We start from the raw sequence: 144,179 nt of genomic DNA, 5'->3' as shown, positions 1-144,179 counted from the left end.
TGTCATGATCAGAATAAATCAAATGCTCCTAACTAGACGTGTATGAATGAATGTAAAATATTATTTTTAGAGAATGACCCCGCTTAGGTTATCATTACTCAAAGTTTACTAAAACTTTATCACTGACGCACTAGAACGTCCTCTTGCTCAGCTAGCATCTCCGCAGAAACACTTAATCAACCTGCCCCCACTGTAAACTTCAGGGTTTAATCCACTGGGACACAAAATTTGTATCATCTTCTCACTATAACCCAAGGGTAAAAAAACATGACTTCTCGATCTTCCATTATCGCAATGTGAATCACTTTGGACTTCTATACCATTCTCAGGGTGTCATACCAAATGCCTATGCACAAATGAAAGATTTTCTTCTCCGAGAAAGCATCCTCTTATTACAAGGTGATCATTGCTTATTAGTTCATTGACGCTTTGTCACCAACACGACATCTTGTCATTTTGTTTAATCAATGCTTTTGACAATAAAATCCAAAGAGATAGTCTTAATTTAGACTCTTCCCTCTCAGATTTCCCACCTTTAAACCAAGTATGTTCTAAACAATAGTCCTGTTTCAGGTTTCCATATTATTTAGAAACCTCCAAAGTAATATGCAAAATCCTTTGTAAAAGTTTTATTACTCTATTAATCGTTATTCTAATGCAACATGCTTTGCCAAAAGAAAAAAAACAATAAATAGATAGAATTGAATTGAGAGCATAGCTCGAAATGAATAAATTATCAATAATATTGAGAATAAAAGAGGAATTGACTCGTATCTTGGAAAAGGATAAAGTATTCAAAGAATAAGCAATTCAATATAAATAATATGAAGACTAGGTGTCCCAGATATCGCAGTTTGAACTTCTCTGCACAGACTTCCTGAAGACCACTCTGAATCCGACATGTGCTTAGAAGATCTACAGTACTCTGTCGATGCCCCAAGATGTTTCGTCCCCTTTCCTACTGGTTCAATCATTGCAAGATCACCGAATGCGTCACCTGATCAGCATTTGAGCCGCCCGTTTCCGGGTTTTCAACTCAAATCCCCTTTGGTCTTAAAGTGCCCTTTACGGTTTTCACATTGGCCTCTCATTTTCCCTTTTTTTCTTTTCTTTCTTTCTTCTCCTTTTTTCTTTCTTTCTTTTTTTCTTTGCTTTTCTTTTCTTTTTCTTTTTTTTAAGAAAAGTATTTCTTAACTGAATCCGAGTTTACAGGGTTTGGCAAGTCTTTGCCATCCATCCCACTCAAAATCAAAGCTCCCCCTAAAAAAGCTTTCTTTACAACATATGGGCCTTCCCAATTTGGCATCCATTTCCCTTTGAAATCTTTTTGTATAGGAAGGACTCTTTTCAACACCAGCTCCCCCTCATTAAATTCTCTAGGACGAACTTTTTTGTTGTAGGCCCGCATCATCCGTTTTTGATACATTTGACCATGCCAAACAGCTTTTAGCCTTTTCCCTTCAATTAAGTTCAATTGATCATAACGAGATTGAACCCATTCTGCCTCATCCAATTTCAACTCAGATAATACTCGGAGAGAAGGAATTTCTATCTCAATAGGTAAAACTGCTTCCATGCCATAAACCAAAGAAAAAGGTGTTGCCCCAGTCGACGTCCTGACAGACGTTCTATAAGCAAATAGAGCAAATGGTAATTTCTCATGCCTATCCCTGTAAGTCTCGGTCATCTTTCCCACAATTTTCTTGATATTCTTATTAGCTGCTTCTACTGCACCATTCATCTTTGGGCGGTATGGCGATGAGTTATGATGTCTGATCCCGAATTGACTGCAGACCTCCGCTATTGCACTATTGTTCAAATTCAGTGCATTATCAGATATGATCCTCTCAGGCATTCCATATCGACATATGATTTCCTTTTTCAAGAATTTGCTAACTGCTGACTTCGTGACGTTTGCATATGAAGCAGCCTCCACCCATTTGATAAAGTAGTCAATAACCACAAAGATGAAGCGATGCCCGTTAGAAGCTTTGGGCGATATTGGCCCAATGACCTTCATAACCCACATAGAGAAAGGCCATGGAGAAGTCATAACATGAAGAGGTGAAGGAGGTGCATGCATTTTATCACTATAAATTTGGCATTTATGGCACTTCTTAGCATAGCTGATGCAATCCCTTTCCAAAGTAGACCAATAATACCCAAATCTCATGATCTACCTGGCCATTGTGAAACCATTTGCATGTGTACCACAGATACCTTCATGGACTTCTTCTAGAATTTTTCTAGCTTCTACTGCATCCACACATCTTAGCAATACTTGATCCTTCCCTTTTTTGTACAGGATTTCTCCATCTAGAACATAGTCAATAGCCAATCTTCTCAGTGCTCTTTTATCATTCTCCGTTGCCTGATCTCGATACTCACGATTCTTTACATATCGCAATATATTCAAATACCAAGGATGATTATCCTTCCCCTCTTCCTCGACATTATAGCAATAAGTCGGGGTTTAAAAAATACTCATCTGGATAGGCTTCATGTCCTCTAACCTATTCACTCGGATCATGGAGGCTAAGGTAGCCAACGCATCAACCATTTGATTCTCATCTCGTGGAAGATAACAAAAAGTAATGTCATCAAACTCGTCCATCAATTCGAGAACCATCTTTCGATAACTGATCAGTTTAGAGTCCCTTGTTTCCCATTCTCCCTTGAGTTGATATATCACTAGTGCAGAATCCCCATACACTTCTAACACTTTGATTTTTCGCTCGATGGTTGCACGAATGCCCATAATGCACGCTTCATACTCTGCCATATTATTTGTACAATCAAAATCCAGCTTGCTAGCAAAAGGATAATGATCTCCGCTTGGAGATATTAGGACTGCCCCAATTCCATTACCCACAGCATTTGAGGCTCCATCAAAATTTAACTTCCACACCTGATCCATTTGGGGATTTTCTTCAACGGTTGTCGCATACATCAAATCCTCATTTGGGAAATCAAAGTTCAAAGGCTCATAATCTACCAAGGCTCTGCTAGCTAAGAAGTCAGCTATTGCGCTCCCTTTCACAGCCTTCTGACTCACATACACTATGTCAAATTCAGAAAGCAAGATCTGCCATCTGGCCATCCTTCCATTCAAAGCAGTCGACTCCATCATATACTTTAAGGGGTTTAACTTTGAAATTAGCAATGTCGTGTGATATAACATATATTGTAGTAATCTTCGAGTGGTCCAAACCAAAGCACAACACAACTTCTCAATAGCTGAATATCTCACTTCACAATCAGTGAATTTCTTACTGAGATAGTATATTGCCCTTTCTTTTCTCCCTGTCTCATCATGTTGGCCTAACACGCACCCCATAGAATTGTCAAATACTGTTAGATACAGTATTAATGGCCTATCCGGATTAGGTGGTGATAGCACTGGAGGATTAGACAAATATTGTTTTATTTTGTCAAAAGCCTTCTGGCATTCTTCATTCCATACGCCTGGATTATGTTTTTTTAGGAGACGGAATAGGGGATCACATTTCTCAGTCAGTTGTGAGATAAGCCGAGAAATGTAGTTCAATCTTCCCAGAAAACCCCGTGCTTCCTTCTGTGTGTGTGGTGGAGGCAAATCTCATATTGCCCTGACTTTGTCTGGATCAACTTCAATTCCTTTCCCACTGACTATGAAGCCTAACAACTTTCCCGACCTAGCTCCAAAGGTGCATTTTGTTGGATTAAGCTTGAGCTGGAAATTTCTTAGTCTCAAAAATAATTTTCGCAGAACTTGAACATGCTCCTCTTCCGTTCTGGATTTCGCAATCATATCGTCAACATAAACCTCAATCTCTTTGTGCCTCATGTCATGAAATAAAGTTACCATAGCTCTTTGATAAGTTACCCCCGCATTCTTTAATCCAAAGGGCATCACTTTATAACAGAACGTTCCCCATAAAGTGATAAATGTGGTCTTTCTCATGTCTTCTGGGTGCATCTTTATTTGATTATATCCAGAAAAACCGTCCATGAAAGAAAACAATGAATAACCTGCAGTATTATCTACCAAAGTATCAATGTGAGGCAACGAAAAATTATCTTTTGGACTAGCTCTGTTCAAATCCCTATAATCTACACACATTCGCACTTTCCCATCTTTCTTAGGGACAGGGACAACATTAGCTACCCATTCTGAATACTTAACCTCTTGCAAGAACCCGGCATCAAACTACTTATTGACTTCTTTTTTTATCTTTAGCACAATGTCAGGCCTCATTCTTCTGAGCTTCTGCTGAACTGGCTTGCAATCCTCTTTTATGAGAAGACGGTGCACCACAATATCAGTGCTTAACCTAGGCATATCTTGATATGACCATGCAAAGACATCTTTGAATTCACGGAGTAACTCAATGAGGTCTTGCCTTGTCTTGGCAGAAATGTCAGTTCCGATCTTTACTTCTTTTCCTTCCTCTAGACTCACAATCTCCAATGATTCTCTATGAGGTGAGATTTGCTTATCCTCCTCTTCTACCATTCTCAATAAGTCCGGAGATACATCGCAGTCTACGTCATCTTCAAAATTCTGTGATCCTTCTAAACATCTATCTCGTTTGAAAGGTGATTCTGAGTCTGAAGCAGCGTCACTCATATCATTGATATCTGGGGACCTATGATAGGTGCCAAAGAATATATGAATTTATGATCAAAATATGATTATGAAATGAATAAAGAATGATGTAGAAAAAAGAATAAAAGAATAATTACTCAAAAAGAATAAAAGAATACTGGCTCAAAAATGCATACGAAAAAGTATATTTATTATAATATCCAAGATGTGCCTAATCCATAAATAAATTATATTTTAAGTCAAATCGACAAGGATGTTCTGCATATTTACTCTGAACAAGCTCTAAAAACTACAGGAATCTCTTCCGCAGTCCAATTGTCCAGATCACTTCCAGGCTCGTAAGGGCGAATCTCTAGCCAAGTCTCTCTTTCAGCTGTGTGTAGGGCATTGATGTGAACATCTCCCAATATTTCTTCAACACCTTCCACCTCAAGCACTCTTTGTTCCGGATGAATAAACCCTCCTGACACGAAGGTCTTGGATATATGAGGAAAAACCATAGGCTCCCAACTAACTTCATTTCCACTCAGGCGTGCCTTTCTTCTCTCCCGTCTTCTCTCTATTTCCCTTCTTCTTTGTTTTACATTTGGTCTATAACCCAGACCAAAGCGATCAAACTTTTCTTTCATCACTGGTGCTTCAACTCTTCCTTGCAAATCTCTTCCCAAACATTTTCCGGGTACAGCTCCTCTTCCCACCATTAATTGAAGGTCCATTCTTGTAGTCTTGGATATCTTCGGTATTAGAATTCTATTCCCCTCAGCAATAAATATTGTATTAATAAACTCTAAAGTTTGGAAAGAACATTCCACCGCCTCTTCGTCCGTCTCCACATATGGTGCATTGCTGGTCACTGACGCAATAATACTTTCCTTGGCATTTATTGTCACTAACCGTCCTTCTGTCACCAATTTTAACTTCTGATGCAGCGTTGAAGGCACGGCCCCCGCCGAATGTATCCAAGGTCTGCCTAATAAACAGTTATATGAAGGCTTAATATCCATTACAATGAAATCTACTTCATAAGTATTCGGGCCTATCAGCAACGGTATCTCAATCCTCCCCAAAACCTTCCTTTCCGTCCTATCGAATGCTCTTACCATGTTTTGACATGTTTTCATATGTGAGCTATCCACAGGTAGCCTATTGAGAGTAGATAAGGGCAGCACATTCAATGCAGACCCATTATCAATTAAAACTCCAGACACCAGGCTTCCTTTACACCGAGCAGTAATGTGCAGAGCTTTTGTGGACCCCATACCTCCATATGGTATTTCGTCATCATTGAAGAAGATAAAATTATCAACGCTTATATTGTTGACCAACCGATCCAATTGGTTGACAGAAATATCACTTGCCACGTAAGTTTCATTTAATGCCTTCATTAGCGCATTTCGATGCACCTCTGAACTTCTGAGCAAAGTCAACACAGATATACGAGCTGGCTGTTTATGCAGCTGCTCTACAACACTATACTCACTGTGTTTTAAAAATTTCAAGAATTCAGTGGCTTCTTCTTCCTTTATTGGCTCATTAATCAATAACCTTAATTCAGCCTTCTTCTCTTTCTTTTGCTCTGCTGCAAGGACTTTTCCTCCCACCGACTCTGTTTCAGCATTTATCCGACCACAGTACTCCTCGGCATTCGTATAAGAACCTATCTTTTGGTTTTCTTTCTCAACCCTAACTGAAGCTTCTTTCCCCGAAACCGTTACCTTGCATTTATAATTCCAAGGGACCTTCTTGTTATCCTTATACAAAAACTTCACCGGCTTTTGAATAACAATCTTCGGTGTCATTTGTGCCCTGACTTCAGTAACCCTAGGGCGCGAGATGATTATCTTCGGAATCCTCGTCTCTGACTCCGATGCGCATATATTTTCTTTTCTTTCTTCCTCTTCAAAAAACTCCATTTCTCCAACATCCATCATGGTCTGGACCAGAGCTCTGAACTTCTCACATCTTTGAATTTCATGTCCCACCTCCTGATGGAACTCACAATAATTTTGGGTCTTGCCACCCTCTACTAAATCTGAAACAATCAATCTTCTTCTTACCATTTCCTTCCAATCCCTCCTCAAAGGGATCTTTACCTCAGCAATATTCTCCTTGACCTTCTTCCCTGTACCTTCCCCTACCATGTTTACCCCTGCATCATTATGTTTGGGTAATGGATTTTCCGTACCTGATGTATCATCTATCTTGACAACGCCCATCTGAATCAACTTCTCAACAAGCTTTTTAAAAGCAGTACAATGCTCTATGGAGTACCCCGTAACTCCTGCATGGTAATCGCATTGTGCATTTGCGTCATACCATTTAGGATATGGAGGCTGTAAGGGGGTCAAATAAAATGGGGCAACAACGTGCGCGTTAAATAAATTCTGATACAACTTTTTGTACGACATAGGAATGGGTGTAAACTGAGGCCTCTCATTACCTGGCCTTGTACCAGATTCTTGCTTTGATGAACCCTGTTGACCAGACACTACCTTTCTGGGCTGATTCACCGTAATCGATTTGCTATGTGTATTCACGTTGTTTATCTCACTTTCTTTTTTCTTTGAATTTTGTCGTCTGTTGTTATCCCCAACATCAATCTTCCCGCTCTTTACAGCACTTTCAATCATCTCACCACTCATGACTATATCAGTAAAATTTTTCGTGGCACTGCCTAGCATGTGTGTAATGAAAGGGGCCTTTAGCGTATTTACAAAAAGCATCGTCATTTCTCTTTCAAGAAGTGGTGGCTAGACCTGCACTGCCACCTCTCTCCACCTCTGAGCATATTGTCTAAAACCTTCATTCGACTTTTTCTCCATGTTCTGTAAAGTGATCCTATTAAGAACCATTTCTGCTACATGACCGTACTGCTTCATAAAAGCCTGTGCTAAATCCCTCCAAGAGCTAATCTTAGCACGGCTTAATTGATTATACCATTTTGACTTGACCCGTGAGGCTATCCTGAAAACAGTGTATCAATAACTGGTCGTTATTGACATACCCAGTCATTCGCCTACAAAACATAGTAATGTAGGCTTCAGGGCAGGCGGTCCCATTATACTTCTCGAAATCTGGCATTTTAAACTTGTACGGAAGCACTAAATCCGGTACCAAACTTAAATCCTTAGCATCCATCCCATGACATCCTTCAGTAGTCTCTATCGCTTTGAATTTCTCCTCAATCCACCTCCATCTTTCTTCAAATTGCTTTGGTAATTCCTCTTTTGTTTTCTCTTTTTCAACTGCCTCATCGAAATCAGGAACAATAGGATTGGCAGTATTATTCTCAGGACTGGAGCCTGATCCGACCTGAAAATTCATCGACCTTGAAGCATCGGCTTGAACTTGCTGAGGCCTAATCGTAACAAAAGATTTACGCGGGTAAACTTTCGCTTGGTGCTGCACATGTAAAGGAGTGAAGCCTGGAGGATACTGGAGTCCATCCTCGTCTTCCTCTTCAATATTTGTTACAGAGTTCTTTCCCTTATCTTTCCCTTCGGTCAATAATCGCGTTAACTTTGTCATCATACTTCCTTGTGATTCTTCTATTTTATCCATCAGACTTTGTTGAATTTTCTCGAGTTGCTCCTTCATTTGCTGCTGAAGCTGATCTTGCATTTCTTTTTGGAACCCTTCGAGCTTTTCCAACCTTTGGTCTATATTTCTTGATTTCGCTCGTGTACCGTAACGATGCTGAATTGGCTGGTTAGATTCCAGGTTAACTGAGGAATGATTTTGATTAATCAGAACCCTTTGATAATTTGCTAATGCATGCAATGCGATGTATGAAAATGCAATGCAGAAAAGGCGTTTAATTCTAATTTCAATTACTTTGAGAAAACTTTATTAGAAAATAAATCTCTTTACATAGAATGGGCTACAAATATGGCTTTGCCCTAATACTTAAGACCTTGATCTTTTTAAGCAACGATGCTAACTCTTGTCCTCGATCTGACTCTAGCTCAAACTTTACGCTCAACGTGTCGGCTTGTACCGCCAAAGTTTGCAAGTGATCTGCCACTTCACGAATCTGCACCACAGCTTCTCCCATAACGTGATCCCTATTTCTGACTTGATCTTGGAAATAATGAAGCTGCTCATTCTGACGACCTTCCTTTGCCTCTAGATGCTTGATTCGACCCTCACAACTTTGTAATGCTACTTCTAACTCTTTTATTTTACCCTTCATTTCTTCGATCTTACTCAGGCTTGCTTTCAACTCTATTACAGAATTTCGACTTCTATGTTGACGAAGAGACCCTTCTAACTCAGCTACTCTGTCTTTTAGTTCTCCCTTTTCCTTTTGGCTCTCTAACAAGCTCCTCTCTAAGGCTTCATTTCGTGCTTGCATTTCTTGGAATTTTCTTTCCCACCTGTCTGACCTGTTTTTTTCTTCTCGAATCTCTTCACGCCACTGCTCTGAAGTTTTTCCGAGCCCTGCAGTTCTCATCGACAAACGCAGCTTCTTATAGTCGGTCTTTAAGCTATCTAGCTCTTCCTCAGCCTTATTCTTCCCCTTTCTTAGTTTATCAGCCTCGAGTTTCTGAACATCTACATCCAGTCTGAAATTTACCTTTTCTTCCTCCATCTGCTCTATTTTCTGCTCTAATTCTGCATTCTTCCTTTCAAAGTCTTGTTTTATGATCTCCAGCTCAGTGGGGACGACACGCAAATGCTCTTCTATCGACTGACTATTTTCCAGACTTGGCCCAGGAATCTTATCGTTGATCCTCTTAACCCACCATTCGTTGTACTCGAGAGTTGTCATTGGACCCACAGCTAATCTCTTCATACGGCGAGTTTGATTCCACGCATTGGCCATATCACGAGCTTTCTTTTTGTACCCATCATCTTTATACGAGAATTCACACTCAGCCAGTCCATGAGTTGCAGGCACAAACTGTCTTGACCTGTATTGCCTCAACACTAACAGTGGGGCATAACCAACAGCTCCCCAAATTCCAATCAAAGGAACCCAGTCGAAATCCTCACACCGATATAGAACCTCATCTGGAAGCAACCACGGAGCTCTCCACTCAATATCCTCCTCCTGTAAATTCTGAAAAATTGTCATCCATTTCTCCTCCGAGATGTCATCTCTCCTAGGAGTAGCCACTACCTCTTTCAATGGTGAATAGCTTTTAGAGAAGACCCGATATGAAACCTTATCCTCCTTCCAAAAGTGACTGTGGAACCAACCAAGTAAGAGCTGCGCGCATCCAATGAACCTACCTTCTCCCGCTCTTCGGCACACATTCAGCGACCTGAAGGTTTCTGCCAAAATTACCGGGACTGGCGTAACTCTCTTATCAAGCCGATCGAATAAGTCAGTAACCGCCTCGTCAACATGCCCCAATGTCTTAGGAAACACAATCAAACCATAAATACTTAAAGCAAAGATATCTACCTTCTTCCTCGTGTCTGGGTGCGCTAAAATGAGGTCTTTCAAAGTTTTCCAAGGAATGCACCTGCTATCCCCCTTTTGCTTAATCCGAGCTGTAACCCATTGCTCGCTCATCCCCGTTATATTCATCAGCTTCCTCAAGAAGGTTGACATATTTACCGCTTTCGAATAGATTCTGTCTACCTGAATCCTCGAACACCGAAGTAATGCCACGTACTCTTTTATTGTAGGCACCAAATCAACCTTTCCAAACGTGAAGCAACTGTAGGCCGGGTTCCAAAACTGGGCAAGAGCTCGAAAAAGACGCTTGTCTACCTTCATATCAAGTAAATAAGGTAAATCTCCATAATTTGAATAGAATAACTGCCTAACCTCATTATTCCACTGATCCCAAATCTCCTTCAACTCTTGCAAGTTATTTTGAGCTACGCTGACACGGGTGAAGTCCCATAATTCTGATACGTATCCCTCGGCCAAACTATCACCTTTTTCGCGCTGTGCCATCTCAGCCCAAGTTCGGACAGCCGCATTGTCCTCCACTCTATCAAGAAACCCATTTCCCATGGTAAGCTTTCTGTTTAGCAACCGAATATGAACCAACGCCTTTATGATGGAATGCCATGTAATTGTAATGCCATGCAATCAGAGTAAAACACAAGAAATCAGTAACAATTAAATACAATACAACCAAAAAATAGTAAAAATTCCTAATTAGGTGTCTACTAAGGTTCAAAGTAATTCTACATAGGGTAGGCTCCTAAGGTTCACTATATGAGGTTTTGGCTTCTAGAGTAAGGGTACCCGAACCAACAGATTCCTCGATCTTCACCCATTATAGGCTCATACAGACCGAGTTCAGTTTAGGGGGACACATTTCCCTATGGCTACACGGAGATGGAAATCTCACGAAGACATAGGTACAGATGTATCCCGAAAGCGATCCACTACCCTGCACGGAGGTGAAAACCTCACGAAGGACTAGCTTCTCACTCCCACTTAGAGGGGTAAAATTGACCATGAAATGCAAAATGCACATAAGCTAACAATCTTAAGCTAATCAAGCAGATATATAACAATAAAAAACCAATGAATGCAAAAGGGAAATCATGGTTTTAAAAAATCTTTAATTTTCGACAAAAAGATACCAAATAGTCAATTTATGGCTCGACTCTCGAAAGTCTCTAGTGGAGTCGCCAAGCTGTCGAAACCATTTTTTTGAAAACAAAAATAAGTTATCGACTTTAAAAACAAAAATTGGAGTCGCCACCGATCCTTTAAAAACAATTCTGATCTGAAAAATTTGAGAAAACTGGTTCGGGAGTCTGTTACGCACGAGGAAGGGTTAGCACCCTCGTAACGCCCAAAAATCGGTACCAAATTTGATTATTTTATGTCTTGATGTCGAAAATTTGAAAAGATTTTAAATAGAAATTTTTAACCCGTAGCTGGGTTTGTGGTTTGGATTTAAAGGAATCCATGTATCATGTTGGATATATGAGTAGTAAAAATAGAATCTAACCACTGAGTATTATTATGAACTTCAATTAAGTTTAATTCGAAACATACAAAAACATAAAATTCACCTTTCTTTTCGAACCAAGCTTTGTGTTTTTGGAAATCTTTTTGATAGTGTCCTTTCTTACAAAAGTGACACTTATCTGCCATTTGTTCCTTTTTATCTCCATTAGAAACATTGACAGCAAGTTTTTCTTCTTCTTAAACTTGTTGGTTGTTGCTTTAAGTCCTTTGCCACCTCCTTGATCCACAAGGTTGATGGAATTACTTCTTTGACTCTTTAACCTTGCTTTCTCCTAATTGAGCTTACTAGTCAATTCGTTCACATCCTACTTATATTTAATAATGTTACAATTAATTTGAAATTGCCTATAATTCGGAGGTAATGAGTTCAATATGAGTTGCACTAAAAAAGAGTCATCCACATCATCCCTAAGGTCTTTAGCCTTATTACAATATTAGTCATCATGATGATATGTTCTTGCATTCCCTTGATCCATCATACTTCATGGTCATGAGTTGTGCCATTAAAGTACCAACGAGCGGCTTATCCATAGAACAAAAACATTCTTCCACAAACATAAGATATTCTTTCGCACTTTTAGTTTGTGGAATTGTAGTTTTAATGTTGTTGGCAATAATCATTCATAAAAATATAAAACTCAATTTGTTTGATCATTCCCATTATTTATGGTATAACATATCTTCCTTGCTGTTTCAATCAGTAATAACAACAAGTTTATCTTATAATAGTGCCAAGTCAATATCCAAGACACCTAAATGGAACTAGACTTGTTCACTCCATTCAAAGAAGTTTAACCCATTAAATAAGGTAACAGATGAAACTTGCAAATGAAAAGAAATAGCTGCAAAATAATACATAAAAGGAAAATGATACATAAATGCTAAAATATTGAATTCAGATTTGCAAATAATCCAAGTATAACCTAGTTTTCTTTTGGGTAGATACTAAAATATACCATCATAAATAAATGCTAATAATCTTTACGGACAAATCAATAATTTTCATCAAATATACACATTGTATTTGGACATTCAAATATATATATATCTAACAAAATATTAATTTATCACCATAATTTTCACTATTGATAGAATAAATAATTTCCCTTTAGGCAAATTTCAAGTTCTAATAAGTAGTGAAAGTCAATTATCCATTTTCCATCATATGCATTTAAATAATTACATGGATATTGACAATTTTATATACATGATTTAATTGATATCTGTGAAAACTTTCAAATTTGACCACTTGAATGACTAACAAATTATATACACTGTAAACTCCAAAATATATAGATATGTCAATACTCTTTTATTTATAAATTATGCAAATTATGAGTAAAACTATAATACTTTCTATGGTTTTATACTTAATTTCATGATATTTTATTATTTCCATAGGAATGTGTTAAGTTTACGAATTTTATGCTAAATACATGTTATTTTGTTATTTTTGTTGATTAATTGGGCTAAGGGAAATGATGGTAGAATTTTGATTGTATTTAGGTCTTAGACAGGTATAGGTTGAAACGATGATAAATGCAATGACATGGATTGTCTAAATAAGAAGCCCAAAACCAATTTCATTTACCCAATTTTACCGAAAATAAGTTGGCAAAATTCACTGCTAAAATTAGTAGTCCATAACCAACCTTTTAGACTCCCAAGTATAGCATGTATGACCCGATATTGCACCAAATAAAACCAGCATGAAAAATTCCTTAAAAGGCCTTCAACCATCCACCTACTGCTAAAAATAGCAATTAACAACCACTGCATTTGGACCACATATTGGTCGGCCACACAAGGAGAGGGCAAAGCTAACTTCCTTGCTAAATATAGCGAGGAAGATCACACTAAGGGACAACAACAAAAGGAAGAGGGAATTAAGGAAACTTCCTTGCTAAATTTAGTAAGGAAGACTTAGTCTTCTACCATACAAGGGACGACACAAATCATGGAGGTTATGGAAGATTTGTTTGCTACTTTTGACATGGGCACTTAAGTTATAAAATGAGACTTCCATTCATCATTGCAACACACTATCAACATCAACATCTTTCATATTCTTTCTTAAGTGTTCTTTCCTTATTCATGGCTTGTTAAACACTTAGTTTCACAAAATAAGGCAATCACTTGCCGAAATGAGAACAACTAGGAGATTGACTTGAAAATGTTTAGATGATTTTAACTTAAAGATGAGCAGGAAAGCCACTATGGGAACTCGCAATGAGCAGCCGTAGATAGCCCCCTACATTCAGCTGTTTACTCTTCGCATTGTGAAATGGTCGTGGATAGCCCCCATCGGTTGCTCATTCTTACCCTTCTCTTTACTGTTAAATTATTGTTTTCTATGTTGAGATACAAGATTGCATCTCATCTTTATATTTTCAATTTAATATGACATGACTTATTTTTGTTTATTTAAAATGGATATGATTCTTAATTTGAGTTCATTGTGCAAATGATTATTTCATTCTTTTAGTTTTAATTAATGTTTATACTTGTGAATGTATGACCAACATTTGTAGGTAATTGAATTAAATATTTAATCTGAGAAGAGGTAATAGGTAATAGGTAATAGACGTAAAACTTAAATGGTGCATATCATGTCGATTTCGGAAGATAATTGTTGTATGCATAAACTGTGTAAATGCCCGAGAGGGTGATTTCTAAGTTAGTTCCTTGACATAGGGATTTGCTAATTAACTTAGGAACAAAATAGGACTTCGGGAAGAGCCTATGCCTTAATTAAATGGGTTTAATGAATTTTCATATTGCCACGAACCATTCATGATATTCTCTTTATGACTACTAATGAATTCTTGTTGAAATGAAATATTTTATTTTAGTCTATTCATGTTATGTTATATTATTCCTTGTGTTTATTTCCTGTTGTGATTATTTTCTACAAGACATATTGTTTTATTTTGTGGATGTTTGAATTCTGATTACTTTCATAATTTAAATTACAAATTTCATCAACAATATTCCTTCTTTATTTTGTTTTTAACCAAATTGATTAAAATCACCTTTGCAAATAATTCACTCAACAGTCCCTGTGAAAATGATACTCTTTACTTACTACTTATTACTTTTACGATCGTGTACATTTACACGTAATCACCGGACAACAACATCCCATAGGTATCAAATTAAAATATTCAATTTTAAACAACACAAACTTTAAAGCCCATTTATATAAAATACTTAAAAATCTCATAATTTAATCACTCCTAAATTTTCACTGTCGAAACCGTTTTTTTGAAAACAAAAACTAGTTATCGACTTTAAAAACAAAAATTGGAGTCGCCACCGGTCCTTTATTGAGGTGTGATCAGCTCACCTTAAAAACGATTTTAGTCCACGAAATTTGAGAAAACAGGTTCGGGAGTCAGTTATGCACGAGGAAGGGTTAGCACCCTCGTAACGCCCAAAATCGATACCAAATTGATTGTTTAATGTCTTAGTGTCGAAAATTTGAAAAAGATTTTAAAAGAAATTTTTTTATCTTGAATGAATTAAAATAATAAAACATTTTAATTTCAAAGAAATAAAACATCACACCTAGTGAGTTAGGGCGTAACATTTTTTAATCTTCAAAATTAAGTTTGTCTTTTGATTTTTAAAACTCATGCATTTAAACCTAAGAAGGATATTCGATTATTTAGGTCTAATGAAGAAAATCGAAACCCAGTAAGTTAGGGCACAATTTCTCAAAATTCCAAATACTGAATATTGCCTTTTTTTTTAGAAATTCTTATTTCGAGATGACAAAACGTCGTGTCCAATGAGTTAGGACCCAACATTTTTGAATTCCCGAGAATAAGCTTTTATTTGAATCCGTGTGATTTTATTGCAAAATAAATATTTGGCTCTCTAAATTCATCGAAAAAATTGAAATCCATTAAGTTAGGATACAATCCTTCTCGAAAAACGTGAATGCCAAATATTTTAAAAAATTTAAGAAATAAAATGATTTTAATGCTTTAATAAAAACAAACCTTTTTTAAAACAAACAAATATACAAATATATTTTAAAAGAATGTTTAATGAAACGATTTAATAGATACCATAAATTTAAATAAATGTTATATGAAAATAATTTAAAAAATAATTAATACATAAAACAGACTTGAAATAAAACTACATACCAAATAATTCTAAAATAAAGTAATATGTAGTAAAATGCTATATATGCTTGAAAAATAAGTAAAATAAAAATAAACATAACAATGATCGATAATACTAAAAATAATGGTGATATATAATACAATAATAATAATAAAAGTAACTTAATAGCAATAATAATATTAACAAACTAATATTTAACTTAATTAGTAAAAACAAACACAATGGACTAAATTATAATCAAAACAAAATTGAAGAGAGAAGAAAAACAAAATCAAATTAAAACAGAGGACTAATTTGCAAAATATGCGTAACATGAAGGGCCAAAAAGGGCAATTAATCCTGCTTTCAAAACACTACACAGCATTAGACCAATTTAAAACAAAAATAAAATGTACAGTGAAATTTAAAGGAAATAATAAATTTAATTTAAACACACTGTAAAAACAAGGGACCAAAAGGGAAATTAATCCCACCTTTCAGAACGTTGTGTTTTAGTACAGGTCGAATTGAAACAAAAATATTTGATTTAAACATACTACGAAAAATAGGGGGACCACTTGCGCAAATTTCCCATTTAGGGCAAGGACGCGCGGACCCTGCTTGCGGGTCGGGTCGACGCGCGGATCCAGCCCACACCAAATGGCGCCGTTTTGCTTTTATAATTAAAAACAAAAAATTTTCTAAAAAACACATTTCATTTTCCCCCTTCAAAAAATAAAAAGAAAACAGAGGAGGAAATCCTCTGCTAGGGTTTTCTTTAACCCAACTTTCGCCAGCAGCCGCAACCACCTCGATGGACTTGAAGCTCTCCTCCGACTCCGATTTGAACGAAGCAAATAAGGCTACGCCCTCCTCCACACAGGTAAGAATCTTTTCTCCTTCTCTCGTTAATTTGTTTTAAAAAAATAGGAGAAAAATGAAAGAAAAAAACAGTAGAAGGAAGAGGGAAAAAACGGAACTAATTCGTCACCTTAAAAAAATGTTTCCTTTTGATTTTTTGTTTCTTTGTTTTTAGATCTCCAATTGTGTAACCATTTTACAAAAAAAATATTTGGCTTTATATAGCCGAATCTTTATAGAGAAAGCCAAAAAAACAACCTTCTTACAACTTTTTCTATATTTTCGATCATTCCCACTGTTTGTGGTGCGTGCTTCTGTTGCAGGTGGGTACTAGAGGAGACGTGCGCGACGTGTACAGAGCGACGTGGGTGAGGTTGCTGCTGTGGCGCTGGGCAAAAGGGCTAGGGTTTTCGGAAATAATTTTGGGCCATATTGGGTTAATGGTTTGGTGTACTGGGCTTAAAATTAATTGTATTTGGGCCGGGCAAAATGAGCTATTACAGCTGCCCCTCTTTGGTCGTTATCGTGTAACGGGAACGAAGTAAAGACTTTAAAAATGGCCAATTTTGCCTGGTCATGCTGGATCTTCGTGTTCCTCTTCTTCAAGTAGCCTCATTCCATCCTACTGCATCTTCAGAGGTATAGGAATTGGTGCTTCGATCCACTCTACTGCAACGTTAGGGAGATAGGATTTGTACTTTTTAACTTCTAAAAAGAACAAAATTTGCTATCTTCAATCAGCTCTACTGCAACTTCAAGGAGATATGACTTGTAGCTTCAATTTGTTCTACTGAGAGTTGACGCGACCTGCTCTTCTGCAATTTATGGAGATAAGATTTGTTTTTTAATCCACTCCACTGAAACTTCAGGGAGATAGGATTGGTTTCTTCTGTCTGTTCCACTGCAACTTCAGAGAGATAAGACTGTATGCGATCTGTTCTTTTGCAACTTCAGAGAGATAAGATCTGATGTTAATCCGCTCCACTGCAACTTTAGGGAGATAGGATTATTTTCTTCAATCTGCCCCACTACAACTTCAGAGAGATAAAACTGGATGCGATCTGCTATTCTGCAACTTCAGAGAGATAAGATCTGATTTTAATCCGCTCTACTGCAACTTCAGGGAGATAGGATTATTTTCTTCAATTTGTTTAATTGCAATGTCGGGGAAACAAGATTCGCCGTCATGACTTCAATCTATTCCACTACACCACCAGGGAGGTAAGATTCACAGTTGTGGCTTCAATCTTTTTAATTGCAATGTCGAGGAAACCAGATTCACCGTCGTAGCTTCAATCTGTTCCACCACACCACTAGGGAAGTAAGATTTGCCGTTGTGGCTTCAATCTATTCCACTGTAATATCGAGGAAATAGATTCACCGTCGTGACTTCAATTTGTTCCACTACATCGCCAGGGAAGTAAGATTCACCGTTGTGGCTTCAATCTATTCCACTGTAATGCCAAAGAGATAGGATTCGCTGCCCACAGCTTCAATCCGCTCCACTTCAGCAAATCCAAGCCTTAATGCTAGGGAGATAAGATTCGCCGTCGTGGCTTCAATCTGCTCTGCTACAATGCCAGGGAAGTAAGATTCACCGTTGTGGCTTCAATCTGCTCCGCTACAATGCCAGGGAAGTAAGACTCGCCGTTGTGGCTTTAATCTATTCCATTGCAACGTCAAGGCGATAAGACTGGTGTCTTCAATCTGCTTCACTGCCAGTACAGGAAGGCAAGATCTGCCATTTTTAACCTATTCCACAGCTGCTCAGGGAGACAAGACTGGTATCTTCACCGGTTTGTTCTCTGGGGAACATGACCTGTATAATTCATCTATGAACCTAATTATGCCTAGTGATTAGGATGCCATGATCAGAATGAATCAAATACTCCTAACTAGACGTGTATGAATGACATTTGAATGAATGTAGAATATTGTTTTTTGAGAATGATCATTCTTTATCACTTAGGCAGTCATTACTCAAAGTTTATTAAAGTCGTATCACTGACGTACTACAACGTCCTCTTGATCGGCTAGCATCTCTAAAAAACACTTAATCAAATTGTCCCCCACTGTGAACTTCAAAGTTCAATCTACTGGGATGCAACATCTGTACCATCTTTCTCTCACTGTAACCCAAGGGTAGAAAAAATCTGGTCTTTTCTCAGTCCTCTCCTATCGCAATTCAAGGATGCAGAATGTGAAGCTCTTTGGTCTTTTATACCAATCTCAGGGTGTTATACCAAATGCCTATGCACAAATGAAGGATTCTCTTCTCCAAGGAAACCCCTTTTTATTGCTTGGTGATTGCTGCTTGCTTGTTCATGTAAGCCTTGCCACCAACCTGTCACCTTGTCATTTTGTTCAATCAATGCCTTTGACAACAAAATCCAAAGAAATAATCTTAATTTAGACTCTTCCTTCTCAGATTTTTAACCTTTAAACCTGGTGCGTTCCAAACAATAGTCTTGTTTCAGGTCCCTGTATTATTTAGAAACCCCCACAGTAATATGCAAAACTTCCTTTGTAAAAGTATTATTAGCCCATTAATCGCTATTTCAATGGAAAATTCTTGAACAAGATTATCATAATGAACAAGATAAAATTTATTGAGAATAAAATACGAGATAAATAAATCATCAAGAATAATAAGAATAGAAGAAAAATTGATTGGAAACACTTATCTTGAAAAAGAATAAAGTATTCCAAGACAGCAAATTCAAAAAAAATAGTATGAAGACTAGGTGCCCCAGATATCGCAGCTTGAACTTCTCTGTAAAAACTTTCTGAAGACCATTCTGAGTTTGACATGTGCTTAGGAGATCTACAGTACTCTGTCGATGCCCCAAGATGTCGCGTCCCCTTTCCCACTGATTCAATCATAGTAAAATCACCGGATGCCCCACTTGATCAACATTTGAGCTGTCATTTTCTGGGTTTTCAACTCAAATCCCCTTTGGACTCAAGGCGCCCTTTGCGGGTTTTCGCCTCGGCCTCCATTTTCTTTCCCCTTCTTTCTCTCTCTTTTTATTTTTTTTAAGAAAAGTACTTCTTAACCGAATCTGAGTTTACAGGGTTTAACAAATCTTTGCCATCCATCTCGCTCAAGATCAAAGCTCCCCTTGAAAAGGCCTTCTTTACAACATATAGACCTTCCCAATTTGGCATCCATTTTCCTCTAAAATCCCTTTGTATAGGAAGGATCTTTATCAAAACTAGTTCCCCATCGTGGAATTCTCAAGGACTAACTTTTTTATTGTAGGCTCGCATCATTCGCTTTTGATACATCTGACCGTGCTGAATAGCCTTTAGCCTTTTTCCTTATATTAAGTTCAACTGATCATAACGAGATTGAACCCATTCTACATCATCCAATTTCAACTCAGCCAATACCTAGAGAGAAGGAATTTCCACCTCAATAGGTAAAACTGCTTCCATCCCATAAACCAGAGAGAAATGTGTTGCCCCAGTCAAAGTCTTGACAGATGTTCTATAAGCAAAGAGGGCGAATGGTAATTTCTCATGCCAGTCTGTGTAAGTCTCAGTCATTTTTCTTACAATTTTTTTGATATTATTATTGGGTGCTTCTACTCCGCCATTCATTTTTGGGCGATCTGGCGACAAGTTATGATTTCTGATCTTGAATTGACTGTAGACTTCTACTATCGCGCTATTGTTCAAATTCAGCACATTATCAGATATGATCCTCTCAGGCATTCCATATCGACATACGATCTCCTTTTTCAAGAATCTACTAACTGCTGACTTCGTGACATTTGCATATGAGACAGCTTCCACCCAATTGGTAAAGTAGTCAATAACCATAAAGATGAAGCGATGCCCATTAGAAGCCTTTGTGATATTAGCCCAATGACGTCCATACTTCACATAGAGAAAGGCCATGGAGAAGTCATAACATGAAGAGGTGAAGAAGGTGCATGTATTTTATCGCCATAAATTTGGCATTTATGGCACTTCTTAGCATAATTGATGCAATCTCTTTCCATACTGGACCAGTAGTACCCAAATCTCATGATCTGCCTGGCCATTATGAAACCATTTGTATGCGTTCTGCAGATACCCTCATGGACCTCTTCCAGAATATTTCTAGCTTCCACTGTGTCCACACATCTTAACAATACTTGATCCTTCCCTTTTTTGTATAGGATCTCTCCATCTAGGACATAGTCAATGGCCGTTCTTCTCAATGCTCTCTTATTATTCTCCGTTACCTGATCTGGATACTCACGATTTTTCACATATCGCAATATATTCAGATACCAGGGGTGGCCATCTTTCTCTTCTTCCTCAATATTATAGTAATAAGCTAGGGTCTCAGAAATACTCATCTGAATAGGCTTCATGTCTTCTAACTTTTTCACTCAGATCATAGAGGCTATGGTGGTCAACGCATCGGCCATCTGGTTTTCATTTCGTGGAAGGTAACAGAAAGTGATGTCATCAAACTCGTCTATCAATTCAAGAACCATCTTCCGATAACTGATCAGTTTAGGGTCTCTTATCTCCTATTCTCCTTTGAGTTGATATATCACCAATGCGGAATCCCCATACACTTTTAGCACTTTGATTTTACGTTCGATAGCTGCACGAATGCCCATAATGCATGCTTCATATTTTTCCATATTGTTTGTACAGTCAAAATCCAATTTACTAGCAATAGGATAATGATCTCCACTTGGAGATACCAGGACTACCCCAATTTCGTTACCTATAGCATTCGAGGCTCCATCAAAACTTAGCTTCCACACATGATCCATTTGGGGATTTTCTTCAGTGGCTGCCACATACATCAAATCCTTATTTGGAAAATTGAAGTTCAAAGGCTCATAATCCTTCAAGGCTCTGCTAGCTAAAAAGTCAGCTATTGTGCTCCCTTTCACAGCCTTCTGACTTACATACATTATGTCAAACTCAGAAAGTAAGATCTGTCATCTGGCCATCCTTCCATTCAAAGCAGTCGACTCCATCATATACTTTAAGGGGTCTAGCTTTGGAATCATCCAAGTCATACGATACAACATATATTTCCGTAATCTCCAAACCAGGGTATAACGTAACTTCTCGATAGACGAGTACCTCGCTTCACAATCAGTGAATTTCTTGCTGAGATAGTATATTGCCCGTTCTTTTCTTCCTGTCTCATCATGTTGGCCTAACACCCCCCATGGAATTGTCAAACACTGCCAAATACAGTATTAATAGCCTACCTGAACTAGGTGGTGATAGTACTGGAGTATTGGACAAGTACTGTTTTATCTTGTCAAAAGCCTTCTGACATTCTTCATCCCAAACACCTGGATTATGCTTCCTCAGAAGACGGAATATGGGGTCACATTTCTCAGTTAGTTGTAAAACAAACCGAGCAATGTAATTCAACCTTCCTAGAAAACCTCGTACTTCTTTCTGAGTGTATGGTGGAGGCAAATCTCGTATTGCCCTGACTTTGTCTGGGTCAACCTCAATTCTTTTCCCATTGACTATGAAGCCCAACAACTTCCCTGATCTGGCTCCAAAGGTACACTTTGTTGGATAAAGCTTGAGCTGGAAATTTCTTAGTCTCAAAAACAATTTTCTCAGAACTTGAATATGCTCCTCCTTCGTTCTGGATTTTGCAATCATATCATCAACATAAACCTCAATCTCCTTGTGTATTATGTCATGAAACAAAGTCACAATGGCTCTTTGATAAGTTGATCCTACATTCTTTAATGCAAAGGGCATCACTTTATAACAAAACATTCCCCACAAAGTGATGAATGTGGTCTTTCTCATGTCTTCCAGATGCATCCTTATTTGATTGTATCCAGAAAAATCTTCCATGAAAGAAAACAGTGAATAGCCTGCCGTATTATCCACCAAAGTATCAATGTGAGGCATCAGAAAATTATCTTTTGGACTAGCCCTGTTCAAATCCCTGTAATCCACACACATTCGCACCTTCCCATCTTTTTTAGGGACAGGGAAAACGTTGGCTACCCATTCTGAATATTTGACTTCTTGCAAAAACCCAGCATCAAATTGTTTTTTGACTTCTTCTTTTATCTTTAGCACAATATCGGTCTTCATTCTCCTGAGCTTTTGCTGAACTGGCTTGTAATCTTCTTTTATAGGAAGACAGTGTACCACAATATCAATGCTTAACCCGGGCATATCCTGGTATGACCATGCAAAGACATCTTTGAATTCACGGAGTAATTCGATGAGGTCTCGCCTTGTCTTGGCGGTAATGTCAGTTCCGATCTTTACCTCATTTCCCTCCTCCACAATCTCCGATGATTCTTTATGAGGTAGGATTTGTTTATCCTCTTGTTCTACCATTCTCAATAAGTTCGGAGATAGACCACAGTCTACGTTATCTTCAAAATCATGTGATCCCTCTAACACATGTCTTACTAAAAAAGGAATTCCGAGTCTGAAGTAGTGTCATGCATATCATTAATATCCGGGGACCTATGGTAGGTGCCAAAGAATATACAAAGAATGTATAAGTTTATGAACAAATATGATTGTGAATGAATAAAAGAATGATGTGGAAAAAGAATAAAAGAATAATTACTAGAAAAAGAATGAAAAAAAAACTTTTGGCTCAAAATTGAATACGAAAATATTTTTATTAGAATCATAATGTTAAACATATGCATATTCCATAAAGAAATTCCTATTTTTTAAGTCAAAAACAACAAGGATGTTCTGGACATTTACTCTGAAAAAGTTCTAAAAACTACAAGAATCCTTTCCGCAGTCCAATTGTTCAACTTGCTTCCGGGTTCATAAGGGCGAATCTCTAGCAATGTCTCTCTCTCAATTGCGTCTATGGCATTGATGTGCACTTCTTCCAACATTTCTTCAAGACCTTCCTCTTTAAGCATTATTTGTCAAGGATAAATGAACCCCCTGATACAAAGGTCTTGGATATATGAGGAAAAACCATAGGCTCCCACTTAACTTCATCTCCACTCAGGCGTGCCCTTCTCCCCTCCTGTCTTCTTTCTATTTCCCTTCTCATTTGTTTTATATCTGGTCTATAGCCTAGACCAAAACGATCAAACTTATCTTTCATCACTGGTCCCTTAACTTCTCCCTGCAGATGTCTTCCCAATCCCCTTCCTGATACTCCTCTTACCACCATTAATTGAAGACCCATTTTTGTGGTCTTGGATATCTTTGACACTGGAATTCTATTTCCCTCAGCAATAAATGTTGCATTCACAAACTATAGAGATCGAAAAGAACATTCCACCGCCTCTTCATCAGTCTCCACGTATGGTGCATTACTGGTTATTGACGCGATAATACCCTCCTCGGCATTTATTGTCACCAACAGTCCCTCCTACACTAACTTTAAATTCTGATGCAACGATGAAGGCACGGCCCCTGCCGAGTGTATCCAAGGTATCCCCAACAAAAAGTTATAGGAAGGCTTGATATCCATTACAATGAAATCCACTTCATAAGTATTTGGGCCAATCAGCAATGGTATCTCAATTCTCCCTATAACTTTCTTTTCTGTTCCATCGAACGCCCTTACTAAATTTTGACACGCTTTCATATGTGAGTTATCCACAGGTAGCCTATTGAGAGTAGATAACGGCAATACATTTAACGCGGATCCATTATCAATCAAGACTCCCGGCAGCATGTATCATTTGCACCGAGTAGTAATGTCCAGAGCTTTAGTGGACCCCATACCTCCAGATGGTATTTCATAATCATTGAAGAAGATAAAATTATCAGCACTTATATTATTGACCAACTGATCCAATTTGTTGACAGAAATATCATTAGCCACATATGTTTCGTTCAACACCTTCATCAGCGCATTTCGATGTACCTCTGAACTCATGAGCAACGCTAACATAGATATACGAGCTGGTTGCTTATGCAGCTGCTCTACGACACTGTACTCACCGTGCTTCAAAAATTTCAAGAATTCAGTGGCTTTTTCCTCATTTACTAGCTCATTAATCGATGGCCTAGATTCAACTATCTTCTCTTTCTTTTACTCTGCCGTGCAAAATTTTCCTTTCCCCGACTCTGCTTGGGCATTTATCCAATCGCAATACTTCTCACTACGCGTATAAGAACCTGTCTCTTGGTTTTCTTTTACAACATTAACCAAAGCTTTCTTTCCCGAGATTGTTACATTGCACTTATAATTCCAGGGGACCTTTTTACTATCCTTATACGAAAAATTTATCGACTTCTGAATTACAATCTTCAGTCTCACCTGTGCTCTAGTCTCGTTAACCTTAGGGCGCGAGATGACAATCACAGGATGGTTAACCTTCGAAATCCTCGTCATTGACTCCGATGCACATATGCTTCCTTTTTCCTCTACTTTTTCGAAAAACTCCACTTCTCTATTATCCATCATACTCTGGACCAGAGCTTTGAACTCTTCACATCTCTGAATTTCGTGTCCCACCTCATGATAGAACTCACAATAATTTTGGGTCTCACCATCTCCCACTAAATCCAAGACGATTAACTCTCTTCCCGCCATTTCTTTCCAAACCCACCTCAAAGGGATTTTTACTTCAGCAATGCTCTCCTTAACCCATCTCCCCATATTTTCACTAATTATGTTTACCCCACTATCAATGTGATTGGGTAACGAATTTCCTGTACTAGATGCATCATCCACTTTGACAACACCCATACTGATGAGCTTCTCAACAAGCTTTTTAAAAGCTGTACAATGTTCTATGGAATGCCCCGTTATTCCTGCATGGTAATCGCATTATGCATACGCGTCATACCATTTGGGATACGGAGGCTGCAAATGGGTCAAGTAAAAAGGGGCAACAACGTGTTCATTGAATAAATTCTGATACAACTTCTTATATGAAATTGGAATTGGTGTAAACTGGGGTCTATCAGTACTTGGCCTCGCACTAGATTCCTGTTTTGATGAACCCTGTTGATTAGCCACTATCTTTCTGGGCTGATTCACCGTAACCGATTTGTTGTATGCATTCATGTTGTTCACCTCACTTTCCTTTTTCTTTGAGGCTTGCCTTCTGTTATTCTCTCCAACATCAATCTTTCTGCTCCTTATAGCACTTTCAATCATCACACCACTCTTGACTATGTCAGAAAAGCTTTTTGTGGCACTTCCTAACATATGTGTGATAAATGAGGCTTTCAGTGTATTTATAAAGAGCATTGTCATTTCTCTTTCAATGAGCGGTGGTTGGAACTGAACTGTAACTTCCCTCCATCTCTGAGCGTATTGCCTGAAACCTTCATTCGACTTCTCTATATTTTGCAAAGTAATTATGTCTGGAACCATTTCTGCCACATGACTGTACTGCTTCATAAAAGCCTATACCAAATCCCTCTAGGAACTAACCTTAGCACGACTCAATTGATTATACCATTTAGATGCTGCTCCTGTGAGGCTATCCTGAAAACAGTGTATCAAAAGTTGGTCATTGTTGACATATCCAGTCATTTTCTTACAAAACATGGTGATGTGGGCTTCCAGACAACTGGTTCCATTATACTTCTTAAACTCTAGCATCTTAAACTTGTAAGGGAGCACCAAGTCTGGAACCAAACTCAAATCCTTAGCATCAATCCCACCATATCTCTCAGTGCTTTCTATCTCTCTAAATTTCTCTTCAACCCACTTCCACCTTTCTTCAAATTGCCTTGGCAATTCTTGTTTTACTTTTTCTTTTTTGACCGCCTTATCGAAGTCGGGGATAACAGGATTGATAGGATTATCCTCAGGGCTAGAGCCTGATCCAGCCTGGTAATTCATCGAGCTTGAAGCATCGGCCTGAAATTACTGAGGCCTAATTGTAATAGAATATTTACGTGGGTATACTTTAACTTGGGGCTGCGCATGCGGAGGAGTAATGCCTGGAGGATATAAGGGTCCATCATCACCTTTCTCTTCAACATTAGCCATAGGGCTCTTTTCTTTATCCTTTCCTTCAGTCAACAGTCGCGTTAACTGTGTCATCATGCTCCCTTGAGATTCTACCATTTTACCCATCATTTTCTGCTGGATCTTCTCGAGCTGCTCTTGCATTTGCTGCTGAAGTTGATCCTGCATTTCTTTTTGGAACTGCTCGAGCTTTTCGAACCTTTGGTCCATATTTTTTGATTTCGTTCTAGTACCGTAACGGTGTTGGGTTGGCTGGTTGGTTTCCAGGTTAACTGAGGAATGATTTTGATTAATCAGAACCCTTTAATAGTTTTTAATGCATATGATGCGATGTATGAAAATGAATGCAAAAAGGCGTTAATTCTAATTTCAATTACTTTCAGAAAACTTTATTAGAAAATAAATCTCTTTACATAGAATGAGCTACAAATAAGGCTTTGCCCTAATACTCAAGACCTTAATCCTTTTAAGTAATGAGGCCAACTCTTGTCCCCGGTCTGACTCCAATTAATACTTCATGCTCAACGTGTCGGCCTGTACTGCCAAAGCTTGTAGGTGATCTGCTACCTCTCGAATCTGAACCACAACTTCTCCCATAATATGATCCTTGTCTCTAATTTAATTTTGGAAATATTGAAGTTGCTCATTTTGATGACCTTCCTTTGCCTCTAGATGCTCAATCCGAACCTCACAATTCCGCAATACTACTTCTAACCCTTCTATTTTACTTTTCATCTCCTCAATCTTACTTAGACTTGCCTTTAGCTCTACTATAGAATTTTGACTTCTGTGTTGACGAAGAGACCCTTCTAACTCAACCACCCTGTCTTTTAGTTCACCATTTTCTTCTGGCTCTCGGACAAGCTCTTTTCTAATACTTCATTTCGTGCTTGAACCTCTTCAAAAATTTTTTCCCAGCGGTCTGACTTATTTCTTTCTTCTCGAACCTCTTCACGCCATTGCTCTCAAGTTTTTCCATGCCCGGCAGTTCTCATTGACAGACATAGCTTCTTGTAATCCGTCTTTAAGCAATCTAGCTCTTCTTCGGCCTTATTCTTTCCCTTCCTTAGTTTATTAGCCTCGAGCTTCTGAACATCCACATCCAATCTCAAACTCATCTTTTCCTCCTCCATTTGCTCTATTTTCTTCACTAATTCTGCATTTCTTCTTTCGAAGTCCTGCTTTATGATTTCCAGCACATAAGGGATAACCCGTAAGTATTCTTCTATTGACTGACTATTTTTTGAACTTGGCCCAAGAATGTTATCGTTAATCCTCTTAACCCACCACTCGCTATACTCAGAAGTTGTCATTAGACCCACAGCTAATCCCTTCATTCGGCGAGTCTAATTCCATGTATTGGCCATCTCACGAGCTTTCTTTTTGTAACTTTCAGCGCCATACGAGAATTCACCCTTAGCCAGTCCATGAGTTGCGGGCACAAACTGCCTTGACCTGTATTACCTTAGCACTAGCAATGGGGCATAAGCAACAGCTCTCCAAATTCCAAGCAAATGAACCCAATCAAAATCCCCACACCAATATAGGATCTCATCTGGAAGCAACCACAGAGCTCTCCACTCGATATCTTCCTCTTGTAAATTCTGGAAAATTGCCATCCATTTCTCTTCCGAGATGTCATCCCTCCTTACTGTAGCCACTATCTCCTTCAATGGTGAATATCCTTCAGAGAAAACCTGATACGAGACTTTATCAACCTCCAAAAGTGACTATGGAACCATGCAAGTAGGAGTTGCGTACATCCAATGAATATACCCTTTCCTGCTCTCCAGCATGCATTCAGTGACCTGAAGGTTTCTTCTAAAATTCTCGGGACTGGTGTAACCCTCTTTTCAAGCCAATCAAATAAGTCAGCGACCGCCTCGTCAACATGTCCCAAAGTCTTAGGGAACACAACCAAACCATATATACTGAAAGCAAAGACATCTACCTTCTTCCTTGCATCTGGGTGCGCTAAAATGAGGTCCTTTAAATTTTTCCAAGGAATGCACCTGTTATCCCCCTTTTGCTTGATCTGAGTTGTAACCCACTGCTCACTTATCCCCGTTATATTCATTAGCTTCCTCAAGAAGGCCGGTACATTTACCGCTTTTGAATAAATTCTGTCTACTTGAATCCTCGAACACAGAAGTAAAGCCATGTATTCTTCTATTGTAGGCACCAAATCGACCTTCTTGAACATGAAGCAACTGTGTAGGTCGAATTCTAAAACTGGGCAAGAGCTCGAAATAGACGCTTGTCTACCTTCATATCAAGTAAATAAGGTAAATCCCCATAATTGAAATAGAATAACTGTCTCATCTCATTATTTCATTGATCCCAAATCTCCTTCAACTCCTGCAAATTGTTCTGGGCTACGCTAACACGGGTGAAGTCCCATAATTCTGATACGTAACCCTCAGCCAAACTATCACCTTCTTCGTGCTGTGTCATCTCAGCCCAAGTTCAGGCAGCCGCATTGTCCTCCACTCTATCAAGAAACATATTTCCCATTATAAACTTTCTATCTTGCAACCGAATACGAACCAATGTCTTTATAATGAAATGCCATGTAATTGTAATGCCATGCAATCAGAGTAAAACACAAAAAGTCAGTATCAATTAAATACAATACAACCAAGAAATAGTAAAAACTCCTAATTAGGTGTCTACTAAGGTTAAGAGTAATTCTACCTAGAGTGAGTTCTTAAGGTTCACTATATGCGGTTCGGCTTCTAGAGCATAGGTACCAGAACCAGCAGATTCCTCGATCCTCACCCATTAAAGGCTCATATGGACCTAGTTTGGTTCTGGGGAATACATTTCTCTATGGCTACACGGAGATGAAAATCTCACGAAGACATAGGTACGGATGTATCCCGAAAGTGATCCACTATCCTGCACGGAGGTGAAAACCTCATGAAGGAGTAGCTTCTCACTCCCACTTAAAGGGGTAAAAATGACCGACTTATGAAATGCAAAATGCAAATAAGCTAACAGACTTAAGCCAATGAAACAAGCGTATAACAATGAAAGCCAATGAATGAAAAGGGGAAATCATGATTTAAAACAACTTTTAGATTTTTGATAAAAAGACAAAAAATAATCAATTCATGGCTTGACTCTCTGAAGTCCACAGTGGAATCGCCAAGCTATCGAAACCATTTTTTTGAAAACAAAAACTAGTTATCGACTTTAAAAACAAAAATTGGAGTCGCCACCGATCCTTTATTGAGGCGTGATCAGCTCACCTTAAAAACGATTTTGGTCCACAAAATTTGAAAAAACATATTCGGGAGTCAGTTAAGCACGAGGAAGGGTTAGCACTCTCGTAATGCCCAAAATCGATACCAAATTGATTGTTTAATGTCTTAGTGTCAAAAATTTGAAAAAAGATTTTAAAAGAAAACTTTTTATCTTGAATGGATTAAAATAATAAAATATTTTAATTTCAAAGAAATAAAACATCACACCCAAGGAGTTAGGGCGCAACATTTTTTAATCTTCAAAATTAAGTTTGCCTTTTGATTTTTAAAACTCATGCATTTAAACCTAAGAAGGATATTCGGTTATTTAGGTCTAATGAAGAAAATCGAAACCCAGTAAGTTAGGGCACAATTTCTCAAAATTCCAAATACCGAATATTGCCTTTTTTTAGAAATTCTTATTTCGAGATGACAAAACATCGTGTCCAGCGAGTTAGGACCCAACATTTTTGAATTCCCGAGAATAAGCTTTTATTTGAATCTGTGTGATTTTATTGCAAAATAAATACTTGGCTTTCTAAATTCATCAAAAGAATTGATGCCCAGTAAGTTAGGACACAATCCTTTTCGAAAAACGTGAATGCCAAATATTTTTAAAAATTTAAGAAATAAAATGATTTTAATGCTTTAATAAAAACAAACCTTTTTTTAAAAACAAACAAATATACAAATATATTTTAAAAAGAATGTTTAATGAAACGATTTAATAGATACCATAAATTTAAATAAATGTTATATGAAAATAATTTAGAAAAATAATTAATACATAAAACGACTTGAAATAAAACTACATACCAAATAATTCTAAAATAAAGTAATATGTAGTAAAATGCTATATATGCTTGAAAAATAAGTAAAATAAAAATAAACATAACAATGATCGAAAATACTAAAATAATGGTGATATATAATACAATAATAATAATAATAGTAACTTAATAGCAATAATAATATTAACAAACTAATATTTAACTTAATTAGTAAAAACAAACACGATGGACTAAATTATAATCAAAACAAAATTGAAGAGAGAAGAAAAACAAAATCAAATTAAAACAGAGGACTAATTTGCAAAATATGTGTAACATGAAGGGCCAAAAAGGGCAATTAATCCTGCTTTCAAAACACTACACAGCATTGGACCAATTTAAAACAAAAATAAAATGTGCAATAAAATTTAAAAGAAATAATAAATTTAATTTAAACACACTGTAAAAACAGGGGACCAAAAGGGAAATTAATCTCGCCTTCAGAACGATGCGTTTTAGTACGGGTTGAATTGAAACAAAAATAAAACGTTTAGCTAAATTTTTTAAAAAAATAAGAAATTTGATTTAAACATACTGCGAAACACAGGGGGACCAATTGCGCAAATTTCCCATCTAGGGCAAGGACGCGCGGACCCTGCTTGCGGGTCGGGTCGACGCGCGGATCCATCCCACATCAAACGACGCCGTTTTGCTTTTATAATTAAAAACAAAATTTTTTCTAAAAGACACATTTCATTTTCCCCTTTTTAAAAAAAAAAGAAAACAGAGGGGGAAAACCTCTGTTAGGGTTTTCTTTAACCCAACTTTCCCTAGCCACTGCAACCACCTCGACGGACTTGAAGCTCTCCTCCGGCTCCGATTCGAACGAAGCAAATAGTGCTACGCCCTCCTCCACGCAGGTAAGAATCTTTTCTCCTTCTCTCGTTAATTTGTTTTAAAAAAATAGGAGAAAAATGAAAGAAAAAAAACAGTAGAAGGAAGAGGGAAAAAAAAGGAACTAATTCGTCACCTTAAAAAAATGTTTCCTTTTGATTCTTTGTTTCTCTATTTTTAGATCTCCAATTGTGTAACCGTTTTACAAAAAATATTTGGCTTTATATAGCCGAACCTTTACAGAGAAAGGAAAAAAAAACAACCTTTTTACAACTTTTGCTATATTTTCAATCATTCCCACAGTTCGTGGTTCGTGCTTCTATTGCAGGTGGGCACTAGAGGAGATGTCACGGACTTATATTTTTCCTACGCGATCCGTGCGACCTTAGGCAGCTTCTTTTTCTCAAAAATGCCTAAGTCAGCCTAACTCGCAACGATAAATGATTCAAAAAAATTCCTTCAAGGATTCCACGAAGAACAGCAGAAGAACAAAGTAAGAACGAACTTTGAAAGATGAACAAAAGCCACGGAAAAGCAAGAACACTTGAGAGAAAAGTTTGAGTGAATACTCTCAAAATTATTATTGATAACTGAATGAATTACAATGAGTAAAGAGGTCTCTATTTATAGGTGAGCCTCCCTAAAATCAACGGTGTAAATTAAAGTACATCAATGGCTACAATCAAAAGCTGTATGCAATTAGAACTTTAAGATTACATAATCATATCTTCTTGGATCACTTTCCATATTTACCAGGCTCTTGAGATGGGTTTTTAATCTCTCCAAGCAACGGGCTAGTTTGATTGGGCCAAATGACCTCCCTCAAATACGATGGATCACACAAGTTTGTCATGGTTGCGTGCTCCTATGCCAACCCATGACAGAGACATGTGCGACGTGCGCGGAGCGACATGGGTGAGGTTGCTACTGCGGCGCTGGGCAAAAGGGCTAGGGTTTTCAAAAATAATTTTGGGCTGTATTGGGTTAATGGTTTGGTGTACTGAGCTTGAAATTAATTGTCCCCCACATGTTCTAGCGACGCCCTCGTCGCATCCTCCTTATGGAACTGGTCAATCTTCCCTTAGAACTGCCACAATGCCTTGGCAGGTTCCTAACTTGCTTCGCTATCAGGAAGTCCCTTCCATCGAACTAAGTACTCATGCCGTGGTCGGTGGTACTTTCGTCTAATTACCCGATCTGCCTCAATGTTTTCGACTTCACGATCGTATGACACCTTTACCCCCATCGGTGCTCGTTCGGACTTGCCTCGATTCAGATCCTCTTGATCCCCATGAAATGGCTTAAGAATGCTTACATGGAAGACCAAGTGGACTTTAAGTTTTGCTGGCAACTCAAGCTTATAGGCCACCTTGCCTACTCTCTTCACAACTTGAAACGGCCCCTCATACCTTCGCAAAAGACCCTTGTGCAAGCCAGTATATCACAAAATCAAGTGTAGTTTAGCAAGGACTGAGTCACCCACTCAAAATTGCACATCCCTTCGGTTCTGATTAGCCCACTTCTTGCTACGCTTACTGGCCTTGTGTAAACAAGCTATAGCCAAGTCATTCTTCTCTTGCCAATCTTTTACGAATTGATAGGCTGCCGAATTTGGTCCTGTATAATGGGTCACAACATCGTTGGGTGTGAGTGGCTGTTGACCCATCACTATTTCAAATGGACTTTGATTCGTAGCCCCACTTCGCTACAAGTTGTATGAAAATTGGGCCACATCTAACAACTTTGGCCAATCCCTTTGTGTGGCACTCACGTAGTGTCGAAGATATGTCTCCAACAGTGCATTTACTCGTTCAGTTTGCCCATCAGTTTGTGGATGCATGCTCGTGGAGAAGTTCAAATCTGAGCCCATTGACTTGAACAACTCCGTCCAGAACCGGCCCGTAAATTGCCCATCTCGATCACTGATAATAAACAGTGGCACTCCCTAATATTTCACCACGTGTCTAAGGAACAACCGAGCTGCTTCCTCAGCAGGGCACTCCTTGGTCACCGGAATAAATGTCGCATACTTTAAAAACCTATCCACCACAACAAGAATACTCGCAAACCCGTTAGACTTAGGCAAACCAATAATAAAATCCATGGATAAACTCTCCCATGGCCTTTCCGGAACAGGCAAGGGTTGAAGCAAACCGGCTGGAGTCTTTAACTCAATCTTGTCTTGTTGGCACACTAGACAAATTTTCACATAGGTTTCCACATTAGCACCCATGTGAGGCCAGTAATAACGATCCTCCAAAAGGGCCAAAGTGCGATGCATCCCTCGATGGCCTGCCCATTTTGAGTCATGACACTCCTTCATGACTTCCTTACGTAGTTTCCCATAATGGGGCATATAGAGGCGGTGTCCATGAGTGTATAATAGCTCCCCATCAAGCCAAAATCTTCTCGTTGTTCCCTCTTTGGCAAGCTCAATCAAATTTTTGGCCATGGGATCATGGGACAATCCCTCTCGAATGCGTTCCAATAAAAAACCATCAGGTTGACTAATTGCTGCAAATTCCATCTTTCGACTGAGTGCATCAGCCACAATGTTGGCACTTCCTGGTTTATATTCCATCGTAAAATCAAACTCCGCTAGTAAAACCTGCCAATGAGCCTGTTTGGGAGGCAACTTTTTCTGGGTTAGAAAATAACTATTGGTAACATTATCGGTAAGGACCACGAACCTGGAACCCAATAGATAATGTCTCCATGTGCGCAAGCAGTGTACTACCACATTCATCTCCTTCTTTTGGACCGTATATCTACGCTCTGTCTCATTAAGCTTTCGACTCTCGAAAGTAATTGGGTGCCCATCTTGCATCAGTACTCCCCCAATAGCATAATTTGATGCATTCGTGCGTACCTCATAAGGCTTCGAAAAATCTGGCAAGGCAAGTACGGGCTCCCTCATAATTTCTTGCTTCAATCGATTAAAGGCCTTCTCACATTCTGGATTCCAACCCAATACCTTCCCATTTTTTAACATGTCCGTCAAGGGAGTAGTAATTCTAGAATAGCCTTCGACAAAGCATCGATAGTAATTTGCCAACCCACGGAAAGATCTCAACTCCGTTACCTTGGTTGGAGGCTCCCACTCTGAAATGACTCGAACCTTGCTCTTATCCATTCGGATCTTACCACCTCCCACAATGTGGCCTAGGAATGACACCTCTTGTTGGGCAAATGAGCATTTCTCCTCCTTGATGAACAACTCATTTTCCCTCAAAGTTTGGAACACCTCCCTCAAGTGTCTCATGTGCTCTTCAAGAGACTTGCTATACACCACAACATCATCAAGGTAAACAACCACAAAACGATCAAGAAATGGTTGAAGTACCTTATTCATTAGGGTGCAGAATGTAGCTGGGGAATTTGTGAGTTCGAAAGGCATCACAAGGAACTTATACGAACTGTACCGTGTCGCACAAGCTGTCTTTGGTTCACCCCCCTCGGCTATCCGAACTTAATGATACCCCGACCTCAGATCTAACTTGGTAAACTACCAAGCTGATCAAACAAATCTGCAATAAGAGGAATAAGGTACCTATTCTGCACAGTAATCTTGTTTAGAGCTTGATAATCGATGCACATTCTCAAGGACCAATCATGTTTCTTTTGGAACAACACTGGTGCACCGTATGAGGATTTAGATCGTCTAATAAATCCCAGATCCAAAAGTTCCTTCAATTGTTTCCGCAACTCTTCTAATTTTGGCGGAGACATACGATAGGGGGCCCTCACTGACGGCACCACATTGGACACTAACTCGATTTTGTGGTCCACCTCCATCTTGGGTGGCAAACTTTTAGGCAACTGAGCAAGCATTACATCTCGAAATGATTGCAATAATTGACCCACTTCTTTCGGGGTCTCACTAACAGACTCGGCGGTCTCTTCGATTTTCAAGGTGGCTAAATATGAGACTTCATTTCTACGTACACCTTTAGCAAACTGAATTGCTGACAGTGTTTTTCCCTCAAAGCTTCTTTTCCTTGTCACTTTCACCATGCATTGATGTTTCGCGTCTGAAATCACCATGTAGTTGCTCGAAGGGGCAATAAGAGCATTAACCTGATCAAGAAAGCTTAGTCCAACCACAAAATCATAATCATCAAGTGGTATTACCTTAATGGATACCTTCCCAGACCATTTGCCAAGCTGAAGATCCACTCCCTCTGTAACCCCCTTGATTGGAACACTTTCTGAGTTCACTATTTTGATCTGACCCACTTCATTATCTATCTTGAGGCCCAGTTTACAAGCAGCCTCCTCGGACATGAACAAATCAGAAGTGCCTGTGTCAACGAGCGCATTAAATTTTTTGCCAGCCACAATGATGTCTACAAACATCAAACCATGGCTCATTCTATCTTCGACACCCCCTAGTATCGAACCAAGATTGTTATCCTCCACGTCGAACTCCTCCTTTGCTTCCATAGCCGTGAGAGCGGCCTTCTTTGGGCAGTCCTTGATCATATGAGGACCATCACAGTGAAAGCAACTTATAGGCCCACTCTTTCTCTTGTCCCAAGGCTTCTTACCATTGTCGTTCCTAGTGGGCCTTTCTTTATCTCCCCCACTATTACCCTTTTGATTAAATCTGGGCTTAGGAGAATTGGGATTGTCTTTCTTCCCACCAAATTTAGCAAGCGATTCTGCTACGGACATAGCCTTGGTGAGTTCTTGAACTCCTCGGTGTTACAACTCTTGCTTCGCCCATGGTTTTAATCTGTCCATGAAGGAAAAGAATGCCTCTTTCTCCCCCATATCTGAGATTTGGAGCATAAGTTCGCTAAACTCCTGCACATACTCCCTCATAGTGCCTTGTTGCGCAAGCTGACACAACTTTGCCTGAGCCTCATCCTCGGTATACTCTGGGTAAAACTGTGCTTTGAACTCACATCGAAACTCCTCCCATACTCCAATTTCGGTCCGACCACGTCTCACATCAGTGGACCTACGATGCCACCACAATAAAGCAACGTCAGATAAACATCGCAACAGTAGTTACCTTAGTGACATCCTCCGTGATGCCTTTGGCACAGAAGTATTGCTCGATTCCCCACAAAAAGTTGTCCACATCTCTTGTGGACCTTGTTCTTTTGAACTCCTTGGGCTTGGGAACATCAATATTGGGCTTGGGTACAATAGCAGCTAACCCACCATTGCCCAAAGCAGCCTTGTAGATTGTGAGTTCACCCTTGAGCTCCGCAATCTCCCCTTTCAAAGCCGCCACCATAGCCTCAATGGCATCATCTCTACCAGTCAACTGTTCCACATTATCTGACACATACACTTTGAGCTGCTCCTACAGGGACTGTAATCCATCATGGAGCCTATCATCGACATCATAATCCTCTCCTTGATATCCCCCACGGAATCCTCGAGAGTGACAACAAGATCCTCTAAAGCTGACAATATGTCCCTTGAGCGACTAGCTTTCCTAGCCCTCCCACGGGTCTCCATTCCCTCAACATTCCCAGCAACTTCTTTCGACATCTTTCAACGGTGGCTTCGAACCTTAGCTCGGATACCAACTGTCACGGACTTATATTTTTGCCACGCGATCCGTGCGGCCTTAGGCAGCTTCTTTGCTAAAAAACGCCTAAGTTAGCCTAACTCACAACGATAAAGGATTCAACAGAATTCCCTCAAGGCTTCCACGAAGAACATCAAAAGAAAAAAGTAATAATGAACTTTGAAAGATGAACAAAAGCCACGGAAAAGTAAGAACACTTGAGAGAAAAGTTTGAGTGAATACTTTCAAAATTATTATTGATAACTGAATGAATTACAATGAGTAAAGAGGTCTCTATTTATAGTTGAGCCTCCCTAAAATCAACGGTGTAAATGAAAGTACATCAATGGCTACAATTAAAAGCTGTATACAATCAGAACTCTAAGATTACATAATCATATCTTCTTAGATCACTTTCCATATTTACCAGGCTCTTGAGATGAACTTTTAATCTCTCCAAGCAACGGGCCAGTTTGATTGGGCCAAATGACCTCCCTCAAATACGATGGATCGCACAAGTTTGTCATGGTTGCGTACTCCCATGTGCAACCCATGACAGAGACGTCTTGTGACGTCTGTGAGCGATGTGGGTGAGGGTTCTTTGTGTACTGGGCAAAAGGGCTAGGGTTTTCGGAAATAATTTTGGGCTGTATTGGGTTAATGGTTTGGTGTACTGAGCTTGAAATTAATTGTACTTGGGCCGGGCAAAATGGGCTATTACATTCACTAATATAAATTAAAGGAACAATAAACTTTTTCAAATTAAAATAGCACTTTATTAAGCAATCATCCATCCATCAAATTAAAATAACAATACAATCGTTATTAACAATTAAGAGGAAATTGAATGCAATGCGATGGAATATTGTAATGCATCCATCATCGCCAACTCTAATGTAAAAATTTATGATTATCAAACAAATAAAATCAAAAGTCAACAAAACTCAAAACTCATAATTACCACTAATCATAGCCAGATGGGTCGATGTAAAATTTTAAGTACCTTTTTCTAAATTTGAGTCTAGACTAAAAATATTAAATCTGAGTCTAGACTAAAAATATTAAATCTGAGTCCAATTCGACTTGCTCGTATTAATTTTTTTAGATTATTTTTATATAAAAATTAAAAAATACTACATCAAATATACTAAAAATATTAACATGTTTCCCAAAATTGAAAATAAATTAAAAAATTTATGCTTAAATAACACTAATATAGTTGCAACTTAGCAAGTACTTTAAAATAGTAGCAAAATTAACAATAAAATAAGAGTTATACAATATCTAAATAATAACAATAATATAATAGCGAAATGGTAGCAAAACAACAACAAAAAAGTTTAAGCTGACTCGGGTCCGACCAGACTTAGGCCTAAGCTAAAAATCATACCCAAGGCTTGGTTTGTTTTAAAAAAAGGATCTTATTTTTTAAGCCAAATTTTCGAGCCTATAATTTTATTTAAACTCTTCCTTTTTAAACAGACTTTCAGACCTTAACAGTAACCCGACATATAATAAGAATGATTTCACGTGTTGTATGTTTGCTATTTTGGGGGTTTCTTATAAACATCAAGCAGACCATGAAAAAAATTTCCACGAGAGAAACCAATTTTGAAACCCTATAAAACGTAATGTCATTAAAAGTCACATAAATTACTTAATAATAATAATAATAGTGGCGTATTTAGCAGTTGGCAGAGACCCGACCCCTCTTAAAATGGAAAATCATTATTTAAGCTCTTTAGAAATTTTAAAATTTTAAATTAATAAACATAAAATTATATTTTAACTCCTAAAAATGATAAAAAAAATTAATTTAATTTTTTTAAAAATTAAAATTTAATTTCAACCCCTAAAATAATTTTCGAACTTCCCCCATGAAAGATAATGATGGTGGTGATCATCGTGATCATGCAACGATTTTATCCTTCAGCGAAACTTAATGCTAATTAGGAACTTCAATATTATTATTACTCTTCGATAGCATACACTATAAGTATAATAAAATTATATCAATTAATGAAAGATTATATATTACTCGGGTAAAATTTTTAAAATCTAGATATTATAAAAATAAAATTTTTAATAGTATATAAATAATTATTTAGGATCTTTAAAATAATATAATTTTCACAAATATAAAAAATACCTAATTCAGAATTGAAGTTGACTATTAGACTTAACGATTAGCTTTTAACATGCAATAACAAGGAATTTAGATAATTAATTAAGCGCAACTCCTATTTTGCAAGTAAGGCTAAATTCAATTTTGCCAAATTTTAGAATCCCATTCCTCCATTTTCTTTTAGCTCAGCTCCATTCACTCCAATGGATTTAGTGTTTTCCATGGTTTTTCTACCATCAAAAGGGGCCACATATGCTCTCCGATTCCACACAAAATGAATTTGGAAGTAAAAAACATACCATGGAATACGTAGGAATAGCCTGCAACACAAATTTAATAAACACCTCATTCCCTCCTCGAGACAAATGCTTTATGCTCCAGCTATTAATTTTCTTCCTCATCCTGCCTTTGATAACCTAAAATGCCTGTTTTTTCCTCCTCCCAACCATGTTAGGCAACCCCAAATTCTCTTCCAGATTTGATGAACTTCGTACATTCAAAATTTGGGACACTAACATTTTGTCTTGGTTTGAAACATTTGTGTTGTAGTAAACTGTGGACTTTTCAAAATTCACACATTATCCTAAGCAATCCTCATACTCTTTAAGAATCTTTTTAATGTTTTGTGCCCCAACTTTTGTTGCATCTACAAACAAAATGCGTCATCTGCAAACATCAAGTGTGAAATAAGAGGTCCCCTTCAACTAACTTTAGCCTTCCGTAATAAACCTTCCTATTTTTCCATTCTCATAAGTGATGATAGACCTTCACAACAAAATAAAAAGAGATAGGGACTCAAAGGATCCCTAAAGTCCACCCAATATCTAGCAAACCCCATTTTAAGCATCAAACTTCTAAGAAAGGCCAACTACACTCTATCATAAACCTTAGTCATATTTAGTTTTAACGCCATGAAACCTTTCCTCCCTATTTTTTATTAAAAGTATGGAGTATTTCATATGCAATCAGAACATTATCTGTAATCAAATGCCCTGGCACAAAATCACTTTATGCTTCATCGATACAAAAATCTAGAACCTTTTGGAGGCTGTTAGCAATAGTCTTAGAAATTGTTTTATAAAGAACATTATAAAGACGGATAGGGCGAAAATTCATCAAATTAATAGGTTGACTCACCTTAGGAATGAGCACAATATGGGTACAATTCAATGCTTCCAAGGACTAACCTCTATTTAAGATTTAAAGACAAAAAGTGCCTATATAATAGGACCCATCTCTTTTATTGCCGAAACAATTTCCTCTTCCGAATATGCAGCAGTTAACACCTGGTTCATCTTCTCTGAAATGCAACTATTAATCCTCATGAGAATATGATTCGGATCACTGATCCCTCTAGTGGAAACGAGATCAATGAAATAGTTTCTAGCAATCTCATCTATTTCCTTTTCATTCGAAACATTATGTCCATTCATGTTCGCAACACACAGATCCGATTCATTCGCTTCTTTTGGGACACAAAATTGTGAAAAAACGACGTGTTTCGATCACCCATCCTTAACCAATTGACCTTCTCTCTTTGTTCCCAATAAATTTCTTCTTTATCCATTTCCATATTAAGATGAAGTTTTGCCTCCAGCATTTCAGCAATAATCTCTTCATTATTGTCACAATTATTCAAAACTTCCAAGTCTCATCGAAATATGCCTTGAGAGACCAATCGTATTCTTTTTAATATTCTCAGACCAATCCTTCAAACCATTGCATAGGATAACAAGTTGCTCCAAAATATTTCCCCTACTTTCCTCCCACAAAATACACACCCTTTGCTCACAAGATTCTTCCAATATCCACCAAGCCTCAAACCAAAACTTCTTTTTTCTTCCCTCACCTTTTCCCTATTTGTAACAATAAAAAGAGGACAATGATCTGATACCAAATACACCAAATAACGTAAAGAGAACTACGGGAAAAGATCAATCCAATTAGAATTTGCCACCCTCTATCAAGTCTTTCATGAATGTTTGTTTTTGACAAATTTCCTCTTTCCCATGTAAACCAAGGCCTCGAAAACCCAATATCATTTAATTGACAATCATATAACTATTGAAAAATCAGGTTTGGAAAATGCAAGGGAAAATAAATTTAGGAAAAATCGAGTTTTTTTAAATTCCAAAACAAGAACTTGGATGTGATATCTAAAGTAATAAACACTTAATCAAAATTCTACATTTTCGATTTGTCTAGGATGAACACTTCGACTGAATAGTCTTCTTCGTTATCTTCAAGGTCACGTCTGTCGAGTGTGGGCTCGCTTCGAATAAAAAATTATAAAAATTACTAGTGGGGTGATTTCGTAATTTCTCTAAACTTTTGGGTTAAATTGTAAATAATAAAAATATCTCTAGAAATTTTCTAAAATATTTTTTTCAAAAAATTTTCTCTCTACAACTTTCTATTGAATTCAAGTGTATATAAATAATGACCTAAGACTCTCTTTATATAGGAGAGTTTAGAAAGTTCAACTATAATTAAACTTAATCACTTTAATATTAAGATAACAACTTTAATAGTAAATTAATAAAATACTATTAAGATAAGTATTAAATTTAATTTAATATTAAATTTATTAAAATAATATTATTTTTGGAATAGTTAATATGAAATCAAATTCTCTTGTAGAGTCCCAATAGGAGTATAATTCTTCCACTGCACAACCACCGAAGAACCACCGTCGTCGACCATTTTTCGGCCATCAAAATGCCATCATCGCAGCCGTCGACACCTTGAGCTGGTTCAGTTTCTACCGGTTTGGTTCGGGCCAGTGATGGTCCGACTGATCCAATCCAGCCATCGATTGGACCATCGGCTCAATTGCACATACCAAGCTGGTTCGACCAATTTTTGGGTCTTAGTTTCAGTTTTGGGCTACCGAGCCTAATTTACGATCTTAGGTCTAATTTTCAAGTTGAATTATCTATTGGACCAATTGTCTAACTTGAAAATTAATTTTCAAAAATATCATATTAATTTTAATTAATTTAATTTTACTTGATAAAAATTAATTTTCCCAAAAATCACATAGATTTTCCAATTTAATTTTTTAAGAAAATTATTTAATCAAGTTTTCTAGTTGAACAATTCTTACGATTGCTTAATTTAATTTCACATCGAATAAATCGACTTAATTAAATTATTTCCAAAGCCTTAGAATTTACTTCTAATTTAAATGCAGTTTGATCGAGCTTTTGTTAAGCCAATGGAGGGACCAATCAAACATATACAATTAGGCTCTAGTAATTACAATTATGTCTAGAAGCGTCATTCCTATAATTCATAATTACTTAATCATGGAATCAGTCCACAAGAAGTACCATGATTGAACTCCTTATTGTATACTCTTTACGAAAGTAATTCATCCAACTGCTTTGCCCAATGACCTCATCATGTGTGTTACCTCATATGATATCCTTGATTCATTTGAGTTAAATTCGTTCACTTAGTACAATCCTATTTTATCTCATTGTTACCATTGTCTCTTCTTAATTATCAATATGATCACCATTAACAAATAACTATGATAAAATGCTCGTTTGAGAACAAGCAACCTGTGGCCACGTTTTATATTTATCAATTTACATAATGCTAATGAGAAGATATCATTAACTCTTTAGTTGAGCTATGAATTCCACTGTTGCTAGTAAAGTCATGCCATACACAAGTTATGTACCCAACATATCAACTATAAGCTCGATCATCTTTAGAGCATAAGTCTTCACTTATATCAAAGCATATGAGTTACATACGCATGGTCAGTGACTAACTCAGATTTAGGTAAACCACACCATGAATGTCACAAGTGAATTAATTCACAAACGAATTTAGAATTAATTCATCTTAGGTCCAATCCAATGTATCATTCTGCTAATGAATACATCTATGTCTTTACTCGTCGAGTCAATTGTTTTGATAGCCAAGACTAACCATCTCCTCAATTGAAATTGTGGACGACATAATAATCCTTGTCAGTATTTGAATCAAATGCTCGCTTTGATTCTTTTACGGATTACAGACTCATTTAGATTATTTACTAAAGTAAGTTGTCTTTCTCGTAATGTAAATGTTTTTACAATGCCGCTTATCATTATTTTAAACTTAGACAATCAATGAGCTAATATTTTCTTGTCACAATTTCGCTATGCATGAAAAATATGAAAGATAGAAATAAAAATGCATAATAGTGAAATGTGAAATTTATTTATTCATCGTTCAAATACATAGAAAACAATTACATGTTTACTACAATATGGACACATTTCCCAAAAATAACACCTTAAAAAATTTCTCCATCCGTCTTTCATCCCTCGACACACCCCCAACTATTTTATTAGCATACAAGATTTCGTTAAAATCACCATACACTATCCAAGCCAGATCTTGATTTCTACCAAGTCCTCTCAATAAGTTCCAAGTATTGATTTTATCCTGCGAAATTGGAGAATTGTAAAAACTAATTATACGCCATTTTGCTTATCTCCTTCTCACTAATCTCAACATCAATATGATTTATCAAGAAGCTACGAAGTTGAATAGTAACATCACCTATCCAAGCAAGACATAAACCTCCTCTTGTCCCATTAGAGAGAACATCAATACCATTATGAAAACCCCACCTTCTTGAACATTTTCCATCCTCTTAGCATTCAATTTCGTCTTCATTAAGAAGACAATTTGGGGACAATCTATTTCAGGACATGCTAAATTCTCGGACTATCCGTAGATTCCTTAAACCATGAATGTTTCAACTCAAAATTTTCATTACTTCCTGGTCGGCTTGTCTACTAGCAACCATCGATATATGTTTGAAACAAGAACTTTCACACTCATCATTATATTCTAATAAATTATAAATTCTATAAAAATTGGAACCCGACCTAACCAAACGAGATCTTTTCTTCCCATTAATATTTTCTAATGGGCTTTCCTCCCAATCATGTTCCATTTGAACTCGGGCTGGCCCACCTGAAGATCCCGCCACTCCCACCTCATTTTTATTTGAAGATCCCTCCAAATTAAAACCCAAGATTGGATTTATGGTTTGCCATGATTCTCACCTTTTTTCAGCCTATAGATTCCTCTCAATTGCTTGCTGCCCCTGATTTGCACCTGAAAATTTTGAATCACCTCCCTCTTAGAGCCACATATTGGTCATTGTAGTGGCCCTTTGCGGTTGCGCCTTCAACAAGAGATCCCATCCACACTCTAATTCCTTACTACCTTGATTCAAACGAATAGGACAAAAACTGTCACCAGGGCCTAAATAGTCGCACAAAAAGCAAAAGAGAGTGAGTTTTTCATAACAAAAACTTGCATAAAAGAATTTAGACTGATAAATCATAAATTTTTCCTCCTTTTCAATGGTCTACGAATATCCAACTGTACTCAAATACACAAATAATTCTGAAAAACTTTACTCGCTTGCTTTGCATCATACTCAATGAAATTTCTAATGAAATTCCCAAACTACTTTGCCACATTCTCCAAAAAATAATCTGGTGGTGAATCATGGATTTGAACCCAAAAGAAAGAGTAAACTAATGGGATCTACATTGGATCCTCATTTTCTTGTAAACGATGAAGAGATGGTTATTAAACATCCACGGGGCTCCATTAACCACTCGTTCCACATCAATTTCATGATAAAACTTAAACATATAACGTTTCCCCCTTAGATTTGTAATCTGAACCCCCCAAGAGGGTGCAATAAATTCGAGATCGTATTTCTCATGGCTGGGAAATGGACAATACTTGCTGTTAAAAAATCCTACCAAACAGAATTCATACATCAAGCGTTGAGTATTCACATCACTCAGAGGCTCCAAGCCTCATCTTTACCATCATAAATATTCAGATTTGCCATTCCTCTCTCCATAGGCTTCAAAAACAAATCCAAACACCTAGAACAAGTGAATCCCAATAAGAATGAAACAGAATATTAGATCAAACACCAGTGACTAAAAAAACAAGAAAAAGAACCAAAGATGTGCCACAAAAGCAGACTAAATTTACTTATTTATAAATTTTAATTGGTGTATAATTTTAATATTAATTAAGCGATAATTGAGATAATTGGAAATCTATTCAAAGAATAATTCTATTTTACATTAATAAAATTAGCAAAATTAAAAAGAAAAGAGTAAAATTAACATAACTCATTCATGTCAAAGTTTTATTAACTAATAATTATAAATTATAATAATTATAATTTTTTTATAATTTTAAAATTAAAATATAATTATTTTTAAAATTAATTGAATAATATGATGGAAAATAAAAGAGGTTGTGGTGAGACATGATGTAAATAGTGTTGATTTAATTGACATGTTGTCCTTGCCGTTTTAGCTAAGGTTCTGACTTTCATTATTTATGCTTGTTTAGATATCTAAACTCGTTTTCAACAAGAAATTAGGCTGTGTTCTTTATTGCTGAAGAGATGAGCTTTTATAAGGAAAAGTGCTTTTCTCTGAAAAGCAATGCAGAACAGACTTCATTTGGTAGCAAATTTCTAACTTATTTGAAGTGCTTTTGGGCAGATGAAAAAGCAGAATTTTTTAGCTTTTTCAGCCAAAAAGTGCTTTTGGGCTGATCTTTTACTTTTTTAGCAACACACACAACGCTGGTTCTTTGCTCTCATCTCTTCTCTCATTGTTGGTTCTTTGTTCCTCTGCTGGTGCTGGTTTTTTGTTTCTCTACTGGCAAATGGATAGTTTTCAGAGAGGTGGTTGATGGATTTGTTCTCTTCTTATTCTATTTTCTGGATGGTTTCAAAACATCATCAGTCTTTGTCCATTTTTTATGTGTGTTGTTTTCTGTCTCTTCTTCATTTACAAAGTTCTTTTTTTCAACTTAATTACTTTACTATATATTAATTCTGATTGCTAAATGCTAGTACTAGATTCTCTTTCGGATAGGTCCTGAAAGGAGAAGGAAAGCTGGAATGCCACCAGGCATCTATTATTGAATTCACCCGACTCGATAGTACCCATTTTTGGAACGTCCAGTGCCAAAGTCACAGAATGGGTAAGTCTCTGGAGGTTACATTGGCTTTTTTCTTTTCTTTTTGCTTCAGCTTTTGCCTTTATATATATATATTCCCAAGTTTGAACTTAAACATCCAAGCAATTTATTCTAGTTTTTTGAAATTCTTTTTTTTTTCTCTTTTAGTTTGGTGATTCTATTGTCACTACACCAAAATAGGCTTTTAGCGGCATTTTTAGCGGCGTTTGGATAAAAAACGCCACTAAAAATAGCATTAGTGACGCTTATATAAAAACGCCGCTAAAGATAAGAATTAACGGCGTTTTTTCGAAAAGCGCCGCAAAAAACCTAAGACCAACGAGTTTTTGGGCTTTTAGCAGCATTTTTAAAAAAGCGCCGCTAATGCTCTGGGGTTTAACGGCATTTTTGAAAAAGCGTTGCTACTGCTCGGGGCTTTAGCGGCATTTTTGAAAAAGTGCCGCTAATGCTCGGGCCTTTAGCTGCGTTTTTGAAATAGCGCCGCTAATGCTTGGGCCTTTAACGTCGTTTTTGAAGTAGCGCCACTAATGTTCGGGCCTTTAGTGGAGTTTTTGAAAAAGCGCCGCTAATAATAATAAAATCTAATAACCATTCCAATTATCTCATTCTTTGATATATTCTCAAGTAATGTTTGAATTATTTTTTTTATTATCATTTGAAAAAATTAATATTTCGTTGTATTTATTATATAGTGGTCAAATTTACATTTAAATGATAACAAATAATATTGTTTAATACAAAATGTTTTTATAATTAAAGAGAAGTCCTAACTCCTAACTATTTATTATTATTTTTCAATCACAATTTATTTAAACTACTTTACTAGAAAAAATATATTAAATTATGAGTAAAATAAAATATCATAAAACTTAAATTGTTGTGTTGTAAAGAATAAAAATAGAATAATTTTTATAAGAATAATAAATTTTGATAGTTCGACTAAATAAATCAAAGAAAGTATATAAAACACCAATTTATACAAAATTTTTAACTATTAATTATTGTTTAATCGATTTTAACTATATTTTATGATTATTAAAGATTTAGGGTTTTTTGGATGGTATTTTAAGGAGTAGGGGGTATGGATTTAGGGTTTGAGATTTAAAGTTTAGGGGTTAGAAGGTTTAGGTGTTAGGGATTTAGGATTTAAGGTTTAGGGTTTTAGGGTTTAGGGTTTAAGTTTAGCTTAATTAGTTTTATTAATTTATATATTAAATATGTTCTTATATATTTGTAAAATAGATAATAATAAATTTAATATATTTAAATTATGAGTATAGTTTATATTATTTAAGAGATATATAATAGATAGATGATCACTTTATGCATGTAGATTGATTGGTTAATTTAGGGTTTAAGGTTTATTTGAGACTTGTTAAATGATACAATTAATTAATACTTGTATATTTAAAACATTTAACCCTAACCATTTGATATTTTTGATATGGATATATATATATATAGTTTAATTAATTATTTAATTTGGATAGGACCAAAATATAAGAAAAATAAAATAAAAAACTAAAATTTATACATTTATCAAATACTTTTAAATATTACTTAAAATTTTAATAATTATTTACATAAAATTTAAATGAAAGATACAATAAATAAATAAATAAAATATGTGAGATTTAGCGGCGTTTTTTACTATATATTCAAATTTCCAAAAACGGCACCGTTTCGATAGGAGAATTTAAATTTATTAGTGGCGTTTTAAGCAAAAACGCAGCTAAAGGTAGACATTACCGGCATTTTGGTAAAAAAATGCCACAAATATTTATTGCATTTTTTGATACGGCGTCGTTTCAGTTTAGGGATTAAATTTTAGTTGTGGCGTTTTTCCGAAAAGCGCCTTAAATAATATTTAAACTTTGGCAAAACGACGCCGTTTCAATGGAAGAATGGAATCTTTTAGTGGCGTTTTATTAAAAACGCCACAAGGATGTATAAATGTTTCTGAAAACGTCGATTCAGGTAATTATTTGTGGCGTTTTTTGGGAAAACGCCAGAAAATTACCTTATATTTTAATAAAACGGCACCGTTTCTTTCTGTACTTGAAATTTTAGTGGCGTTTTTTATTAAAACGCCGCAAATGTGGATGCAATAACGGCGTTTGTCCGCAAAACGCCGCAACTTTGAATTAAAATTACCTTAAATGGCGTCGTTTCTTAAGAGGACATTTAACTTAATTCATTCGTGTCGTCCTTTACCAAATTGAGAAAGAGGGAAATTGAAGAGAGGTTAGCAGAGAAATAGCGAATCGAAAGGGAAGAAAATTTCAAAGAAAAATACAAAGGAAAAAACAGCAGAGGTTATCTCAGCAATCAACCGAAACGAAGCAAGGTTGGAATCAATCTTTACATGATTGTTGGGCGAAGCTGCGAGATTTGTATCCCAGGTAAGCCGTTTCTGTCAATGGTCGATTAAATTTTTAGGGTTTTGTTTCAATCCTAGCTATTTGGGATTTAGGGTTTCAATTAAACTAATTCAACAATGTACTGAAGCTAATTATAACCGAAATAAATTTTTACGGTTTGTTTCTGTGTTGCCTTGTTGCCTTGTTGCTGTTGTAACACCCCTTATCCGTATTCCACTCCGGAATAGGGTATGAGGCATTACTAGAACACTTACACATGTAACGTATTAAACCGAGTTATAAAATTTCATTCAAATTTAAACTCTTCAAATTTTTAACATGCTTTTATAATTCTTTACAACATATCCTCAAAATATTATACTCATAACAAATAGGGCCTACAAGACCCGGTACTTACTGAGGTAATTCAAATCTTCATTTCCATTTTATTCAATTCACAATCTCTCATGTTCACAATTCAAAACAATTTCTCAATTCAATATATATATTTCAATACCACTCTCTCATACTATGAAACTTATATTTTCCCATCACATAAACCGAATTAACTAATGCAACTCAATGATATAATCACCCATATATCATTATTATCACATATATATATCATGACTAAATTTCTTAAGTATTTGATCAATTGCTTTTCAATACCGCAATAGCTCCTTCAGTACCAATACGTATTTACCATTCGATTTAACATTTACCGATTATAATCGGGCATATGACCATTATACACAATTCTTTCATACATTTTATTGTCCTCCTCCTCCTCTCCATTCCACATCTTTTATGTATAAAACATACTTAAATAGCATTATACATAATTTCACTACTCACTTATATTAAAATTTAAAGCTGTCTATTTGAGTCAGAGTCACTAAATCATTTTTATCTGGAGCTACAGAGCTCCAAATTAAGATCCGTTAATTTTTCCAGAAACTAGACTCACATATCTTCTTGTCATAAAAATTTCAGAATTTTTTACTTGGTCAATTAGTACAGTTTATTCTTTAAAGTCACCCCTGTTTCATTGCTCAACATCTCTGACCTCTCTTCACTAAAAATGAATTATCTCATTGTACAGAGCTCGGATGGTATTTATGTTTGTTCCCTTTGAGAATAGACTCATTAAGTATTCTAAGCATATAAATTGTAACTCATAATCATTTTTGTACAAATTTTAATTATTTTCCAAAGTCAGAACAGGGGATTCTGAAATCAATCCGACCTTGCCTCACTAAAATTCAAATATCTCAAAATGTATAACTCTTTTGCTTGCTCTGTTTCTTTTATGTAAAAATAGACTTCTTAAGCTTTCATTTAATATCTTATTCACTCTCTAATTCAATTTCCACCATTTTTGGTTATTTTTCAAAGTTATACTAATGCTGCTGCCCACAACTATTTTAAGGTCAATTTCACTCATTCAATAATTGTTTGTGTTCACTTTCATTTATATACACTTACACCAAAGCATATCATGTCTTGGCACATAACAATCAAGTGATCATAGACACACCTTACTCGTTTGAATCCTTATCAATAATGCATCATAATCTGAGCACATTATTTATGAGTCTCATATACATACCTGTGCCTAGTCATAATACTCACATATCCTACTCTTACTTATCTTGAGCATACTCCTTGAATTTCCCGTTGAACTACTTGTAATATTAGGGGTGTTCGGGATATCTTGTACACCTGGTAGGACGCCAATGCCATATCCTAGATATGGTCTTACACTGGCACTCAAAACTAATCTCGAGCCGATGCCATGTCCTAGACATGGTCTTACACTGACTCTCATATCGAGCCGATGCCATGTCCCAGACATGGTCTTACACTGACTCTCCTCTGTCCGTGACGATGCCATGTCCCAGACATGGTCTTACACTGGCACACTCACTACCATGGTCCAACCATGGTCTTTTCTGTCAATTCATTACGAGTTGTAATACGAATGTACTTGACCCTGCATTTCTCACGATTGATCCTTCAATCTAATCTCGTACTTGCATAAAGGCATGATTAGATAACAAATTTATATATAAAATAATACATCATCTCAATTCAAATTTAATTCACATGTCAAACATAATTCACAATTTATAAAAATATAACTATTATTTATACATAACTTACTTTGATGCAACAATATAAAATTTTAGCAATTTAGTCTTTAATCTTTTCTTTTCTCCGGTCAAGGTCGATTCCACTTCTTTCTTGATCTATAATAACACAATTGACTTATTTAGTACTCACATTTATCAAAACAGTCCTTGACTCAAACTTTGGAAAAATTACAATTTTGCCCCTAAACTTTTGTATATTTCCATTTACGTCCCTAGGCTCGAAAATTTAATTTCACACCTTATTCTTATGTTTTGCAACATGCTGAACACGTTTCCCTTCTATGGCAACATCAAATTCTCACTCTAACATACACTTATGAACAATAAATATTTTTACCGATTATGTCAATTTACCAAGTTTTACTTAAAATCACTTAGTAAAAGTTGTTTATCATAAATTCTAGCTTCATATTCTACCATAAAACAGCAAAATAAACACATTTCACCTCTGGGTATTTTTCCAAATATGCACCCTACCGTGAATTAATGGTAGAATAAGCTAAACCGAGCTACGAGGATTTCAAAAATGCGAAGAACATTAAAAACGGGGCTAAGATGCACTTACTATGAGGTTGGAAGCTTGAACAAACCCCAGCTATGGCTCCCTGACACATTCGGCAGCCCCCATGGAGAAGATGATGAAATTTGGCTTATTTTGTCTTTTTAATATGTTTTAATTACTAAATTACCAAAATACCCTTAACTTAAAAATATCTTATTTCACCTATTTCACGTCCATTTTTGTCCATAACATAACCAATGGTCTAATTACCATTTAAGGACCTCCAATTTAAAATTTCATAACAATTAGACACTCCTAACATATAGAACTCAACTTTTGCACTTTTTACAATTTAGTCCTTTTGATTAAATTGAGTGCCCAAACGTCGAAATTTTTGAACGAAATTTTCACAAAATTATTATGTGAAATTTTAGACCATAAAAATATAATAAAAATAAAAAATTTTCCTCGTGGAATTTGTGGTCCCGAAACCACTATTTCGACTAGGCCTAAAATCGGGTTGTTACAGCTGTAGTTTCATTTGCTTCCTTAAACCCCAAACCGATCTGATTAAACAATTAGCGAGTGACTTGAGTCAATTAGTTGAAATCAGTTATAAGTTTTTACTACAGTTTGATCTTCGAAATACTTCTTAATAAATATATTTGATTATAGCTATTACTTGCAGAAAAAATAGTTCATTGAACGAGTAGAAGAAATTATTTTTGAAGTTAAATTGAATATGGATTAATTTATGCTAATTTTATCTACATTATCAGCCACCAATCAATAATCAGTATATAACTTGTTGGATACATATAGCAAAAGTAATGTCCAAGTATTAGAGTCGTGTTTGATTGGTGGTATCCATGTACTAATCTTTGAAATTAAAAGACAAAAATGAAATCTGCATTAAGTTGTTTGATTGATGGTTGATAAATATGTGGTGTATGTTTGTTAGTTACTCGAGATCAGTTTGAGACATTAACAATTAACTTATAGGGTTGGGACCGTTCTATAATATATCTTAGCTATATATGAATGCTTTAAAACATCCACTAGGGTTGAAAATTGGACCACACAACTTTTCTACATAAAGAAAAAGACAAAGAAAACCTTCTTTCAACTTTCCATTGCTTCACTTCAATTGATTGAATCGTACAATTCAAATTTAAATACAAAATTCAATATTAAATATAGTTTTGAGAAATCATTATTAAAATTATGGTTTTCGTTTAAAGATATTTTTAAGTTAAAATCTCACTATTTATAAATTTTTATTTAAAAAATAAAAGAATTCCTTATTTACTTGTTCCTAAATTTTGCATTTAGGCTGTAGTTTCTGTGTTGCCTTGTTGCTTTGAGATTCTTAGCTGAAACAGTGGCACCCTCATGAAGGAAACACTGAGGTACTTAGTAGGCATTGTAGGCCCGAATGACTATGGCTCTAATATTTGTTCATATGAACTTGTTTGCGCATATTGCTTTCGCATTTAGGTGTAGTTGCTGTGGCTTCATTAAACCCCAAACTGATTAAACGATTAGCATTTAGGCTGTAGTTTCTATGTTGCCTTGTTGCTTTGAGTAATAAGAGAAATACGAGTAGTTAGAAAAATTCAAGCGCCAATTTTTTTGATTAAGTGTTAAATTATTATTGGACAGTTGATCAATGGATAATCTAATTTTGGTTTTTAATTAATCTCTTCCCAAGGGACAGAAAATAGTGAGTCATTGTTGTTTTTAAAACCTAGCTAATATTAAAATCTGGTTTAAGTACATGATGTTGAAGTTGTTGAGACCATTGACATGGGAATGTCTTTTAGTGTTTGATTTGAGTTTATTAGCACTTGTTCACTTTTGTCTTCTGTTTATTAGTCAAATTTACTTCTGTTGCCTTCTGTTTTATTTTTCTTATTTCTGTTTTTCGGTAGTAATATACTTCTGTCTTTTTTTTTTTAGGATTTGCTTCGAAATTGAGGAAATATAAGATATTTATTCCTATGTTTCCGTAATTAGTTTTCTTAAAAAAATGTCCAATTGTTTAATTTTTTGTATGGTTATATCTTAGCTTTATAGTTTAATTATTAATTTTGATTTTTAGAAGGGAGTTTTAATTACCATTTTAGCTAAATTTGCACGTAACTTTGCAGCTTATTACATTATTTGAGGTTTACATTATGATTCTAATTTCTCCACTAAAAACTTAAAAAAACGCCGCTAAAAACCTGTTTTGGTGTAATGTGTTTGAAGTATCATGTTGAGTTCATGGTTTGGTAAGATTTGTAAACAAGCCATAATTGAGTTTTGTAGCTAGGTACGTGCCTTTTTTACTCCATTAATGCAGTTGCTGCTGGACCGGTGGAGTGGGGAAGTCATGCCTTTAATGCCATTACTTTGATAATAAATAATACCACATGTTTGAAGTAACTACATGGGTTTTCTTAATGACTGCGTTAGGACTTTATATATAATAATATTTTTACTTAAATGTATTGCAAATGGTACATATTAAAGAGGGTCGCATTAGTAAGCAAAACCCATACTAAAATAGCAGCGATATCATTTACTTGACTTTCGTAGAGGTAGACCGATATCTGGTATAAAAGAGATATTCAATCATTCATATTCATCATTATATAGTGTGATTGAACGAACTTTTGGTGTTTAGAAAAAAAAAGGTCATTTGAAGGGATATGCCAAAAGCAAACCATGATCGTTGTTGCTACAATGACGATACACAATTTTATCCGAAAATATTTCAGTCGAAATGATGCAGATTTTCTGGAATACGAAGATATTAACTGGGCATATGAGAATATTATTGATTCAGAAAATGCGCGTGGTCGAGAAAGTGATGATGACGACGACGACAACGATGATAGTGATGATGACGGTGAATAAAATAATTCAAGTGGTTTTAAAATGGAATTAACAAGAGATGCTATAGTTTCTAGTTTAATGAATTCACTTTAAATTGTAAATGCTATTGTAAAATTTTTAGTATTTATATTTGGTATATAAATATTATCCCTTTTAAAACTTTAATCTAAATATATGTAATATTTTAATTTGTTAGGTTTATGTTTTCTATGTTATGTTAATATCTAATATGCGTTATATATTCAAATACATTTTAAAATAAAATAATACAAATGTGTTAAAAGCATTAATTAAAAATAAAAATAATTTTATAATAATACAATTGTGTCAATATCTAATTACAAATATTTAATTATTATATTTAAATATTTAAATATAGTTTATATATTCTAATTAAATTTAATAAATAATTAATATTAATTACTTAGAAATATTTAAAATTAATATTATATATTAAAATATTAACAATAAGTTATAATAAACTATTTTTATATTTTTGCTAAAATATCATAATATTAACTAATTTGAACATTATTTAAATACATATTTATTATTTTACAATATCATGTCTAAAATAGATATTTTATTCTTCAAAAGTACTTTTTGACAGTAATATCAAACACTCTAATTTTTCAAAAGTACTTCTCAAAAGTAATGAAGAACTGGACCTTAGAAACACATATTAATAAAATTTATAGAAAAAGAAAACAATAATTGCTACTTTCTGCTGTTCTCACTTCCACAATCTAACTTCTCATTTTACAATTTTCAAATTTAAAGTCAAACTCGCGAATTCTTGCATCAATACGGATTAACCCCGCAACCTACAGCGTGGCTCCATCATTGCATCACTGCCAACCAAAATGGATTAATACATATTATGGGAACAACACACAAATGGGCCATTTTACTAAAATAGCTCAAAAAAAAATTATATTTATAAAAATAACTCAAGTTTAAAAACAATCACCAAAATAACCTAAAATAAATAGTACTCACTCTTTTTTTGCACCAATGATTGCCTAATCATTGTGTCAGACTTAAAAAAATTATTTTTTGGGGTTTTGGCCTGTCAATAGCCGGAACCCATGTATTTTTTTAAAAAAATTGTATAATACTGATATACAAAAAAGAAAAAAAAGAAAAAAATTTTGGGTGCTAGCCTGTCAATGGCCGGCACCCAGTATACAATAAAATTTTTTTCTTTTTTTTCGTGTCAGAATCAGATATAAATATACGAAAAAATAAAAAAAAATTTTGGGTGTTGGTCTGTCAATGGCCGGCACCCAGTACAAATTTTTTTAAAAAAAATTTCTTTTTTTTCGTGTCAGAATCAGATATAAATATACGGAAAAAAGAAAAAAAAATTTTGGGTGCCGGCCTGTCAATGGCCGGCACCCAATACAAAATTAAAATTTTTTTTTCATGTTAGAATCAGATATAAATATACGAAAAAAATAAAAAATTTAGGTCTTTGGCACATCAATGGTAAGATACAGTTGCCCATCTAAAAAAAAGGATATGATAAAATTAATTTTCTCATGCAAAAAATAAAGAATATTTTTTATAGTATAAAAAAATAGATGGCAAAATTTAACCCAAATTTTTTTTTTATTTTTTCGTATATTTATATCTGATTCTGACATGAAAAAATAAAGAATTTTTTTTAATTAGTACTGGGTGTCGGCCATTGACAGGCCAGCACTCAAAAATTTTTTTTATTTTTTTTGTATATTTATATCTGATTCTAACACAAATTTTTTTTTTAAATTTGTACTGGGTGCCGGCCATTGACAGGCCAACACCCAAATTTTTTTTATTTTTTTCGTATATTTATATCTGACTCTAACACGAAAAAAAAGAAAATTTTTTTTAATTTTGTATTGGGTGCCGGCCATTGACCAAAGACCCAAAATTTTTTATTTTTTCAGATATTTATATCCGATTTTGACATGAATTTTTTAATTTAGATCTGGGTGCTTGAAGCCATTGATGATAAGCCAAGACCAAAAATTTTTTATTTTTTCAGATATTTATATCGATTCGACACGAAAAAAAGAAATTTTTTAATTTTGTCTTGGTGCTTACCATTGACAAGCAAAGACCCAAATTTTTTTTATTTTTTCATATATCTATATCTCGATTCGATCTGAAAAAAAGAATTTTTTTTAATTTTGTACTGGGTGCCGGCCATTGACAGGCCAACACCCAATATTTTTTTTCTTTTTTTATATATTTATATCTGATTCTGACACGAAAAAAAAAGAAATTTTTTTTTAAAATTTGTACTAGGTGTGCCATTGATGTGCCAAAGACCCAAAATTTTTTTTTCAGATTCGATATCGATTCGACACAAAAAAAGAAAAAAATTTTATGTGTATTGGTGCCGCCATTGATGTGCAAAGACCCAAAAATTTTTTTTTCCTTTTCGTATATCAATATTATATAATTTTTTTAAAAAAATATATGGGTTCCGGCCATTGACAGGTCAAAACTCAAAAAAATAATTTTTTTAAGTCTAACACAATGATTAGGCACCATTCATTTTAGGTGATTGTTTTTAAACACAAGTTATTTTTGTAAATATAATATTTTTTTGAGCTATTTTGGTAAAAGGGTCAAATGACAGCACTACAAATTAGGTTCCTTGGTAGGTTTCCAATTGAAGGAAGCGGTGGGAGACTAGCTTCCTTGGTAGGTTTCCAACGAAACACAAGTTGACTCTTTTTTTTTTTTTTATATATATACCATACTTGTAAACCCTAACTTTAGAGTTTAAAATTTTATTTGATAATTTATCAAATATTTTTTCTTAAGAGTGAGTATTTAATCGGATCGAATGAAAAATTTTCGAGTTAACGAGTCATATTTTATTATTTTAACTCGATTTGAATTTTTTTCAAATTAAGTAAAATTGTTCGAGTTAAAAATTAAACATGTCAAATTAAAATCTTATTACAGTATAACTAATTAAAATAATTCAATTTTTTTGGGGTTAAATCTAAATTTTTTTGAATATGTGAAGATTCGAATGGTGCTATCAATTATCATAGCAAATTAAAAATAATAATTAAAATTTTGGATGATTTAGGCATTCTAATTTATCATCCAAATATATAGCAGATAGCATTAAGATAGCTAAGGCTATCTAGACGAGACCTATGGGAGGATCTAACTCAGCATTGATAAGGAGGATTCTCCAGTTGCTATCACAGTTTGAGCATTGAAATATTTCACATATTTTTAGAAGGACAATCAAGAGACCGATAGTCTGATTAAACTGGCACATGGGGAAGCCATGGATTGCGAATTTTTGAAGTGTCCCTATTTGGGGGATTGAACTAGATTATGTAATCTCTACTTATTTTCTTTTTATCAACTTTATAGGTTAGTGAGCCTTTAATTTAGCAATTTTATAATAAATTTTTTATTAAATTCCGCGACTTAACCACATTATAGGAAACACCAACCTATTAACATACAACTACTGGAAATAAGAATAGTGTGAAACTGAAATCAATAACATTGAAATCATCAAATTGTTCAACGATGCAGAAAATAATGTCCCAAGTCACATCCAGCTCTTAGAGAAAATATATACACACGACACAATGTGAACATAAAAAGAGTTACAAGCACCACACAAATATACAAATACATATTATAAGCTCATAGAAGTATGCAGCATAAGGGTGTGCCTCTAGGCAATTGTAATGGAAGCATGGTAAGGACTCGGAACTAGGACAAGATCATTTTCCCTCTTCATAGATACGCCGAACTTCTCAGTCATGTCCATATCTTCTTGCTTCATTCCCCCCGGCAATTTCCAATCAAAATGGAACAACAGTTGGGCAAGTGGCAGCTCTACATTTGGCAGGGCGAATAATATGCCTGGACATATCCTCCTTCCTGCCCCAAATGGGATGAACTCGAAATTTGTCGCTATGAAATCAACTGAACTGTTGACAAACCTTTCAGGCTCAAACTTTTCAGGCTCAACCCAATGATTAGGATCTCTCCCGATTGCCCATGCATTCACAATGACTCTGGTCTTTGCAGGTATTTCAAATCCATTAACCACACAATTCTTGCTACTTTCTCTTGGAATCAATAAAGGTATAACAGGGTGCAGTCTTAAGGTTTCTTTTATAACACACTTGAGATATTTAAGTTGATGAACGCCTGTTTCATCCACATTTCCTTTGCCTTCAAACACCTGCCTTACCTCTGCTTGTGCTTTTGTCATAACTCTTGGGTTTTTAATCATTTCCGACATTGCCCATTCTACGGCTGTTGCTGATGTCTCACTTCCGCCACTGAAAACGTCCTAAAACAATGTAATAAATAACATTATGGCCATTAACATTTGTGAACAACTACCAAATTCCAAGTCAATGTAGTGAAAGGAAATCGACTTACAAAGAGGATAGCTTTGATGTTGTTGTCAGTTAAGGGAAATTCGCCATCCTCCTGAAGCCTTAAAAGAACATCAACCAAATCTTCCTGGTCTTCATCTTCACTTCTGCCTTTTGCTCTACTTTGTTTGTGATCATTAACAATGTTCCCAACTATCCTGTCAGTTTCTCCATGAATCTTTTCAACTCTATGCTTTAGACCAGAAACAACATCCAAGAATTTAAGTGAAGGAAAAAATTCGGAAACAAAGAAGCCCGAGTTCACCTTGCTTTCCTCAGCAACAACGGATATGAAAGCTTCTTGATCTTTGCATTTCTTGCCAAAGGCTGCCCTCGCTGTTATTGCATAACTCGTTGAAAAAACTTTCTCGGTCAGATTCACAGCCAACCCTTCATTTGATTTTATGGTTTCGACAAGATTCAACACTTCCTCTTCTCTTATGGATCGGAAGGAAGCGACCCGAGCTGCACTCAGAAGCTCCGATGTGCAAATTTTCCGCAGATTTCTCCAATAGGTTCCATATGGTGCAAAGGCAATATCAGTGCACTCATAAGTTGTCATCTTGGCCACAACGAGAAAAGGCCTATTAGCAAAGACGATATCATGTGTTTTCATAATCTCTTTAGCCATTTCTGGAGAAGAAACGACCACGGTGGAAACTTGACCGAGTTGCAGATGCATGAAGTCACCATGTTTCGTAGCCAAGTCACGTAAGGTGCGATGGGGTAGACCAGAAGCGGCGAGCTGGTGCAGATTTCCTATCAATGGTAATTTCCATGGCCCTGGAATCAACTTTTGAGTGAAATTCTTAGCTTTTGATCTCCTTACACTTGTGATTACCATAAACAAAAACAGGAGGAAGCTGATGAGGAGCTGGAATAAGGATATCTGGAACTCCATTAGTGGTAATAGCTTAAAGAAGCCGAGTTTCCAAAGAAAGAAATTGAAAGAAGTGATTTTTCTTTTCTTTTCTTAATGAACCTCAAACTTTACTTGACTTTGCTCGGCTACTAATACAATTTAATAATAATTTATGAATAAGATAAGAATTAATAGCCGACAACAATAACTGGGCTCTCACTTTTTTTGTTCAATTTTTTAAAGTTTATTTGTTTCTTTAATGGATTTTTTTAAAAATTTTTTAATTTCCCCAAAAATTACTTTGTGTTTTGCGCGTGATGGATTTGTATCATTCCCAAACCGAATTTCTTTAAGTATGGACTCAAACAATACGAATCAAACATATAACTTGAAACGATATAATCACTTTCAGTCAAATAGAAACCGATAGAAATTGTTATTTGCAAAAATAAAATTTATTCTTAAAAATAAATTCTCATTATTTTTTTACAGAATAATATATGAAACTTGGGTTAAAACCAGGTAAATGGTTCTACTAGTTAGAAGAATTTGAATAAGGATAACACAAATAATATTTATATGTGCTTCCAAATTTTAAGTCTCTTTTGTAGTACTTCATAAATTTTTAACTCTACATTTTATAATTTAATCCAATCAAATATTTATTTTCTATTTATAAAATAAATATGATTTATTTAATTTATTCAATTAATCAAATTAATTTTCAATAGCCCAATTTTAATTTTATTAAAGTGATGGCAACTTTACCGGGTTGCACTACCTCATACGCCTACCATGTTATTTTTATTTCCTTTTGCATTTTATAAAATAGATAATTTTCAATTTTAGTCCGTTTGATATAAATAAATTTGAAATTTAATCTTTATATTTTAATTCTAACATAAGTTGCTCTCTATATTTTTTATAATATCATTAATTAGTTTAAATAGTTAATATCGTTAACTTTTCAACTAAATTATTATATTGTTATATATAATTTAAAAATGAATTTTTAAATTTAAAAAGTAGAGGGATTAAATTCCAAATGTATGAAGTGTAGAGACTTAGAGTCATGGTTGTTTGAACCGGATCGGACTGATTGAAGAGGACATTAGACCTATTTACTTGCAAATTGATAGGATAAAAATCTATTGAATCGATTTTTGATTTTTGATTTTATAATTTATTTAATAAAACTGTACAACTAGTAATCTGATGAATTAGACCATCCATCCGATTATAAAAGTAAAACAAACAAATAAATAACTGATCGCGAAGCGTAAAACAACCATACTAGTGATAATAATAAGACGAGCATTTGCTGCACTGGACAACCACGTTTGGTGGGGGTGCCATGCATCATCGCTTTATCTTATACATTTTTTTGATGTTTTCAAGAGTTACATTAATTTCAGATCTTGGCAGACAGTGAATTATATATTCATATACATATGAAGTTCAGAATATTAAATTATAATAGTAAAATATAATTTTATTATTTTAATAGTTTATATTTTTTAATCTTTTAAAAAATAAATTAAGATTTTATTATTTTAGAGGATTAAAATAAAATTTTATTATTATTAATTTAAAATTTTATAAATTAGAAGTTTTCCATTATTCAGATGACATTAATATTTCCCTCTTTTCTGTTTTTCCCCTAATAACCTATTTTTCTCAACAAATAAAATTTTATTAATAAAGGTACAAGCACCAAAGAAAAGTACAAAACTCCCAAAAATTAATAACAGAATCAAGCATTAAATAAAGCAATACCTAAGAAAAGACGCTCTCGGTGCCTTGGATCCCTTACTCTCTCACTTGGACTCGGTACTCAAATCATAATCTCTTCAAAATCTTCACCAAATAACTCAACTACAAAGCCTACAATCTCCCATTTGAGGGTTTTTTTTTTTCATCCAAAACCGATTCAAATAAATTGATTATTTATGAAAGTGGCCCAGATACAAAATTTTATATAAAAATGATTTGGTTTTTACTGTGTATGTTGGTGTCGGCCATCTCATCGCTGGCACCATCTTCCATCATCTCGTAATGATTGTTTGGTCTATAAAAAATATTTTTTTTTGTGGCGACACTATGTTCACAGGCACCAATATGTGTTTTTCAAATACACTTTAAAAATATTGATATTCCGAGATTTAAAAAATATATTTTAATAGGTGTCGGTGTTCACGTTGCCAGCACAGGTTCAAATTTAATTTTTTTTTCTTTTTTGGTGTTGACGTTCACGTTGATGGCATTGGTTCAAATTTTCAAAAGAAATTGATTTTTTCTTTTTTGGGGTTGGCATTCTCATTGCCGACACTAGTGTGGTTTTTGATTTTTTTTTGTCGGCATGCTCTGGTTGTTAGGATCGGTGACCGTTTTTAAAAAAAAGTCAAAGACACTTTATCATTGATGGAAGACTGCAACATTGCCATATTTGTTGCCGCTGTTAGACAAAATACGTTAGCGAACAAAATATATAAATATAAATAAATAACTATTTATATATAAAAATAAAAAATAAATAAAATAATTTACATTTAAAATTTCAAATACGCAAATCAATAAAAATCGTAACAAAAAGTTGAAATAGAAAAGAAAAATAGAGATTTACTAAATGTTGAGGCTTGTTAAACATAGTTTCCTTAAGGCAAATTTGGCTGCTCCTACAGTACTTAGAGAAACATTGGTCGAATATCTCCCAGGATACAACAACACAATGGTCAAAGCAAAAACACCTCTGCAACGATCAACGAACAAACGTTGCCTTTTTCTATCACTGGAACGTTAGAAAATAGGAGAGGAAAAGAAGAATTTTGAGAGCAAAATAAATTCGGTGTAAGAGAGGATGAGTGTAAAAAAATTCTTCAGAATTCATAGCCTTTTATAGGCATTTAGTATGGTGGAATTTTTGAAAAGTTTCACAAAATCTGCCATTAAAGGAGTCAACAAATCAATTTGATTAAAAATTAAATTAAATTGATTGGAATCAAATAAAATAAGATTAGTTTCCTTTTATAAAAAAAATCATGTCTGCTAAGGAAAAATAATTTCATGTTGGACTAAAATATCTTGGGCTTGACTAGTCCGAACATTTCACGTCGCCCACCTCGTGCGGGTGCCCCTTACCCCGATAGATTTGGACTTGCACTCCCTGCACGTAAGGTAGGGTTCCAAACTTAATCATTCAATTTCTTTTTAAGAGGGTTCCCATATATATATATATATATATATATATACATATACATATTTCACACTTGGTGTTTAACCAATGTGGGATCTAAGCTTTTACTTTTCCTCAACAAATATTTCCAAGTAGCTTACTTTGAGCATCAATTTCTCATTCATCATTCAACCATTTTGAGCATATAATATATCGTTGTAAAGGTCTCATGGAGTAGAATATGAAACCATAATTTTATAATTCAACTCCCCACCTTTACCTATTAAGAATATGCCTTAAAGTTCCCATAAAATGTAATTTTTCCAACATAACCGCACCTCCTCTACTGGCAATGTCTTCTTCCTCTACTTGCTACTATCATCACACAACGCTTTTGTCGCTTGCTTCTTGTTCTTGAAGCGACCAACATTAACTTATTCAACATTGTGACTTGATTCGAAAAACTAAAAAATGAAAAAAGGAGAGGAGGAGATGAAGACAAGGCAAATGCATAAGCAAAACATATATAGACTTGGGAAATATAACATTTAATGATAATAATAACAAGATTAATTAATTGTAAAATAAATAAGAGGCCAGCAGGATCAAACGAAAGGACAAACTAGAAACAAGAAAAAAGATAGTGACGTAATTATTCCCTAAAAGAAAAAGAAATTGAATTGATAAATTTGGGTACTTTACTTAATATAAAAGATATTTTTATTCTCTAAAAACATTGTACATATATGAAGATTAAAAGTTTAAGGAATTGAAGAGTTTGAAATGAAATTTTTATTGTAATTAAATTGAAAGTCAAATATCTTTAATTAGGTACAATAAAATAACCTTAAGTCGGCACTTTTGGGCCGACAATTTTCTAAGTGTTGAGATAGACTTACCGACATATGTTTTGGCCAACTCTTTGTATAAGGGTTGGGATATGCATGCCTGAAATTCCTAATTTTCCTATTTATGTGACCGAATTCCTGAGTCTAGGCAGCTATTGTGCCCATGACCTGTACGTGCAAAGTTGAAAAATAAATAAGGGGGAGTTTAGTTGATAAAGAAAAATAAAATGAAATGAAATATTAATAGAATGATATTTGTGAAAATAAAATTGAGTAATTTAAATTAAGTCGGTAAATCAATGTGTGAATGCTTAGCCTTAGCCTCAGTACACTCCGAACTCGAATCGATCATTGAAAATAGATTTCCTTTCTCTTAACAATAAGTTGGTTATAGCAATCAAGGACGCCCTAATTGCCAACTCTTCCTTATGCAGTTGGTTCTGGTATGACTTGCAAACCAACACTTACCGATTATCTAATCACGTAACTTGTGTTCGCGATTTAAGATCTCGGCAGTCTTGCGATCTAGAAAAGCCCAACTCGAATCAACGGCCTCAACCACGTAGTTCGTTTAAATCTGATCACTATCTCTCTTGACGGAGGTCCAACAAGCCCTTACCCACCTGGACAAACCAATTTGTTCGCTGGAACTCGAACTCGCAAACGACCGACTCGTTTTCCCAACTGTACGCCAAACAACTCCAACCCAATGTGCGCTTTTTGAATTGAAATTGCATTAACTTTAAAAGACGATTGTAACTATTCCATATACCGGATAGATAATGAATACCGTGTTGAAAGGTTTTAGTGTGGGTTCATATCTCACGAATTTTGATAGGAATGATAACCAGACTAAAGTTAAATGAGGTTTTAGTTGAGCATGAAATTAATCATGCTTGATGGATTGTGGGAATGAATTTAAATGAAATGGTAATAAGTAGGAAAAAAAGGGATAGACTTAAGGAGTAATTACACCAAAGAAAATGGCAGTAAGCGTTGCCAATGCTACAAACGTGGGAAAAATAAAGGAAAAATTATATTCAATTCAATTTCAAGTGTAAAATCAAGTGGGTTTTTCCAAGCCACCAATACATGCTATTTATATATTTTTTATGTGCCAAATTTAGCATGATTCCTCTAAGATTATGTCAACAAAAATCACTTTTTTTTTTCTATATATAGAGTTTGACAATTTCTAAATCTGATTTTTAATCAATCACTAATTTTGCAACTCTTCAATTTGGCCTTTATTTTTGTTTTTCGTTTCAATTTAGCCAATTTTGCTTGATTTCAAATTTCGGCACTCCAATTTCATCCCTGATAAGATTTAAGTAAGAAACCACAAGTTTAGTAGTATTCTATTAAAAATTAGCCAAAAATAGATGCATTAAAAGCACAAAATTAACTTACTATCAATATCAAATTGATTAATAATCATTATTGTTGTTTTAAATCGATTCTTTGCTTCTTTGAATCGATTGCTTGTTAGTTTTATTTATTAAATCGATTCTTTAATTGAATCTTTGCTTCTTTGTTTTTTAATAAATTAATTAACAATGTTCATCATTTAAATTAATTAAGAATATTATAAAATGAAAAAAAAATCATATCAAATTAAAATACAAAGATTAAATTTCAAATTTACTCATAATAAATGATTAAAATCTTAATTTAATATTTTCAAAAATGCCCTTCCAAAATGACACAATCACCAATAGGTGTGAGTAAAATTTAATTCGGTTAGATTCGAAAAAATTGAAAAAAAAAGTTCAAATTTCGAGTTGTTTGAATCGAGTTATTCGAGTTAATTGAATCAACTCAAAATTTTTTAAATTTTGAGTTCGAATCAAGTTGAATTTTTAAATTCGAATAACTCAAATAAATCGAATATATTATTTTAATAATTAAAATTATATTATTATTTTTCATCTCCCCCAGAAGTCCAGAACCCTTTTGGCTTTTATTTTCCCCTGCCTGCCCACCATTTTCCCCAGATCAAATCCTGTATCATTTCTTCTCCCAAAATCAAACCCATTCCTAAATCAAAATCCCTAAATCAAAGTGTCAAACCCTCCTTCCTTCTTCAGTCTTCTTCTGTTCTTTATCATTCTCTGGGTTTATTCATTTCCTTGTGGGTTGTTTCTCACCTGTTTTCTCTGGATTATACTTGTTTCATCAGGTAAGTTCTTTTTTTTTGTTCTGTTAATCCTTTTAGGGCTTTTTGAACTCTTTTTGTTCATTTTTTTTCCATTTTTACAACTTTGATTATTCCTTTCTTCTTCCTTGAACCATAATTTTTTTTCTTTTATTGACTGTAGTACATTCTTAATTTGTGAATTCCATTGGAAAATCTCTGGATTTTCCTTAAAATATAATTTCCATTGAATATCTATACACAATTTTCCTTTATATATATGAGCTCAACTAGAACCATTCGAAATATTTTTTTCTTCTTAATTTTTGGTGAGTATTTTTTTTTGTTGTTTTAAGCTTTTAGGGTTTGTGTTTAAAATCGACTTTGTTAGAGGTTTTTAACATTGAAAAGAAGAGAAATTTTGTCTTCCACCATTAATGGCATGTGTTGATGTTATTTTGGATTGTGTTGGAGCAGCCTACCTCCAAAGAAACCTTGTCTACTTAAACGTCGATGATAGACTTTTCATCATTGGGTCCATAACTGAATTTGTTGCAGAACTAAACATCGCAGCCATGTTCGAAAAATGATTTTCAATCCAAGGTATTAATCATGTTATAAACAACTGCAGACCAAACCCTTTACTGTATATTAATATGTTGCAAAGACAATTGAAAGTGGGAAGCCTTAAAAATGAATGCATCCTTTTAGGGAAAGTCACCTTCTCTAAGCGACGAAACAGGTTGTTGAAGAAGGCTTATGATGGATGCTCGTGAGAAGAAGTATAAGACTCTCCTCAACGATTGTATGGTAAATGGGACATCGAGTAAGTGAAATACTTACTAATAGAACTAGATTGTCAATAAGTTTCCTGATGGTTTAATATAGATTGATTGTTGTTATTTGACTATTTGTTTGTGTTGTAACTGAACGTTAGCTTCTCAATTGATGTCTTCATTGTTTTCTCAACCAATAATTAATGGATATACTGATGAAAATTGTTCATTTAGCTTCAAGTTATGATTCTTTGGCTATTACTGAAATATTCTTCCCATGTGTTCATGTTGTTTCTCATCTAACTCATTTAAATAGAAAAATTACATTGTTATTTTTGCACTTGTTAATGTAGTTGAATTTTAAACTAGAAGGCCTGATGATGAGGCATTTAGTTCGGATGATGATGAATGAGGTCTGCTGCATATTATGTATGTATATATATATATTATAGCAGTTGATGAATGCAATTGGCCCAGAATTTTTTGATGCCATTGGAAATAGGTAGACAACATGTTGGCAACACATTCACTGAATGCAATTACCAAGTGTTGTAATGGACACAAACTAATACCATGTTGTCAACATGTTGACTGCTTCTATTAGGATTTTGTATATAAACTAATAAGTTCATTATTCAGTGGTAATTTTGTATTAATATGATTAGTTTATGTTAGTTAACTATTCAATTAATATACAAAACTTGGTAGTCAGCAGATGGAACGAGCTCGTAGAAGATGTGGTTATACGAATGGCATTGAAGTCGAATCAGAAGGTACGAGAGGATGATTGTGCTTAGCATGGGGAATTGATGTTGATATTACGCCGAGTAGTTTCTTTAAAAGACACATTGATGTGTTCATAGATGATAAGGAAAAATGACGCAAATAGAGATTTACAGGTTTCGATGGATCCCCATATGTGCAGGATAGAAATGATTCATGGGATGTTCTGAAAAGTTTGGCTACTAATGTGGATTTCCCATGGTTTGTTGATGGAGATTTCAATGAAATTATGTATGGTTTTGAAAAGAAAGGAGAATTGTCCAGAGATGAGAGGAGGATGGAATTGTTTTGAAGAACACTTGAGGAATGTCATTTGTACGATATGGGCTACGAAGGTAGCTGGTTCACTTGGGAAAGAGGAAATTTATCAGAGATGAACATACAAGAAAGATTAGACAGAGGAGTTGCTAATACGGAATGTATGTATGTATGTATGTATGTATGTATGTATGTATGTATGCATGCATGCATGTATGCATGCATGCATGTATGCATGCATGCATGTATGCATGTATGTATAATGAAAATATTTAATATGAAATATGTATGTATATATAATAATATTATGTAGTAGTATTATGTAAGAAAAATATTTAATTAATAGAAAGAAGATAGTGTATATAAAAATAAAAATAAAAATAAGAAGAAGAAGAACATTTAATTAATAGAAAGAAAATAGTGTATATAAAAGGGCCAAAAGTCAGTCTCCTTTAATGGTCAATGGACCAAATTAAAAACAAAGTGAAATTAAGTAACAAAATTTAAAAAACGAAAAAATATTAAATTGGAACAAGCTAAAAACAAAAGGACTTAATGCGCACATATACCCTTGAGACAAAACGCGCGGATCCTCCCCAGGTCGGGTCACCGCGCGGGTCAGAGGGGAAAAAAGGTCAAAACGGCGTCGTTTTGGCCTCTGAACATAAAACTCAAAACGGCGCGGTTTTGATATGGGTATTTAAGCCCAAAATTTTTTAAAACCTTCATTTCAGCCTTTGCTTTTTTAAAAAAAACTTCAAAAACCTCTCAACCCCCTCTCAACTCTTTCTCAACCTTCTAGCATCCGGCCAGCCTGGGTCGCAGGACCGTCGTGGCGGCCGTCGGTCGTCGGTCACCGGCACCGCAGTTCGCGGTGGCCGTAAAATAAAAAAACTTTTTTTTTAGATTTTTTCGACTCCCCGACTTAAAAACACCAATTTTCATTGGAATCGACACCTCCACCACGAAAAAGGTATGATTTTTATCTTATTCGTTTTTGTTTTCTTTCAAAATAAAAGAAAAAAAAAACAAATAGGCCGAGAAAACAACTACCTTTGAAAAAGATCTATACTTGAATTGATTTTTTCCCACTTTTCTTTGATTCATTCGTGTGTGTTGAAATACATAAATTCGGGGACTTTTATTGCCCAAAATTTCCTATTTTCTCTACTTTTACACTGTTTGTGTTGTTGTTGGGCTCTCCTAGTCCTTTTACAGGTACGAACGTGGCGGCACGTACGGGGAAGGCGGCGTTCGCGGAGGTTGTCGTTGGGGTGCGGTGGCTAAACTTGTCTGCTGCCTAGGGTTCTGTTTTTCTTTTCTCTTGGGCTAGGGTTAGGTTTTAGGTCGTTGGGCCTATTTTTGGGTTTGGCAATTTGGGCCTGTTTCATTTATTTTGGTTTTAGTTTAAATTTGGTTTTATTATTTGTATATGGGCTGGGCAAATTTTGGGTTTGTACAATGATGAATAAGGCCTGCTGCATATTATGCATGTATATATATGTTATAGCAGTTGATGAATGCAATTGTCCCAGAATGTTTTGATGTCAGTGGAAACAGGTAGACAACATGTTGGCAACATATTCACTGAATGCAATTACCAAGTGATGTAATGGACAACAAACTAATACCATGTTGTCAACGTGTTGACTGCTTCTATTAGGATTTTGTTTATAAACTAATAAGTTTATTATTCAATGGTAATTTTGTATTAATATGATTAGTTTATTTTAGTTAACTATTCAATTAATATCGTCTCAAACTTATCCAAACTCAACACACAAATTTGCTTATATTCCACCAAAATAGGCTCTTCAAAAGTCGGAAAAAAAAGTCGTAAAAAACATGGGACCTGAACCAACTATGTAAGGTGTTGGCGCATGTAAGGCCTATCCCAACCTGTTTAAAGGTGCCTTAGACGAGTCAATCTCAACCTTTTTAAGGTTGGCATAGAGTGGTCTATCCGAACTCTTTAAAAGTAGGTATATGAATGCTTTATTTCGACCTTTTTTGGGTCACTTATTTCTTCCTATCCCAACCTTTTTTAAAGGTTGGCATTGACTACATCTTTGACAACCTTTCAATAAAGGTCGACGACCTATGTTGAATTATGTCAACGCTTTTTCCAAAGTGTTGCGGTACCTATACCAATGGTGCTAACAACGATGTTTTTGGAATCGTCGAGATAATCTATGCCAACTTTTTCTACGTCTTCCTAGGTAAAAAAAATGTCATCGTTGGCATATTTTGTTGTAGTGATTACAATAAAAATGGTTGCATATAGGCATAAAATTGCAGAATGGGTTTTACTATAATTAAATTTCATTAATTAATGCAATTAAAGTTGCATATGGGCATAGAATTGTGGTTGGATAGGCAGAATGAGTTTTAATTGCAGCAGTTGCATACACTAATAAGATTGAAATAGATATTTAAAAATATAAATAGTGTTGCAATAAATTCATTAGTAATTACAATATTTAAATTTAATCAACAATTTACATTCAATAATTAACAATTAAAATTAAGTTAGAAATTATATATAGAATTATATTTTAAAATATTATTTATTCAAATTCAATCTAATATCAATTATCATGTTTTTAATTAAACTTATATATTATTATGTCTTAATTTCATAACCATATTTTTAGTGAAACGTTATAAAATTTATGAAAATTTTAAGAAATAATTAAATATACAATACTAGTGTGATGAACAGGGTAAAAAATTAGTTTTCACATATTTCAATATATTGGAAATTAACCTCTGTATGCAACGAACAAGTAAATTAAATAGAATTGAAAAGATCGAACATGCAAAATTTAACGTGAAAAACTCCTCAAATAAGGATAAAGAACTACAGGCAAAAAGAGATTTCACTATAATAAAGGAAAGTATAAAAATGGAGAGAATTAAAAGAAAACCGGAAGCTCCGCAAGAAAAATCTTTTGAAACAAAGAACAAAATTCTCTCAATCTAAATATTTTGTTGTTGTAAAACCTGAAGTAACTAAATAGGTTGAAATTCGTAGCATATATGACTACAAGAACGCTAGGATAATCAGAATTTAAGTGGGATACTAAAACAAAATTTAACTGGGAAAAAAAGTCAAAAAATTTAGACTACACGTGGTGACGTGGCTTGATATGTCATCGGGACGAAGCCTTGTTGCTCATCGGGACGAGGTGTACTGTTTGATCAAAATAAGAGGCACTCTCCCACACAATAGAAGATTTAAATTTATAAAATTTTATAATATATATTTGGTTTAATTTAAAAAATAAACATATTATAACATAATACGGAGCGTTGACACTAACAAGTGTTTATGAAATTGGTAACAGGAAGAAGCACATTAACCCAACATGCTCAACATGTAGATAAGAAAAGGAAAAGCAAGCTGCCTCCAAAGCTAAAATTTTCATGTGGAAATGCACATATGAAGTTTTACCAGCACCTACCCACCTTAATCATAGAGGATTGAATCTCCCTTTTTGCCAAAGCCACCAAGAGAGCATAGAACACATGTTGAAATACATCCAAAACATGCATGATGATGGGATTTGTGGCAATATAAAATTGAAGATAAGGCATAAGCTTATTTTATATAACATATAAATGATGCTTTGGTGTTTGAATCATGTATACGTAATTTGCATGTTAAAATACATCCAAAACTTGCATGTTACTTAAATATGATTTAGCTAAGGCTTCTAATTTCTTTCGGTTATTTGCATATACAACCCTACAGTTTCATTAATGTTCTTAAGTATATATCACTTAACTTGATAAACTTAGAGATCTAATATTAGAATTTTAATGTCAAACTCTCTCGATAGTTTTAGTAATTCTAATACAACTCTTTCGCTTTTTGCCTCTATTGAATTCCACAATCTAATCACGCTAAGAATGTGATTGGTTGAGTGAAAACATGGAAAGATAAAAGAAAAGACTAAAATATATAGTGAAAAGAAAATAAATTTTGACAATCACAAAATGAAACTTAGAACTCAGTAGACGAACTTTGAACAATAGATAAAAACTGATACATTGATTTAAGCTCTTTTTACATCAAGAGTATTTACACATACCATTTCAGATATAATTAACTCAAACTAATTATAACAAGCCAGCTAACTAACACAATTGCCTCTGTCGAGTCACGTTGCTAAATCACTAACATTCACCCATCATCTTTATGTTTTTGTTCACTCATCAGGAACCTCCTTTACTCGCAATAGGTCTCACTTTGTTGAGTCCAAAATTGATATTCGTAGGGAAAAAACAAGCAGTATTAAGATTAGTTTCAACTGCTTCAAGCACTGAAAAAGAACAAGGCAAAAATATTCATTATGTAAACACATTGTACAACAAGTGATTTTAACCTCTAACATACACCACCTCTAAATTTCCCCCCTTGAAAAATGAACAAAATAAAGTGCTCTTAATTTAGCGTACAACTTATACAAGTCTCAACAATATATAAGTAATTTAGACATGCTAGTATATCATATCAATTACAATCAATCTTTCCTTGAAACTAGCATGATAATATGCATAAGTAATACGTTCAAAATGGCTCCTAGATAAGTCTTCAATTCGGTCTGATCCATCAAACTTGAGAAGTTGATTCCTTTTATTCAAATTTAAATCAATCTCTAAGATATGTTGCTATCTGTCATTTAGATATTAAGGATGGACTGTCATCCAAAGTATCCACAAGAGTTATAGTGTTAAAATTTGTTAATTTAAAGATGGCAAGTTTTCTAAGTAAATAGTACCAATCAGTTGACATTGGTCCAGCCACTACTTAAAATCTGTCTCAACAAAAATATTCAAATTTAAATATTATTTAAATCACATTAAATTTAAAATTTTTGAATTTGTGATATTATCACTTATTATCCCAAAATAAAAATGATTTAGCTTTACGGACTGAGTCTTAATTCGATTGATTTAGGCATTAATACAAGTGTAGGAGGACACGGATTCAAATGCGCCCAAACATTATACAAAAAAGGAACATATATGATAATAACCTATTTAAAAAAATTAGCAGCTGACTTCATATTTCAGTACTCAATTCTGATCTACAATTCTTTTATTCAATTCCACGATTTAAGCACGTTAAAGGCAAAAAAGGGGAAAGAAACTATAGGGTGGTAACGGAGAGGAGGAAAGACCGAGCGATTAACATAGAACTGTTGGAAACACGAATTAATCCCCTGTATGTATTGAAATGAATAAAATCATCAAATTCTTTCTGCTGTTCAATGATCCACAAAAATAAACTCCCTCCACCAACCCTCCTTCTGCTTTCACAGAATAACAAATATAAAAGGAAAATACGAGCACAACACAAATACTGCTACCAACATTAAACAAATCTAGAAATAATAATGTTATTGTCGAAACCTTTATTTTAAAACGAAGACAGAGTCACCCCAATGCTTTTTATCAATGTGTGTTTGGATCACCTCGAAATTTAATCATTTTAATAAAATAGTAAAATTACTAAAACTGTGATTTTCGGTCTACAAAATCCAAGAAGTAGGTTCGGGAGTCGATTACGTATGAGGAAGGATTAACACCCTCATAATGTCCAAAATTGGTACCTAGTTGATTACTTGATGTCCTAGTGTCGAAAATTGAAAATTTGAGAAGAATTTAAAATGCCACCTCTTATATTTCGAGTCAACTAAGAATAAGGCTCGTGTCCCGTAAGTTAGGGGCACAACATCATGAATCCTCAAGAATAAAGAGTATTTGTCGTCTAATTATTATTTAAACCTTATAAATTTTGATCTTAATAAGGATGCTCAAATACATTGGTTCAAGGAAAATGTCATACCCAAGTGAATTAGGGGCACAACTTCTCGAGTCCCCTAGATAAAGAACATTGCCTCGGTTTTAAAGACTACTTATGCATTGCGCGAAAACCGATGCTACACTAATGCTACATGCGATTAACTTATTTGAGCGTGGTACAAAATAAACAAGTGTATGTAAGCATAATATACAATAAAATAAAATAGCTACATAGATACAAATGAAATAATATTATAATAAAAGAATAAAATGATTGTAGTAATAGTAATGAGGGTAAAATAGTCAATGACGATAATAATAACATGATATTAATAATAGTAATTATAACCATGACAAAATTAACACCATATTTAATGACAAAATTTAAAAATATAACCACTCAAGGATGAAAATAAAAATTGCATAGTTTAAAGGGGCAAAATGTAAATATTGATAAATTAAAAGTGCTGAAAATTAAAAAGCAGAAAATAAAGGGGTGAATTAAATAAATAAAAGACTAAATTGAGACTAAATGAAACTGAAAGTATAAATGACAAGAAAAACAAAAAAGGATAAATTAAAATAAATTAAAATGTAGGGATTAAAAGGACAATTATCCTAATCCTCTATACACGTGTCACTCCCCAAAGGGTCAACGGTAAGAGGACCAAAAATTAAAAAAAATTAAATTAAATGGTGGAATTTAGAAAGAAAAAAGAATCAAATTCAAGACAATATTAAAAGTGCCTAAAAGTGGAAGGACCTAGGCAGAAATTATCTCATCCTTAAAAAAGCACGCAGATCCTGAGGGGATCCGGGTCGAGTCTTCGGGTTATATCGAAATGACGTCTTTTTGGGACTTCTGAGACCAAGTCAAAACGCCGTCGTGTCACACACCCTATTTAAGTTTTAAAAAATCTGAAAAAAAAATTATTTGTGCTCTGTTCTTTTTTTTTTTTTTAACTTCCTTCGTTTTTATTTTCTCTCAATACCCCTAGATCAGTCATAGGGACAGTGGGTCTTCGCTGTGACCGTCGGTCATCGGCAACAGAGACCACCGCCTCTGATGGCCGGACGAAATTGGCCCTTACAGTTACATTTACCATGCACAAGAAGCATGAACACTGATAGCGTCGGCTATAAACACAAATATAATAAAGTGGTGGGCTATTAGGCTAAATAACAATACATATATAAGCAAACCAACAAACTTGAGATTCAATCCCAACCTAATAGAATAATGCAGCATAAGCTAAGGTTGTTCCTGCCTCTAGGCAACAGTAGTGGAAGCACGGTAAAGACTTGGAACTAGGACAAGATCATTTTTCCTTCTCACAGTTACACCAAACACCTCAGTCATGTCTATATCTTCCTGCTTCATTCCCCTTGGTAGCTTCCAATCAAAATGGAACAACAGTTGAGCAAGCGGGAGCTCTACAGTTGGCAGAGCAAATAATATGCCTGGACATACCCTCCTTCCTGCCCCAAATGGGATGAACTCGAAATTTGTCCCTATGAAATCAACTGAACTGTTGACAAACCTTTCAGGCTCAACCCAATGATTAGGATCTCTCCCGATTGCCCATGCATTCACAATGACTCTGGTCTTTGCAGGTATTTCAAATCCATTAACCACACAATTCTTCATACTTTCTCTTGGAATCAATAAAGGTATAACAGGGTGCAGTCTTAAGGTTTCTTTTATAACACACTTGAGATATTTAAGTTGATGAATGCCTGTTTCATCTACATTTCCTTTGCCTTGGAATACCTGCCTTACCTCTTCTTGTGCTTTTGTCATAACTCTTGGGTTTTTAATCATTTCCGACAATGCCCACTCTACAGCTCCTGCTGATGTCTCACTTCCGCCACTGAAAATGTCCTAAAACAACATAATAAATAACATCATGGCCATTAAAATTTGTGAACAACTACCAAAATCCAGGTCAATGTAATAAAAGAAAATGGCACTAAGATGACGGCTTTGACGTTGTTGTCAGTCAAGGGAAATTCACCATCCTCCTGAATCCTTAAAAGAACATCAACCAGATTTTCCTTGTTTTCATCTTTACTTCTGCCTTTTGCTCTACTTTCTTTGTGATCGTTAACAATATTCCCAAGTATCATGTCAGCTTCTCCATGAATCTTTTCAACTTTATGCTTTAGACCCAAAACAGTATCCAGGAATTTAAGGAAGGAAAAAATTCGGAAACAAGGAAACCAGAATTCACCTTGGTTTCCTCTGTAACAACTGATATGAAGGCTTCTTGATCTTTGCATTTCTTGCCAAAGGCTGCCCTCGCTGTTATGCCATAACTCAGTGAAAAGACTTTGTGGCTCAGATTCACAGCCGATCCTTCATTTGGTTTTATGGTTTCGACGAGATTCAGCACTTCCTCTTCTCTTATGGATTGGAAGGAAGCGACCCGAGTCGCATTCAGAAGCTCCGATGTGCAAATTTTTCGCAGATTTCTCCAATAGTTTCCATATGGTGTAAAGGCAATATCAGTGCACCCGTAAGTTAGAATCTTAGCCGAAGCGAGAACAGGCCTATTAGCAAAGACAATATCATGGGTTTTCATAATCTCTTTAGCCATTTCTGCAGAAGAAACGACGACAGTGGAAATTTGACCGAGTTGCAGGTGCATGATGGCGCCATATTTCGTAGCCAAGTCACGTAGGGTGTGATGGGGTAGACCAGGACCGGCGAGCTGGTGCAGATTTCCGATCAAAGGTAATTTCCGTGGCCCTGGAATCAACCCTTGAGTTAAATTCCTAGCTTTAGATTTCCTTATACTAGTGATTGCTGCCATAAACAAAACCAGGAAGAAGGTGATGAGGACCTGGAATAAGGATATCTGCAACTCCATTGTTAGTTAGTAACATAAAGAAGACAAGCTCGAAAGAAAGATATCAAATGAACTGATTTGTTCTTCCTCTTCTCTGGGGGAAATAAGGCGAAAATTACAGGTGACGTGTCTTTTCATTTACCGGTATGATTTCAAATTATTTCCACATTTTTTGTAATAAAATGATATTTCCATGTTTAAAAAATGTCATGTATTTTACTATTATATATAATTATTATTAAAAATTAAAATAAATTTTAAAACTTTAAAATAAATAAATTACACTTAAAAACATACAGTCAAACTGAATTTCCATTCAATATTTTCGGCTTTTAAAAATGGAAATCCAATCTGACTATGTCTAAAACAAACAAAACAAAAACGGTGTTCGATTCGATTCGAAAAAATCGAAAAAAAAGTTTAAATTTTGAGTTGTTTGATTCAAGTTATTCGAGTTAAATGAATCAACTCGAAATTTTTTTGAATTTTAAATTCGAATCGAGTTGAATTTTCAAATTTGAATAACTTAAATAAATCGAATATATTATTTTAATAAATTAAAATTATATTATTATTTTTCACCTACCCCAAAACCCTTTTGGTCCTATTTCATTTCTTCTCCCAAAATCAAACCCCTCGACCCTCTAAATTAAAGTATCAAACCCTCCTTCCTTCTTTAGTCTTCTTCTGTTCTTTATCATTCTCTGGGTTTATTCATTTCCTTGTGGGCTGTTTCTCACCTGTTTTCTCTGGGTTGTACTTGTTTCATCAGGTAAGTTCTTTTTTTTTTGTTCTGTTAATCCTTTTAGGGCTTTTTGAATTTTTTTTGTTCATTTGTTGCCATTTTTACAACTTTGATTATTCCTTTCTTCTTCCTTTAACCATAAATTTTTTGTTCTATTGACTGTAGTATATTCTTAATTTGTGAATTCCATTGGAAAATCTATCTGGATTTTCCTTAAAATATAATTTCCATTGAATATCTATACACAATTTTCCTTTATATATATGAGCTCAACCAGAACCATTTGAAGTATTTTTTCTTCTTAATTTTTGGTGAGTATTTTTTTTGTTGTTTTAAGCTTTTAGGGTTTGTGTTTAAAATCGACTTTGTTAGAGGTTTTTAACATTGAAAAGAAGAGAAATTTTGTCTTCCACCATTAATGGCATGTGTTGATGTTGTTCTGGATTGTGTTGGAGCAGCCTACCTCCAAAGAAACCTTGTCTACTTAAATGTCGATGGTAGACTTTTCATCATTGGGTCCATAACTGAATTTGTTGCAGAACTAAACATCGCAGCTATGTTCGAAAAACGATTTTCAATACAAGGTATTAATCATGTTATAAACAACTGCAGACCAAACCCTTTACTGTATATTAATATGTTGCAAGACAATTGAAAGTGGGAAGCCTTAAAAATGAATGCATCCTTTTAGGGAAAGTCACCTTCTCTAAGCGACGAAACGGGTTGTTGAAGAAGGCTTATGATGGATGCTCGTGAGAAGAAGTATAAGGCTCTCCTCAACGATTGTATGGTAAACGGGACATCGAGTAAGTGAAATACTTACTAATAGAACTAGATTGTCAATAAGCTTCCTGATGGTTTAATATAGATTGATTGTTGTTATTTGGCTATTTGTCTGTGTTGTAACTGAACGTTAGGTTCTTATTTGATGTCTTCATTGTTTTCTCAACCAATAATTAATGGATATACTGATGAAAATTGTTGATTTAGCTTCAATTTATGATTCTTTGGCTAATACTGAAATATTCTTCCCATGTGTTCATGTTGTTTCTCATCTAACTCATTTAAATAGAAAAATTACATTGTTACTTTAGCACTTGTTAATGTAGTTGAATTTTAAACTAGAAGGCCTGATGATGTGGCATTTAGTTCGGATGATGATGAATGAGGCTTGCTGCATATGATATATGTTATAGCAGTTGATGAATGCAATTGTCCCAGAATTTTTTGATGTCATTGGAAACAGGTAGACAACATGTTGGCAACACATTCACTGAATGCAAATTACCAAGTGATGTAATGGACAACAAACTAATACCATGTTGTCAACGTGTTGCCTGCTTCTATTAGGATTTTATATATAAACTAATAAGTTCATTATTCAGTGGTAATTTTGTATTAATATGATTAGTTTATGTTAGTTAAACTTATCCAAACTCAACACATACAAATTTGCTTATATTTCACCAAAATAGGCTCTCCAAAAGTCGGGAAAAAAAGTCGTAAAAAAATGGGACCTGAACCAACTATGTAAGGTGTTGGCACAGGTAAGGCTTATCCTAACCTGTTTAAAGTTGCCTTAGACGAGTCAATCTCAACCTTTTTAAGGTTGGTATAGAGTGGTCTATCCCAACTCTTTAAAAGTAGGTATATGAATGCTTTATTCCGACCTTTTTTGGGTCACTTATTTCCTCCTATCCCAACCTTTTTTAAAGGTTGGCATTGACTAGATCTTTGCCAACCTTTCAATAAAGGTCGACGACCTATGTTGAATTATGCCAACGCTTTTTCCAAAGCATTGTGGTACCTATACCAACGGTCCTAACAACGATGTTTTTGGAATCGTCGAGATAGTCTATGCCAACTTTTTCTACGTCGTCCTAAGTAAAAAAATGTCATCGTTGGCCTATTTTGTTGTAGTGATTACAATAAAAATGGTTGCATATAGGCATAAAATTGCAGAATGGGTTTTATTATAATTAAATTTCATTAATTAATGCAATTAAAGTTGCATATGGGCATAGAATTGCGGTTGGATAGGCAGAATGAGTTTTAATTGCAGCAGTTGCATACACTAATAAGATTGAAATAGATATTTAAAAATATAAATAGTGTTGCAATAAATTCATTAGTAATTACAATATTTAAATTTAATCAACAATTTACATTCAATAATTAACAATTAAAATTAAGTTAGAAATTATATATAAAATTATATTTTAAAATATTATTTATTCAAATTCAATCTAATATCAATTATCATGTTTTTAATTAAACTTATATATTATTATGTCTTAATTTCATAACCATATTTTTAGTGAAACGTTATAAAATTTATGAAAATTTTAAGAAATAATTAAATATACAATACTAGTGTGATGAACCGCGTAAAAAATTAGTTTTCACATATTTCAATATATTGGAAATTAACCTCTGTATGCAACGAACAAGTAAATTAAATAGAATTGAAAAGATCGAGCACACAAAATTTAACGTGAAAACTCCTCAAATAAGGATAAAGAGCTACAGGCAAAAGGAAATTTTACTATAATAAAGGAAAGTATAAAAAATGGAGAGAATTAAAAGAAAACCGGAAGCTCCGCAAGAAAAATCTTTTGAAACAAAGAACAAAATTCTCTCAATCTAAATATTTTTGTTGTTGTAAAACCTGAAGTAACTAAATAGGTTGAAATTCGTAGCATATATGACTACAAGAACGCTAGGATAATCAGAATTTAAGTGGGATACTAAAATAAAATTTAATTGGGAAAAAACGTCAAAAAATTTGGACTACACGTCGTGACGTGGCTTGATATGTCATCGGGACGAAGCCTTGTTGCTCACCGGGACGAGGTGTATTGTTTGATCAAAATAAGAGGCACTCTCCCACACAATAGAAGATTTAAATTTATAAAATTTTATAATATATATTTGGTTTAATTTAAAAAAATAAACATATTATAACATAATACGGAGCGTTGACACTAACAAGTGTTTATGAAATTGGTAACAGGAAGAAGCACATTAACCCAACATGCTCAACATGCAGATAAGAAAAGGAAAAGCAAGCTGCCTCCAAAGCTAAAATTTTCATGTGGAAATGCACACATGAAGTTTTACCAGCACCTACGCACCTTAATCATAGAGGATTGAATCTCCCTTTTTGCCAAAGCCACCAAGAGAGCATAGAACACATGTTGAAATACATCCAAAACATGCATGATGATGGGATTCGTGGTGGATGGAAAGATGGGATTTGTGGCAATATAAAATTGAAGATAAGGCACAAGCTTATTTTATATAACATATAAATGATGCTTTGGTGTTTGAATCATGTATACGTAATTTGCGTGTTAAAATACATCCAAAACTTGCATGTTACTTCAATATGATTTAGCTAAGGCTTCTAATTTCTTTCGGTTATTTGCATATACAACCCTACAGTTTCACTAATGTTCACTTAACTTGATAAACTTAGAGATCTCATATTAGAATTTTAATGTCAAACTCTCTCGATATTTTTAGTAATTCTAATACAACTCTTTCGCTTTTTGCCTCTATTGAATTCCGCAATCTAATCACGCTAAGAATGTGATTGGTTGAGTGAAAACATGGAAAGATAAAAGAAAATACTAAAATATATAATGAAAAGAAAATATAAAAGAAAATACTAAAATATATAATGAAAAGAAAATAAATTTTGACAATCACAAAATGAAACTTAGAACTCAATAGACGAACTTTGAACAATAGATAAAACCGATACATTGATTTAAGCTCTTTTTACATCAAGAGTATTTATACATACCATTTAGATATAATTAACTCAAATAATATAAACAAATACATAAACGAAATAAAAAAACAATAATCCATGACATGCAAAATATTAAATGTAAACACAATTATACCACGAATGAGGAAAGTAAACAAAATAAATAAAGATCGAAGACATATAATATACACATGGGAATTATGAAGATTAAAATATACATATAATTTGCAAAGAAATTTTGGGTTATAGAATTTATATATATATATATATACAATACATAATATATTTATGAAAATAAAGAAAAACATATAAACATATATATATTATAAAATAGGTGTTTAAAAATATATATATTTGAGCATTTAAAAAACTAAATAATAAATAAATAAATACATATATATAAATAAATAAATATTTGTTTTTTTTAAAATTATATGCGTGTGGGCACATATATAAGTAATGAATATATACATATATAGATTATAAAAAAACATATGAATAAAAATAAAATAAAAATAATTATATTATACTACAAAAATAATTATGTATGTAAAAATATATATACATATATTTTTAAAAATAATTAAATATGAAAATAAAAAAAAACTAATTAATAAAAAATAAAGAAAATGAAAAAGGATTAATTTGAACTGTAAATAAAAATCTGGGGCGAATTTGCAAATATTTGAAGATTAAAGGACCCTATTGAACACGCTAATAATTCAAAGGGGCTGGAAGGGAAGTTTCCCTTCTCCTTTAAAACTGCGCCGTTCAAATTGGACCAAATAGTAATTAAAAGTAAATTAAAAAGGCGAATTTAAAATAAAAAAAAACTTAATTGTAAAGACACTAAAAGGCGGAGGGGCTAAAAGCGCAAATTACCCCTTCGCATAAAAACACACGGATTCTGGGTTGGGTCGAGTCGGATTTGGGTCGACCAGTGCCCAAAACGGCGTCGTTTTATTTGGCTATTTAAGCCAAAAACCTTTCAAAAAAATTCATTTTTCATTCTCTTAAAAAAAAACTTCTGAAAACTCCAAAAAAACTCTCCCCCCCCGGTAGCCCAGGTCATCCACGGTCAAACCACCGTGCGGCCATTGTCATGCGGTGGTAGAAAAAGGAAAAATCCTTCTCAGCCCTTCCAACCCTTTAAACCCCAAATCTAGGTTCAAATCTCTTGAAATATGGCCGGAAAAGCCCCAAACTTTGAGAAACTCTTCAGCTCCCGATCGTCTATCCTCGGAGACGGTTACCTCAACCGCTTGCGGCGTTTCAGAAGCGAATCATGGTGAGTCTATTTACCTTTTATCTCCTTTTATATCAGTATATAATAAAACAATAAAAAAAGAAAATAAATAGTAAAACGAAAATGTATATCAACCTTTGATTCCGATTTACTCTCTTTGTTTGTTGTGAAAATACTTCTTTATTTTTATTGATTTCGGATTCGGGATCCTTATTACAGTGTATTCGACGTCCTCTTATAGGCGAATGAAAATAAAACAACAAATAGAAACAAGAAATCTGCTTGATTTGATTTGATTCAATTTGATTTTCTTTCCTTTCTTGTGTTTGCAGGTAAAGATTGTGAAGACTCGGCTTGCATGGAGGACATGATTGCGGCGCTGTTGAAGATTAGAAACCCTAGGGTTTCATCATCTGTCTTGGGCCTCTATCTTGGGCCTCTGTTTGTTTTGGTTTGGGCCTTGTGGCCCATTTTGTAATCGGACTATTTTTTATTTAGGCCCGTTTATTATTTGTACCCGGGGCAAAAATCGGGTATTATAGCTGCCCCTCTTTGCTCGTTGTCGTGTAACGAGAACGGAGCGAAGATTTTAAAAATTCCCGATTTTGCCCAGACATGCTGGACCTTGGTACTTTTCTTCTTCAAAAAGCCTCGTCCCTTCCTACTGCATCTTTAGAGGTATAAGAACTAGTGCTTCAATCTACTCCTCTGCAACTTCAGGGAGATAAGACTAGATGTGATCTGCTCTCTGCAACTTCAGAGAGATAAGACCCATCATTCTAAACCAATTCCACTACATCTTTAGGGAGATAGGATTTGTTCATTCAGTCTGCCTCACTGCAACTTCTGGAGGATAACACTTGTTTACTTAGTTTGCTCCACTGCAACTTCAGGGAGATAAGACTAGATGCGATCTGCTCTCTGCAAGTTCAGAGAGATAAGATCCAAGGTTTTAATCCGCTCCACTGCAACTTCAAGGAGATAGGATTATCAACTTTAATCTACTCCACTGCAACTTCAGGGAGATAAGATTTGCCATCTTCAACCTACTCCGCTGCTGCTCAGGGAGATAAGGCTTAGTGGCTTAAATCTGCTTCCCACTATCTTGGAAAGATAAGATTTGCCGTCTTTGATCTGCTCCACTACTATTTAGGGAGATAAGATTTACAATCTTTAACCTTCTCCGCTGCTGCTCAGGGAGACAAGGCTTGGTGGCTTAAATTTGTTTCCCACTATCTTGGAAAGATAAGATTTGCCGTCTTCGATCTGCTCCACTACTGCTTAGGGAGATAAGATCTACAATTTTCAACCTACTCCGCTGCCGCTCAGGGAGACAAGGCTTGGTGGCTTAAATCTGCTTCCCACTATCTTGGAAAGATAAGATTTGCCGTCTTTGATCTGCTCCACTACTGCTTAGGGAGATAAGATCTACAATTTTCAACTGACTCCGCTGCTGCTCAGGGAGACAAGGCTTGATGGCTTAAATCTACTTCCCACTATCTTGGAAAGATAAGATTTGCCGTCTTCGATCTACTCCACTACTGCTTAGGGAGATAATATCTACAATCTTCAACCTTCTCCGCTGCTGCTCAGGGAGACAAGGCTTGGTGGCTTAAATCTGCTTCCCACTATCTTGGAAAGATAAGATTTGTCGTCTTTGATCTGCTCCACTACTGCTTAGGGAGATAAGATCTATAATTTTTAACCTACTCCGCCGCTGCTCAGGAAGACAAGGCTTGGTGGCTTAAATATGTTTCCCACTATCTTGGAAAGATAAGATTTGTCGTCTTCGATCTGCTCCACTACTGCTTAGGGAGATAAGATCTACAATCTTTAACCTTCTCCGCTGCTGCTCAAGGGGACAAGGCTTGGTGTTTCACCGGTTTGTTCTTTGGGGAACATGACCTGTATAATTCATTTTATGAACCAATTATGCCTAGTGATTAGGATGTCATGATCAGAATGAGTCAAATGCTCTTAACTAGGTATGTATGAATGATGTTTGCATAAATGCGGAATGTCTTTTTTTTACAGCGATCCTTCTTTATCATTACTCGACATTTATTAAGGTTTTATCACTGACGTGCCGTAACGCCTTCGCTCAGCTGGCATTTCCATTTAGTCAGATTGCCCCTACTGTAAACTTCAAAGTTCAATCCACTAGGACGTAAAATTTGTACCATTATTCTCCCACTGCAACCCGAGAGTAGACATATACAGCTTTTTATCAATTCACTCCTACCACAATTTAAGGCTACCAAATGTGAAGTTATTTGGTCCTTTACACTATGCCTATGGTGTTGTACCAATGGCTTATGCTCAAATGAAAGCTTTCTTCTCCGAGGGAACCACTTCCTATTGCCTGGTGATCATTGTTTATTTCAGCATTATCACCGACACGACATCTCGTTATTTTGCTCAATCGATGCTTTTTGACAACAAAATCCGAAGAGAAAGTCTTTATTTAGACTCTTCCTTATCAAATTTCCAACTTTTAAACTTGGTGCATTCTAAACAATAGTCTTGTTTCAGGTTCCTGTATTATTTAGAAACTTCTAAAGTAATATGCAAAACTTCCCTTGTGAAAGTTTTATTAGTCCATTAATCATTATTCCAATGCAACATGCTTGCAAAAAATGTCATAACAATGGATAAGAATAAAGTCAATTTTGAGCATAGCTCGAAAGGAATAGATTATCAAAAATAGTAAACAAAGAAATTGATTGGGAATATGTATCTTTGGAAAAAAATGAAGTATTCCAAGAACAAAAAATTCAATATAAATAGTATAAAAAATGGGTGCCCAAGATATCGCAGCTTGAGCTTCTCTGTACAAACTTTCTGAAGACCATTCCGAGTTTAACATGTGTTTAGGAGATCTACAGTGCTTTGTCGATGCCACAATATGTCGCCTACCCTTTCCTATTAATTCAGGTATAGCAAGATCATCATATGCCCCAATCAAAACCTGAACTGTTCTGATTACCTCATGCCCCATTTGATCAAATATTTGAGCCGCCCTTTTCGGGTTTTCAACTCAAATCCTCTTTGGTCTCAAGGCGTCCTTTGCGGATTTTCACATTGGCCTCTCCTTTTGCTTTTTTTTTTTAAAAAAAATTTTGAATATGAACTCAGAGGATTAGGCATGTCCCTATTATCCCTTCTGATCAAAATCGATGCTTTTCAGATAAGGCCTTCCACATAAGATCTTTTCCAGCTTGGGATGAAGTTCTTCTTTCTATGGGAAGGATCTTCTTTAGTACCAGGTCCCTCTCAAAGAATTCTATAGGGCGGACTTTTTTGTGAGCTTGTATCATTTGCTTTTGGCACATTTGACCATGATGAGTAACTTTAAACATTCCTCTTCAATCGGAATTAATCCAAAAACTCAAAGAGAAAGAATCCTGTCTTCAATAGGCAATACCGTAATGGACCCAGGAGAAAGGTATTGCCCCGGCGAATTTTTTTTGTAGGGTAAGATCCGTTTCTCGACTTATTCTACCATCCTTAACAGGTCCAGAAATAGGCTACGATTTATGTCATCATCAAAGTCATGAGATCCTTCTAAACACATGTCTCGCTCAGAAAGAGATTCTGAGTCAGTCGCAACGTCACTCATGTCATTGATATCTGGGGACCCATACTAAGCGCAAAAGAATATACAAAAGAATGTGTGAATTTATGAATAATTATTTGTATAATATAATTATGAATGAAAGGATGATGTGGAAGAAAAATTCAAAAGAATGAAAGAATAATTATTCACATGAAAAGAATGGAAAAATATTTGCTCAAAATGCAAAGATGTTTTTCATTAAAATAATAACATTCAGACATTAGCCTATTTCACAAAAAGTTCTCATTGCTTCTAGGCTAAAAGCAACAAGTGTTCTGAGTATTACTCTAAATAAGCTCTAAAAACTATAGGGATTTCTTTCGCAGTCCAATTATTTAGAACACTTCCAAGTTGATGAGGGCGAATATCTAACAAGGACCCTTTTCAGTTGTCTTCATACACGGCATTGATGTGAACACTTCCTAACACTTCTTCACACATTGCATTCACCCCATCATCGATGTGATTGGGTAGCAGATTTTCTGCACTGGATGAACCATCAAATTTGACAACGCCTATATTGATGAGTCTTTCAACTAAATTTTTGAAGCAATGTAATTCTCTACTGAGTGCCCCGTAATTCCCGCATGATAATTACATTGCGTGTTTGTATTATACCATTTAGGGTACGGAGGTTGTGGGGGTTTTGAGTAGAAAGATGCAACAACGTGCGCATCGAATAAGCTTTGATACAGCTCCTTATACGCCATCAGAATTGGTGTGAACTGGAGCTTCTCAGTACCTGGTTTCCCACCAGATTCGTGCTTTAAAGGACTCTAATGTCTGGTGGTTTCTGTCTTTGGTCGGCCCACAGTGATTGGTTTTGAGTGGCCTTTGTTATATCTGCCTGCATTATCCCATTTATTCTCCTCTTTCCTTAGGGGCTTTGTAGTATCTAGGAACTCCACCCTCGACTGTTGCATTTCTGCTGGTTTAACAATCGCAACAGGAAAATTGGATCCTAGGCCTGTCGAGCAATTCGCTGGTGTTGATGTACCAGTCTGATAATGTTGGGATCTGATAGCTAAAAATGCCCCTTGTGGACGCCCATCTGACTGGACCTGGACATTTATCGGAGTACCACCTAGAGAATAAGCAAGATCCTCATTATCAACCCTAATGTGAACCACCAGTTTTTTCATTTCTTCTAACCGGCTCATCATAGTTCTCTGTAATTCTAGTATCTGATCTCTCATTTCCTACTGAAATTTGGTCAATTGCTCCTGCATCTGTATTTGTATTCGCTCTAATTTTTCCAACCTTTGCTCCATTTCTCTAATCTTTGCTTGGATACCGTAAGGGTGTTGGTAAGTTGGCTGGTTTCCAGATTAACTGAGGAGTGATTTAAATTAATTAATATCTTTGAATATATTTTTTAATGCATGTGAAGCAGTACAATGAATGCAAAAAGAAAGGCGTCAATTTTGATTCAATTCCATTTAAGAAAACTTTACTAGAAATTAAATTCCTTTACACAAAGTGAATTACAAATAAGACTTCGCCCTAATACCCAGAACTCTAATCTTTCTAAGTAACAAAGCTAATTCTTGTCCCCGATCTGATTCTAATTCATACTTCACACTCAGCGTGTCAGCCTATACTGCTAAAGTCTGTATATGATCAGCTACTTCTCGGATCTGGACCACAGCTTCCTCTATAAGATGATCTCTGCTCCTAACTTGACTCTAAAAGTAGTGGAGATGTTCATTATTACGACTTTCGTTTTCTTTCAAATGCTTGATTTGGATCTCACAATTTTGCAGCACCGTTTCCAACTCTTCTATTCTTTTCTTCATTTTCTCAATCTTGCTCAACCTTGCTTTCAGCTCTATTGTAGAATTTCGGTTTCGATACTGACGAAGAGATCCTTCCAACACGATCACCCTATCTTTTAACTCGCCTTTTTCATTTTGGCTTTCTGACAAACTCTTTTTTAAAGCCTCGTTTCGTCTCTACATTTCTTGGAATTTCTGTTCCCATCTATCAGCTTTGTCCTTTTCTTCTCGAATCTCTCGCCGCCATCGTTTCGACGTTTTTCCCATTCCAGCAGCTCTCATTAATGATTTAACTTTTATAATCCGTCTTCAGTCTACTCAACTCATCTTCAGCCTTATTTTTTCTTTTCCTTATTTTCTCGGTTTCGAGCTTCTGAACGTCTATGTCTAATCTCAAGCTCACTTTTTCCTCCCCCATTTGTTCTATCTTCTTTTCTAAATCCGTATTTCTTCTCTCAAAATCTTGTCTTATAATTTTCAACTCAGAAGGGATGACTCGCAAATGCTCCTCTATCGACTGGCTATTTTCCTGACTTATCTTAGGTATATTGTCGTTGATTCTCCTAACCCACCATTCATTATACTCAGGAGTTGCCATCGGACCCACTGCTAACCTCTTCATTCGGTGAGTCTGTTTCCATGCGCTAGACATCTCTTGAATCTTTTTTCTATAACCATCATCCTTGTACGAAAATTCACAATCAGCTATCCCTAGGGTCGCAGGTAGAAATTGTCTTGACCTATACTGTCTCAGTACCAACAACGGGGCATATCCACTAGCTCCCCAAATCCCAAGTAGTGGAACCCAATCGAAATTTCCACACCTATACAGAATCTTATCTGGAAATAACCAAGGAGCTCTCCACTCAACATCTTCCTCCTGAAGACTTTGAAGAATCGCCATCCACTTCTCCTCGGAAATGTCGTCCCTCCTCGGCGTAGCTACTATCTCCTTTAGTGTGAATAATTTTCAGAGAAAACCCGATACGAAACCTTATCCACCCTCCAAAAGTGACTGTGAAACCATACAAGTAGAAGCTGTGCACATTCAATAAATCTGCCCTCACCTGTTTTTCGGCATGCACTCAATGACCTGAAGGTTTCCACCAAAATTGCCGGAATCGATGTAACCTTCTTATCAAGTCGGTCAAATAAATCAGTGACTGCTTCATCTACATGCCCCAAGGCTTTGGGGAAGACAACCAAGCCATATATACTTAAAGCAAAGACATCTAACCTCTTTCTCACATCTGGATGTGTTAGAATTGCATCTTTCAAACTTCTCCAAGGAACGCATTTACTATCCCCCTTTTGCTTAATCCATGCAGCAACCCACTGCTCACTCATCCCTGTTATACCTATTAGCTTCTTTGAAAAGGTTAGCACATTTACCGCTCTCGAATAGACCCTATCCACTTGAAACTTTGAACATCAGAGTAAAGCCAAATATTCTTCTATCGTAGGCACCAAATCGACATTCCCAAACGTGAAACAACTATAAGCGGGATTCCAAAACTGGGCGAGGACTCGAAACAAATGCTTGTCTACCTTCACATCAAGAAAATAAGGCAAATCCCCATAATTGTCATAAAATAACTGTCTAACCTCATTATTTCACTGATCCCAGATTTTCTTCAACTCCTGCAAATTGTTTTGAGTTACACTGATGCGAGTAAAATCCCATAATTTCGATACATACCCATCGGCCAGGCTATCGCCCTTTTCTTGCTGCGTTGTTTCAGACCAAGTTCGGACAGCCGCATTGTCCTCCACTTTACCAAGAAACCCTTTTTCCATGTCAAACTTTCTATCTAGCAACTGAATCTGAACTGACACCTTTTATGATGAAATGAAATGCCATGTCATGCAAACAAAATAAAACACAAAAGTCAGTATCAAATATAAACATATAATCAAGGAAGAGTAAAACGTCTATTAGGACATCTACTAGGGTTTAGTGTAGTTCTACCTAAGGCAAGCTCTTAAGGCTCATTATATGCGGTTTGGCTCTAAAGTAAAGGTACCCGAACCAGCAGATTCCTTGATCTTCACCTATTATAGGCTCATATAGATCAAGTTCAGTTCAGGGGGACATATTTTGCCTATGACTATACGAAGATGAAAATCTCACAAAGGCATAGGTACCGATGTATCCCGAAAGCGATCCACTATCCTATACCAAGGTGAAAACCTCACGAAGGAATAGTTTCTCACTCCCACTTAGAGGGTAAAAATTATCCAGTACATGTAATGTATAATGCAAAATAATTTAAAGTACTTAAATCAATTAAGCATGAATGCAATAGGATTTTTAAAATGAATTTCATTTTTTCGACTATAAGACAAAAATTAATCAACTTTGCGGCTCGACTCTCTTATTTTTTTAAAAAAAATGTTTTTTCCCCAGCGGAGTCGCCATGCTGTCGAAACCATTTTTTTATTTTTTAAAGAAACAAAAATTTGTTTTCGATAAAAATTGGAAAAATTGGGAGTCGCCACAAATCTTTTATTAAGGTGTGATTGGGTCACCTAAAAACGACTTTGGTCCACGAATTTTAGAAAAACAGGTCTGGGAGTCGGTTACGTATGAGGAAGGATTAGCACCTTCATTACGCCCAAAAATTGGTACCTAGTTAATTAATTAATGTCTTAATGTCGAAAATTTAAAAAATATAATCCTTAGCAAAAACTCTTAAACGTTACGTATTAAGACCCTTATCATTTCAGAGAAAGAAAATGCCACACCCAATGCGTTAGAGCACGACATTCTAATTTCCTCAAAAATGAATTAGGCAAGAATTCCCATGTAATAAAAATTTAAAAGAATATCCATTTATTCAAGATTTAAGAAATCGCGGCCCAATACGTTAGGGCACAATTCCTCCAAAATCTCAAACTCGGAATATTTCCTTTATTATTTTTTAGAAAAAATCTTCAATTCGAGAAATCAATGCGTCACATCCAATACATTAGGACACAACGTGTTGAATTCCCAATAATGAGTTCTTATTTTTTATTAAAGAGAAATGGTCGATTGTTAGATTTAATGAAAAAAATCGGAACCCAATACGTTAGGGCTCAATTTCCTTGAAAATCCTAAATACAAGCATTATCTCAATTTTGAAAATTTTCTATTTTTAAATTTGAGTAAAAGATTATGTAACGTTATATTATACGCATAAATGCTATAATAATAAATACAACAATAATAAATACATCAATGGCATAAAAAATAATATAAACAAATATATAAACGAAATAAAAAACAATAATCCATGACATGCAAAATATTAAATGTAAACACAATTATACCACGAATGAGGAAAGCAAACAAAATAAATAAAGATCGAAGACATATAATATACACATGGGAATTATGAAGATTAAAATATACATATAATTTACAAATAAATTTTTGGGTTATAGAATTTATATATATATATATACAATACATAATATATTTATGAAAATAAAGAAAATATATAAACATATATATATATTATAAAATAGGTGTTTAAAATATATATATTTGAGCATTTAAAAAACTAAATAATAAATATATATATATATAAATAAAAATATTTGTTTTAAAAAAAATATATGCGCGTGGGCACATATATAAGTAATAAATATATACATATATAGATTATAAAAAAACATATGAATAAAAATAAAATAAAAATAATTATATTATACTACAAAAATAAATCACGTATGTAAAATATATATATATTTAAAAAAATAATTAAATATGAAAAAGAATAAAAAACTATTTAATAAAATAAATAAAGAAAATGAAAAAGGATTAATTTGAACTGTAAATAAAAATCTGGGGCGAATTTGCAAATATTTGAAGATCAAAGGACCCTATTGAACACGCTAATAATTTAGAGGGGCTGGAAGGGAAATTTCCCTTCTCCTTTAAAACTGCGTCGTTCGAATTGGACCAAATAGTAATTAAAAGTAAATTAAAAAGGTGAATTTAAAATAAAAAAACTTAATTGTAAAGACACTAAAAGGCGGAGGGGCTAAAAGCGCAAATTACCCCTCCGCATAAAAACACGCGGATCCTGGGTTGGGTCAAGTCGGATTCGGGTCGACCCGTGCCCAAAAAGGCGTCGTTTTATTTGGCTATTTAAGCCAAAAACCTTTCAAAAAAATTCATTTTTCATTCTCTTAAAAAAAAAACTTCTAAAAACTCCAAAAAAACTCTCCCCCCTCCCCAGCCATCCAGTCATCGGCCGGTCACCGGCCACCATGCCGGCCGCCGTCTGCGGGGGCCGGAAAAGGGAAAAAATCCCTTCTCGGCCCTTCCAACCCTTTAAACCCCAAATCTAGGTTCAAATCTCTTGAAATATGGCCGGAAAAGCCCCAAACTTCGAGAAACTCTTCGCCTCCTGACCGTCTATCCTCGGAGACGGTTACCTCAACCGCTTGCGGCGTTTCAGAAGCGAATCATGGTGAGTCTCTTTACCTTTTATCTCCTTTTATATCAGTATATAATAACACAATAAAAAAAAGAAAATAAATAGTAAAACAAAAATGTATATCAACCTTTGATTCTGATTTACTCTCTCTGTTTGTTGTGAAAATACTTATTTATTTTTATTGATTTCTGATTCGGGATCCTTATTACAGTGTATTCGACATCTCTTATAGCCGAATGAAAATAAAACAACAAATAGAAACAAGAAATCTGCTTGATTTGATTTGATTCAATTTGATTTTCTTTCCTTTCTTGTGTTTGCAAGTGAAGATTGTGAAGATTCGGCTTGCGTGGAGGACATGATTGCGGCGCTGTTGAAGACTAGAAACCCTAGGGTTTCATCATCAGTCTTGGGCCTCTGTATTCGGGCCTCTGTTTGTTTTGGTTTGGGCCTTGTGGCCCATTTTGTAATCGGATTGTTTTTTATTTAGGCCCGTTTATTATTTGTACCCGGGGCAAAAATCGGGTATTACACTAATTATAACAAGCCAGCTAACTAACACAATACCCCCAGGTCGGTCATAGGGACGGTGGGTCTTCACCTTGACCGTCGGTCACCGGCAACAGAGACCGCCGCCTCTGATAGCCGGGCGAAATTGGCCCTTACAGTTACATTTACCATGCACAAGAAGCATGAACACTGATAGCGTCGGCTATAAGTACAAATATAAAGTGGTGGGCTATTAGGCTAAATAACAATACATATATAAGCAAACAAACAACCTTGAGATTCAATCCCTACCTAATAGAATAATGCAGCATAAGCTAAGGTTGTTCCTGCCACTAGGCAACAGTAGTGGAAGCACGGTAAAGACTTGGAACTAGGACAAGATCATTTTTCCTTCTCACAGATACACCAAACACCTCAGTCATGTCTATATCTTCCTGCTTCATTCCCCTTGGTAGCTTCCAATCAAAATGGAACAACAGTTGAGCAAGCGGTAGCTCTACAGTTGGCAGAGCAAATAATATGCCTGGACATACCCTCCTTCCTGCCCCAAATGGGATGAACTCGAAATTTGTCCCTATGAAATCAACTGAACTGTTGACAAACCTTTCAGGCTCAAACTTTTCAGGCTCAACCCAATGATTAGGATCTCTCCCGATTGCCCATGCATTCACAATGACTCTGGTCTTTGCAGGTATTTCAAATCCATTAACCACACAATTCTTCATACTTTCTCTTGGAATCAATAAAGGTATAACAGGGTGCAGTCTTAAGGTTTCTTTTATAACACACTTGAGATATTTAAGTTGATGAATGCCTGTTTCATCTACATTTCCTTTGCCTTGGAATACCTGCCTTACCTCTGCTTGTGCTTTTGTCATAACTCTTGGGTTTTAATCATTTCCGACAATGCCCACTCTACAGCTCCTGCTGATGTCTCACTTCCGGCACTGAAAATGTCCTAAAACAACATAATAAATAACATCATGGTCATTAAAATTTGTGAACAGCTACCAAAATCCAGGTCAATGTAATAAAAGAAAATGGACTCACTAAGATGACGGCTTTGACGTTGTTGTCAGTCAAGGGAAATTCACCATCCTCCTGAATCCTTAAAAGAATATCAACCAGATTTTCCTTGTTTTCATCTTTACTTCTGCCTTTTGATCTACTTTCTTTGTGATCGTTAACAATATTCCCAAGTATCATGTCAGCTTCTCCATGAATCTTTTCGACTTTATGCTTTAGACCCAAAACAGTATCCAGGAATTTAAGTGAAGGAAAAAATTCGGAAACAAAGAAACCAGAATTCACCTTGGTTTCCTCTGTAACAACTGATATGAAGGCTTCTTGATCTTTGCATTTCTTGCCAAAGGCTGCCCTCGCTGTTATGCCATAACTCAGTGAAAAGACTTTGTGGCTCAGATTTACAGCCGATCCTTCATTTGGTTTTATGGTTTCGACGAGATTCAGCACTTCCTCTTCTCTTATGGATTGGAAGGAAGCGACCCGAGTCGCATTCAGAAGCTCCGATGTGCAAATTTTTCGCAGATTTCTCCAATAGTTTCCATATGGTGAAAAGGCAATATCAGTGCACCCGTAAGTTATAATCTTAGCCGAAGCGAGAACAGGCCTATTAGCAAAGACAATATCATGGGTTTTCATAATCTCTTTAGCCATTTCTGCAGAAGAAACGACGACAGTGGAAATTTGACCAAGTTGCAGGTGCATGATGGCGCCATATTTCGTAGCCAAGTCACGTAGGGTGTGATGGGGTAGACCAGGACCGGCGAGCTGGTGCAGATTTCCGATCAAAGGTAATTTCCGTGGCCCTGGAATCAACCCTTGAGTTAAATTCCTAGCTTTAGATTTCCTTAAACTAGTGATTGCTGCCATAAACAAAACCAGGAAGAAGGTGATGAGGACCTGGAATAAGGATATCTGCAACTCCATTGTTAGTTAGTAACATAAAGAAGACAAGCTCGAAAGAAAGATATCAAATGAACTGATTTGTTCTTCTTCTTCTCTGGGGGAAATAAGGCTAAAATTACAGGTGACGTGTCTTTTCATTTACCGGTATGATTTCAAATTATTTCCACATTTTTTGTAATAAAATGATATTTCCATGTTTAAAAAATGTCATGTATTTTACTATTATATATAATTATTATTAAAAATTAAAATAAATTTTAAAACTTTAAAATAAATAAATCACACTTAAAAACATACAGTCAAACTGAATTTCCATTCAATATTTTCGGCTTTATCTGACAATGTCTAAAAAAAACAAAACAAAAACTGTGTGGTTAGATGTCATTTTCGCCAAGGTTTTTGAATCAAATTATGCATATTTCTTAATACTTGTTTACATGTAACAAGAATAGTTTTCCACAAGAAAAAAGCCGTAATTTACATGATTATCTAAACTTACTACAAATTTATAAGATCCAACTCTCAAATCCATTTATTATGTTGGTTTCCAAACACATAATTTGTGTGTTTAAATACATCCAAAATTTATCTATTTCATATGATTTAGCTATATGGGTTAAATAACCTTAATATATAAGAAACTGATTGATTGGGTCAAAGGTGAAAAGAAAAGTATATATCAATAACAAGTCAAAGTCAAACTCACATGTGTGCCTCAAAGAGGCTCCAGTATTTGGAGCAACGTGGCTATGATTATCACGTCACCTAAAATATAAGAAAAAATTAGATTTTTATTTTGTTAAAATTTTATCATTCGTTCTACTTTTTTATATTTTATGATTTATTTTTACAATTTTTGGTATTTTTTTAGTGTAAATTTTTTATATCTAATCATCATATTCTATATTTCATTTATATAGATTTATATGTTAAATTTGATGGAAATTAATTTTTTTATTTGTTTTGTATAAAAAATTTCAATTCTTCAATAAATATGAATATATATAATATTTTATATTGATATGATAGAAATATTAAATCAAATTAAAAATTTACATGCATAGTAAGTATAATTATGCATATTAATTTTAGAAAGTCAAATATGGTTGGCCCTACAAAAAAGCCTTATCCACGAGGGTTGATTTGCAATTCTTTTTTTTATTTTCCCCCAGTTTCTTAGATTAGTTAGTTATTATTATTTTTTTCGGTTGGCCCTAATGGTTAAGTGACAAAATGAAGTGTCTCCCAAACCTAAATGTATCAAAGTCAAGGTCCTATAAACCGGCCTTTCAACAACAATCTAATTATTGTTGAAATTTGTTATTATATAAAAGAGGTTATATAGTTTAGAGATGGAGAATCGATGGTAAATGATTAAATTTATTCTGTCAACAATTTCTTTTTTTGGTAAAAAGTATATTCGATTCTTTTCAATTTTGAAATCGAGTAAATAATTTTTGTCAATTTGAAAATGAACAACTAAGGATAATTAATTATAACGTTCATGCCTTCCATCAATGGTATATAATTTGGATTGGTATAATAACAAATTTAGCATTCAACATTTATATATTGTCTTTTGGTCTTAATTCTAAATAATTCAACAAATTCAACCTCAATATCTTACACATTTACACGAATGTTGCGGGATAAATTGGTTAAATTAGAATCAAATTGATAGAATGTGTAAACTTTGGGGGCTAAATTTATTATTAAACCAATTAAAATCATGTAAATTGATGGAATACATTAACATTGTGATTAATTTTCCTTAATTGCTCACTTTCGAAACTGATAGGGATTAAATTGCTCTTTTTTTTTTTTGAGAGACCACTTTACTCAATTTCGAAATGAGAGAAATTAAAGTGACATTTTTATCAAAATTTTGTTATTAATAGTCAACAATATTGGTCAACTCAATCCTCGAAACATGTATGTACATTTGCTTATGTTTGATCCCACATTTGCTAAATGCTACTCACTTAAAAATATTTCATAATCATCGATTGAGTTCTAATTCGGTTGGTATATTTATAGTCAGTGTAAGAAGATATTAATTTAAATGCATTGAAGCGCATTTATATTCGTATTTAATTATTGATGAGAGATTATGAATAATTTTAAAAATTACATAATCAACCTTATCCACTTTATGGCAAACTCCTTCGGGTGCTTTGAAGCAGGATAGGTACTATTAAGAACAGATGTGCATCTTATCCTCCCAGTATGCAAGTTTGTTCTGTATTTATCCACAACCGACTGGAAAAACTTAGATTTGTCATGTATGTTCCCAAGATCGAAAGGTAAGTACCTTCCAGGTTTCGGAACAATCTTAAGCCCCAAAATTCTTTAGAACTTTCTTTTAAATTTGGGATGATTAATTCTTGCTAACCACCATTTCAGACTTTGGAAAATTCATTTTAAGACCTGAAAGATCACAAAAAGTTTGGACTAGTGTTTTCAAACCATAGCAAGCCTCTCTATTAAGCTTAAAGAAGATAAGGATATCATCCGAAAAGAGTAAATGATTGATTGCCACACTTCTCCTTCCAAGCTTAATCCCTTTAATCACCCCATCAGCTTCAGCTTTCACTAACATTGCTGATAAAATCCATTACTTGGTTTAATGGGTTTAGAAGGCTCCCCCATTGAGAAGAATTTGATAACTCACAGTGCCTATGCATTCCATAAATATGTTACTCCATTTTTGTGTAAATCCAACTGTTTCCAATACTGTCGAGCCGATTATAGGCTTTATTTAAGTCCGATTTTAACTGCCTCAAGCATTCCTTTTCCTTTCAGCTCCAATCAAAACATTATCTGAAATCTGCCTTCTCCCCACAAAAGCATTTTCGAAATGAAACACCCATCCATGGAAATCTTTAGAGCCCTTGTAATACGCCACCGCCACCATTTCCATTAACGAATTCTTGGAAACGAGGGTTACGATTTGATCAAAGAGAGGATTAAAGTTTTTGCTCAAAATGTTGAATTTAGGTTATCAACCATACCGTAAAGATGAGTTTCTTTTGTTCCAATTTCTAGAGAGAGAGAGAAAAGAAACTTGTATTGCAAGAAACACTTCAAATCCAAGTTTTATTTTATTAGGATTAGGTAAATAATTTAATGAGCTGAGAGGTTGGATAAATATGACTATATAACGATAGATATATGTTGATTGTAAATGATAACTCGCAAAAAGGTTCAACCATCACTGCTAAAACTTCAGTGATTGCTGCTGTGGTTGGACCTTAAAATGCTTCGATGATCAGTTAATGCAATAAAACTCAAGGAAGCATTGTCAAAACAAAAGATGTAATGATGTAAAAGGAAAAAAGAAACAAAAAAAAAAAAACCCTCAAGATCAAGCTTCAATCCGAAGCATTAACGAAATCTTCAGTCGAAAATGAAATTAACAGCTGCAATGAAAAGGATGGAAATAATTAAAGGAAAGTTTCACCATCCCTTCAACACAACAATGTTTCTCACCATTTGGAAATCACCCAGTTTCATCCATCGATCTTAAAATGATTGGTTCATCAGTTAACGCAATGTCGGACGGGTAACTCGAGGCCTCACTGGTGTCTTTGAAGGACTTACCCTGAAAGTTTGGAATTGAAACAATAGTGATTAAGCTTTTAATTGTTAACAAGTACAGGATTTGGAGCAACAATTCAGGGACACACCTGATTGCCTGAGTTCCTAGCACCATGCCACTACAATTCAGTGCCATTATGGCACTTTCCGCCTGTAAATAAAGGAGAAAAAAATCATCAGCTTGAATAAAGGCACAAAACATCGGGTAGGGGAATATTATTACTTTGGAAACAAGTAAAATTATTTTAATTGTCACCGAATCTTAGTTCATATCATACGTGTAAAATGCATGTACAAAGGTCTCATGCTTTATGCCGGTGGTGATTCATGATGTAAAACAGATTTAATGCAAAAGTAGATGAATTGTTACTTATCGTAGTTAAAAACAAGCTGTAATACGGCAAAAATGTTCTGTGGTAAATAATCAAACAAACAGATATCTACGGAAACAAAGTGCAAGATTTGAATGAACTATGGAATAGGTCGATTGATTCACATGATCATACATCCTTTGCAAGCAAAAAGAACGATTTTACTATTTGGATCTATTATCGACCATATCTAAGATTCCAAAAATTGTCAATGGAATATAAAATCAATGAAGATAGAAACCCTTTCCTCGCTTCAGCTGTTATGGTAAAAGTTGAAAAGGTAAAAAGAAAACATTACCCAAACAAACCTACAATCAAGTGACTCACAATTACGTAGTTCAAAATGGATTCAAGATTACACATGGAGAAGATAAACTATAAAGAATGTGAATTCGGTCATACAGTTAAGAAAAGCCTTCAATGTCAAATGTAAAGACCATAAAAGAAGTTATTTAAGGGTCAAAAAAGGTCCTTTGAGACACCAGGTAATGTCATGGGGTCAAAACAAACCTCAACACGTTTTATTGGCAGAATTTCAGTATTTTGCCAACATTATTTGGAAAAAAAAAAAAAAGTTAAGCTTATATATGGTCAATGGTTGTAAGAAGTCGGGATATATATAGAAAAAATTGTTCAAAGAAGAGCTCCTGTTTTGATATAGACTTCCCTTAATCTATCATGTGATTTAAAGCATACAGAGGAATAACGAGGGTGACTACATTTGCACAAACAGTTTCCAAAGAGATGCCGATAACATATTATAAATTATTTCAGAAATATGAAAATATACTAATTGGAATGGAAGCTAGAAACATAGTTTCCAAATCATTGTAAACATAATCGCAAAATAGTTTTGAACCCAAACCTATTTCAATATCAATCCTGTAAACATGAACTTACCATGGCAAATTCAACAAAAGCAATACGAGTTGAATGGACTTGATCCCCTAAAAGCCTCAAGCGAGTGACCTGAGAATTAAATATAATGATGTCAACCTTCAAGATGAGCCCTTTACCTTTAATCTTCTTTCTGAAAACAATTCTTAGAAAAAGGGGTGTGAAGTTTTGATAGCGTACTAACCTCACCACAGGTTGATTCGAAGAAACTCTTCATTTCAGTTTGAGAAACCTTCAGTCAAAGTGAAAATACTCAATCAGATTAGATCAAAAAAGATAATTTAATAATATATATGTTAGTGGAAGAGAAGATAACCAATTACTTCAGTGACAAAAGTCTGGAACTCAAACATTCATCTGATAAACATGGGGGGTTACCTTCTTGTCAATATTTGTACAATAGACCGTCCTGGTACACATTTCCCTTTCATTTTCTGACTGCAATTGTAGTTATTATAAGTATCAATAGTGAACTCAAAAAGAACATTATAGAGAAATTCCAAGAGCTATTTAGCAATGGTGAAACAGTATCACATAAAGTGAGGACTTATGCAAAGTAGAAATAGCTAAGAGCCAGAAAGTTTTCCATCCATACCCTAGGAAGAAATGTAGGGTTCACAGGAAGGATGGCAGTTTTTGAAGGCAAGACCCTAACAGGATAAAACCCGAGCATTGTCCCATCAAGGCTCAAAGCAGCTCTTGCACCTTCTGTAAAAACAAAGTTAGTATAAAATGTGAATATACGAACATCTGACGTATTAAAAAAAAATTAAGTTTCAGTCCACAAGCAGCTTACGTTCATCTGCAAATTCTACAAAAGCAAAGCGAAGAACTGAATGCGGATCACCACAAACTCGGCAATCAACAACCTTCAACAATAAATTCCCAAAACACTTGAGAAATGTCATATATACTGTAATCTGTCACATAGGTTATCATATATACAGTGGTTTTTTTCCCCAGTCAAACCGAAAGGAGATCCCAACCAAAATATGAAATAAAGAACCATTATTTAAAAAGATAAAACTCGAGTCTTTTGCACGTATTGGAGGAGGAGAGAGAGCTCTACAGATGGAAATGATAAAGCTAGACATTGGAAATTATTCTTCTTCTTATGAGAAAAGGAATGGAGTTCTGCTCTAGAGATTGTTGAAATTACAAGGAAAGCTTTGAAGCGATCACTATAACTTACTTGTCCGCAATTACTAAATAAGCCGGCAAGTTGCTCTTCGGTGATCTAATACAAAGAAGGAAATGACTTTCACAAGTGAGTTCTCCAAGTCAGCATGAAACAACAAAAGAAAACCACTAATGGTTTGGTTGTTTAAACTTACAGTCTGATCAATATCAGAAACATAGACTGTACGCCTGATACTATCATCTCTTTGAGCTCGAAAAGCTCTACCATTAAGCCTCCTTCTACCCTGGTTGACGTTATTTCTACCCTGAAAACACAACAATAACCATTTACCAAATGTAACCGATGTAAAATTATAAACAAATCTACGACGATCTCGTGTCGGTAACTCGATATTCAGCATAATAATACCACATATGATGACAAGTAGAGGGAGAAAGCCAATTCCAAATGCTTCAAAGTTCCAACTAGTCAATCCGATTAGACAATAATTAGGCTGACTAAAGCCCTTACAATCATAAATGCCAGCAAAACATAACAGTTTATCAATCAAAACGGGGGAAATTCAGAAAAACCATTTCAAAATGCAGAATTGAATAAGCATAGAAAGAGGAATCAAACTGCCAATATAAACATTAGGATTTAAAAACAAAGCAAATGCCAAAACCCCAATTTAGCTATGCAATCAAAATCATATCCATCAATAACCCTTCAAAACTCTCAAAAAAGGAGAGAGAGACAGCTTTCCCAAAAGAGAAAAACAAACCAATCACATAAAACTAAAAATTAGCAAACACCCATCATTCAAAAAAAAAATGCAATTAGAAAATGTAAGTGATCAGTGAAAGAAAAATACCCTTTTGTTGGAAAAATTCACATTGCCAGCTGATTGCTTAACAGGAACCTGATTAAAATTATCTGATTTTTTGGTCTGATTATGATGAAAAGATGATGGGAAAAATTCTTTGGCCAAAGGGTTCAACTTTGTGAACATATCAACCAGGTTTTGCACATTGAATTCCTTTGATTCTGATTTGGTTGTTTCCACTTCCAAATCGTTGTTTTTAGCAGCTTCCACTGCTTCACCTAAATTGTCAACAACTGCAGCCATAGAAGCAAAACCCAAAACCCGCGAAGAAATTGTTTTTTTTTTTTAAGAAAATAACAATAATCAGAAGAAATGGGAATTTTGCTTTTGTGAATTTATACCTTTCATTTTTTTCTTACTACAGAGGAACAAAGTTCAGAGCTTTACAGAGAAACAATAAATAAAAACAAACTTTTTATGATTATTGATGCCTAATAATAGATATCCATTTAAGAAAAACAAATTTCTAGAAATGGAAATAAAAGCTAAAATGCAGATTGGTTTCCTTTTTCTTCCGTTTTGGATGAATTAATATTAAATAGATAAATATCTCGAATTAATTTTTTTTTAAATTGCAGGGGTTTGAAAGAACCGAAATGAATATCAAATAAAGAGAGAATAATGGGGAAGAATAACAGCCTTTTTGCTTTTCTCAATTGATTTTTATTCTTTTTTTTAATATGGAATTTAATTGTGGAATAAACAATTATTTAATAATATTAATCTAAATATCAAAGTAATCTTTTTTTTGAAAGAAAATATCAATTCAAGTATTTAATTATGGAGCAGTTTATCCCTAACTTTTTTCTTCTTTAGCAGTTATTCGTTGATTCCTTTTTTCTTTTCCTTTTCCTTGGCAAAAGATACCAGCTACTTTTATTCACCCAAAATGCATAATTTGTTATTTCTACAAGATCTCGTGCATTGGAACCTACGGCTATGGACCAGAATTCATTAGTATGGAACATTTTTTTTTTCCAAGTGAAATCCCCTAGTACATGAAAGAGTGAAAGAGTGATTTCGTTATTGTGGAATAAGAAGCCTTCGTATCTTAATACATGTATTTAATTTATTTGGGGCTATTAGAGTGAGATTCACTTTTCGGGAAATATGAGTCAAAGCAATAACAAGAATATTTCTAGTGGAACATCTTTCACAATCCTTGGAGAGAAAGTTCACTAATAGACCGAGGAATAAGTAATTCGCCTCATTCACATCCAGATCATGAATGTTTGGAATCCTTATTATGTAAGGAGATATTGCTTTTGCTAGTTCGAATTGAAGGGTGATATAAAATTGGTCTATTTCCGACATCATATCCATAGTTAACTCGATTGGTATAAAAATTATTATCAATGCATAAAAATGTGGGTTCGCCTATAATCTTTTTATTTATAGATTGGAGAAAATATAGATAGTTCTAAGTATTGTGTCAAAAAAATAGATATAATTAATATTTGTAATTTTAATGATTTTTAATTTTATATTATTAAAATGACTATTATTTATAAGTTGGTTGAGATTACAAATCTTTATGTTTGTTTTTATAGTTTGCCACAGTTGTACTTAATTTTTTTAATGATGAAATCCATGATCAATTGATGAATCCTTTTTAATTAAAATAAAAAAAGTTGTTTTGTACCAAAATAATACTATATCAATCTTCTTCAATAATCTTTTGTGTTAAAAAATAGTATATCAATCTAAATCATATCATACTTTATAATTTTTTTTCATTTGAATGAATATAATATTTTAAAATTTATTTTCATTATTTATTCTTGTATTTTAGTGTTTGGTGTTTTGTCTGAAGAAGTCAACCATATTTTGGTGTGTTTGACAATTTGTTTTTTTTTTTTTTTTTTACAAAAGACAACCAATCAATGACGATTACAAATCAGTGAATTTTTAAGTAGTAATAAGAGTACGATACATTCAAATTTTTATGCAGTAACACTAGAGTTGAATCTGGGGGTTCTTCAAATCTCCATAAACTATTAAGATTATGACCAACTAGTTTAGTCACGTTGTCAATAATTTTATTGTGGCTTTTAGGAATATATCAAACTCGCACACTCCAATTGCGTTTTAGAAGCTGGTCAGTCAATAGCAACTTTGTCATCCCATTAACAATAATCTCTCGAACCAAAATCAATTCATGTTTATTTTAAGATGTTGTAAAATGTTTTCCAGTGTTACACAAAAATTAATTTGTCTGTCATAATATAACGTACTGAGAATATTGTTCTATCTTTGATTATTGGAAGAGAAGAATAATTAAAATATTTAAATACCCAAAAGGTTTATGCATTTATCTTATTGGAATATTAGATATATATAGAAAAATAATTGAGCACTAGGAATATAATAAAATAAACTATTATTTAAAAAACCCTTAATTATAATATTAAATAATGAGAAGAAAAAAAAAAAGAAAAGAAACGATGAGTTTCGGTGGAGCTTCTTTGCCGATGATCTCAAACTTAGGCAGTGAAAAAGGATGTCGTGGAGATAAAGATATGGTTGATATTGGAGAGGCGGAGATGGAAACGAGATGAATATTATCTTCTTCTTTTCAACTGAAATAACCTTCTAATCATTGGTTGACAAGTCTTCTCCAAAGTTTAATGGTGGAGATGTATAAGCTTTATTTTGAAGAAAAAAGTGTATGAAGTATAGATTGAGTTTTGGAGTCACGAAAATAGTATTGCTCAAGTCAATTTCAGCTAAAAAGAAAAATCATATAATCTGAATTACTAGAGATTTGTGGGGTTATTTTAAAATTAACAAATGCAGCCGATGCCAAATTTTCTTAATAATGTCGACTGCAATAAGAAAGCAGATAAACTCCTAACTTCTTTCACCTCAACTAAATCAGTACTTAAGCCAGCTGATTTGGGGTTTCTAGTTAAGGTTTTTTTCAAAGTAAGGTTAATGAAATGATATTCGAGTTTGAATATTTTAGAATCCCTAGTTTACTCCATGAACCGAAAATTTTGAATCCAATTTCAAATGATTCGAAAACCAGAGCTTATTTGTAATGGGATCGTCGTTAATACATTGCAAATCAAAATCGAAACCTTCCACCCATGGCTTGTGTCGGTAGTACTTGACGACGGAGCAGATCAAAATCAAAGCAGAGACAACCAGATAATAAACATGGAATTCCAATAAAAAAAGAAAACCGAAATCAAATTCACCCATTGGGGGGTGGGGAAAACAAATCTAGGAACATCTTAGATTTGCAAACATGTTTTTCATTGAGGTTAGACAGTAGAGGCGGCAATAAAAAAGGAAAAGAAACAAGAGGCTAAGCAGCGATGCACATTGACTGGAGGCGAAACATAGCAAGACTTATCTGTTTGAGTTCGGGTTCAGAACTCTGGATCTCCGTTCGGCGATCCCAACGGCGGTAAGGCGAACCACAACACGATGTACCACATGCCGGAGATCGATGGTGATCTGACGGTGTAAAAGGGAGATCGGAGAAAGAAAGAGATCAAAGCTTTGGCCTTTGTTTCATCAAATTATGGTTGGATTCTTGGAAAACTAATCGACGATTTGAAGAAAGGTGTGGAGAGGGGTGTTCTGATGGTGTCCGATCAGAGCTCAGCCGGCGACGGTGGCGGCCACAGGTTCATTGAAGGAAGAAGAAAAAAAAAAGAAAGGAGGCCAACTGCAGAAGAAGAACCGGAAGTAGATACGGAGAGAAAAGTCAAAAGAAAAAAAAATATTGTTTTAAAATTTCAAATGATTATGTCATGCATTTAATGCCGTTACACTCAAATACCGATTTAGTTTACTAAAAAAAATTTAGGTAGCAATTTAAGACAAAAAAAAAACTATAAATTATATTTAACCACATTAAAATTCCAATTTTATAGTTTTAGGATTTATTTCTTGAAGTTCACTTTTTGTTTTTCGATTTTAGTTCTGAAAACAGACCAAAATTTCAATATTTTTATAACAGACCGTTTCTCCAAAATTTCCAGATAAATGTTATCACATAATCTCACTTTTCTAAATACATATAGTTAAAACTATAAAATTCCAGATTTACAGTTTCCAACATTTTTAAAAATTTCTCAATCCTTGTAATTTAAAACTTGATAATTCAGGTACAAATCTTCCAATACTTCAAATATCATATTCTTACGACCTTGACCAAGGCGCAGACAACAACCCAACCCAAACTATTCATACCAACAAATTGGCTTACTTCACCCACTAACGCTTTCACAATTCTTGAAACATTTTGGAAGGTCCCTATACAGAGAGCTAAGTGACCCGATCAACACTACTCTACTACTAACTTCAGTTGTGTCAATTTAAGGGGGATTTGGCTATAAATAGAAACCTTCCTACCCTCATTTATATCATCAGTCATCGAGTTAATACACTGTGAGCACTTTCTTTCGCTTTTTTTTTTTTTTTTTGTGCATTTGAATTTTCTTACCTTTCACCTAAGTCTTCAACTTGAAAGTGAATACTTTACCCAAGGTCGTTCAATTTACTCAATTAAAATCCAAGCTCATAACATAGGGCAAGTTGTGGTAGCCAAGCGCAGGTTGGCTAGCTTTCAACTTGTGCATGCTTAGGGTGGTTGGGATTCTGTTAAAACAGTAGAGAAAGTGTGGTAGCTGGTCAAGTTGACAAAGTGAGGTGTGCCTAGGAGGTGCAAGGGTGGCTGCCGGCTGGTGGTGAGAGTGTGCTAAGGTGGCTTGCTGATAGACTAGGGTTCGGTGCATGATCCTATTGCTTGGCAGGCCCAAACGAGTTTCGTTCAAGCTTCAAGCCCACCAGAAAAGAATAAAATTTTTAAACAATAAGATCCAATCACTAAACCAATTTAAGGTCAAACTGATGCATATTAGCCGGTACAACCGTACCAATCATGGTTTTAGTGTTACTGAACTACAACAAGCTTAGTTCCCCCACAACCTCTATTTGCACAACCCTTTTTTTCAATAGATCTATTGTTTCTTTCCTTCACTAATTCTTTGCAAAAACTTCTATACTTTCATTGTAGTGCTCTCAATTTTATGCTATTTACACAGATTACACCATCCACAGAATTTCTTTCATTGGCTTCATCGTTTTATCTGTTATCCGATCACATAGTCGGTCACCAGATACTCTTTAGGATTTATATTGCCTCGAAAAAGACTCGGTGCTCCAAAAGATCTGTTAACACACTTCTCATTTTATCTAGTGAAACGGGTTTCAATATAAGACCATCCATACCTGCCCTCATGCAGTTCTCCTTCGTTACCTTGTCCGTATTTCCGGTGAGTGCCACTAATAACGGCCTTTCATGGCATTTTGTAAATTTCTCATGTATCCTGATAGTGATTCCGTAACTATCTATACCTGGAACGCAAATGTCCATGAAAACAACCTTGTGCTCGTGAGAAACCAACCGCAAACACTCGTCACTCGAGCCGACCATCGTCACATTACACCCTAGATGCAAAAGAAGCCCCTTAGTCACCATCCTGCTAACCCTGCATTCCCCCATAAAATATTTCAATACACAATTCACATTAAAAGAAAATCCTGAAAAGGAATCTACTTGCCAATTGCCAAAACTACATTGTGCAAGTAGGCATAAAGTGCTTGTAAGCTAAGTATGAAACGAGACTATCAGAAAGAAATTTGTAACTAGAAATATCGTTTGGGAACATATTAATTAAACAAATAAGAACTAAAATGAACATCAAAGACCTGACCCATTCTCATCCATAACCAGAACTTTAAGCCCCGGAAATGCTGTCTGCCCGTGATTAGTTGGCATTTTAGGCATGTATGGAAGTTTTGATTCGTTCACACGTTCCGGCATCCCAAGTTTTACAATTAAGATAGCAGTACATCCCTTACCGAGACCTTCGCTCTCAATCCAAATATGTCCCTCCATTAGATTTACGAACCTGATTGTATCATTAAAGAGAAGGCAGAAAATTAGAAAGGCAGCTAAAAGTTTATAACACTTGTATAGGTATAGAGGTTAGTCAAAAGTCGTGGAGGGAAAAAAAACTACCTCTTACAAATTGCAAGGCCTAGTCCGCTGCCACCAGAATTTCGTGTTCCTGTTGATTGATTTTGTGCAAATTTGGTAAATAACTTGGGAATATCTAGGGGGTTAATCCCGGAACCTGAATCTTTCACCTATACCATAAGCAAAGACAGAAACGCATTATCGTCAGTGACTACAGCCTAAGGCAGAATATTACAACCAGCAGAGAGACCAACCTGTACACGCAAATAAAAGTGATTATCACTTAGCACCGGGAGAAATTCCGGGGCTTTAGAATCTCTCAGTGTGTCCAGTTTTGCAACAAAAGCAGTGATTGATATGCTGCCCTCCTTGGAAAATTTAACAGCATTACCAACAATGTTTAAAATTGTTTGCATCAGGCGCTTCTCATCACCAACAGCATATTCCGGCAAGTCCGGAGCCAAATTTAAGGAAACATGAAGCTTTTTAACCGATGCAATCGGCTTGATCAAGTTGAGGACCTACAATGAAATAAATGTGCATTGTTGTAATGAAAACCACAGAGCAACACTTCACAAATTTATGAAAGCCATGAAAAAATTTGAAATTCTACCTCTCTGAATACAGCATAAAGGTTAAAAGTTCCGAGGTCTAGTTGAAGGCTGCCATCTTCAAGCCTTGAAAGATCCAAAACATCATTGATTAGAGTTGCAAGAAGGTTACTACTCTTAAGAACCGTTTCAACCATCAGACGCTGTTCAGGTGTCAACTCAGTTTCCTGCAGCAACGAAGATAGAGCAATAATCGCATGCATTGGGGTTCTCATTTCATGATTCATAACAGCCAAGAAATCGTTTCGAGCACGGATCGCTGTCTCAGCTTCTCTTCTGGCCAGATCAAGGGCAACGTTCTGATCCATAAGAAGATCCCTAGCCCTCATCGACTCTTCTAAAATTGCAGCGTGCGAAAGAGCAACAGCCACCTGAGTTCATTACATGAGTTTACAAATAATTCCTTTTAGCAACATCGATATCCTGAACATTAAGCAGCAACCTGGGAAGTAGCTATAAGAGAAAACAATAGAATGCAACAACAAGAGATAGGAGAGAATGGAAAGAGCGGGATGAGCAGAAGGAGAAAATACGTAGAAAGAATACCTACAGTTTTGAATTACAAAATCAGATCTAAAAGCCGAAAATTACAATGACATAAGTATTTTTTGTTGCAACCTATGTTAAACTCAAATGTAAGTGTCAAATATGGGCATGTATCCAACACGAATATGCTCAATTTTTTCTTAAGTTTTGCCATGTCTTTGGAGGGTCTTGGACTGTCATATCCCTATACCTATGTCTGAATATGGGTAGACACAAATACTTCAAATAAAAAAATAGGCAGACCAACAAAATGGTAAACAAAAGAAGCAACCCGTAACATAACCCCAAAATATCTCTCCTAAAATAATTGCATGCAAAATCTTTTAACAGAGGCTCTTCATAGCTGCATATTCTTATGTGATATTGTCTTTCTTCCCTCTATAGGAAACCAATAAATTTGATGTCATTTCAGGTCGCCGTGAAAACAATTAATATCCTAAAAATAATTCTAACATATTTCATTTTCTGGTCGGGATTTTGGAAGTAAGCCCAATCAACCCAGCTTTTAAAATTCCACATATGATCTGTCCAACAACAGTGCCAAAGGATTGCAGAATTTATTCCGAATTATCAATATACACTTAAGAAAAGAGCAACCTTCGTTAACTACAAAAAATTCTCGAAACTACTCAGTGTAGGTACTTATCATTAAGTCTAGCCAATTACAAAAGGTCATCAGAAAAATTAAAAATGACCTCGGAATACTAATGGATATGCACAAACAACGTAAGTCGATTTAACGTTTACCTGACAAAAAGGTATCTAAAAGCATAAAAAATTGTGAAGGGTTAAGAAGCAAACATGGTGACTTTTACCTGATCAGCAACCACTTCAACGAGCTCCAACTCATGGACATGCCATTGCCTTGCACTATCCGAAGGGAGCATCAAAACCATCAAAGCGTATATTTTTGTTGAAAGTTCAGGCCAATCATTAATATGGAAATTCGAGAGATGCAGGAGTGGAACACGAACAGCAACAACCTCTCCAGGCATGTACTTCCCTGCAGGCCGTAGTCTTGCTACGGGACAATTCGGGGATATTTTTACAGCACGATTGCTACTAAAAACTTGATTGATCACAGGATGATGGATCGGTACAGTATACCCGACTGGATTCTGTTGACGAAGGGTGTAGGAAAGTTGCAGTTCCAACCCAGTACGTGTTGGCATCCACAAGGCACATTCTTCTAATGCCAAAGTCCGACCCAATTCAACAAGAGTAGTTTTTAGTATTGTATGTCTATCCAAAGTGCTTCGGATCTCATGTGTAAGCATCCGAACATGTCGACCTGTTTCTTCTTGGGTACGAATCAAACCCATTTCTCTATCAAGCTCGGCAGCCTTATTCTTCAAAAACAACTCCCTAGTTTTTACACTCAATAGATCAGGAATGATATGTACAAGCATCAAGGCAGTTATGCACGATACAGCAGCAGTCAAAACTTTTGCAGTAGTCATTACTGACGCCACGGTTCTTGAATGCACCGTAAAAGTCCACAAGTTAATAAGATGAGTTGCACCACAAAGTACTATAAAAGCACCAAACTGCACGAGGACCCATCTATATGGAAAGACAGCAGATTTTTTGACGAAGTATATAAGCTCTAAGGGGATCGAGAAATAAGCAAGTGCAATGAAGAAATCAGAAATATATTGATATTTCATCAACAGGTCATCCGGAGGCCATTGTGGCTCAATACAGTTGCAAGACTCCATCCAATTGAATCACCAAAGCTCTTGCTGCTTCTTCACATACCTGATGGGACATGTATATTATTAACATTTCAAAAACCCACTTGGTTTACAACATAAAAACAAAGAGAGAATAAGAACATACAACATTGGCATTCTCCAAGAGGGAAATGCAATATGTAAAACCAGATGACACGATCATATTGAAACGAAAGAAGTACCTTTTATCTCATGAGATAGGATGGTGTATTTGATACCCCTTAGTTCCATGGGTTCTACCCTAAAAAGTTGCATTTAATCATATGTACACCAAATGCAACGCGATAAAATTTACGACTATATACTATTGTTAGTATCAGCCGCATCAATAAGATCCATATAATGCTACCAACTTTCCTCCCACTTTCTTGCTTACCAAACATTGTCTTTAAGCATAAACAATAAAGAAATTCGAAATTAAGCAAAATAGTTAAGTTTAAGCGGAGAAATAAAAGCACAACAAAGACACTTCACTAACATGCACTAAATTATCGATTAAACAATGAAAGACACGATGAATTCGCACAAAGGGAAATCATTTCTCATAATGTAAATTTTACAATAACAAATACTAAAAGAATTTAAAATAAAAGGTTCCATCCAACAAACAAAGAGAGGTAAAAAAAGAGGGGAAAAAAAAACAAGTAGAACCCACTAAAATCATGCATTCTACATAAATCACTAACAACAATTAATATACTAAAAGCCATAACTAAGTGCCACAACCAGTTGAAACAATATAAAATGGAACTATATCTTGAAATGATAAAGCAATATATATAATTACGCATTCAGCCTAAAACCAATTGGCAATAAAAGGAAAGGCTCAACTTTAATATAAGATTTAAACAAAAAAATCATATTTATAGTAAATCAAAGCTAACTTTACACATATTATCCAATCCCTTTAACTTTTTTTAAAAAAAATCTTTTATTTAATTTGAGAAGAAAAAGCATTGACCTGAGAAATCCAGAGACAGGGAAAATGCAGGAAAAAAGACCAATTTAAAGGGCTTTTTTTTAAATAAATCAAATTTCCAAAAACAAAACTTACCCAAAAAAATCAATCAAGCTAGTAAAACTTCTTGAATGAACATAAAAAAAAATTCACCGACAATCAGATGCCCAAATTAATCCAAAAGAAAAAGGAAGGTAGAAAAATTAAGAAACATGAAAATAAATAAATTGGAAAGGAAAATTTAAGAGCAAATAACCTTGTTGATTTTCGTTTTGGGGCAGTTCAATTGCAAATACTTTCCATTCAGACAAGCTTTGACGATCTGTGTTATTTGGTGGGGGTTCGTTTGCCTTTGTTTTCCCTTCAATTTAGGGAGTGGAAAGTAGACACCAGAACCTAACATGCGTCATAACGATGATATTACCACACTGTGAGGCTTGTTTTCGTGACTGACGGCCTAATTAAGGCGGTTTCGAGTTACCATTACTCAATCTATGGTGGAGAGTAAATTGATCGTCACAGACGCGAAGCTTTATCAATCTTAGTTACAGGAATCCAACATGGATGACAGCTTGTATTTCTTTACTTCTACGTGTAAATATCACAAGACCATGGATAATCAGATGATTTTAAAAAAGGATTTAATTGTGCAAAAAGTCCTCAAATTTTTTCAGAAAAAGTAATTAAGTCCCTTTTTTTTTACACTCATTTGGGTACTTAAACTTTTAAAATGCATCAAAAAGGCTCTCAAATCTTTTCAAAAAAATCAATTCAGTCCCTATTTTTTTCTCCCAATTGGGTACTTAAACTTTCAAAATGCATCAAAAAGACCCTCAATTTTTTTCAAAAAAAATAATTAAGCCCCCGCTTTTATTAAAAATTAGAAAAAAATTATAAAAATTAAAATCAATAAAACTATAAATATTATTAAATTTTAATAAAAATTTAAATATTAAAATTAGAAAAAATATAAAAATCGTAAAAATATAAAAAAATTGTAAAATTTTATAAATATCATAAAATTATAAAATATATAGAAATATAAAATTTTATAAAGTCGTAAGAAAACTATACAAACTATCATACCAAAAGATACATTTTATAATTTTTCTATAACTTTTATTGATTTTTATTTTTTTATCATTTTTTGCCACATGTCACGCTGTGTTGCGACACGTGATGACTTTAATTGAAAAAACTAGGGATCGTTGACTTTAACGATCAACAGTTAAAGTTAATTGTTAAAGGGATTTTTTGATACATTTTATATTTTTTATGATTTTTATAAAATTTTACAATTTTTAATTTTTTTACGATTTTTATAAAAAATTCTAATTTTTAATGACAGCAAGAGCTTAATTACTTTTTTGAAAAGAAAACTTTTCAGTGTTTTTTATGCATTTTAAAATTCAAGTACCTAATTAAGTGGCTTAATTGTTTTTTTTTTGAAGAAGTTTGAGGGCCTTTTGATACATTTTGAAAGATCAAGTACTTAATTGAGTGAAAAAAGCTTAATTACATTTTTAAAAATTTTGAAGACTTTTACACTCTTAAACCTTTAAAAATAAAAAACTAAAATAAATTTAATTTGTATTCAGTTTATTGTTTTAGTAATATAAAATTATATTTAAACTAATAATTCCATTACATGGCGTAATCGAAAATCATATATTAATGATTGAAAGATACCTTTTTACCTCATTCCAAGAAAAAAACCTTTTTCTGGTAATGAATACTTGTTTATTAACAGTAACACTTCGACTTTTATATAAAATATATATAATAATAAATTTGGCCACTAATATTTATATATTTTGTCAAAATAGTTTTAATTGTATTTTTGAGCATATTTTACCATTAACCTTTCTTTTTCAATTTATTTTTTTAACATATTTGTTGAAAGTACGGTTAAAAAGTTAACGAGGATGATGTGAAATTTCATATGTGAAATATTTTTAATAAGATATAATTTATTATTTAAATAACCCAATAAAATAATTACATGTGGAAAATAATAAAATAAATAAATAATTCATGAAGTTAAAAAATCTTAATTTAAAGAAAATAAACGTAATTATCTAAAAAGGTTTCAAAAAATATACACATCAATATTTTCGATTTGATTTATTAATTATCTTTTGAAACATTTCAGTAAATAAACGTATGCATTCATTTTGAAACATTTTTTAGATAATTATATTTATTTTCTTCAGTTAAGAGTTATTTTTAATTTCATGTATGATTTATTTATTTTATTATTTTCACATGTAATTATCTTATTGGGTTACTAAGTAATAGATTACATCTCATTAAAAAATTCACATGTAAAATTTTGCATCATCCCATTAACTTTTTAACAATACTTTCATCAAATATGTTTAAAAAGTAAATTGAAAAAAAATAAAGGTTAATGGCCAAAAATACTCAAAATTACAATTAGGACCATTTTGATAAAATATGTAAACGTTAGTGATCAAATTTATCATTAAACAAAAAAACCCTTGAAACAAAGCTTGCTCTTCAAAATTAACATTCATTTCTTTCCCACTATACTAGTTTCAATTATTTTGGTAGATGTGTATCGTTTTAGTGTTAAAGTAAAATAAGTAATATCATTTATCGTATCGATAAATATTTTAATTTGTATTGATGGCATTAATTCATTTCAACCAATTTTAATCATTACGGGTTTTTACACAAATAGGGTAAGAAAAAAAAATCTACTGAAATTGGGTGTCAGAAAAAGTATTTACCAAAATGGGTTACTTTTTTCATTGGTGCCTATTAGATAGGCGCCAATGAATAAAATAATAATAATTTTTTTAAATAAAATATTTTTTATATTTTTTAATAAATTTAAAAAAATACAGGTCAAAATATGGTCAACGGGTCGGGTCGGGTCGGGTCGGGTCGGGTGGCGCCTATCAGGTAGGCGCCAATGAAGGTGCCTCATAGAGAGGCGCCAATGGTGGCTTTCCTTGCCATTGCCGCACTACACCAAACAACATGGTCTTGTCCCCTCATGTTTGTTTTTTTTTGCCTATAAGTAAATGGTCCCAACATGCAATAGGCACGGTAGAGAAAAAAGAAAAGAGAGAAAGGAGAAGAAGAGAAGGAGAAGAAGAGAAGAAGAAGAAGAAAGAAAGAAAAAAAAGGTAATGTATTATTTTAGTAAATAATTTTGTTTATAATTTAAAAAGTTTATAGTTTGTGAATATTTTAGAAGATATTGTGAATTTTTGTTATTAATTATTAATTATAAATTATCTATATTTAGTGTTTATAGTTTGGATTAGAATTTTGTATGAATATTGTAATTTTTGTATGAATATTGTAATTTTTATGAATATTGTAATTATTTTATAATTAAATTTGTATTTATAGTTTTGGATTAGCGTTTTGTATGAATATTGTAATTTTTGTATGAATATTGTAATTTTTGTATGAATATTGTAATATTATCATTTTATATGAATATTGCAATTTTTTGCATGAATATTGTAATATTGTAATTTTATATGAATATTGTAATGTCGGGATATATTGTAATATTGTAATTTTTGTATGAATATTGTAATTATTTTATAATTAATTTGTTAGTAATTTAGGATCATGTTATAAATTTTTTGTTTGTAATTATTTAAAATTTAATTTATTAGTAATTTAGGATTAAGCTATAAGTTGTTGTGTTTAGTTTAGTATTTGGTGAGTTTAACATATAAAGTTTATAAAAAATTAAAAATCATTTTATTAAAAGTTTAATTATAACTGATTTTTTAATCATATAGTTGTTGTTAACTCATTTAATTTTTATATAATGTAACTTTTATATAATTTAATTTTATTTGATTTTGTATTTATTTAACAAGTAATTATTGATTTTTGAAACAAATTAATCAATTCATTTTTTGATTGCAGATTTGCGAGAAATGATTTCTCTAATTAATAATAATAATCACATATCAAGTACTATTAATGAGATGGTAATAAAATTTTTATTTGATATTCATGTTATTTGCTGAATTAAATTATATTGTATTAACTATTTTGCTAATTTAATAATGTCAGGGTCCGTACCGCGTATTGAGGGGTCGTGTTAATAGTGTAGGGTTTCAGCCAGATGAACGCCTAATACCATACTCAGAGTTAGCCGGGTTCGGATCAGCTGCATTGATCCGGACCTTTGATCTGCGATACGACTTGATTTCCGCTTTAGTCGAGCGATGGCGTCCGGAGACCCACACATTTCATTTGCCGTGCGGAGAGTGTACCGTCACTCTAAAGGATGTTGCAGTACAGCTCGAGCTTCCCATAGACGGGAATGCGGTCACCGGCGTAAGTTCAATCTCTAGGCCGACTACCCTTTGCAATGAATTACTTGGATGCTCGCCAAGTCAGGGGAAATTTACCAGTTTGAGATTTTCATGGCTAAAGGCCAATTTTGAGCATTTACCAAATACTGCTAATGAATGGGAGGTGATGCAGGCTGTTCGAGCTTACATTATGTACCTTATAGGGGGTGTACTCATGCCGGATGCAAACGGCAGTAAGGTCCACTTGATGAACTTACCCCTATTATCCAATTTGCATAACACTCGTTCATACAGTTGGGGGTCCACAGTTTTAGCCATGCTATATCGCGAACTTTGTCATACGACAGATCCTTCTGCAATTGACATAGGCGGATGCCTCATACTGCTGCAGTCGTGGACACTTTACCGGATGCCATTCTTGGCATCCATTAGTCATCAATCATATATATTTTCACTCGTTAATAGGTGATGAATTTTTACTCATTATAATAATTAGTTGACTTTTTTATATTATATTATTCTAACAATTTGTTTTCGTAAGTGGAGTACTAATCCGGATATCGGGAGGTTACAGACGGTTCTGATATATCGTCTAATGATTGAGAATCATGCTGGAGAGGGGGTAAATTTTTCGAATATAAACTTAATTTTATTATTTTATCTCACTCGACCCGCGTTAATATAACAACGTTATTAACAGTGCAGTTCATTTGGATGCCTTATTCTGCTCCAGAAATTATGGCAGTTATGCCATCATCTACCCACGTCCACTCAAACCTATGGTACATTAGCACACCCATTATCAATTTTAACATAGTGGAGTGGTATCATGGCAATCGAGTACTCCGGTAGTTCGGTTGCATACAGTATATCCTGACACTGCCAGTACAATTGGGAGAGATCCATAGGATGAGCAAGAAGGGGAGGTATGGAGATAATTGAGGAGAAGTGCACAAAGAATATATTACGATATGAAACAACCGGTTCGGGAGGGTACCTCAGATGGATCATGCTCCGGATTTGCAGCCCTCGTTAGAGTAGATACAGTGGTACTGTGAGACAGGGAAACCATTTCTGTTCGGTGGGCAGTCGATTGTAGTCCCTCCGCATACGACACGAATTACGCAACCCCTTTTAGATCTGCATCATGCACCAGAGCCAGAGCCAGAGCCAGTGCTAGTGCTAGAGACAGAACTACATTCTAGGGATAGTTCTTATCATCCAAAATTGGGGGGCGATGACTATTTCGCAGCCTCGTATCCACCTCAGTACTCCGCTCCTTCCGGCCAATATCCGCCGTCGTACTCCTCTCCTTCCGGATCAAGTTCGTCGATGGCATTTGAGACATATGATTATTCATCTATGTTTCACACACCCCAACATACTTTTGAGGAGAACGTTGATGACCGTAATCGCCCACAACGTGAGCGTCGAGCTCCACAAAAATATACCCCTAGAACCACACCATCAAACTATCAATTTTAGGGGTTTTTGTAATAAACAACCTCATATTTATGTAATGATTTTTTTATGTAAATAAAATTATAATGGTTTTTTATGTAAATAAATTTATAATGTTTTTTTTTATTTTGCAATTTCAAATTGCTCCAGAATTACAACAAATTGTAGACAATTTTGTGATTCAAACCATCTTTATGTAATGAAGTACATATCAATTTCTACCCAATTGAGACGATTGTCCAACATGGTAGTTTCGGAAAGGGCATTTACTCCGGTTATGACCGGCTAATCTGCATACGCCACACAAATTCCCGTCAGATTTCTCCCTAACGTCCATTTTATTATGGATTCTGGATGATTGCGGACGACCTTTCAGGTTTCTACGCAACCTTTTGTCTAGGACTAGCTCGAAGGTCGTCAGAGGTACCTCCCAAATAGATAGGTCAGGCACGGGGAACTCGTTTTCCTATACACGCAACGTGCGTTCGATGGTGTACACTTTATCGATAAATTATTCTACATTGAGCCCAACTTTAGCACAAGCTGCCACGACATGTGCACATGGAAAATGCAGTGTTTGAAACCTCCTGCAATCGCACCGTCTATTTCGGAGATCAACTCCGTAGGACCTAGGTGGTATACCGGGTCGACAACCGATGGTCTCTGTAACTCGAAATGTTTCATTATGTCGTGAATATACTTCTACTGTCATCGACCTTGCCATTCGACGGTTTACAACCATTGCATCCCTAATGCCTTCGACAAAGACATGTCTCGCCTCTATCTGGTTCACTTGTTGCTGACACATTGTTGGCATCAAGGTAGCCAACCTGTAGAACGTTGCCGAGAAGACAGATGAAGTTGGAAGATGTCGTGTTTTTAATAACACAGCGTTGATCTCCTCCACTAAGTTTGTAGTCATTTGATCATAACGAAAGCCCTTGTCAAAACTTTGAGCCAATTGCTACGGCTCCATGGTACCCAACCACTACCGGAAAGATGTGTTGGTTTGACCCTCCATGTCACTCTCAAGCCGAGCTATTCTTTGGCGAAAAATGTGTGGCTTTAGCTCGTACGCTGCATATGTATTAAAAAAATTTAAGTTACAGTATTACTCTAAAACATTAAAACTTATATTGAAAAGATAAGGTAAGTCTTTACTCATTCTCACAACTTGCCTCTTCCAGTCTGCATTCTTATAATCTCGCTGGAAGTTAGCCGCGATGTGTCGGATGCAGTAAACAGATCTCCATGGTACACCAAAACGCCTAATGGCTGCTATTAATCATTTCCCTCTATCGGGGATGATGCAAATATTATCGTTGCTAATAACATATCTCCGCAGGTTGGTAAGAAAGAACTCCCATAATTCCATGTTCTCCTTATCGACGATGGCAAATGCTATCGGGAGCATGTTCTTGTTGCCGTCTTGAGCAACCGCAAGAAGTAAGATCTGTGTGTATTTTCCATATAGCCATGTTCCATCTACTTGCACAAATAGTTTGCAGTGGGGAAATACGCGCACACATTGATCAAACGTCCAGAACATCCGATGAAAAATTCTTTTTCTCGATTGTAGTTGGTCATTTGGCCCGTAATAAGATCGTGTCTGCTACTCAATTACAGTCCCCGGCACGTGTTCCCTCATGGCGGCTATCCATCCCTGTAACTCATTGTACGATGCATCGAAATCTCCGTACAATTGCTCCATTGCCATCTGTGTAGTTATCTATGCCTTCCGGTATGATACTCGATACTGGAATCGTGCTTGTATTTCGGTAATCAATACCGAAACTTTAATGGTCGGCATGTCTTTCACCATTGGCATGATGTATGTACAGATAGTTTTGGAGTCAAGTTTTCGATGATCTTCTGTCATACATGTTGAAGTACATGTGTGAGGCCCAAAAAATTTCGCATCTCCCACATCTGCGACTTCTGCATAAATGCAGCTCGTATCAGCCAATTGCAGCCTTCTGCCGACCACCAACACTCTCCAACATATAATGTTTGTTTAGACTCGATGACTTTGTAATCTACTAACATATTCATGCTATACCGCTTAATGGTAAACATGCATTCTTCCTTACTTTCAAATCTCTGGCCCACGCATAACTCTTCTGGATCAGAATATACGCCCATTCGGTTAGCATGTGGTATTTCAGGGTACTCCGGAAACTCAGCTGCCCGTGCCGCATCGTGGTCTATCCGAGACATGTGTGCCCCAGGATTATTATGTATCACAATACGACGAATCTAGTTTTCGACTGAAGACGCATTAACGTTTTCATCCTCATTCACGCCTTCGTTGTCAATATCATTCGGGACCTCGTCCGCGTCGGGATCACTCTCACTATCCACTTCGTAATCAACAGGATCACTACTATAGTATACATCATCACCAACCACATCAGTCTCGGCTGCAGCATTAAGATCAATATTTATCCCGTGTATAGTTGATTGACTATCAACATACGATACCGGAACCACCATACACGGCGCTTCAACTCTATCTTCTTCACTTAATGGAGTGGGATCTTCAATTGCCTCCACACCGGCTAACTCAGCAAATAACTGAATCGGTGCATTTTTGTTACTCTGAGTCCCACAATAAAGAGCGACCATTGTCTCCACGTTTTCATCGTCTACAAGTTCCATTTCGGTAAATTTTATTGGATCTGTTGAAATTGGAAACTTGTAGAAAATTTTTGATATCCTTCTCCCACAACGTTTATAAATTTTTTCACTAATTTTTTCCTTCATATCATCAAACGAGATATTTCTATCAAATCTCATTGCTACTTGTTTGCGACATTCAAATATACATCCCACAGTTGTTGTCAAAATTTCTCCATCGAAATAAACGCATACAAAAAACTGATTATCCATTTTTCAATATTAGACCTGTTAAAAAGAATTTCAAATTTCTTAAAACAGTTTCAAAATTTAAACAAATTACATAAAAAATTTAATGCAAAATTTTTCATTCAGAAGCTAACAAAATTAATAACCTGACAAAATAACTTTCAAATAATAAAATTACTAACAAGATTCTACATTCTATTTAAAAAGAAATAAACCAAAATACCTTATTTTTTTCTTCTTTTCCTTCCTTTTTTTCTTCTGCTTCCTTCTTATTTCTTTCATTTCTCTAGTAAAATTTATGTCTGTGTCGGGGGTATTTATAGGGAAAAATCAGACCATTGGCGCCTCTCAGTATAGTACCGATAATAGCGCCTCCCAGCTAGGCACCAGCATTGGCGCCTCTGAGATAGGCGCCAATACTATGTATTATACGGGTTATATACTGACCCGGGAAAATATTTAATTATATTTTATATAAAAAATTAATATTTTTTTATTCATTGGCGCCTATCTAATAGGCTCCAATGAAAAAAGTAACCCATTTTGGTAAATACTTTTTTGACACCTTATTTCAGTAGATTTTTTTTCCGACCCTATTTGTGTAAAAAAACCCTCATTTATCGTATCGATAAAAAATTTAATTTTTATCGACGGCATTAATTCATTTCAACCAATTTTAATTATATCGACTAGAACATGATGTACTAACAGATGCATAAATAATATTGAAAAATATGAAAATTTTAACTATATACTTTTATGCTAAAGATTTGATTGAAATGTACTAAAAGACAACACAAAAAGTGAATATTAATATTTAAAATATAAAAACTAAAATATAATAAAAAAACCTCACTCACTTTATTATCAAATATCAAATTCCCATCCCTTCACTTCTTTTTCTTGTTAATTTTGAATTTATTAAATAATAAAATTTTATTTGTGAAGTTTATTAATGAATTTATTAAATAAAATTTTTTTGTGAAATTTATTAATGGATATTTTATATAATTGATGAATATTTTATATTTAAAATTAATTTTCTTTACGATTTTAATATTTATATAAATTATTTGAAATATAATATATTTTTAATATTTTGAATATATTAACATGCATAACCTTTTAAGAGAAATATTGAAATCCAAGTAGTATTAAAAACTATTTTACCCTAATGTTAATTAAAATATATTTCATTGTTATTGTAGGGCCCAAATTTTGTCTGGAGCCCAGTATGACTCAAACAAAACCAAACAAAAAAAACCCCAAACTAATTAGCAACCCAAATACAACAGTCCCAAACAACCCAAATACAACTAAACCCTAGCCCAACAAGCCCATAAAACTTAACAAGTTTTCAGCAAAAAAAACCCTAGGTGCGCCGCACCTAGGTCCACCCTCTGCCATGCCCACACACTTCTGACATGCCTGCCGCTACTGTCACCGTAGCCTCCTCCATGCGCACTGTTGCCTGTAAGAAAAATAAATAGCAAGAGGACAACAGCAAGAAACAATCGCAAACGACAAAAAATAGAAGTTTAAAGATTTTAAAATCGGTTATATAAGTCGAATATGAGCACTGTAATTTCAGCTTCCCTTTTTTATGAATTTTTCTAGAAAATAAAAAGAAAAAATATTGTATGAAAAGCTATTGAAAAAAAAAAACAGAATACATAAATAGAGGTGATTTTTCTTAGATCCGGTCCTTTTTTTGCTTGTTCTTTCTGTTTGTTTTTGTTTTTTGTTTTTATCTTCCTTTTTTACATATATTAAATAAGAAATAAAAAGGAATGGAGGCTCACCTGATTCGCCTTGCGGCTTCGTCGTCGGAGGGCTCTCCTCCGTCGTGGCCGTTGGATCTGAGAGGAGAAGGGAGCCAAGAGTCCTCCTTTCGGGCCAAGGAAGTTTGGCTTTCAAACGGGATTTAAAAGTGGGGTAAAAAAAACTTTTTGACTCCACGCCGTCGTTAACATGCAATGCGCCACGAGCCGATGTCATGCGGCAGACTGATGGTCGATGGGTGACCCTTGATCGGTGCTTGGAGGAAAAGGGGTGGGTTGAGAGTGTATTTCAGTTTTTTTCTTTAGAAATAGAAAAGAATGATTTTTTTTTTGAAAAAACTTGGGCTTTTATACCCCTTAAACTGCGTCGTTTAGGGTTGGCTTCAGTAGCCCTAAAACGGCTCTGTTTTGGCTCTTACCCGAATTTCAACCCGACCCGCTCCAGAGGGATCCGCGTGTTTTTATGTGGAGGGGTAAATTGCGCTTTTGGCCCCTCCACTTTTACAACGTGGCGCAATCTGATCCTTTTTTAGTTTTTTAATTTGGGTTGCAAATTTTTCTGGCGTTTCAATTGGGTCCTTGAACCATACGCCGACCCTGGGTTAAAACGTTGCGAATAAGGGGCCTGTGATATTTGCTCATCTGCTCCCTGGAACTTTGAACGCGCTCTATTTTGGTCCCTGGCAACCTTTATTTTATTTGCAATTTTGACCCGAGTTTTTTAATTCGAATTCGATTTCGTCCTAGGCCCATTTAATTAATTAATTAATTTATTTATTTTAAAAAATAAAATCCCTTTTATCATCATTAATTTTAAGTTTTATATGTTATTTATTTTAAATCATTTTACATATTATTTATTTCAAAATTTTATTCTATATTTTGTTTATTGTAAACTATTATACATATATATGAATATGTCTTTCAAATTGTCACATATATTCTTTAAAATGTTTCATATTTTTATTATTATTATTTATATTAGACTGTTTTATTATCATTTATTTTAAGTTTTCTTATATATTGATTATTTGGAACTTTTATTATCTATTGTTCTTATAAATCGTTTATTTTAAATTATTATTCACTTTAAATTGTTTCATACATTATCTTTTGTTTTCCTTTGATTACTAATGTTGGTATTAAAATTATATGTTGTGTGCTTATTATCGTGGGTACTATAATTTGTTCATTCGTATTTTGTATATTTGTCATTCATTAATGTAACATTTTATTCATAAATTGTCATTCCATGTTCTATATTAGCATCCTATCATTCCTTCATTTCAAAAGTGGCACGTAATGTATTTTATATACCCATAATAAACTGTTTTATGTTACCCTAAATAAACAAAATACACATCGTTTAGGTATCGTATTCGTTATTATTTTTTTAAAAAAGAAGAAATTTTTAATTAAGGTAATATTTCGAGTTTTGGAGATTTGAGAAATCGTACCCTAACTTACGGGGTTTCGATTTTATCGTTAAACCTAAATAGCAAAATATCCTTTAAAGTTTCAAAATTTTTTCTAAATAAGGCAATATTTTGCGTTTAGAAATTCGAGAAAATGTGCCCTAACGTGCTGGGTTTCGATTTCTTGTTTGACCAAATAGCCAAATATCCTGTTAAAACTTCAAAGTATGGGTTTCTGAAACCATAAGGTGACCTTGGTTTCGAGGGTTTAAAATATCGTATCCCTGACGTGCTGGATGTGATATTCAAGAGAATACTAAATTTCAACCCCATATTATTCGAATTTTTTTTAGGATCGTATTTTTAAAACTCTTTAAAGTTTTCAATCTTCGACACTAAGACACTAAATAATCAACTAGGTACCAATTTTGGGCGTTACGAGGGTGCTAATCCTTCCTCATACGTAACTGACTCCTGAACTCATTTTTTTAATTTCGTAGACCAAAATCATTTTTTTTAATAAAATCAAAATTGTTTATTAAAAACAACCATTTTACGAGGTGACCCGATCACACCTCATCAAAAAAAGATTGGTGGCGACTCCCGTGTTCGTTTTCATTTTCAAAATCCAAGTCGACTACGTTTTATCAAAAATATAGTGTCAACAGTTATTAATATTTTAATAAAAATATAAACATATATCGAATAAAAAGATTTAATGTGAAACAAAACTATCATCATAGTTTTATTTATAATAAAAGTTAGGAAAGTATTGTAAAAGAAAACATAATATTCGTCAATGCTCATGTAAAATTTCTAGAAACACTAAGATTTAAATAATATTAAATGCTTGTTTGTACTAAAACAAGTATAAATTACAAAATAAATAGATTTATATAAATTTTAAGCAAAAATTTAATAGTAAGTTCTATATTATAAAATTATTTAATTTCAACTAAACAATACTTAAAAAAATTAAATGTAACACCTATATCCCGTTTCTGTTGCTGAAACAGGATACCAGATGTTATTAGTCAAGTTGGAACAGTTAATAACGTGTTAAAGTAAGCCTTATTGGATAATATGTTTTGACATAACAAATTAAAGTGTTTTTAATAAAAGTAAAGCTGAGCAATTTGATAAAATTAAGTTGAAATAGTTTCAATTGAGTCAAACATTTTCAAATATGTTTCAACCATTTTCAAATATGATACTCCTCTGATAATCGATACCAAATTGACATTCTGTTTCTTTCAAACCCTGGTAGGTATTGATCCGGTATCGATACTTTTCTCAAGGTATCGATATATTTCCTAAGGTATTGATCTTCCTACTCCAACGGTCACTGAAATCTGCATTAATTACAAAAACTATTGATTCCCTTTTAGTAGGTTTCAATACTCGTTGCTACAAGTGCAGTTAATGACCTGGTATTTCATCCCCAGTGGCTACATTCACTTCTACAACAACCACAATGATTGGAAATTAATTAGAGGGTATAAATACCATCTTCCAAAGGTCTAGCAACAAAAAGAGCAATGTGCAAAGCTTAAAGATAAATCAAAACAACCTAGAGCTTAATTTTTCCATACCATTTCTTATAGATACTTGTGAGCTTTAATTGTATTCATTTAGCTTAAGTGTTCTTCTTTGTATTTGTGCTTAATTGACAAACATTCTAATCTTTTGAGGATTGTTTTCTTTATTTGCTTATTTGTATCTCTTTTGAGAGAGGGTTCATTCTTAAGGTTTGGGTAAAAACCTTAAGGGAGTTGTATATTAAGATTTTGGGGTATAAGTCTTAAGAGAGATTGTAAGGTCAAACATTGTCCTTAAAGGTTGCCAAATTAGTGAATTTGGGAAAATCCTTAGCTGTGGAAATCTAAGGTAGTGGAGTAGGCAATTGGGGCCGAACCACTATAAATCATTGTGTTCTTTGTTGCATAATTTTGTTGCTTCCACCACAACTTCTCAAAGGTCGATTCAACCTCCCTATCGTCGATCTCGAGTTAATCCTTCTGAACTAACATAACGATTTACGTTCAATAATCAATTCAATTCCATAATTATAAGAAATATTCAATATGAAAAAGGTCATTCAGTTTCAGGCCTTAAATCGAGCTTTCGAAGTTCTAAAAATAAATTACGAATATTTAGGAACCAATTCGAAACAAATCAGAACATTTAGGAAAAAATTGAAAATTTTCAAGTTAGGGGTCACACAGCTGTGTGTCCAGGCTATGTGACAGAGCCCAGCCTGTGTGGCTCCAAACATGGCCATCTGGCTATCCTACATGCCTATGTGCGATCTCACACGCCTGTGTGCGTAGACCGTGTAACTCTCTAATTTGGATCACACAGTCGTATTGTAGGCCATGTGCCAGCCCGTGTGACATTCGATGTAGGGTTACACAGCTGTGTCGCAGACCGTGTGTCAGCCCGTGTGGAAACTACACTTATACTATTTTTCAAAACGCAGCCGTGTCGCAGACTGTGTGGCAGCCCGTGTCCCAGGCCATGTGTGCCCAAAATTGACTAAATTCAAGCTTGTTTATTAAACAATTTCACAAGTACCTACACTATGACTTAAAATGCATAAGCAAGACCCTAAATACAAATTAAGGTAACCAATTCATGCATTACCCAAACACCTAAGCCATGCTCAAATATTTCCTACCAAACACAACACAAATCATACTTTCATGTACCATCATACCATCCATTTTCACCATTTCAGCACATACATCTTAACTAACTTTAACTATTTCTTGAATATCTAACATTTTTCTTACCATTTCATACATATTCAGTAAATTACAATATGCACACGATATTTCCATTTAACTACCTTTAACATTCAATACCACACATGAAACATAGTTGAGATCAAAACATTATAGTTGTTAGCCTATTACATGCCATATAAGTCAAATCGAATTCGTAATCTACCAAATAACCTCAGATAGTGTGATTCTTCGAGTTGATCCGATCGCTCGATTATCCGCAAAATGTTATCTATAAGAAACACAACAGACACGAGTAAGCTTTTATAAAGCTTAGTAAGTTCGTTCATTAAACAGTAAAGCTTACTAAATTACGCATAATAATTCAATTAATAAAATTTATAAATAATGTTTCCGATAATAAAGTCCTTAACAGAGTTCCTAGTGATAAGGTTCTTAACAAAGTTCCTGTCAATCTATAACAGCCCGTTTACCAGTGGTGTCGGAAACAGTGATTTCAGGGCCACAAATCTGACGAGTAAGTTCATAAATATTATTATTTAATATTTATGAGTCAAATATGGTATTAAAATAAATTTTGAACTAGCAATTTATACTATTTGAATGAATAATTAAGTTTAAGTGGTATGACCCTAAAGTCAAGTAGTTTTAGATAATAATGTATTGAGACCTCATTTCTATAAACTGAGCCATATATATTTTATTAAATATTTATGGAGTGTTATTAAGGTCGTTTTAAAATTTGGATAAGAAATTTTAATGTTTAGTTCATTAATTGAATACAAAGGACTAAATTGTAATAGATGTTAAAACTCATTTATTATTGAATTATGTGATTAAAGGAAATAATTAGTAAAGGTGAAAGGTTTTATTATGTAATTATGTCACTTCTAAATTGCATGGACGATTAAAGCATGAAATAGGTTGAAAATGTATGTATAATTGAAGGGTAACTTGATAATTTAATAAAGAAATAATTAGTAAAATAAAAAAAAAGTGAATTGTCATCTTCCTAATTGTTTTTGACTGAATCTGAGAAAGGAGAAATCACCATTGAAGGTCGAAGGTTCGACCATCACATTTTCTTTACATGTAAGTTCAAATTTCTTGTAACTTTTATGTTTTTGAGATCGTTGCAACTAGGTCTAGCTAATCCATAACTTTGTTTTTGCAACTGTCAAAAATTTTAGATGATACCATTGAGGAGTTCTTGATGTTCATGATGTTAAATAATAAATTTGAGTTGTTAGTTGTTGATTATGAGTATTTTATTAAATGATTTTTTGATAATTTTAATGTGTAGGGATTAAATTGTTGAAAAATTAAAGTTCAAAGTAAATTGTGCGAAATGAGGAGAAAAGTGAGCTGATATGAAACCTTAAGAAAATCAGTTAACTTGAAATTGTATTAAATGTGGTGAAATTTCAAGTTTTGGATTTAGGCACTAAATTGCATAAAAGCTAAAATATTATGGGTAATTTTGTAAATTTCCCAATAATAAGAGTTATAAGTTAAATTAATTATTTTAGATTATTGAAGGGTTTAATTGAGTGAAACATTACTATTTAGATCACAAAACAAATCAAATGGATCAAAATCGAGGAAAAGTTGTGATTGGATTAGTCATCGACTTTGTTGTTACAATTGTATTTGTCGAGGTAAGTTCGCATATAGATAAAAATTATTATTTTCCATTTTGGATGAATGTAAATGGTTATTTATGTTTTGGTTAAATTAATTGATAAAATTGTGATAAATTATTATTATGGATCAATTAGAGGAATTAATCAAATTAAAGGATATGTGAACTATTGTTAATGTATTTAATGATTATGAATTATTGATTGTCTATTTAAATGTTACTTGGATTGAGGTAAATTCATAACGTTTGATGTGTAAATTATAAGTTTCTTGAAAATAAGTTATTGTTGTTGGTAAATTGTATAAATACATGTGAAATTTTATATGTTATTATAGTATTTTAAATATTGAAATTAAATTTATATGAAAGTGATTAATGGATGATGACAGTCCTTGTGATGACACATTGACAGTGTGAATATATATGGATATCCTATTATGTGTAAGGAAACGATGAAGTGTCATTGATTGATAAATTTGTATAAAGGTAATGGATTACATAAAATGCCCAGTTGAACGTAGTAATCACTAGGATACGATTGGCATGCCAATAGGGTTAGTACGCGCACTTGTACGAGATTTGCACTTCGGTGCCTCTGTTTGCACTTTAGTGCCTCTGTATACACTTTAGTGTCCCTGTTCGCACTATGGTGCCCCTGTTTGCACATTTGTGCCTTGTCAGCACTTCGGTGCTCCTGTTATGCATCTATGATGCCTCTGGGGTGATGTAGTTACTCGAGTATCTGAGTCAAGTTATTAGTTCATCGGGCTAAATGTTAATGAATTTACAAAATTATTTATGTGCTTAAAGGCTAATGTATAATCAAGATATTAGTAAATGTTAAATGTTCAATGAACTACTTGATCATGTGTGAGTATAATTATATCGATGATTATATGGTTAAAGATAGATGTTTATATACATAGATGAATGAGTTTGGATTGAATTATTATAGTATTTGGATTGAATTATTATAGTACAGAAGCGTACAATGAACCATTTTAAGTACTAATCCCATAAGTACTTCAGTAAATTATTAATGGTATGATTAATCTATTTATTTAGTTTTTCATATTGTTTAGTGAAAGTAAGTGATTCCGGATGATATGTTTATATGAAAGTTTGAAATGAAAGATTAATTACGAATAATTACGTGTTAAGTGTGTAAGTGTTATGGTAAGAAGAAATGTTTAAGTGAAATAGTTATATGAAATGCTTATATGGGAAAATATATATATGTATATGCAAGGCTACACCAATTATCCATGAGAGGTGTAGTGAATAGAAAACGAAAGTTAGCTTAAGATATAGTGAAAATTATGTTTAGTTGTTTATTCTGATATGTTCAGTAGTTAAGTTGTCCTTATGCGAACTTACTAAACATTATTTCTTACGTTAGTTGTTTTCTTTTCCTGTAGATCATCGGAAGGCTCGATCGATTGGAATCTCGTCAGAGCATCATCACACTATTCATTTATTATATTGGTAGTTTTTGATTACTTTGATTATGGTTATAAGTGGCATGTACAGGGTTGAATGTCATTTTGGTTACTTTGGTTACCTTATTATACTTATATTTAAGGTTCTTTTGGTATGTGGATGGCGGCTTACAAATGGTCAATTTGAGACATGTTTTGGCACATATTTGAACTAGGCCTTTATGCATGTATTAAGGTAATGTTAGCATGTATAGGTAAATGGTATATTAATGCTATTGTGGTGCTCTACAATGACATTTTGATTAGGTGATTTTGGATGATTGAAATGGCATGTTTATGTATGTTTGAATGATGTTTGAACCCTTGAATGTGTGCCTAAATGGTTTGATTGGTTAGATATGAATTAGACTTGAATTGGTATGAGTTTAGGTACATTTTTGGGTTCACACGACCTGAGACACGGGCTGTCAGACGGCCATGTGTCATTTGTAAGTTTCTTGATGTTTCAAGTCAGCGAGTTACACGACCTAGCACACGGGTGTGTGACATGGCCGTGTGACCCTACTCAGTGAGTTACACGGGTGAGGACACGGGCTGAGACACGGTCGTGTGTCCCTTGTTTGAAAGTTACATGGCCTGAGACAAGGGCGTGATTCTCAACCGAGTGAGGCACACAGCCCGGCTACATGGGCGTGTGACCCTTTTTTGAAAATTTTACATGTTTTTGCTAGGCTTTCCAAATTGTTTCAAATTGGTCCCGAATTGCTTCTAAACTATTTTTTAGAGTCTCGAGGGCTCGATTTAGGAACAGAAGGTATATGAATGAATGGTTTATAAAATGTTTAGTTATTTAAATGTTATGATGTTGTATGATTTATAATTGATCGGTAATACTTTGTAACCCTAATCTGATGATAGAGACGGGTTAGGGGTGTTACATAATCACAGCTCACAACAGGTGAGTAATGCTCAAATCAATAGTTCCAATCAATTTCCACATTTCAATAACATTCAGTGATCATTAAAGATAATGCTCGATGAACGTTATACAGAAACCATCCAACACACCAAATGCTCATAAGAGCCAGTACCATCCAGCGCACCAAATGCTCATAAGAGCTAGACCTATCGATAACACGTCTTGGCACAAAGTGCCTAGACCATAAGCTAACATCTGCCTTCGTAATACACCAAAAAATACTGTAATATAACACGAAAATCCACAACAAATGCAAGACCTTGGTATATTCAGTGAATAAGGATATAAAGAGATCATTTATGCTACTCTGATCAATCCTGTACTGTGCATAAAATAACCTATTGGAATGCCAATCGTACTCTATCCTACGTTTATCGGTTCAAAGTATTCCAACACAAATCATTATATGAACAATTCACTATCTTATATTCCATATACAAGCATTAGTTTATCAACCAAACATTCATCGGCTCAGAATATCTCATTAATGCTCAATGTTATAACGATCCATTACTTCATTACTCATATACATAACATCATTATAAAGTTCAATCCAAAACAATTTAATTTATTCAATATACATCTAAATGCATTAGAATTAAACCAAACAAACTTACAGGATCGATTTCCAATAACGATCTAGAATAGCTCAATCAATGATCGACGTTATGTTAATTCATTATTTTCATTTTCAATTACACACATCAATATAATCCAAACATTATACAAACAAGACTGATTTACAGTAATGGTCCAGAATAACTCAATCAATGATCAATGTTATGTTAGTTCATTAATTTCATTTTCAATTACACACACCAATATAATCCAAACATTATACAATTAAGGCATATAATACATTTAAAAATGTACTATATTTAAACTGTACGAACTTACCAGACTAAATTGCAACAACGACAAAGTACATGAGCTATTTGATAATTTTCTCTTTTCTTCAATTTTCCACTCGTTTAGGATCTAAAATAATAACTCCATTCAATTCACTAATTTTGTAACACCCTTAACCCATATCCGTCGTCGGAATAGGGTTCCGAAGCATTACCGAAGTTTATCGATCAAACATGCAGAATTCTCAAACATTTTATTTCATCAAAACAAGTCTTCAAAGCATCATTTTAATCCAAATTATAAACATGCCAAATCCTAATCAATTTGCCTAGTTCATGAGCACTTAAACATAGAATTAAATTCACATGCACCAATCTAAATTTAGTTAAATTTACCATGCCATAATATGGCTTTAAAAACAAACACATATTTATATGTATAAAACCAACCAATATTAAACTTATAATCTCATTTACATTCAATCCACAAAATAACTATTATTTAGACCCCCTAGGTACATGCCGACACAAAAGAGTAATCATCACAGCGTTTGAGTTCGGGAGTGTTGTTGGATGCTGAATTCGACGATCAAAATTGAAGTACCTAATCTGAGCAAGGAAAACAAAACTGTACGCTGAGTAAAACTCAATGGTATTTCTATAACCCGAATATTTAAAGACAAGATAATATAATATGCATATTTTAATTATAAGCACATTTGAATATTTAATACCACATTTATTCATACAATGGCATTAGCCATTCAATATTCAATTCATAAATACATCATTTCATACTATTCTCAAATCTCATCACTTGTTATATAATAGCTTTTCACAATTTAATATATATATATCATTTAAACAATAATATTATTCAATCCATATCCAATTCATGAATACGTAATTCATGTGTCTCATTTTCATGTTTCAATTCACTATCTCATTTTCATTCACATACAATATCAATTATAGTACTATTTAATTTAATTACCCCTATTAACACAACTCAGACTCGAACGGATACACGGATCTAACCAACACACCAGTTTGGCACCCAGTGCCTCATCGGATAAATCTGAAGTAATAACTGTGCCCAACGCTATATAAATTTGACACACAGTGTATCATCGGTTACACCGAAGTAAATTGGCACCCAGTGCCTCATCGACTCGAAGTTGAAGAAATTCCTGAACTCTTCCAATCCTATGGCGTGCCATCTATATCCGACTCAGTTAATAGGGTTTAATTTCACTTTCCAAATACAATCAATGTTCAATTATCATATTTGCACATATATATTCATTTCAATTCAAATAAGCAATATATTCATAATATATATGTATATCAATTCAATCCATTCAATCAACTTTTAATTCAATTCAATGTCAAAGTGCCAAATACTCACCTCAACACTTACCATATGCATTAAATAAAAAATACAACAATTAATAACTAGTTTCGGATTATAGAAATACAAACCAGGAATTCCGAGCTATTTCACGTCAACTTTATCTTTCCTCTTTTTAGTTGAGGATTCCAGTACGACGTTAGCTACGAAATTAAAATAATTAAAATTCATCAATACAACACTATTCAATTTCATATTGAATATTTCAATTTTTATTCAATATTTACCTAAATTCCAATTTAGTCCCTAAACCGAGACTAATTTTTATTCTTCACAATTAATTCTATATTTTCATACAATTTCCACTTTAAACTAAATTTAACTCCCTATTTTCACTTAAATCCTTAAATTTTGATTTTTCACAATTTAGTCCCTATTACTCAAAATTTACAATTCATTCTACAATTTAATCCTTTTTCATTTCTAACTTAAAATCTTTCAATTTAATCCCTAATACTAAAATTATTCAACATTAACAACACTTAAAAACTCAATAATTGCTAAAATTTCTAACATTAACATGGGTCGGGTTGTACTTAACACCAGGATTCCAAAAACATAAAGATTACAAAAAAATGAGACTAAATTGACTAACCAATTAAACTTGGAACTTTGAAACCCCTAAGCTGTGGGTTCTTCTTTCTTTCCCTTTTTCTTTTTCTTTCTTACTGTTTCATTTTGCTTTTGTCTTTCTTTATTTCTTTTATTACTATAATATATATTTACTTAAATATTAAGTAAAACATATTATAATATATATTTTAACTTTAATTTATTAATAATATATATAATAATTTTACACTTTATGCCGCCTCTTTAAAGAACAATGGCATAATTACTTCTTTAGCCCCTTTAATTATTATTTAACTTATAATTCAACTTTCACTCGATATGCAATTTAGTCCGTATACCTAATTACTTTTAATTCATGCAAATTCACTTAACCAAAACCTAATTAACTGCACAACTAACTTCGTAAATATTCTTAATAAATATTTATGAGTTCGATTTACGAAAATGGAGTCCCGAAAATGCACTTTTTGACACCCCTGACTATCGAGTCGTTACAATTTTAACAAGAATATTAATTCATTTTATGCAATTAAGTCTTTTTTACATTTTTACAAAATTGCCCCCAGCATTTTAATTTTATACAATTTAATTCCTAAGCCCAAAACATGCGATTTAACCATTTTTATTCAATTTCAAGTTTAGCCATTTTTATTCAATTTTAAGTTTAGCCAAATTGTTTGGAACCCATTACAGTCCATATTTTCTGTTATTTCACATGAAGTCCTTGTACTTTTACTAATTTCACATTTTAGTCCTTAAACATTAAAATTACCAAAAAACTTTACAAAATATTCTTATCTAGCATCCAAGCTTAATATTCTACCATAAAACTTCAAAAACATCTCAAATTCATCAATGGCACAATCCATAACATTTGAAAATTTTACAAATTAGTCCTCGAATTAGCTAAATCGAGCTAATACGAGCTCAAAAACATAAAAATTACTAAAAAGGGACAATGTTTACTTACCTATTTGATGAAACCTAGCTAACCAAGCTTTTTCTCCCCTCAACAATGGTCATTCGATTATGAATAAGAAGATGATAAGTTTTAATTTAACATTATTTTAATTTTAACCTTTTATTTTCTTAATTTACAATTTTAACCTTTTCTATATACTTATAAAATAGATAAAACATGTCCATATTTGTCCATCAATTGAAAATATGGTATAATTACGATCCAAGGAAGTTTGATTGCACAATTGGTCCTTCAATTAAATTAAATTCCAACTAAATAAACTTAATTACAATTTAATCCTAAACTAATTAGGACTAAAAGAGAAAATAGCCCAAAAGTTAGTGGATTAATCATATCCACCACCTCTTGGACTTTTGACCATGGTTTAATTACCATTTTGGTCCCTTTACTAATTTTAATCTATAGTAATTAACTTTTACCTCTTTTACAATTTAATCCTTTTACCTTAATTAAGCAATAAATCATCAAAATTATCGGGCCCAACTTTAATTCACATATAATTATAATAAGACTCTATAAATATTTAATAAAAATATTTATGACTTTAAATTATAGAAATGAGGTACTAATACCTTATTTTCAATAACCACTTGACTTTTGAATTAAACCACTTATACTAACTTTTAATTCAATTGCTTAAAATCATCAAATCAAATTCAATATAAAATTTATTATTGACTTGTATAATTTAAATACTAATTATACAAACTTACTCGTTAGATTTGTGGTCCCGAAACTACTATTTTCGACACAACCGAAAAAGGATTCATACATTAAAACACTATATAAAATATAAAATTTAAACAACACAATTAAAATAATTCAACAATCATTATCGTTATTTAATAAGTTTTTTTAAAATAATGTACGTGAAAAATACTTAATTTATTAATATTTAAATAAATATAGTTTATTATATTTATAAAAATATTGGTATTAATTTATATGTAATTTTTTAAATCATAAAAATTAAAACAATTATGTAATTTCATAAAAAGTATGATATTAGAAATTGAAAGCGGAAATTAATTGTTCAAAATGGAAAGTAAATAAGATGAATTCCTTTGAGGACTAAATGATAAAATTAGAAAAGCGAAAGTCCTTTATAAAATAAATTAAAAACATGGAGTGGTTTATGTTGCAAATAACCCATTGCATTTTCAATATATAAAAGGCATTTTCCTTTTCTTTTTCTCGTATGCATTGGATAGTCGGAAAATAAAAATAAAAAAACTTGAGTTTCTTTTTTTTTTTTCTTGTTACACTTGGTTGTCTTTTAGGTCAACTTTTAATTAGATGCGAAAAATGTGTCGAGTTTAGTGTGCCAAAAAATGGCTTGAACTTGACTCCCATTGGAGTCAAGATTTAGCTACATTAAGTTAAATTCTATATTTGTATCAATATGGTATAAGATTCTTGAATAGAATTCTAGAAAATTATCACTAAAATCTCAACACATACAAATGTCGAAGTTACACTAATGTCATTTCATTATCAGCGAGTGAAATACAATAGATTCTATATATATTATTCAACACTCATAAATAACTTAATACATATGTATGTTGAAATACTTCTAAAAACATAATTTAAAAAAATAAAATTACATATATTAAAAATCAAATTATTACTCAAAAAATCAAATAACAATATTTTAACCCATAATAAAGAAAAACAGACATTGAAGGCCCAAACCAATAACCCTGAGTGCCATATAGTCAACAATGGCAAAAATTGAAGTTAAATTAAAGGATAAACTATTAAAATAGTCATTTTTATTTATCTCAGGTTATATTTTAGTCATTTATGTTTGAAATGCTATGTTTTAATCACTTACATTGTCATGTTGTAACATTTTAGTCATAAAACCGTTAATTACTATTAACGGTGTAATGTTAAGTTGACGTGGCACGTTAAATCATCATTTCAAACAAAAGTTTTTGGTTAAATTCTACAATTGGTCCCTATATTTTTTTCATTTCGAACAGTTTAATTTTTTTCATTTATTTTTTTTAACTTTCTCTCTTTTTATTTCTTTTCCATTCTCTTCTAATTCTCCATTTGTTTTGCTCCCTTCTCCATTTCTTTTAACGTAGTTTTCTATGCTTTCCATTTGTTGGACTAGTTTACCTCACTCAAAAATTTAAATTGTTTTAAAAATAAAAGTATAGGGACTAATTTTAACAAATGGTAAACATAGAAAAACAAACTACGTTAAAAATAAATGAATAAGGGAGGAAAACAGAGGATAAACAAAGAGAAATGAAAATAAAGAAAAAAAGTTAAAAGAATATAAAAGAAAAAATTACATTAAAATGAAAAAATATGGGGACCGATTGTATAAATAAACCTAATTTTTTTTTTTGAAATTGTGATTTAAAGTGCCGCGTCAGCTTACCGTTACACTGTCAACGAAAATTAATTAATGGCTCAGTGACTAACATGTTATAATGCAATAACGTAAATGATTAAAGTGTAACATTTCAAACATAAGTGACTAAAATGTAACCTGAGGTAAACAAAAGTGACCATTTTAGTAGTTTACCCTAAATTAAAAGAATTTTTTTTGAAAAGGGTAAGCTACCAAAATAGTCACTTTTGTTTCCCTCGGGTTACATTTTAGTCACTTATGTTTGAAATGTTATGTTTTAGTCACTTACGTTATTGCGTTGTAACATTTTAGTCACTGAGCGTTAATTGCCGTTAATGGTGTAATGGTGAGTTGACGTAGCACGTTAAATCATAATTTTAAACGAAAATTTTAGATTAAATTACACAATTGGCCCCTATATTTTTTTCATTTTGAGCAATTTAATTTTTTCTTTTATGTTAAAAGAGATAACGAAAAAAATATGGGGACCAATTGTATAATTTAACCTGAAATTTTTGTTTGAAATGATGATTTAATGTGTCACGTCAGCTTACTATTACACTTTAATGATAATTAACGGCTTAATGACTAAAATGTAACAACATGTTAATATAAGTGACTAAAACATAATATTTTAAACATAAATGACTATTTTGGTAGTTTACCCAATCTGAAAATGTACCGAAGTTTTTTTCTTTTATTTTAAAGAAGTTTTTAAAGAAGTTTTTAAAGAAGTTCAACTTACATCAAATATCTTCTTTTATTTTTATATAAACGCACAGTAAAGCAAAGAAAAAATAAAGGACAGCAATGGCAGATCCAGTTAAGAAGAAAATGTTGAAAGAAGAAATCATTACTTACGCTTACCTCATTCTCTACATCGCTCTTTCCAGCGGTCAAATCTTCTTCAACAAGGTGGATTTTTTTCTCTCTCTTTTGGATCTCTCGTTTTTTTTTTAATTAACTTAAATATGAGTTTGAGATAGTTTAGGTTTTAGACTTAACATTGGTGAAATGTTAGGATTTTCAATCAGCTACATCTATTTTGTTTTAAAAATTATTCTATAGGGAATTTATCTTTTGCAGTTTTGGAATAGTTTTGATGTAAAAATTAGCGTTTTCTTGAGGTAATGCTTCGCATGTAATTTGTTAAAGACGTTGATATTGAACTTGTTAGAGAGTTTTTATAAAAGATGCTTCAAATGGAGTGTTTTAATTCTATTTAATGATTCACATGGATTCCCCAAATTGAAGTGTTAAGGCAGCTTATAATTAGTTCAGGGTCTGTCTGGGTGATTGGTTTTGATAGTGGTCAATAACTTTGTGAACTGTTAACTTCTTATGCGTACTTGTTTTTCAGTTTCGGAGTTCAGAGTCTATGTTGTTCATGTCAAATGGAATGCTTTTTGTGTAAGTTCTAATATTTCGTGTATTGTTAGTTTGACTGTATTGTTCATGAAATTTTAGTGTTGCTTGTTATTTTTCTGCCATAAAATAGTTGGATATGTAAAGAACAAGAAACTCTTTAACTTTCAGTGCCGGTTGTTATTTTTCTTCTTTAGAATGATTGTTTGATATAGTGAAGAATGAGAAACTCTTGTGACTCTGATTCTTATTACTAATATTAGCTTTTTATTTTCTTCCTTTTCTGTAAAAACTGCAGTGGGTTTTGTCATCAAAGGAAATCAATTTTCCGTATCCCCTTGGGTTGACTCTGCTTCACATGGTCTTCTCTTCTGTTTTATGTTTCTTACTCACTAAAGTCTTCAAGGTAGCCTCAACCCTATATGTTTATGTAAACTGGTTCCGAGTGATGATTTTTTTAATTTCTTTTGTTTGGAAGCCTTGATCATCCTTTTTCGATTTTTCCCATGTCAGATTTTAAAAGTTGAAGAAGGAATGACGTTAGAAATGTAAGTAATAGCAGACGACCTTATACATGATGCTTGAATTTATAAGTTCTGTTTTCTGTACAGTTAGCAGCTGATTTATATGCTGGGTGATTCACTAGTGATTTTAATGGTGACTTAATATGAATAACCTTGGTGCTCTTCATTGGAAGTTGAAAGGTCACAGATGTGACCCCTGTAGGTTTTATTGATAAATGGACAAAAAGAAAAGGTTTCTCTGATGATATGCATGTATGAAACTTCATGCTGTGTCAGGTCGAGAAGCTTCTGAGTGCTTTATTGTGAACTTTTTCCAATTTGATTTTGATTGATAAAAGACCATTGTGAATGTTATGGTTCAGATTTTTTTTGGGTTAGAAATTCTTAGCTGAACAGACTTTTCAGTAGTTGCATTCAATTATCTGAACCCTCTCAAGTTGTTGCTTTTACATCAGAGATGAAGACATTTTCCTGGAACACAATGTTATAAGATTTCTTAGTTTTCGATTTAAAATTGCATTTTTGAGTATAAATGCATAATGCATAAGATTCTTGTGGCATGGGGAAAAAAGGGCAACTAGGGAACAGGAGAGAGAGTAGTGGGGAAGAACACTTTTACTAGAGAAAAGGAAAAAGACATATAGAAGGAAAAAAATCATGGAGAATGAAAGGACTTAGAGGGAATGAGAAGAAAATATTAAATAGAGAGGGAAAAAAAGAGTTAATACTGGAGAAGAATAATAGAAAGAAATGTGCTGGTTGCTTTTTCTTTTTGTACTTAGGCAAGTCGTAAAGTGAAATGATATAAGCAGTTATAGATGACTGCCTAAAAGTAATTGATAATAAATAATAGTTTTTGCTTTTGCTAGATTATACAGCAAGTTAGATGACCTAAAATACTTGAAACCGGAAATAAGAGTTGTAATCATGGTAGTCGGTATTGTACCAGTACCATATCAGCCATTACATACCATTTCGGTCTTAAACTGGTACCGTGTAGTCTATGTTCAGTTCTGGTGAAAATTTTGGTGTGTTTCGCCTGTTTAGGCCTGTTTTGGTCAATACCAGCTTGTGCGGGCCTGTACTGGTTGATGCAAAATTTTGATACTTTAAACCATCTTTTAATTTTTTTATCTTAACCATTTTAATTTTCTATGATTACATTTAAAATTAATAGTTGTTAAATTAAGTAATTGAACCTAATTTATAGATTTGAAACTTATGGTTGTATATAAATATATTTATATGAATGTAATTGAAATATATTTGCATGTTTATATAATTTATTAAGAAATTAAAAATTAGACTATAAATATATATGTGAAAAATATTTAAATGTGTATATAATTTATCAAGAAACTAAAAATTAGATTATAAATATATATGAGAAATATTTAAAAACATTAATAAACTCGAAACGGTACACCGAAATATGCCAATACCGATATGTACCTGTTCCAAGACAAAAATGGTACAGCAATAGTTACGGTACTAACTACCTTGGTTGTTATTGTTTTAAGTTATCTTGATAAACTCCTACCCTTTATGTTCATCCTCTCTTGCCAGATTCTTAACAAGTTGATTATGGTCTTACTAGCCCTTTCCTTGTAGAGTAGGGAAGATATCGATATTATGGTCCTCAAATTTGAACTTGGAAAGGGATAGTTCTTTTTTGTTGGTGATTAGATGCCCTTCGACCTGCCATACCTTCCTCCTTCCTGAAATTTGTTCTCATTCTCCCACTCTCTACAATAACTGCATGGTGTAGTTGGTCTTATTTCCTCCATTATGGTCCTCAAATGTGAACTTGGAAAGGGATAGTTCTTTTTTGTTGGTGATTAGAAGCCCTTCGACCTGCCATACCTTCCACCTTCCTGAAATTTGTTATCATTCTCCCACTCTGTACAATAACTGCATGGTGTAGTTGGACTTATTTCCTCCATACTGGTTAAAGGTGAGTCTTTAACTGCCTTGCTTAATGGTACTCTTACTAGAAAAGAAAGTTGCTTTTAACCAAGTTTGGTTGCCCCTTATTGTTCCGGTATCATGTACTCTAGAAAATAGACAAATGTTTCCAGTAAGTTTTAAAATTTACAGAGAGAGGAGATAGAATAAATGGTTTAGTTAATTGATTTTATCGTTTCTGATGCATCTTGTTTCCTGCTCTGGTACTTGCCCCAATCTAAATATTTAGAACTCATGCTATTCACCTTATGCCAGTATCTCTATTTTTCTGTAAAAGATTAGTAATGAAAGACACTTGGTGGCGTGCAGTTGATGTTCCGGTTGGTGCTGGTAATTGGGGCACCAAAATGTTAGTAGGGTATTCTAGTAAAGAATAAATTAGAAACTTAAGGTTCAAATACAAGCCAAGAGTCCAATTCAATTAGGATTAATTTAGAGCAACTCTTATCTGAAAGTTAGCAAGATGGAAGCAGAGTTGTGAAGTGCAAAAAGTTAAAAATTGTGTGATGATAATTGAAGTCCCCTTACAATGCAGCTGATGTATCTCTTTGGTCATAACATATCTTTATAAGCTGTCTGATATAAATCCATTATCATACATCTTGCCTTCAATTGAGATAATGTGAAGAATAGTATTTCATTCTTGTTGCTACTTCATCATTCTGTGTATATTCTTCTTTTATATAATGTACCCTTAAATTTGATGAAGTTAAACATGCTCAGATACACGACATCTGTGATCCCAATTGGTGCCATGTTTGCAATGACTCTTTGGCTGGGAAACACTGCCTACTTGTATATATCAGTGGCATTTGCACAAATGCTGAAGGCAATTAGTAAGTTATCAAAATTTTGAGCAAATTACACTTAAAACCCATGTACTTTTTGTTGAATTCGTTTTCATCACATGTGCCATAAAAATTTGTACTTAACACTGTCTGTTGTGGCATTTTGACTAATGGGATTATGCTGTTAAAAGATGGCATGCATTTTGACGTTTTCATCTGAATACACTTTTCAAACAAAAGAGCAACCCTTGCTTCAGTTTTGTTGGCCTTTTCCTTGATTTCTGAAGTGAAGCAAAATCATAAAGGACATATAGATAAGGTGTTCTGTTTTGATAATACTACTAATAAGGTTACTTTTGCTATTCTATTCAAGTTGGGAATGGTGTGAAGGTGTGTCTATGAAAGATATCTTTTTCATTTTTTTTATATTTGTTTTGTGGAAAATAGTTTGGTCAATGGATACTAGTCAACAGAAAATAAGCTCATTTTTCTAGAAAATGACTTCCCATTTAAGTCATTTTTTGAAAGCAGTTATTTATGAGTAACTTGATTTTTATATAAAAATTAACTCGAATAAAGTCAAATATTATTATATTAAGAATAAAAATTAAATTAAAATAAAATAAAATTTAAAAATAATTAAAGAACATTAATCTAAAATATTATAATTTTCAAAATTTTAAATATACATATTTATATTTAATCATATAGTAAATTATTAATATAATTTATTATTTTAATAAAATTATTTAATATTACAATTTTATTTTAATAATAGATTTTAACATTAATAATAATTTTAAATTTTAAGTAATATTCTTAATATTTTATTGAAAAATTATATTAATATTTCAATAATAAATATATATTACAATTTATAAATATTTAGTAATAAATGTTTTATAGTATAAAATATGAATATTTTAATAATATAAATGTGTATTTGTTTAAATTTTGCTTAATTTCATTATCTCTTCCAGGTCTAATGTGCCACTATCTGCTCTCATATATATATATAATATGTAACTTCAAATTAAGTTTTAATTAGATATTGATTATTATTAAGTTTATATAATACATTATTTATTATAAAACATTATTTTATTATAAAATAAATTTCAATTGTCAAAGAAAAATGCTTTTATAATTTTTGTAACAAATACAATTTATGCTATGTTCGTTTACCAAAAACAAGTTTCAAAAAATATCTTAGGAAAATTTGCCAAACAATGGAAAATATTTTATGCAGAATCATCCAAACACCCAAAAATATCTACTTTTTAAAAAAATCAATCCAAGATTTTTTAAGTTTTAGTGAAACAAACACAGCTTGAGTGGGACTTGTTAATAAATCAAACGTGAATTCTGGGGTAATCACAAGGAATCAACTGTAATTGTCTCTTTATTGAGTTGCAGGTGGGTAAGTAATGCCTGTATAAACTTAGTTGGCTTCCAATGTTGTAAAATATTTTTTGATTTTGTGAAAGATGTTAGGCTGGTTATTAAAATCTTCGGTATTCAAACACCATGAATTAGGGTTAAGAATATATTAATAAGTACATTATGTATGTTACTATTATTTAGATGGTAGATATGACAGATTGTGATAGCAGTACTTTTCTGAATGAGTTTTCAGTGCCAGTAGCTGTTTTCATCCTTGGAGTAGCAGCAGGACTGGAGGTAATGAGCTGCAGGATGCTTTTAATAATGTCAGTGATTAGCTTTGGTGTTCTGGTGGCTTCTTATGGAGAAATAAATATTAGCTGGATTGGAGTTGTTTACCAAATGGGTGGTGTTGTCGGAGAATCTTTAAGACTTATATTCATGGAGATTCTGGTTAAGCGAAAGGGTCTCAAGTTAAACCCTATATCTATCATGTATTATGTTAGTCCTTGCAGGTATGTATTACATCAGTTTTCTAATTTACCTTGTATTAGAATTATTCCCTTTCTTCTCCGTATAAATTTGATATCAGTTAGAATTAAAGGTTTGTGTTTCATTTGCAGTGCTCTTTGTCTGTTTATTCCTTGGATCTTTCTGGAGAAACCAAAAATGGATGCCCATGGGATGTGGAACCTTCACCCTGTTGTGCTAACGCTGAACTCTATCTGCACCTTTGCACTCAACTTGTCAGTTTTCCTAGTGATCTCACACACTAGTGCTCTAACCATTCGCGTTGCTGGAGTCGTCAAGGATTGGGTGGTTGTTTTAGTATCGGCCCTTCTCTTTGCAGATACAAAGTTGACAGTCATAAATTTATTTGGTTATGGCATAGGTAAGTATCTTAAAGTAAATTCTCTTTTATATCTTCATCTCTTGTATGAGCATTTATCTATTACATCATTTTGAGGACATAACCTTGGGCGGACAATCCATTCTCATTGTGGATGACAAGGATGTAGCTCAGTCATTCCCTTGAAAGTACCATAGCGGCAGATAAATGAATTATAGAAATCCGAATTGGTTGATAGGAGCAATGGCTCCTTCTGGCATGGTGGAGGATATCCATGGTTTTGCGGATTGGCCATGAATATTTATGCATTAGATATGCTAAACACTGCATCGCTTATCTTGCTCTTCAGCATATGCCTTGGTATTGCTGGACTTTGTTAAGGAGTATTTATACCTCGCTTATAGCAAAGTTCTGCATTGTGGTTTAACCTGTTAGTAGGTGTACTGTTAAGGAGTATTCTATTAGTGTTTTAGTGTCATGGTTTATACATGCTTATATGCATACATATATACGCACATATTGGGGGAGGGCATTTTGGTGTCAGTTCTTTCAAATTTATTTTATCTGTTGGAATGAAACCCTAAACCTAACCCTAGACCTTCAAGTAATCTAAGTGGCCTTGTGTTGGTTGCAACAAGGATGCACATAAGTCACTACTGAACTAACTAATTCGAGATTAAGGCTTACCTTGAGTTCTATAAGTTTGAGATTCAGGTTGGCTATTAGAATTCTTACTAGATGATACTCTTCTCATTCTCCCCTCCCCCCCAGCGTGCGCGCGCCCGCGCGCACACACACACTATATATATATATATCTGTTGGTTTTAACTCACTAGGTTCTCCATATACTTTCTTTCAAGGCTAATTTATAATCTTAGAGCTTACCTTGCTTAGGATAAAAATCATTAATAATTAGATGTAAGATATTTCTCACATACCTAATCACTTATTTGCCTAAACTAATGTTTTATGCATGGTTGTTTCAAGGAAGTAACGTGATACATTCATTTGAATATGAAAATTGCATGAAGTTTGGATGCAGTCCTAGGCTTCATTATCTTTGCATCTAGTGCTAGTTCTCATGCTTCGATATTGTTATAAATTTCGAGTAGTTTCTAGCTTTTGTTTCGGCATTTTTGGAGAAGCCATCTACTTCGGACATAAATTGTTTTGGTCTTTCTTGTTTCCTCAGTGAACTTTATCTTTTCTTTTATTACTCTCTTTTGTGTAGCCATTGCTGGTGTGGCGGCATACAATAATCACAAGTTGAAGAGGGAAGCAATTCGCAATATCTCTGATGACTCCCAAGCTGCCCTGACCATACCGATGGCTACATCATCGAATCTGAACAGATAGTTATGTACAACTCCTAATCTGCAAAGATGATGTTGAAAGTATAAATAATTGCACAAATCAGAGCTACTTGGAACCGCCAGTTAATCTCGTTGCTTCTATTTATTTTGGGATGTCCATCACACACTGCAGGAAAAAACAACGTCTTAACTTGTTTTTCCATTGATTCTGCACAGATTATTCGGGGCGCCGGTTGTTATATTTGGAGAAAGTGACCTTCTGAGATAAGGTGAAGTAGAAAATCTGCAAAGAAATACTTGGACTGTTTTAAACTGTAGTGTTATGAGTTTTTGGTTTTGTTATGTCTTAACTGTACATTGGTGGGTGGGATTAGAGGTGTCGATTCTCAGGTTGGCTTTGTTTGCCCAAACTTGATTAGATTTTAAAGCTCGTTTTATTGTTTTAAATATATGAAAAGGTAATTTTGATATCATTATTTATTTAAATAGTGATCCGGAAGGTAACCAAATCTTCCATTAGCATACTCGATTAAAATATACTCTACTCATATATTTTAGATGAAAAAGTTATCCAATTACAATTTAATTACATGTTTCCCATTAATGCATT

The 144,179-nt window shown here is 34.0% G+C and overlaps 7 protein-coding genes, 3 long non-coding RNA genes and 1 pseudogene across 12 annotated transcripts; 3 read left to right on the top strand and 8 right to left on the bottom strand.

The window, feature by feature from the left end:
- Positions 1-3,598: 3,598 nt before the first annotated feature.
- On the bottom strand, positions 3,599-7,230 carry LOC105767107 (uncharacterized). Its single transcript, XM_012586627.2, has 4 exons — positions 6,134-7,230; positions 4,859-6,067; positions 4,259-4,628; positions 3,599-4,165 (listed from the first exon to the last, which is right to left on the bottom strand). Exons 1-4 carry the CDS (start codon positions 7,228-7,230, stop codon positions 3,599-3,601), a joined length of 3,243 nt encoding a protein of 1,080 aa, XP_012442081.2.
- A 42,581-nt stretch (positions 7,231-49,811) lies between these two features.
- LOC128041179 (uncharacterized) lies at positions 49,812-51,159 on the bottom strand. The gene is made up of 2 exons (XR_008195839.1): positions 51,096-51,159; positions 49,812-50,626 (listed from the first exon to the last, which is right to left on the bottom strand). It is a non-coding gene; the product is annotated as an uncharacterized LOC128041179 (long non-coding RNA).
- A 6,253-nt stretch (positions 51,160-57,412) lies between these two features.
- On the bottom strand, positions 57,413-59,346 carry LOC105766268 (cytochrome P450 71D10). Its single transcript, XM_012585655.2, has 2 exons — positions 58,332-59,346; positions 57,413-58,239 (listed from the first exon to the last, which is right to left on the bottom strand). The coding sequence occupies exons 1-2, from the start codon at positions 59,226-59,228 to the stop codon at positions 57,613-57,615; spliced, it is 1,524 nt and encodes a 507-aa protein (XP_012441109.2). The 5' UTR covers positions 59,229-59,346; the 3' UTR covers positions 57,413-57,612.
- A 5,800-nt stretch (positions 59,347-65,146) lies between these two features.
- LOC105766270 (uncharacterized) lies at positions 65,147-66,359 on the top strand. Its single transcript, XR_001125123.2, has 2 exons — positions 65,147-65,388; positions 65,821-66,359. It is a non-coding gene; the product is annotated as an uncharacterized LOC105766270 (long non-coding RNA).
- A 7,170-nt stretch (positions 66,360-73,529) lies between these two features.
- On the bottom strand, positions 73,530-75,919 carry LOC105766266 (desmethyl-deoxy-podophyllotoxin synthase). Its single transcript, XM_012585654.2, is given in 3 exon segments — positions 73,530-74,853; positions 74,943-75,166; positions 75,169-75,919. Coding segments are annotated over 3 exon segments (1,509 nt in total). The 5' UTR covers positions 75,842-75,919; the 3' UTR covers positions 73,530-74,241.
- Positions 75,920-76,406: 487 nt separating this feature from the next.
- On the top strand, positions 76,407-77,561 carry LOC105766264 (uncharacterized). Its single transcript, XR_008196429.1, has 3 exons — positions 76,407-76,592; positions 77,024-77,149; positions 77,257-77,561. It is a non-coding gene; the product is annotated as an uncharacterized LOC105766264 (long non-coding RNA).
- Positions 77,562-85,586: 8,025 nt separating this feature from the next.
- LOC128041409 (uncharacterized) lies at positions 85,587-87,160 on the bottom strand (annotated as a pseudogene).
- Positions 87,161-92,117: 4,957 nt separating this feature from the next.
- LOC105766262 (desmethyl-deoxy-podophyllotoxin synthase) lies at positions 92,118-93,943 on the bottom strand. Its single transcript, XM_012585649.2, is given in 3 exon segments — positions 92,118-92,806; positions 92,809-92,872; positions 92,965-93,943. Coding segments are annotated over 3 exon segments (1,524 nt in total). The 5' UTR covers positions 93,865-93,943; the 3' UTR covers positions 92,118-92,246.
- A 3,039-nt stretch (positions 93,944-96,982) lies between these two features.
- On the bottom strand, positions 96,983-101,246 carry LOC105766261 (polyadenylate-binding protein-interacting protein 9). Its single transcript, XM_012585646.2, has 10 exons — positions 100,703-101,246; positions 100,043-100,153; positions 99,901-99,945; positions 99,505-99,577; positions 99,304-99,416; positions 99,087-99,146; positions 98,893-98,940; positions 98,712-98,780; positions 97,530-97,591; positions 96,983-97,444 (listed from the first exon to the last, which is right to left on the bottom strand). The coding sequence occupies exons 1-10, from the start codon at positions 100,955-100,957 to the stop codon at positions 97,387-97,389; spliced, it is 894 nt and encodes a 297-aa protein (XP_012441100.1). The 5' UTR covers positions 100,958-101,246; the 3' UTR covers positions 96,983-97,386.
- Positions 101,247-105,562: 4,316 nt separating this feature from the next.
- LOC105766259 (ethylene receptor) lies at positions 105,563-111,094 on the bottom strand. Of its 2 annotated transcripts, none has more exons than XM_012585643.2 (7): positions 110,814-111,088; positions 108,682-109,624; positions 107,323-107,691; positions 106,964-107,230; positions 106,752-106,879; positions 106,444-106,641; positions 105,563-106,218 (listed from the first exon to the last, which is right to left on the bottom strand). In XM_012585643.2, exons 2-7 carry the CDS (start codon positions 109,582-109,584, stop codon positions 105,861-105,863), a joined length of 2,223 nt encoding a protein of 740 aa, XP_012441097.1. In that variant the 5' UTR covers positions 109,585-109,624; positions 110,814-111,088; the 3' UTR covers positions 105,563-105,860. The 2 variants fall into 2 exon arrangements, with proteins under 2 accessions (XP_012441097.1, XP_012441099.1); XM_012585645.2 differs by having other exon boundaries at positions 106,064-106,218; positions 106,439-106,641; positions 110,814-111,094.
- A 25,033-nt stretch (positions 111,095-136,127) lies between these two features.
- Positions 136,128-144,042, top strand: LOC105766258 (probable sugar phosphate/phosphate translocator At3g14410). Of its 2 annotated transcripts, XM_012585642.2 has the most exons (8): positions 136,176-136,296; positions 136,742-136,791; positions 137,045-137,152; positions 137,260-137,294; positions 139,959-140,071; positions 141,660-141,921; positions 142,030-142,298; positions 143,488-144,042. In XM_012585642.2, the coding sequence occupies exons 3-8, from the start codon at positions 137,105-137,107 to the stop codon at positions 143,610-143,612; spliced, it is 852 nt and encodes a 283-aa protein (XP_012441096.1). In that variant the 5' UTR covers positions 136,176-136,296; positions 136,742-136,791; positions 137,045-137,104; the 3' UTR covers positions 143,613-144,042. The 2 variants fall into 2 exon arrangements, with proteins under 2 accessions (XP_012441095.1, XP_012441096.1); XM_012585641.2 differs by lacking the exon at positions 136,742-136,791 and having other exon boundaries at positions 136,128-136,296.
- The last annotated feature ends 137 nt before the right edge of the window (positions 144,043-144,179 follow it).

The sequence above is a fragment of the Gossypium raimondii genome, chromosome 5 (genome assembly GCF_025698545.1).
Source record: "Gossypium raimondii isolate GPD5lz chromosome 5, ASM2569854v1, whole genome shotgun sequence".
Taxonomy (NCBI): Eukaryota; Viridiplantae; Streptophyta; class Magnoliopsida; order Malvales; family Malvaceae; genus Gossypium; species Gossypium raimondii.
Note: the sequence above shows the minus strand (reverse complement) of the source record. Positions and strands in the feature narration are given on the sequence as shown.

Bases quoted from the DNA above. Each gene is read 5' to 3' on its own strand.
- LOC105767107 (XM_012586627.2), bottom strand. From the start codon at position 7,230: ATGAGTGGTGAGATGATTGAAAGTGCTGTAAAGAGCGGGAAGATTGAT. The intron at 4,629-4,858 runs GTAAATATGCAG...CACCTATCATAG, and splicing joins GTTTTTAGAGCTTGTTCAGA to GTCCCCAGATATCAATGATA. The intron at 4,166-4,258 runs GTTCAGCAGAAG...TTCTTGCAAGAG, and splicing joins TAAAAGAGGATTGCAAGCCA to GTTAAGTATTCAGAATGGGT.
- LOC105766268 (XM_012585655.2), bottom strand. From the start codon at position 59,228: ATGGAGTTCCAGATATCCTTATTCCAGCTCCTCATCAGCTTCCTCCTG. The intron at 58,240-58,331 runs GTAAGTCGATTT...ACATTGTTTTAG, and splicing joins ACATCAAAGCTATCCTCTTT to GACGTTTTCAGTGGCGGAAG.
- LOC105766261 (XM_012585646.2), bottom strand. From the start codon at position 100,957: ATGGCTGCAGTTGTTGACAATTTAGGTGAAGCAGTGGAAGCTGCTAAA. The intron at 99,417-99,504 runs GTAAGCTGCTTG...TTGTTTTTACAG, and splicing joins TGTAGAATTTGCAGATGAAC to AAGGTGCAAGAGCTGCTTTG. The intron at 98,941-99,086 runs GTAACCCCCCAT...CTTTGACTGAAG, and splicing joins GTACAAATATTGACAAGAAG to GTTTCTCAAACTGAAATGAA.
- LOC105766259 (XM_012585643.2), bottom strand. From the start codon at position 109,584: ATGGAGTCTTGCAACTGTATTGAGCCACAATGGCCTCCGGATGACCTG. The intron at 107,692-108,681 runs GTAAAAGTCACC...TAATGAACTCAG, and splicing joins TTGAAGTGGTTGCTGATCAG to GTGGCTGTTGCTCTTTCGCA. The intron at 106,880-106,963 runs GTTGGTCTCTCT...CTTATGGTATAG, and splicing joins ACTTTTATTTGCGTGTACAG to GTGAAAGATTCAGGTTCCGG.
- LOC105766258 (XM_012585641.2), top strand. From the start codon at position 136,192: ATGGCAGATCCAGTTAAGAAGAAAATGTTGAAAGAAGAAATCATTACT. The intron at 137,295-139,958 runs GTAAGTAATAGC...AAACATGCTCAG, and splicing joins GAAGGAATGACGTTAGAAAT to ATACACGACATCTGTGATCC. The intron at 140,072-141,659 runs GTAAGTTATCAA...ATGAGTTTTCAG, and splicing joins ACAAATGCTGAAGGCAATTA to TGCCAGTAGCTGTTTTCATC.